The following is a 121,896-nucleotide window of genomic DNA, read 5'->3' as shown; positions in this document are numbered from 1 at the left end:
ACTTTGCTCAATTTCTGGAACAAGAAATCCCATATGCCCAGCTAACTGGGAGAATATTCCTTTTTCAAGATTCAATGTTGTGTCATATCAATAGCACTCACACCCATTGGTGTCTATTGATTATAACCAACATGATAAACTACCGGGCCGGGCTTCCCTTAACCCAATGGGCTAGGTAAGGTTTCAATATATAGAAGTGTGAGCCCACGACCTTCATGCAGTGTTTATGGCCCACAATCCGTCACCCAATAAAAATAATTTTGACCGTTGAGTGAATTGTTATGTAATCATGCAAGTGCATACACAAAAATTCCAACAATTCTCCCACTTGTACTGTATAATCATACACAAATACTCGATCACTAAGACAAGAGCAAAGTGAGCAAGCAAGAAGAAGAGGCTAGAAAAGGCGAGGCAATGGGGGCAAGTGTTCTATGGAATGACTAGGCATAAAGGGCACGCAAAATCTCTCAAATTCACACGTCGTCATCATTTAAATAAAAAGGATGTGCACACATCAAGTGATCCATCACATGTATGTAATATATACACAATACATATGATACAATAATTTCCCGGGTTTTAATAAACCGATGTGGGACAATTGCTCTTGAAACATATAGATAAACCTTTAATTAGTGGATCCGTGCGATGTTTATATGCTCTATAAGATTCTTTAATAATTAAAGCATTTTTTTATAGTGATTTTATGGAGTGTTTTTAACTTAAAAAGTGTTTTTAGAAAAAAAAAAAAAAAAAAAAAAAAAAGGATGTTCGACAAAAAATTAAAAAATATTTTTAAAATATGAAAAATCACTTATAATTTAAAAAAAAATCACGTATTTTATGAAGAAACACTTTATAGGTAATTTTTCTAAAAACATTTATAAATAAACACACTTCTATTAAAAAAATTTCAAATCAAAAAATACTACCATACACACTCTAGTGATTTTGAAAAATGTTCTTGAAAATAAAAAAAACAAGTGTTTAGTAAAATTAAAAAAAACATTTTTTAAAATCTAATAAAAGTGCGTTTGACAATGATTTTGGAAGCGTTTATAATATTTTTAACATTATAAATTTTTTATCTTTTAAGTGTTAAAAATGTTAAAAACACTTCATAAAATTACTATCAAACGTACTCTTTTAATCGTTTAGAATATTACAAAATCACTTGTATTGTTTTATGAACAAATGCTTGATATATGATTTTCCTCAAAACATTTTTACTAAAAACACCAGAAGCACTGTTAAACACACCTTTAAAGTGTGTTTTTTTTTCTTTTTTAATTATTTATAGTTTTTATACACAGAGTCTCGTTAGTAGAAGTATTTTCTCTTAATATATATATATAAATTATTTATCAAATATTCATTCAAAAAACATTATAATTGATTTTTCAATATTGTAAATGATTTTTTAAAATTTAAAAATAATTTTCTAAATTTTACCAAACATTTCACTTTTTCCCAAATATATTTTTTAAATTAAAAGCACTTTCTAAAACCATTACCTAACACACTCTTAATAAAATACATCATAATAAAAGACACTAAAGACCTGTTAAATCCGTATTATCATGATTGCAAATAATAAAATAATATATATACTTTTCCATTACAAACATCAAATTCCTTTCAAGTTTTGAGTCCAGATTTTCCTCATTTTCAACCTTCAAAAAGCTTTATTCAAGCTTCTAAATCAACCCCTAAAAATATTGATGTTCAGAAACAATCTAGCCCTAACACTATTTAAACATTACCTTCTCCTTCTCCTTCATTTTCTTATAACCAATATGTCAAAAAACCTAAAACCTTAGAAATTGCTTTCATTGAGCCAGAGTTCAATTATGAAGAAATTCCTTATTTCTTACATCTTTCCTCAATGAGTCAACTTCAATTCAAATGATCATTTGAAAACTCGTTTTTCGACCAAACTAGTATGATGCTCAGTCTATGCAGATGCATTTTTTATAAGTCTTTTGTATAAGGGTTCACAAATGATTCTCAAATCTTTGAAGTAATCAGAAACATAATTTAAACAACTTAGAAATCTTTACAATTGTTTTTTATCTTTTATTTCATCAGGAAATTTGTCAGCAAATTTTATTGACCTTTGGAGCACCAAGATTAATCATTAATTATAAACCTTTAAATAAAGCATTACAATGGATAACATACCCTATTCCTAATAAGCAAGATTTAGCCGCTACTGATTTAGAGCAATATCGTCATATATATTATTTTAACATGTTAATTTTTAATTGAAAATGATTCAATTTCAAAAAAAATTATTTTATAAAAGATAAAATTTAAAAATGATGAGTTGTATTTTGCTCATTTCAAATGGTTGTTTGGGTTTTGACATATCAAGTGATTTTTAAGTTGATTTTAGTGGTAAGTAATTTCAAATTTGTGATGTTGAACACAAATAAGAAGGGGTGTAAATCATCAATGAATTAAAATTAATAATTTTATAAAAAAAATATAGAAAAAAAAATCAAGTTTTTACTTTATTTGTTTTTCTTATGGGTTTTTTTTTAATATTTACTTTATTTCTTTATATTTTCTTTTTTTTTTTTTGAAAACAAATAAATACAACTTCTACTTGTTTAAATAAATTTGTTTTTGATTTTACTTTATTTTTATTGCCTAATCTTTATTCATATTTCTATTTTTTTTTTTATCATATTTCACCTGTCTTCATAAGTAAATAAAAAAAAAATTCAAATATTTTAATTGCTCTATTGATTTTAATTTTATTATTTTGATTTTGATAATTGCTGCCATTTTAATTATTGTTACTATTTTGTTTTAAAACTTTTTATATGTTCAATGAAAGTGACTCTAAAAGATTTAAAGATATATAATATTTGTTAAGTATTATGATATGTATGCGAATCCATAAATTAAAACTTTTAAGAAATTGATAGATTAATTTGGCATATGATTTGACAATTTACATGTTTGTTTTCCTAATTAACAATTATTTCGTATCTCTCCTTATAATTTATAGTGTTCGGTTTTTCTTTATATTAAATGAATTAATAATAAATAATTTTTTCATAAGTAATAATCAAATAAATTTTAAAATAAAAATAATTATTATAAAATAAACTATAAAATTAATAAATAGATTGATTCTTGAAATAAAACTTTGAGGGTGCAGAAATTTAAAGATAAACCGTTAATCGTGGTAGAATTAAAGATAGAAGAAGTATTGAAGGAATAATTATTAATAAAGGTGGTTTAGCCTTTAAAAGAAAAGAACTACCGATTAGGAGAGATTTACCGAGGGAAAAGACGACCTCAGCATAAACGTCGGATTCGTGACGTGTCATGTTGAGCATATATTACCGGGGCAAAACAGGAATATCATCACAGGGAGGGATTCAGTGGAAATGATTCCACATAACACGTGGAACAAAACCTCACGTCAGCCTTCAGATCACCGTATCAGAAAGATGTACGGTTGAGATGGGAATAACAAACTTAGGGCACATCGAGCCCTAGCTGCCCCTAACGCAGTGTCCAGCGTCCCCCCGAAGGGCAAGGGCTGCCTATAAATAAAGCCCTGTCGCCCGCTACAACAAGCTCTTCGAAGAGAAGCCATAGCCATGGCGAAGCCTCGCAAGCCGAAGACCGACGACAACACGAAGCCCGAGAATTCCAATTCTCGAGCCGTGGTTCGTCACCAAAAGCTCTGCCTTTCTATCGATATCGACAAGCGGCGGATTTACGGGTTCGTCTCAAGCTCCTCACTCGCACTTCTCCATTTTCCATAGCTTCGTTTGTTTTCCTCTCTCTAAATTTCTCCTATTTTTTATGCTTTTGTGCTTGGTGGTTTAAGATTTTGTACTGATCCAAATCCCTGTGAAGATTTGACTTCGGGAATTGGGCAATTCAGCTCAACTAGTTGATGTTTCTGTTTTCCATATTGATTCACTATCAGAAACCATTTATAGTTAGCGCAAGGTGGAGATTATGAACTCACGGTGCATCTACTTAGTGTTCCTGTATGTGATTTGGATTTGTCCATAATTGAGCGTTTTAGGTGCATGTGGTTGTCGACTTGCTTCTTAAGGAATTTATTACATTTAGCTCATAAAGCTTGATTAATTGGGTTATATTACTACAAATTTTTCTGAAAGTTTTAATTCATATTCATTGGTATTTATTTGCATTTCTGTTGGCAGGTTTTTCTGAGTATTCTTGTTTGAATTTTTTGTTTTTTAGTTACACCGAGTTGGAAATTGCTGTTCCGGATATTGGGATTGTTGGGTTACATGCTGAAAATTTAGTGATCGAGAGTGTGTCTGTTGATGGAGAGCCTACTGAATTTGAATTTTACCCACATCATCAACATACTGAAAGTGAGAAAAGATGGAGCTCGGTCTTATCGGCTAGTTCAGCTGCTGACGTTGCAAGTTCGATGTATGTTTCAGCTCTTGAGAGAGAATTGGATCCAAACTTACTGATCATGTGTTGTAAACCTGAAAAGTCAGCCAGTGAACAGCAAGGTCAACAGAGTTTGGAGAATGGGTTGCATTCCTCTGGTGAACCCAAGCAGGTTATAGTTATTATCATTAGTGATGCATTTAATGAATTCAATTGGGTCATATCTAGAGATTACACGTATGTCTACATATATATAGAGGCACAAAAACAAACAAAATTTTCGTGAAACTGAGGAATATAGGCTTGAGAACCTGTTGAAAACTCAAATAAGGATCCATTGCACAAAATATGATAAAGGGAAAACAGAAATTTAGAAATTGACATTGTGCATCCCAAAAAAGGCAATGCTTGGTAATCAGATATGCCTAAAATGTGAAAAACTATTCTGTTGAATTTGATTATCGTGTTAAGATGCATCCCCCTAAAAGATTAGGTCTTATGAAAATCAGTATTCTGAAGGCGAAACATGAAAGCACCAAGACGCTTTGAATTTACAATTAAACTATCAACTCAAGATACATCCCATGCTGCTCCGAGAATCCTCTGATTTCCATGTGATCTCTGGATGTAGTTCTCTTCTGGTTTGTCTTGCATGTGTCATGATGGTAATATATTTTTCAGGCTGCATTAATTGAGTTACAAACATATATGTAAGCTTGAATTTTTCCATTGTGGGCGCTATAAAATTTTCCTTGAGTCATTGCATAAGCACATTGATATATGAATCGTTAAAAGAAATTTGAAAAATCGTCCATATCCTACTTTACATATGAATCTACTCATCAATTTCTCAAGGCTCAACGCCTAGTTGTTTTAAGGAGCCCTTTTTTTTTTAATAGACAAACAAGGCCTAACTAAAGGGTGCATAAAAGCATAGATGATGTATACAAGGGTGCCAAAAGGTCAAAACTAGGCAGAGGGATACATAACAAACAACTCCCTCACCTTATTAGGTGCTTAACCACTCAACAAAGTCCATCATGGATAAAGAACAATCACTTATGTATGGTTTAACCCACTCTAAGAAATTTTACATAAAAGATTGTTTGATTGCTGGGTCCACTTTTTTTTTTTTCTTGTGTAAATGCTCTTCTATTCTTCTCCCCTTACAAGGTTCAAAATAATCATGGAGGAACAACTCTCCAAACTACTTCTTTTTCCTTTTTTTCCTTGACAAAAGATCCATGTTGGCTAAAAAAGGCATCTTTTATTTAGGAATGCCTCACCCACCCAAATAAAGTATAAATTAGTTGCCATAGGATAGTGAAAGAGGACGAGACCATATATCATTTCTTCTTCTCCTTTGCACTTATATCATTTGTTCAATATCTTCAAGCTCCTCACTTTGAATTGATCCAATGTTAGTATCCTACCCCACATAGCTTCCTATGTGAAAAAACTGACCCTAATAGTACTAAAGAATTATAAACAGTACTAGAAGGGAATGCCTTCATTCTTCCATTTGATAAAAAGGAATACAAATATTAAAACTAAAAAAATGCCACTCTTTGAGTTTAAGTAAACCATTTTATCCTTTATATTATCACTAACTGTCTTTGTTTGCAATCTCCTAAAAAGGCCTCCACACCCTCTAGCTCTCAATCATGAGCCTAACTTGGGGTTATAACAACCTTGCTTCCTCGTCTCCATCTTGCTCCATGCTTCATCTACCCATGCATTTTTTTTTTTGTTTGATCAGAAACAAAATATATATTATATTAATGATAATAGCTGCCCATGAATCTTTAGCGGTGGCTAAGGTGAATAATTTTGTAAATGCCTCTCTTAGGTGTATGTCACTACACCACCCATTCTTTCAAAATTTCATCTTTCTCCCATTGCCTATCCTAAAACCAGTTCTACTATTAAAGATCTTCCTCTCATTTGTGGTTGCCTTTGACACACCCAATGCATACCGTTCCCTCACTTCTTTAGAACACCTTCCCCCCTCTTCATATCCATACTTCCTTGTAACATCTACTTTCAAAGGGATTCCCTTTAAATTGCAATTTCTAGCACCATTTGTTGAGAAGAGCCTTGTTAAGCTTGGGCAAAATTTTAGAACCCAAACTTGGTCTTCTTATCCATGCAAACTGTCCACTAATTCACTGTATATAGCTTCCTTTCAAGAGCCTCCCCCTGCTAAAGAAAATTCCCTAAAGAAAATCCCTTTTATATCTTTTCCAATGTTGAGTTCATCTTTTTCAGGATGACAAATAATGTTATAAAGTAAATTGACAAGCTAGAATAAGTGTACAACATTCCAAACTTGAGATAATTTGAAGTGGAAGGCCTAAATAGTTGGTGGGGAGGGTACCCGCTTTACATCCTAACCCCCCTTTCTAGTCCCTTCATATTGGCAACCCCTTTACTGGGATCAACTCATTTTTTTTTCCACAATGATCTTTAAACCTTGGATTGCCTCAAGCCATATGAATGCTTGACTCAAATGCTCCCTAAGCTCCTTCGTGGCATTAAGTGTCACAAGCAAATAACAGATATGACACTTCGAATCCCCACCGCTCTTCTAGTAATTGAGAACCCTGCTATGAAGTCCCTTTCCTTAGCGGCCTTTTTTATGTGGGAGGGTGCCTCCATGGTCACGTGAAAGAGAGATAGGGATAGAGGATCCCCTCGTCTTAAGATTCTAGAATCCCATGGAAGTCCCGTTAATCAAAATGGAGAAACAAGTTGTAGAGCTACACCACTTAATCCATCTTATTCACTTGGAATCAAATCCCATTTTTCCATGATTGTTAGGAAAAAACCTAAATTAATATGATCATATGTCTTCTTAATGTCCTACTTACATATAACCCCATTAGCGGTGATGCAGTTTTCTTGGCTTTTAGTCAATGACTTCATTAGCTATGAGGGTCACATCTAAAATTTGTTTACTTTCCACAAATGTATGTTGGGAATCTAAAATCATTTTTTCTTCCTACCTTGTTATTTGACAATGGGGTTGTGGCACAGATTATTTCAGCTAGCCAAGATGGATTGGGTTCCTCTGAGAAGTATTTCAGACATGATGTCCATCAATTATAAAGGTTTTGGCACTTCCAAGAGAGGGATAGTTCTGTGGCAAAATGCGTGCATTGCTTTAATTTGGGTTGTGTGGCGAGAAAGAAATGCTAGGATATTTGAGGACATAGCTAGGAATTTAGAGAATCTTTGGGATTCCATTCATTTCCTTGCTTTTCTTTGGGCTTTTTGTTCTGTGGTTTTTAAGGGCATTCCCCTTAACGTTTTACAACTAGATTGGCTAGTAGTGTGTAGTTCCAACAGGATGGTCTAGCCAAGAGAGTTTGCTAGTAGTTTTCATAGTGTAGTTTCTTGTTCTTTTAGTGCGTTGTTTAGTTTTATCTTTGGAAGGATGATTCTTTATCTTTCTTTTGTAATTCTTTTTCTATCAATACATATAATTGTTGTTTCCTATCAAAAAATCATTTTTCCTACCACTTTTTCAAGTTAGTTAAGACTTTTGCTAAAATCTTGTTTATCCCCTGCCCACCAAATTGATTGGTCTAAAGTCTTTCAAATTTTTTGCCCATTTTTTTGGGACTAAGACTATAAAAGTGACATTTAAACTTCCTTAAAAAAAGCATAGTTTGTAGAATTCCACAAAAAAACCATGGCCTTACTCTTCAAAAGTCCTAACAAAATTGCCAAAAGGCCCTGGAGAAGCCATTTAGTCTAGGGTCTTTATCCTCACACAAACCAGAAAAGGTTGAAATGACCTTCTTCTTGGAAAATGATATCTCTAGGAGCATTGGTTCTTTCTTCGCTCTAAGGTTCCAAAGTCATTCTATTGATATTTGGTCTCCACACCTCCAGCTCAGAAAGAATCCTGTGGAAAACATTTGCCACATTTTCCTTAATGTCTATATAATCGGATAAAATTTCTCCATTTATGATTAATTTGTTTTTTTGATAGGCACCATTTATCATTATTTTAGTTCTTATGGAAAACATTTGCCACCCCCTTCTTAATGTCTATTTGATTAGATAATGTTTCTCCATTCCTCATTATTATAGTCAAGTAATTTTTTTTTTTATGAGCATTGACCATTTTATGAAAAGATTAGTATTTTTATCTTCCTTTTTGGCCACAATTCTTGATTTTTGTCTCCATAAAACTTCTTCCCTTGCTGGCAACTTTTTAAACTCCTCTACTACCTCCCTCTAGCCTTATTTTCCTTTAGTTGAAAGAACATCTTCCCTTTCCTTACATCCTAGAAACCAATCTGATTTAGAGCAACAATTTTATTGGTGGTAACATTCCTGAACACCTATCTATTCTAAGCTTGTAGAGCTTGTTTTAGAGCTTTTAGCTTGGCTGCTAAGGTATGAACGTATGAATCCTTAACATTGTAGCTCACTCACCAATTTCTCACCAAGTCTTTGAACCCTTCTGCTTTCGGCCACATATTTCAAACCTAAAGGGCATATTACCCCTTTTCATCCTTCCTTTATCTAAAAAAATGGGATCATGATTGGATATAAGTCTTGGCCAAATATTCTGGGTCAGGTAAGAGAAATGATCTCCTATTCTTCTAAAATAAGGAAGCCGTCCAGCCTAGATGAGGACTGATTATTCAATCCATCACTCCATGTAAAAAGCCCACTAGCTAGGGGGAGGTCCCCCAAATGAAGCTCATCTAGGATATGTGAAAAGCGTCTGTAACTAAGATAAATGGTTAAATAAACAAAGCCTTGAGGAATAGCCAACCCTAGCCTTATGATCGACTACTTGTGTATGTCACGCACACACATTTCTAGAATCCTTTTGTATTATTTCAATTCTAGCATTTTGTGCTTCAAACCTGACAAACTTCTTCTATTTCTAGAATAAGCATAAAACGATCATTTTCTATGTTATCTTTCAAATTTGATCCACAAAACTGTTATTAACCCATAAAGAACATGTTTGATCTTTTGAGCAAGGACCCAAGCCACCCAAACAAGGAGAACTTCAAAGACCATAAATCGAACAACTTGCAATGAATGATTATATTGTTAGTGGATTTCTCATTATGATTGGAGAGACAATGGTAAATATAGTGGATTTCTCTTAATGATTGGAGAGCCACCACTTATTTACCATTGTCCATCACCTTTGAATTAGATGATTAAATATTTGAATTTTCCTCCTAGTTGGCTCCAAGTGGAAGATATTGACATTGGAGACATCTAGGAAGCCCACATCTCCTTGGTTGGAAAAAACAAGGCAAAATTTGAGAATTAAGGCTTGTAGTAGGGTCTTACAAAGAAAATGCCTTTTGTGGAGGCTTTTTGTACCAATTAATCATAATAGAGTTGACTCGGATGGTGGTTGAGTTCAAAACTATAATATTTGGAGCTGGGGATACCCGTTCCTTTTCTAATTGGAGTATTTTTGGATTCATGGGTTTCATGTAAAGTGAGCTTTTTTTTTATTTTATTTTTATTGTTTTTCTCTTGGAAAGCTTGTTAGGAAAAGGTGTTGAGGCTAAATCAACTTTGGAGGGTCAATAAATGTTTTTCTCTATAAAGGAGAGGAAGAATCAGTTAATCCCATTCTACTTGGTGCAAAAACAAAGGTTGTATGGCAATTGTTTTTCTCTTTGTTTGGTGTAGTTTGGGTGCTGCCTTCTATGGCTAATGACTCTTTTAGTTGGCTTAATGTTTTGATTTTTCTTATTGGGGAAAGAAGCGTAAGAAGGTTTGGAGGGCTGCTTATTTGTGTATTTTTTGAATGATTTGGAAGGAAGAAATTGAAAATAACATGAAAATGAGTAGTCTAATCAAATGATGAAATGATTTTTTATTTTTTGAGTAATCTTTTAGTATGGGTTAGATTGTATATAGATGAGGGCACCGGTTGAGTTCCTATTGAGGGTGGGAGTTGTTTTTTGTGTTCTCTCTTTTTGGCTTTCCTTTTGTTTCACTTTGTGTTTATGTTATGTACCTTTGGTTCCTTGTTTCTTTGGTGCTGTCTACAATATACTTCACTTACCTATAAAAAAAACCATCTCCACCTCCTAATAAAAAAAGCTTCGTCCACTCCTTCAAATGTTTTTATACATCACATGTCTTCATAAGTCATTACCAATTGAAATGCTAATTCTCTCTGTAGAGACACCCCATTCTTTGCTATAATGACTTTCTAAAGACTTCAACTAGCCTAGAACACCAATTCTCTGTAATCTCTCTTGACTCTCCTCTACAAACTATTCTCTTTATTGAACATTTAAAAGACTTCTAATGGCTAACTCTCATCCACTTCTCTTAGAGCACACCACACTTCACCCAATCAAGTGGACCTCTTTATTATGTGACTTGCTTTCCCTTAAAAACTCTTTTTGAATGCTATTAGTTCTAACCTGCAGTTTCCTTTAAATCACAAATGAGAACATGACTTTACTAGACCTTAGAAAGTTGTAAAATCTTCCTATAAGCTAATATTTTTGAAACCTCTCAACTGCTGAATGACTTTACTAGGCAAATGGTTTCAAAAAAATGCAAGGAAAGATATTTTTATAGAAAAAGGTTATCCAAAGCAAATTTGGATAGTTGCAAGGATTCAAATCTTAAGGAAGCCAGAGAGGGTATGGGGTTGGTCACTGTAAAGCCAGTTGAAAAGGCTGGGAAGCTTTTCAAGCTTGTACAAGTGTTATTGTTGTTAATATAGATCTTGAGATGATGTTTTAGTTTGACACTTGATATAAGGTTTACCTAATGGAGGAATCGTTTCCATTTATTTGGTATTACTTTTTTCTATTTTATTATTTGATTATTTTTTATGGTTAGGTAGCTGGGTAGATGATTTTTGGTAGCGGGGGACTGTGATCAAGGTAGTTGACCCCTAATTTTTGGAGCAATTTCTAGATTGGGCTTTGCAAATGTTGCAAGCTTTTTTTTTTTAGAGCATTTAGTTTGTGGTGGTTGTACTAATAGCTTGGATGGGTGTCAGTAGAAACAACATTTCTTTTTTTTGTTTTTGTTTGTTTCAACCTCTTTATAGCCTTTTGAATTTGAGGGAGCAAGTCTCTTTTCCTGCCAAGGGGGTTTAGGTTCCTTGGTTGCCATCTAGAGTCAATTTTATTGCTTGTGAGAAAATTCTTACTTAGGATCAACTTAAGGATGGGATCAGATTTTTGTGACTTGGCGTTCCTTTGCAATCAAGATGAGGAATTAGCTAGCTATACTTTCATACATTGTAAGGTGGCATGGGCCTTATGATTCTTGGTGCTCTCTTATTTTTGAGTGTCATGTGTGTCACCTCCCTTAATCAGGAGGTAGTTTTTAGACTGACATGGACATCTTGAGGGTGTGGTGAACTCGGAAGTGACACTGAAATTCTTTTTGGATATCTTTTGCTTTTTTGATCTAATGTGTTTGAATCATTTTAGGCAGGGATTAAGACATTGGTGCCTTACATACTCGATGTATACTTCATGCATACACAAGATGCATCCCTTTTTGTTAGGTTCTTTTCAATAAAATTCTTATTGCCCATCCAAAAAAGGGGAAAAAAAAGCACAGTACTAATCCTAAAGCAAGCTTTTAAAAGAGGCACCCAAAAGAAGAGCCAAATCTGATCAGCAGTTGTCCTCCTGTGCATAAAAAATCTGGAGGCAAACTACCCCCACCTTCTCCACCAACCTCATTGAAATTAGTTTGCTGTCTCCATATTTATATTCAAAGCAGAACAGCTTCAAAACATTGCAGCAGCCTTGTCAAATGTGACTTGCAGTCTTATCCTTTTTCCAGAAAAAGAGTTTAGAATAGTTTGTGGAGGCAAAAAATAATAAAAAAATGTGTTTTGCCTTCCATATACACACCAGCGTTCATGCTGCATCTTTGTTGTGTCTGTTAGGATTTTCTATGACTGCTCCTTTGTGTGTCCTCTATTTCATCTCCATAATAAAAAGTTTGGTTCCAAACATGCTTTGCTTTCATCTTATTCTTATTTATAGTTAGCATTTAACCAGAATAGGGTACAGCTGATATTATAGGTTGTACTGTTATTACATTTGTCTCTTCTTCAAAACTTAAAATTTTACCCTGGGCACTGAATCTGCTGTATTTTTGGTTGAACCATTATTATTTTTTCTCCTCTCCTAAACTAACACAATTCGGTTAATAATATAATTTGGACAATGTGAATTGTTGTGATGAGGTTTACACTTCTCTTTTTGGTTTCTCATGTAGGTTGATGTTGGGTGCAGAATGTGAAATTGGTTCGTGTTGACTATTGGGTGGAGAGGGCAGAGACAGGGATTCATTTTGAGGATAATGTGCTACACACTGATAACCAGATTAGGCGTGCACGCTGTTGGTTCCCTTGTATGGATGATACTTCACAGTGTTGCTGGTACTAACTGTTTGATTATGCCCTAATGATTTGTACTTCGTAACTTTGACCATTTATGATATCTACTATGAATTTATGTTAGTTATTACATTCTCCATACAGCTATGATCTGGAATTTACAGTGGCCCATAATCTTGTGGCTGTCAGCACTGGAAGCTTACTTTATCAGGTGAGATAAATGAAAGAGCAATATTTCATATTTGAGTGCCTGGATTGAGCTTTTTTTTTTTCCGCTATTGGTTTCCTATTTTTGAAGATTAAAAAACTGAAAAATTGTTATCTTAATGCTCAAAGAGGTCAGATTAGGGTTGTAATATTCTCAAAATTAGTACTGACCATCTATACAAAAAAGTTAACTTAAACTTTGCGGGATGCTGATCTATCAGTTTCTGTGTTAAGGGAACAGGCGCGAGATACACATTTTAAATGGAAAAGAAAATGGTGGTCTTAATTATGTGATATTTTTGTCAAAGTCTGAGGTGTGTTTCATGTAAAATGAGCTGATAACAGCCCTGGACTTCGAAACATCCTGAAAAGAGGATTTTGTTCTCCAGGATTTATGAAATTTTATAGGCACTTCCTCAGAAGTCTTAACGAAACAAAAAGATGTATTAAGTCTTACTTAACACGTTCTAGAACTGCAATCAAAAGTTCATTGCTCATGTGATAGTTTCTAAATCTTTAGCTTTCAACACTAGCATTCTAAATCTGATCAAATACTTAAAGCTAAATCTGTATAGATTTAATAACTTATCTAGTTCATTAGGTCTTAGAAAGTTAAATTTCATAAAATATTGCATTTAAATTGAAGTTAACTCTTTAGTTCAAAAGTTTATTTTCCTATCGATAATAATAATAATTTTTTTTTTTGATAAGTAAAACAAAATTGCATTAAAACAGAGGCGAAAAGGCACAAAGCATACGGGGTATACAAAGCAACTAACACCTCTCAAACAAAAAAGAAAGCCAACAGAGCCTCACCACACCTTAATTGGAAGCTAACCACTCCATGAAACCTATAAGGGATAGAGACGCCTCTCCAATATACAATCTAGCCCAACTCCACAAATTACAAACAAAAAAATTCTTAAGTTTTTGAATATCTAACACACCCCCCCTAGAAGCTAGAAGCTAGTCTATTCCTCTCCTTCCAAACTATCTAAAAAATACACAACGGTATGAATTTTCATATCTTTTTCCTTTTCTTCCCCACAAACGGTCCCCTCCAACTAGTTAAAACCTCCTTTATAGTTTTTGGAAAGACCCACTGCACACTTGATAACCCAAAGACGATATTCCACAGGACTTTGACCACTATACAGTGTATAAGAATATGATTTATAGTTTCTTCTTCACACCCACACAAAAAACAACAATTAGGGAGCTGCCATCCTCTTTTTTGAAGCCTATCCAGAGTAAGCACCCTCCCTCACGTAACCTCCCAGGCAAAGAACGCAACCTTGGTTGGAACTTTATCCACCCAAATACAACTTGACGGAAAGGCAATGTCATTGGGATTGGCTAACAAGCTGTACACTTCTTTGACCCTAAACTGTCCATTTTTTCCTCCCTTCCAAAAAACCGAGTCTTCCTCCAAAGAGCCCCTGTGACCCCTCAAAACATAGAGCAAGTTCCCCTACCATATCCAACTCCCAATCATTAAAATCCTTCAAAAATCTTAGATTCCAACCCCCTTGACCAAAATTTTGATCCCACATCTCCTCCACTGTAGCATTCCTATGGAAAGCCAGAGCAAATAGATGAGGGAAGTTTTGGGACAGCGCTGTACTAGTGCACCAAACATCAGTCTAGAAACTGATTTTGGTACCCTTCCCAGCTATGAACACCATGTTATCCCAACACCAATCAGTTTCCTTCAAAATTTCCTTCCAAACCCCTACTCCAAATGCCCCATTAGCCTTCTTTGTCCTCCACCCATGGCCTTCTTGCCCATATTTCGCCATTATCACTTGTTTCCAAAGATTATCTTTATCAGAAGCAAACCTCCAAATCCATTTACCAAGCAATGCTTTGTTCAAGAGCACTAGCTTCCTTAAGCCTAGCCCACCCTTATTCTTGTCCGCACAAACCACTTCCCAATTAACTAGATGAGCTTTCCTTTCCAAGTTTCCCCCTCCCCAAAGAAAATCTCTTTGTACTTTTTCTAACCTTTTAGCAACGGTCTTAGGCATCTGGAAGAGAGACATGATAAATTGGCATGCTAGCCAAAGTGCTCTTTATGAGAGTGATTCTCCCACATTTGGAGATATATTGTCGTTTCCACAGCGCAAGTCTCCTCCTCATTCTCTCTTCCACCCCATGCCACACAGAATGAGCCTTGTTAAGAGCCGCTAAAGGCAGACCTAGATACTGAGAAGGCAAAGAACCCACCCTACACCCTAACTCTGCTGCTAGCTCATCAATCTCCTCCACCACACCAATTGAGATGATTTCACTTTTGGCCAAATTAATCCTTAGACCTGAAGCAGCTTCAAACCAGAATAATATCCAGCTTAAGTGAGTTAGGTGCTTTTATTAGCCTCACAGAACACAACTGTGTCATCGACAAAGAATAAATGGGATATTTTCAGGGTGGGCCTTCTACCACCCCGAATACTACACCCTAAAAGGAAACCCCAAGCAACAACCCTCCTAATAAGAGCATCTAACACTTCCATCCCCAAAACAAAGAGGTAAGGAGATAGGGGATCTCCTTGGCATAGCACCTTAGTACTTGGGAAAAAGCCAGTTGGCATCCCATTAACTAGGATTGAGAACTTGGCTCAGGATAAACAACTCCACATCCAACCCAACCACTTTGATCCAAATCCCATTTTTTGTAAGGCCTTCAACAAGAACTGTCAGTTAATGCTGTCATACGCTTTCTCAATATCCAATTTGCATATGAGCCCTTTCTTTTTTCTTTTCTGCCACGAGTCTATCACCTCATTTGCAATTAAAGAAGCATCAAGAATTTGTCTTCCCAACATAAAGGCATTATGGGTTGGGGCTACCACTTTACCTAACACTCTCTTGAGTCTGTTAGCCAACACTTTAGCCAGTAGTTTATACAGCCCCCCCTAAAAGGCTAATGGGTTTAAAATCCCCAAGATCCTCAGCCCCACCTTTCTTAGGAATCAGAATCAGGAAAGTATTATTGAGGCTCTTAAGAAATGAGCTTTGCTCATGGAACTCCTTACACATTTCCAAGATCTCCTCTTTAACGAAATCCCAACAGCTTTGCCAAAACGCCATAGTAAAGCCATCCGGCCTAGGGGCTTTGTCCCCATTCATCTCCAACAAAGCCGAATGGACCTCAGTTTCAGAAAAAGGGATCTCCAGATTCTCTGCTTCTTGCTGGCTTATTTGTTCTAATTGAAGCCTCCCAATATCCGCCTTCCAACCAGAATCTTCAGAGATCATTTGCTGGTAGGCATTAGCAACCCCTTCCCTCACTTCCTGCTCCTTTGAAAGCCACACCCCATTAATTTTAATTCTATCTAGGGAGTTATTTCTATGATGGGCGTTTGCCATACGATGGAAAAAACCTGTATTTTTATCCCCTTCCCTTAGCCATAACTCCCTTGAGAGTTGTCTCCAATGGGTTTCTTCCATGAGTACCCATTTTTTATAAATTTCATTTGCTTCATTTTTTAATTCTGTTTCCTCCAATGACAGTCTTCTCTCACTTTCCATCCGGTCCCAGAATTCCACCTACTGCAAAGCTGAAACTTTATTGCACTCCAGATTCCCAAAAACCTCTCTATTCCAAGCTTTTAGTTTCTATTTGATCCCCTTCATCTTTGCAGCCAATTTAAAGCTAGCAGTGCCTTTGACCTCAATCTCCCTCCACCAACTTCGGATAAGATCTATAAAGCCCTCAACCTTAAGCCACATGTTTTCGAATCTAAAAGGAGAGGGACCTCTTCTTAGCCCGCCACCCTCTAGGAGGACAGGGAAATGATTCGAAAGAGGCCGGGGCAGTCTTCTTTGGAGCACGCCACTGAAATGATCTAACCAACTAGGAGACACACGAAACCTATCCAGTCTAGCCCATGACTGATTGTTAAGACCCTCGCTCCAAGTAAACACTCCCCCTTGCAGTGGAAGATCCACCAATCCTAACTCATCGATAATATGAGCAAACCTCCTCATCGTTGAGGTTATTCTCCCTTGTTTGCTTCTTTCTCTTTGGAATAAAGTAATATTAAAATCACCCCCTAAGCACCAAGGATCTTCCCAAATTCCTCTAATGGCCCCAAACTCTTCCCACAAGCATTCCATTTCCTCTTTGGTGAAAGGACCATAGACTCTCGTGAACACCCAAACAACCCCATCTTCCACATTCCTGAATCTGCAAGATAGAGAGAATTGACCCTCCTCCCAATCCAATATTTCCAACGACCTTTTATCCCAACAAAGCAATAGGCCTCTCGCTACCCCATCCGCATCCAAAGCCCTCCAATCTAAGAATCTCCCTGAACCTAAGCTTCTCACCACACCCTCCGACATTGGTTGGATTTTTGTCTCCTGAATACACAGTAAATCAACCTTTTGATTCCTTATGAAAGTCTTAATGATTTTCCTTTTGAAACTGTCATTTGCTCCCCTCACATTCCAACTTAACAACTTTGGCTTCATTGATCTATTGCAATTTGACACCCTTTGCCCTGTGATGGGCCTTTCTGCTTATTCACCTTCTCATAATTAACTGAACACTCCAACCTCTTTAACTCCCTTTCGAACTTTGACTTCTCCAACAACTCTTTGCTATGAATCCTTTCCCGTTTCTTTCTTATTTTGATCAAAAAGCTCAGAATTTCCTTTTCTAGACCCTCTGTCGAAAAACCCAAGAAGTGACTGAATTTCGCCAAACTACTTTCCTCCCATCTGTCCTCTTTCTCGCTCCTGATATCTTGAGGCTCGGATATATCTGAGTCCCATTTCACACCCCTAACCTTGTTACTGACACTAGTGATTTCTACCAAGTCCCAGCAGCCATTGCCATTCTCTCCGGGCCCAACTTCAGTTAACAATCCCAATGGATTCTCAATCCCGATCAGGGAGGAAAATATCGAGTATCAGAGCATCTCGACACGATATATGGAAGAGAAATATCGGTTTCACGATATTTTACCAATTTATCATGAATTTCACCTATTTCTCGGGATTTATTAGCATTTTATCATTTTATCTTCAATATATTGCGATAATTTGGGCGGTCAAATGAGGGTCAATGCGGTCTGTGCGGTCAAACTTTTAAAAATGCCTCAAGATTTCCGTCGTGGGGGCTCGAACCCCAGCCAAAAGGTTTGGTTGGCAATGAACCAACCGCTGGGGCAACTTTGCTCCTTGATATATATAAAGTCAAATTCATCATATAAACATAATTTTAAAAAAATGTTTTAAAGAACAAATTAATTATAATTATTTTATAATTAAATAAATTTTTTTCATCTATTTGAATACCAAAAATATAAAAATTATCGTGATAATTTTCTTTATAGTGTTTTTAATATCATTAATATGTTAATTAAGTATTAAAAATTATACATATACTATCATTTATTTTATATCATTTAATACAATTAAATAAAATAAATTATAATTTTAATATTAAATATATTTTAAAATTAGACATATTATAATAAAATATCACAAATATTATTATGAATAATATTTGATATAATTTAATAATAAATATATACTTATGAAATTTATAGTTTTTTTATTAGCACATACAATATTATTATCAAATATGATAAATCATATTATACATATATAAAATCATTTAATAAAATAATTTAAAAATATCATTATACTTTTAATTACATTTTTATGAAGTTTTTCTTATATTTTTATAAATTTTGATCAATTTTAGGTTAATCGATATTTGTTTCCAAAATATCCGCCGATATATCTCTGATATATCCGATATATCTGTAAAATCGAAGTACCGATATATCCGTGATTACCGATATTTTCATCATTGATCCCAGTTACCTCCCCTAAGACCCCAGAGCGATCGTAATACTCTCCCTCCGGAGCCCGATCAAAAGAATAAGAAATAAGATGAGGTGACCCATAGACCATTTTTTCCCTTGTTTTTAAAACAAAACCATACCTCATGGCTTCCTCTACCAGAGCCTTGTCTGTTGCTGAGAGAATAGCTTTCGCTTTTTGCTTCCTTAGGCCTTCTGTCTCCTAGGAAACTAACTGTTCTGCCTCTGAGAACCTCCCGCTTCTGGCTATTATACATTCCAGAAGACAGGCCTTCTCCTAGGGGCCTTTGACTGTGCCTTGGGTCGTGGGCTTGTCTGGTCTAGCCCCATCCAGATTAGTTGGTCCATCAGGCATTGGGCCAGCCTCATCAATAGCCCATTTCTTGGATGGTCCAGCCTTTGGCCCGGCAACTTCAGCCACCACTCCTTTTAACTTTAGGTCCATTGATGGACTTTGCAAACACAGCCCACAGGCCCTTTTCAATGAGCCCATGGTTGCTGATCCTTGGGCCCGGTCTGCGATCACCTCCCGACCCAAACCCCTCTCCTGCACGCCCATCCCCTCAGCTGACAAATACAGTGCCTCGGGCCGTTCGAAATCAGAATCTTCCTCCACGCGCGAGCCAGCGCGTGAGAATTCGTCACCCCTAACCTCCCCACTTTTTCGACTGATCGTTTCACAACTGTCTACCCTGGCCTTCCTCAAAGACGGTCTAAGCTCCCACCTTAGAATAAGGGAGTAAACATCCTCCTCAACACCGATCTCCAGTATGCTCGGCATAAATTCTCCGTTCGTCTTTACCAAGATCCGAGCCCATTGGAGCTCCTCCAACTTCTCCGTCTGAGGGTCGATGGCAATGAAGCCACCACACTCATCCCTCACCCTTCTCAAAATGGTCGGGTCCCACATCGAGACTGGTAGCCCAACAATTTTGACCCAGGCTTCGTTTCTTAATTCCTCCTCATCCCGACAGCCGCTCCTAGGGCGCCATTTCTCAAGTCTCAAATGAAGCCCTCCCATCATTCGCTCCCCTGAAAAGAGAGTGCGTTTGGCTTCATCCAAGAATTCAAATTCCAACAAAATCCTACTCTTCTCCAGTCTTGCCAACCCTAATTTTCCTTTCATCCCCTAAGAATTCACCAATAATCTCCCCAATTTCTTCAAATCCTCTCCTCCATCTGATCTAGGGTTCCAACTCCCAACGATGCAATGTTCCAATTTCTGCAAATTTCTGTGGATTTCCTCCCTTCGTACCTCCACTTTGACTGAATTTTTATCCCTACATCTCGGCCTCTTCACCACTTCCGCGTACGTTCTCTCCAAAGCAAGTTTCCCAACAACCTTTTCTTCTTGTATGTTGTCCTTTCTACCGATTGATCCTCCCATTAGTTGTAGATTTTCCGCCATAGAAACCCATCCCTCTTTTTCTCCTCTACCTTTTGGAATGTAAATGTTGTATTGCTTTCGCTCCGAATCGACTACCCCTAGCCGGAGAAAACACCCCGCTTTAGTCGCACTTCGCAACAGGGAGTAAGATCTCCCCTTTTCCTTCCATTCCCTTTCCCAACTTCCTTCTTTCTCGTTCTTTATGCAGTGATTTAAACCTTCCAAGAGAAACCCTAAACTCTCCGCTCCCACTCGAACCCAAGACGAGACCCCCCTCTTTCTCTCCACGATGTAGATTTGGGATTTTCCTCTTCTTTCTACTAACGTGAGCTCGAACACCTTGGACTCCACTACGAAGCTGCTCTCCTTCCTTCTTCTTCGAGGCACCTCACTATCTTCACCCCCCTCGCCATCGCGATCTCGCTCTCTCTCTCCCATTGAGGAAAAGAATTATGACACACGATACATCGATAATAATAAATTAATAATAATAAATACTAATCTACTTCCTTTCTTGGTTAAATCAATCCTTATGCTTGCGGGCCTCGCTCACCACACTTCCAGGGTCTTCCTCAAGGTTTATGGTCTATCATCAAGGGTACAAGTGAATTTTTTTCTTGAGTTCAATCGCTTACTCAACCTTCTTCTTTATCATAATTTGTTAGTTAATGGAATTTTTGAAAATCGGCAAATGCCCATTGACGTTGCTATGTGCATATATGTATATTTAGTATGCTCATGTATCATATTTACCATGCTCATGTATGCATATTTTCCATGCGCATGTATGACTTCACATGCATACAAGGGCCCAGCTAAGATACCTTAGCTGCTCTTAATTGGTGTCACAAAAAGTTCTCCTCCCTTATGCCCCACCTTAAAGTGACTGATGAATCCACATTGTTCTATTCTTTAAATGAAACTGAGAGCTTTTCGTGACTGAGACAAATAATTACAAAGATAGAGGTCATCTCATCTCAGACTCATAGAACTTTTTGTGCCTTAATCTTTTATATCACACGAGAACATGTGTATTAATATGGAGCCGAGCAAAAAATGCATTTACAAGGGGTAACAAATTTTTGTATATATTGAGAATTGCATGTGGAATGCTGTATTCTTCTACTGATTAGTGGCTTTGTATTTGTTGATGTTCTAACCTTTATCACTCAATTGTTCTTCTTTTACAGGTGTTAAGCAAAGATGACCCTCCTAGAAAAACATATGTCTATAAGTTAAATGTTCCAGTTACTGCAAGGTGGATACAATTGGCAGTTGCACCCTTTGAAGTACTTCCTGACCGCCATAGTGGTCTTCTTTCATACCTGTGTTTGCCAGCTAATTTACCCAAGCTTTGGAATACTGTGGGTTTCTTCCATAGTGCATTTAGGTTTGTATTTTTTCATATACTTTCATTTGAGACTTTTGTATTTCTTGTGTGAATTTGATTTTAAATTCTATCTCTTCATGCTACCTGCATGGTTCTATCCTTTAATATCCATGTTTTACTTTCACAGCCATTATGAGGATTATCTTTCTGCATCATTTCCATTTGGATCATACAAGCAAGTCTTTATTGCTCCTGAAATGGCAATATCCTCATTGACATTGGGAGCCTCCATGAGCATCTTTAGTTCTCAAATTCTATTTGATGAGAAGGTTATTGATCAGGTTTGTTTATTTACTCAACTAATTTAGTTGGTCAGTTATGTGATGATTATTCAATGATATACTTATGGTCATTATGACTATTTATTTATTTCTTCAAAGATGTGGTTTCTTTGTACTGATTGCTATCTACTCTCTCTTTTGCATTCCCAAGCCAGTGGGTTCCTATTATTAATATTTTTTATGTTCTAACAACGTTTAATATTCTTAAATGCGTTCAATACATTATTATGGCCTGCTCAATAGTGTCAAATAGATTGGATACAGTTAACAGTGGTCCCTTGTTGTGTTCAGTTTTCATCATCATCATCATTATATTCTTCTTCTTTTAATTATTATTATTATTTATAAATTAGAAGTTGAGATTGAACAGTTTGTGAGAGAGATGATATATTGCCATTTCCTACACTGGATGGAGTTGAGAAGGTAAAGTTTAGGCAAGGTATGCCCTGTTATTGATGTTTGAGGACAGTGTTACAAAGTTCATTTGATCCAAAAAGAAGAATCTTGGGCAAGAAAAGTAAAATCTCCACTGGCTTTTTCTACCATAGACTCAAGAGTTTGGTCCTTATCCTCCGCTGGATTATTTTCAGTAAAATCTTTTTTCATGATCTTGTCCAAGCCCTCTAATCCAATTCTGTTCCTTTCGACTAATTTTGTTTGGAAATCAAAAGTCCTATCAAAGGTCAAGGCCTTTGTGTGGTTAGTGGTGCATAAGAAGGTTAATACCAATGATATGCTACAAGTGAGAAGACCTTACAAATCTCTTAGTCCTCATTGGTGCATTTTATGCAAAGAGAGTGGAAAATCAATTGATCATCCCCAACATTGCCCAATAATGTTGGGGCTTTGGCATAAGCTCTTCAGTGTAGCTAGTTTGGATTGGGTTCCACCAAGGAGTATTGGAGATATGATGATTATTTCGTTTAGAGGCTTGGGGAATTCAATTAGAGGCAAGATGCTTTGGCATGTTGCATGTTTCACTGTATTATAGGTTGTGTGGTAAGAGAGTAATGCTAGGATTTTTGAGGAAAAGTGTAGAACGGAAGGGATGTTATGAGATCTTATTCATTTCTACTCACTTTTAGAGGAATTCCCCTTTAGGTTATTCTATTTAGTTGGCTTTCGGTTTGTAATTAGAAAGGGGTAGATAACTTTTGAGAGAGTTTGGTTTTGATTTTTGAGAGATTTTGTACATGCTTTTATCAGTATTTCTCCTTGTACAGTGGAGGGTATACTCTTACTTTGATCAGGTTTTGTACCTTGTGGGAAGGACCTCTTATCCTTCTCTTCAACTTTATTATTATCAATATGTATATTGTTTCTGATAAAAAAAAAGGAGAATCCTGGGCTCTTGCAGTTGGAGATTTTCCAACAGGTAAAAGGAATTAAAACAGTCAGTCAAGATCTTTGCAGGGATGAAGAAGAGAGGGAGAGGCTGGGTAGGAGGATTTGAGGCAGGAAGAAGCAAGTGAAAAGAGCTTTCTTAAATTACCTTTCATTGAAAATTGGTGAACCCTGAAACCCAGGTTGAAAGCTGGCAATAGTGAGCAATATGGCATTTTGTGATAAGATAGGCAGGGTCTAAGGATATCTAAGCCTTTTCTTTGTTTTGTTTCTTGTGGTACCCTTTAGATGTATATTGGAGAAGGTTTCTCTACCTCTAATTTTGATTGGATTTTGTAAATTTGGGAAGATTTTTCATCCTTCACTTGTACTTTTAATCCATTTTAATAATGCATTTGTTTCTGATTAAAAAAAAAAATCTAATCCTTTTTGAGTTGGTGTATTTTGTCAAGATTGAAGTTATGAGGATGTAGTACTTGATCATGAAAGGGTACAAGATGGAGTTAACAGTTTAAGGTTAGAAATCATCCCAAATCTTCCGATATATGTTTAGTTAGAAAAATTTCATCTTCAAGGAGAGAAAAATATTATCTTTTGCAAATCAAAGGTGCAAAATATAAATCCTCTCTTTTAAGAGTTTAAATCCTATCACAAAATTAAATTTGAGCTCTATTAGTAATCCTACTTAGGACATGTACCACTATCATAAAGAGAAAAGAGAGAAGGTCAACCCATTTCCTAAGACCCTTAGAAGCCCCAGTCCATCATCTAGCTTTCATATTAATCAAAATTGTGTAGACTCATTAGGGTAGCCTAGTTGGTCAGGGCAAATATTGGGGAGTGTGGTCCTAGTAAGTGGCATATGGTCCTGGGTTTGAATCTTGCCACTGATGATATCCTGAATTTACCTGGTGTTGGTTGTTGGGGGGCGGTCAACACCCCGAGGTTTGGGTCCCCATGGAGAGTCCTAAGGGTTTGGCTATGAAAGGTTCATTGGTTATAAAATAAAAAAAATAAAAAAAAAATTGTATAGATTAATGACCCACACCCAACCATGTAGATATTGTTCTTTTTAAGCCCAAAGGGGCTCTCATGGTTTTAAAATGCGTCTACATGGTTAAAAAGAGTCCATACATATGTAGCGTTAGGAACTTTCTCCACAATAGATATTGTTCACTTTGAGCCCAAAGGGGCTCTCATGACTTTAAAACGCATCTACATGGTTAAGAGGAGTCCACACATATGTAGTGCTAGAAACTTTTTCCCCTATCTGATGTGGGACATAAAAAACACCCTCTCATGTAGACACAATGTTTTTGTTGTGTCTCGCGAGATTGCAAGGTCAAACAAACAAACACCCTATGGGGTCAAACAAACCCCTATACTGGGGTTAGAGATCGACTTTGATATCATTTTGTAACAACCCACACCCAATTGTATAGTTATTGTTTGCTTTGATCGACAAAATGCATGCTCTCATTGGCATACACCACCTGTACCTATGCCCTTTTCTCTATGATATTGTCAAGGAAGTCCTAATCCGCATGATCACATTTCTTCTCTGAGTCTACCTTGTCTAGTTTTTCTAGTTCTTGGTCAGGTTTTGATTTTATGAAGAGTAGTTTGTTCTTTATATCCCATTACAATTCAAAGAAAAGAATTGTTTATTTATGATATGTAAAACAAAAATTTATTCTCTCCTTTTTCAATGAGGAGAGATGTAAGAATATTTTTCTTTTGTTTCTAATTGGCAATCCTATGTAGAAGTCTACAATTATATTCTCTTTCTTAATCCATTTTACTTTAGATGTTCACCGTAGGGTCAATTCCTCTTGTTCCAAAATAGCCTCAAACTCAAGTTTCTTGTTCTTCCTTGTGGATTTGGTTCACCCTCAGGATTGTGCACCAAGGCTTTATTTTCACGGTGATTACTATTTTTTTTTTTCCTTTGAAAGGAATAAATGAAAGATAAGAATAGGCTCCCAACATAAAAGGCCTCTCTAAATTTTGCAAACATAAGCAAAGGTGAGTAGAAAGAAACTCTAGAGGGCAGAAGGTCTCCAAAAAAAGCTTGATTGAGTAGGCTCCCTTTTTGTCCAGTTATCAACTTCATGACTAGCCGTCCAATAGTTAATGCAAAGATAGAAAGAGCCACAATACAATGCAATCACATTATATCTTGATGGAGCTATCCTTTCTTGTGACATGGTGTTCATTGAATCCTTCTCCATCAAACAGTTAGCAACAATAAACGTGGTTGCATCTATCATGTCTTTTTGTAAGGTTGAAATGTCCACCTTTATTCCAGACCCAACCTAGCAGGTTTTGATGGTTATCTGAAGAGGCCTCCTAGTACCCATCTGCCTTGGTTAACCAAAAGCACTAATCAAAATTGAGTTCAAGGCAATGTATAGGGGAGCTCACTCACTCATGAATTATGATGTCGATGACTATCCCAAGAGACAAATTGATCTTCCATCCAACAAAGTAATACTAATGAGAGTAACCAGGTAACTCCTTGGTGATAGCCACCCAAAGAGAAGTAAATAGATATTACCTACAAGACGTCAACTTGTGGCCTCCTATCTTTCAAGATCCTGGTATTCCTTTCAAGCCAAATCAGCCAGAGGGTGGCTAAAACTTATGGAAAGCCTTCTATTTTCAATCTCTTAAGTTTCCCTTAATGACCTTGAGTTTTCCTAATCTATGACATTCCTAACCCATATACGAAAATCCTTCCACTGGACCCTTAACTCCTGATGCAGGAGCATGATCTTTTATTCTTGGAGTCAAATTCTAGGCATTAAGCTGCATATTCTCAACTCTAAACAGCACAACCCCCATTTTTTTGGATTAGATTCTACATATAGGCTGTGGAAGTAAAATTGAGTGTGCAGGCCTCCATCATCTGTCTGAATACATTTGAAATTTTGTTTTTCCTTTTGGGTCTCCCTGAAATGTGTTTATGTGGTGCAAAATGTTTTATATGCTTAGCCTGTGAAATTCAGAGTAGCTGTTATTGTCCTATATTTTTTTAATAAGCATTATGCCATATGATGTACTCATCTATCAATCTGGATCATGCATGAAGTGCATGATAATGCATGCCTTCTTATCAATTGATGTTTTATTACTAATATCAGCTGTCTTAGAAATTTATTATCATTTTCTCCTTGCTTTTCTGGTAATAACACTGATGGGTTTATTTATGTTTTAGCAGACAATAGATACGAGGATTAAACTTGCTTATGCCCTTGCAAGGCAATGGTTTGGAGTATTTATCAGTCCTGAGGCACCAAATGATGGTAAGCATGTAGAAATATTCATGGTATTGCTTGATTAGGTTTTGAATTATTGTTGATCATTAGTTTCATCTGTATTGAAGAGACAGTGGCTTCTCATATGGTTGCTTATTGCTTATTGCTTATTGGCAGAGTGGTTGTTGGATGGTCTTGCTGGTTTTCTGACTGATTCATTTGTTAAGCGATTTCTGGGAAATAATGAGGCACGCTACCGGAGATACAAGGTTTGCTTTCTTATGGGGGCTTTCACATTTGGTTTACCTTATATAAGTTGTCTTTTGATTGACTTATATAACATTAGTGAATTTAATCACATCACCAAGTGCAATTTTGGATGTAGCTTAAACAAACCTTTCCCGCTTATTGTGTTTGTGGTGCTCTGCTTAGAGCAATTCCTTAAACAGGATGGATGGTTTAGAGGCCAGTCTAAGCCCATCACTAGGAGTTGCATAGGCTGCTGACAGCCCTACCCCTACCCTATCTGTGGTTTGAGGTTTGCTCAAACCAAGCTCCTGGTTAGATTGAGTTTGTTTGGTTATTCTTGTTGAATAGGTACCTGTTTGCATATCTTGTGTACTTCATATTTTTTGAAATCTTTGTTATGGCAATGGTCACCAATGAAACATACCTTAGTGACTATCTAAGAATAAAAGCTACGTTGGTGAATGCCCAATAGAAGGAACCAAACACAACTTAAGAAACTTCTTACAAAAAATAAGTTGTCCGTATGTATTAAAAAAAAAAAAAAAAAAAAACTGTAGTGATATGAATGAGGAGCATTTGAAACCATCTAATCCATTGCTATATGGAATTGAAAAACTTGTTTCCTAGGAGACCCAAGAAAGAATGCTTTCTATTTTGTATTTGTGTCCTTTGTGAGGAAAATAGTCAGACGAGCTAGTCTATTGCTAAATGGACTTGAAAAACTTGTTTTAATCTAGGAGATCTAAGAAAGCTTTCTATTCTACATTTGTGGGGAAAGTAGTCAATGATGTGCCGTTGAAGCCTAGCTCAAGTAGTAATGGGTTGGGATGGGATGAGAAATGGGGGTGGTTGAGGGTTCGATTCATGTGTAATAGGACAAAAGCAAAAAGGTTGAGTATGGAGTGGCAAGACAAAATGCTGTTGTATTGGGCTTAAGAATGAGGAGGTGGTCGAGAAAAGTGAAGAAGGCCAAAAAGGCCTTATTTTGCCAATTAAGGCCTAAGATAATAGGGTAGGCTTTGTGCAAGTCTGGGTAGTGAGAGCCATTAAGCCAAAAAATAGTGGCCTTAATATTTTAAATGGAGCTAGCCCAGTGGATGATTTGTAGCAGATGTGGGCCTCTTTTGTAACTAGAGAGCCCTTTATCCATTCTTTAGAGTTGGATCTTATGAGCCCTGGTGGAAGGGTTTGGAAACTTTGTGTAGAGAGAATTAGGATCCTTGGAGACACTGTTTTGAGGAGAAGGTTTTATTAGCCTTTTTCAATTTATGTGGGGATAAAGCCCCTAGGCTGAAAAACTTCTCCATAACCTTGGTAGTTTTGTTGGGATTTTGTGAAAAGTGAGGTGAGTTGATAAGTTTTGTTTGTTTGTGTTTTTCCCTTTCTTCTTTTGCAAATTTCTATGAACTAAGAGGCCATTTTGATAGTCTTTGTCTAAACAAAGTGGGGTGCAGAAGATTTGTAAGATTTCGGCCAGTCAATTTGGCGGTGGTGAAAAAAATGATTTTGGACTTTTAGTATGCGTTTGTGGAGGGGAGACAAATTTTGGATGTGGTCCCCATAACTAATGAAGTCATCAACTTAAGGTTGAAAAACACCGTCAATGGGGTCACATGTAAATTAGACATTTAGAAGGCATATGATCATGCCAACTTAGGGCTTTTTGTTAGTGATCTTGGAAAAAAAAAGAATTGGTCCTAGATGGATGAGATGGATTAAGTGGTGTAACTCTATGACTCACTTGTCCATATTGGTTAATGAGACTCTAACATGCTTTTTCCTAAGTTTAAGAGGCTTGAGACACAGTGACACTTTGTTCCCATATTGCTTTATCATGGCCATGGAGTCCCTCTCTCACATTCTGAAAAAAGTTAAGGAAGGGGGTTTCATAGAAGGGTTCTTAGTTAGTGGAAGAGGAGATGAGGGATTGAAAGTATCCCATATGTTATTTGCTAATGACACTCTTATTCTCTACGATGCTACTAAGGAGCATATGGAACATTTGAACTAAACGTTCACGTAATTTAGGGCAATCTTAAGTTAAAAATGAATCTGAAAAAAGGTGAGTTGATCCTTGTTAGGATAGTTGCTAACTTGGAGGAACTACCTAGGGTGCTACAATGTAGGTAGGTCCATTCAGTGTGTCATGGGTTTGGGATGTGATAGACGAAAAATTTTAGAAGCAACTATCTATGTGGAAGAAGCAATACCCTATCAAAAAGAGGAAGAATAGCTCTAATAAAGAATACTCTGTCCAACACTTGAATTTACTTCATGTCTTTATTTGTCATCTTAAAAATGGTGAGGTTAAAGCTAAAAAGGATCCAAAGTGATCTCTTTTGGTGGGAGAGTTTATCGTGAGAAAACCACATTTGGTGAATTGGTTGATGGTTTGCATGAGAAAGAAAATAGTGTTGGGTGTTAGAAATCTATCCATCATTAACAAGCTCTTTTGGACAAATGGTGTTGAAGGTTCGCTATGGAAAGACAATCTCTTTAGAAGTAGGTGATTGTTATTTGTAGGGAACATAGTTGTGAAAGGCGTGCCTAGGCTCCAGGCGGCATGACGCCATCCTTCGACGCCTTGCCTGAAGGTAGGCGACACCCCTTCATGAAGGCGCCGCTTAGGCGTGCAAGGCGTGATGCGGTCCACAGGTGTGCCTTGATCCCCTACCTTCTCCTTCTCCTTTTTTTTTTTTTTTTTTTCTTCTTCTCCGGTGTCAGGTTGCAAAGGGCAGAGAGAAACCTTAATTTTTTTTTTTTTTTGATTTTTTGGGACCAAAACGACGTCGTTTTAGACCTTTTTAAAAATGGGTCAAAATGATTTCGTTTTAGCCCTTTTTATTTTAAAAAGAGCAAGCCAAAACAATGCTGTTTTGGAGCCTGTTCCTTTAAAATAAAAAACAGGCCAAAACAATGATGTTTTGGCCCTGTTTTCCCTTCCAGCCCCCTTTTCTGGTTGCTTTCAACCCGACAACTCTCCCAAATTTTGCCCTAGCCTCAGCTGTGCAATGGAGAAGTGAAGAAGGCGAAGAAGAGGAGGAAAAATATATGTAAATTAGGGTGTGCCTCACTTCACTAAAACCTGCGCCTCAGGCTCCAGGACTACTTTGTGCCTTGGTGCGCCTTGAGCCTTTTAAAACTATGGTAGGGAAGTATGGGGAGGTGGTGCTCTCAAGAAGTGGGGGAAGGGTATGGGGTGGGTGTGTAAGCTGGTGGGAGACCTTTAACAATCAAACTAGTTTTAATGTAGGTGGTGGGTGGAATGTGAAATTATGCAAGGATAGGTGGGCTGGTGACTTGTTCCTAGACGAAGTTTTTTCAGAATTATTCTTATTAGCCACGGGTAAAGATGCATGGTTAGTTGATGTATGGGAGCAGGATGGCATGGGAGATTATTAGAACTCGAGGTTTGTAAGATAGATTCATTACTGGGAGATAGATGGCATGAAGGCCTTTCTTAAAAGCTGTTAGCACAAACAATTTATAGGGATATAAATGATAAAATGGTTTGGTTGAATTCAAGGAAAGACATTTTTTTTAGTTAAATTTCTTTATCCTCTGTATCAAATTTAAGAATGGAGACATTCCCTTCTAGTATTGATTGGAATTATTGGATACTGTCACCTGAGAAACTATTCAACGAAGGATATTGACTTTGGATCAACTCAAAAGGAGGGGTTAGAGGATTTTGAACAAATGCTATCTTTGCAAAGGAGAAGAACAAACTGTTGATCACATCCTTCTTCACTGTTAGAACGTAGTCATCCTATTACAACTGATTCATGCTTTATTTGGAATAGATTGGGTGATACATTCCTCAATTGACATGGATCCTTTTTTGGAACGAAGAAGAAAACTTGGAGAGTTGCTTCTTTGTGCTTATTTTAAATCATATGGAGGGAGAGAAATATGAGAGCATTTGATAATTTTGAAAAAGTGGATCAAACAATCAAATAATTATATATAACATTTTGGAGTGGGTTAGAGTGTACACAGGAGATAGTTGTTTCTCCATGATGGACTTTGTTAACTGGTTAAATCTAAGCAAAGCTAGAGATTCATTTTGGCTTTTAGCATCCTTGTATTTACAGTATATGCCTTTGTATACCCTTTTGTTAGGCAATGTTGATATAATTGATCTTTGCCTATCATAAAATTAAAAAAAGAAAAAATATATCAAAAAGAAAAAAAATCATATGTGGGATAGAATTGCCATCCTAGCATTGACTAGGGCTTTGATTGGCTCTATACTCTTTGGCTTTTTTTTTTTTTTTTTTTAAATTTTTTTTGGGATTAGAGGTAATAAACAGGCTTTGTGCTTTCACTATTGAATATGCTTTAAGTGGATTCCCCTCTAGCTGCTTAAGATAACTTGAGCTTCAATGAGTTGACTTTCTATTTAAAATTGTATTGGTTGGACTTCTTAGATGTGGAAATTATAGCTCTTCTTTAAGGCCTTCAGGAATGCCTCCAATTTGTCCAAAATTACCATTATAGAAATCATTGTTAAATAAGAATTTTTCCACCATTTTCAGGTGGGTTTGCAGTAGAGCATGTGGATCTTGGAGATATGCCTACAGTTTGAAGGATGTAAAGGACTTTTATTAATCCTTAGTGCATAGTTTCTTAGATGTTTAATGTTGTTGATATGGAAGTGGGTTTCTTGGCTAAGAGAGGAGTGATAACATCGGAGAAGGAATTGATGTAGGACAACCCTAAGATGGTTGCCTACACTCAAAGTAGGTGGGCTAGGGTTTTGATTTTAGAGTATAAGGAGAGGAATAAGGAATAAAGTTTATGGTAGAAAAAAAAAAAAAAAAAAAAATAGAGAGAGAAGAAACGATGAAGAAAAAATGAGAACCTTAGAGTCTCACTAAGACCTTCTAGGAGTCTCACTTAGAAGAAAATCAATGGAATCTCACCATTGAGGATTGCAACACTTGCAATGAAGAAAAACATAATATTATTAATATCAATCAATTCATTTCTTTGATTTACATCAATCAGCCCATTTATAGGCTTCTCTAAGCAATCCAAGGTCTATTAGGATTCTAATAACCTATTATGAATCTAATCCTAATTATAACATCCAAAGTCTACTAGGACTCTAATAACCTATTATGACTCAAATTCTAATTATATTATAATTTAATTAGCTAATCCTAATTTGACTCCAACAAATAGTAATCCTAATTCAATTCTAATTAATATTAATTATACTTAAAGTTTACTTAGGTCTTCCATCTTCCTTGAATAGTCTTTAAAAGGCTTTCCGCCATTAGGTTCATTGCCTATTCCTCCTTCCCTCATCCTTTTTGATGCTTTTTAATAAGAAAAAGAATATTATCAGAGGAAGAGAAACAGTACAAGGGGACTGAAACCATGTGAGGTAGGCATGCAACTTGGGTTGAACTAGGACAACTTGGGTAGTTGAAAAGCAAGCAATGAACACTAAGAAACAAAAGGAAAGAATAAAATGGAACTATGGTTGCTAAGAAGGCTTTAAACCATCCCCATTTCATAAACAATGTCTAAGAAAGACAGCTTCCTAACACCTTAGGAATTCCTTGAGCAAAGAAATAGGAATTCAGGGAAATAATGTTTCAGAACCTGATCCCGACACTCCAAAATTTCTTTGATGTGCTCTGTTTAGAGGCAAGAATAAGCACAAAGGGGCATTCTCTCCATCCTCCTCTTGCCCATGAACTTATTATGCCGGTAATGAGCATGTTCTTGACTAAGAAAGGCCAAACCCAAGCAACTCCAAAGATGGCAAACAATGGAGATCATAAGCTATGTGCACAATCACAATGAGTAAGAGTATGGGTTAGCCAATTTGTCCTTTTGTTTGCACAAGCAACACAGACAACACAAGGATACTACCTCTTCTCATAAATTGCAGACAATAAGAATCTTCACCTACACAACTTTCTAAATAAAGAAACTGACTTTAGAATGAGCATTTTAATTCACACCTTGCTGGAATAGTTTGATGCTAAGACTAATACTTGTTAACATCTTTAATAATTTGAAAAAAATGGAATATGCTGTTATTAATTTGCATTGATATTGGTGATATTGATACTTAGAGAGTTGAATCCTTAGGGTTTGTTGGAAACTGTTCTTAAAAACAGTTTTTTTGTTCTTTATAGCAAAAAACCATGTTCTAACTTGGAAAACATGTTTGACAATTTTTTTGATAGAAATATTTTTTTTTGAGAATTTGTTGTGAAAATTGACTGTTTTTTAGAACAAATTTGAGGTGTTTTCAGCTGTTATTTATAGAGTATTCTTAGTAACACTTGAAACTATTGAGAATACTTTAGGAACTTTTGCATTATACATAAATGCATACTACTCTCATGGAGAATAAGTTGGGAAAACTGTTTTTCATATTGGAGTACCCAAATAGAATTTTGTTCTTGAAAATAATCAAGAACTGTTCACAAAAATTGTTTTTTGAGAACTGTTTTCACAAATGTTGCCAAACAAGTTCTTTAGTTTTGGATTCAAATGGTGTGAGGATTGATGTGCATGATGCCATCTTATTTATTTATTTATTTTTATTTTTGTTTTTTAAAATGGTAATAGCCACAAAATTCTCTCCTTGGCCTGTCAACCATGAATATTGAAAATACCTGAATAACTATGAAAATAGAACTGCCCCGTGTTTGTGTGTGTGCCCAATCTTTTTCTGTGATGTGCTTTTCAATGTTGATCTATTTGCCTATATAAAATAAAAAAGAAAAGAAAAGAAAAGAATGGTAAATACACTATGAAAGTAGAATTGAGTTATAACTTTACATAATAAGCCGAAAAGTCTAGTAGAATTTGATTTACTGATTTTAACAATTTTAAATTATAACATTCTTATTTTACCTGTGGCATCTTATTTTACCTGGAATTCTGGATGTTTCCTAGTATTTTAGTTCTGCACTTAGGAGCTTGCTTTTTAAGTTCTATTTACTTTCACTGTAATCCATTCAGAAGTTACTATCCTTTGTCTTCTCTTGCAAATGCTGATAATAAGAGTCGAATTTTCATGTATTTAAAGCAAATTCATGCAATTTTACGTCTTCAAAGTGCAGGCAAATTGTGCTGTTTGCAAAGCAGATGATAGTGGCGCAACTGCTTTGAGCTCTTCTGCTTCTTGTAAGGATTTATATGGAACCCAGTGCATTGGCTTATATGGAAAAATAAGATCATGGAAGTCTGTAAGTTTTTTCTGTACTTAGTAATTGTTTTTGGTTAGTTTCTTATCGTATTCCTTTTTTGATTGTTTGTTGTGTTCTCTAAAAGGTTGCAATCCTTCAAATGTTGGAAAAACAGATGGGCCCCGAGTCCTTCCGTAAGGTAAAGGTCTTAGCAACTTATTTATTATTTCTATATTTATCACTATGCTGATGGGTGAGGAATGAAGGTATTTTTTGTTTGGTTTCTGTTTGCACTGGTTTTCTTCTGTTGTGTACTGTTTAATTAATTTCTTGAACCTTTTACAAAAGACCTAAGGGGCTTTGCACTTTATCAAGTAGTATAGTTTGAGTTGTTTCCTTGCTGTAGATTCATAGATTGGTTGATTTGAAATTCTTGGCTAAAATGGTTCCACCGCTTTGGATTTCTATGTTGGGAACTTTGTGTCTTAAATGAGCTTATTCTCTTCGTTTTCTTTGTCAGCCTGCAAGTTGTGGCCTGTTATTTAGGTTTTTTTTTTCCCTATCTTTTTTCTTAGATGACATCTTTCTGTTCTTCAGGTTTTTCTATTCCCTTTTTCCATTCTTTGAATTTTTTTATTAAAAATTTTTGTTGAGAGCTCTTTGTTGTGAAGTATGCCACAGACATCAAATCGCAGGTTGTGTTTCCTTAATTTGTACTTGTTCATCCTGTGGAATACTGATTTGCATTTGTTATGGTTTTATCATGTTCGATGAACAGATTTTGCAGACTATAGTTTTTCGGGCTCAAGATACAACTCGTTCTTTGAGAACTCTTAGTACGAAGGAGGTGATTACTCTTTACTGTAGTATGATGTTATTTGTGTGTGTGTGTTTTGTCATTTCAACTTTTTTTAATAAAAATTGTCTTATTTTCTTTATCATCGATTAGTTTTATTCTCATTTTAAATTGTCTGCTACATTGATATATTCTGAAGTTGCTTTTCATATTTAATTGTATGTACCATGTGGGTATTTTGTGATGAATAAAATAACTGAACGACCTTTCAACAACCATTTTAGTGTACGGATAGCTCTTTGGTATGTTTAGGTTCAGAGAATATGTTCCCAAGAGCATATTTGGTTTGCTGGCATTTATGCTTGGGAACAAAAATCTTATCTCAGGAAATGCATCCCTCTGAATGAATATGGAATTTCTGTTCCTAATTAAAGGTAAAAAATGATATGATGTTTATATTCTAATATTTGGTTATTATCAGGCATTGGGGGTTATGTTGACCTTCATTTCTAGTTTAGTATTTAGTTGCCAGAAATTATATGGGAGTTTAAGCAAATCTTAGAATTAACCCTTCAAATTATATTTATAAAAAATTCAGATTTATTTGTAAATAAATAAATAAGGAGATGAAAATGAGTTTTCTTCTTTTCCTTCTCTCTCTCTACCACCCCGCCCCCCCCCCCCCCCCCCTTCTTTTTCCCCATTCCTTAAGAATGAGAATTACCTTTGCTTGGGTTTGATTTCTGCCACTGGTTGAATGCCCTGGATTACTTAGTACTGGTTGTGCCAGGTGTAGTTAGTACCTCAAGGTTCGGGTCCACTTGTTTGATCTATTCTAATTCCAGGAAATTACCTTCTCTAAGAGCAAGATCACATTACCAAGCCCCACTGACTTAGAATAAGCTGGCAGTATAACTGCTTCATGATGTTTTGGAATGTCCTGAGAAGTGACAACATATGATTAGTCAATTCCTTCTTTCTTCTCACATATAAGATGCTCTCTGTGTGTGTGCTTGGGATGGTTTGCAGTGGGAAATTTTTTTTTGATCAATAAGCAGAAAAATGTATTGCAAAGAGGCGCTAAAATAGCGACCCACAGAAATACAGTATAGAAAAACTCACCCCCTTACAAAAGGACCCAAACAACAAGGAAAAAACAAAAAACCTTCTCCCTCATTGCAAACACACCCAATCTATAAAATCTATTAAGGTTGAAGGACTATCTTTTATTCACAATTTGGTTTCCGACCAAAGTAAATACACAAAAGAAGCTTCTGCCTTTGAATGGACAGCACACAATCCTCAAAAGCAATTGTATTCCTAGTTCCAAATGACCCAAACCAAGCATAACGGTCTCACTTGCCACGCCACCTTCCTCTTCTTACCCACAAAAGAGCCCCTCCATCCTAAAAGGGTTTCCTTTACCGAAAAAGGGAAAACCCAAGATACTCCAAAAAAAGAAAGGAACAACATCCACACTTCCCTTGTCTTTTCACAATGAAGGAGGAGGTGGTCGATCGACTCCTCACTTGTTTGACACAGAAAGCATCTATTTGCCAATGCACAACCCCTCTTTTGCAAACGGTCCAAGGTTAGAACTCTTTCCCACGAAGCCTCCCACGCAAAGAAGCTTAATTTGGGCTGCACACAAGAGTTCCAAATAATCTTCAAAGGGAAAAAAGTAAGAGACACCGGCTGCAAAGCCCTATACAAAGATTTTACCGAAAAAACCCCATCCTTTGAGTCCATCCACCTCACCCTATCCTCCTCATCCACCCTGACCTTCTTCCCATCCAAGCAACAAAGCAACCTTTCCACTTCTTCCAACTCCCAATCATTGAAAGGTCTATTGAAATGAGGAGTCCGACTTCCCCCCCTTTCCCCCTCGGCTGTCCAAACTTCATTTACCCACGCCTCTTTGGAAGTTGCTAGAGCAAATAATGAAGGGAAAACCTCGCACAAAGGGGTGGTTCCACACCACTTGTCTTTCCAAAACCTCACCTTCTTACCATCACCCACCACAAAGCCAAAAGAAGGGGTTACTAGTTTGTCCCATCTTACTTATTGCTTTCCACAACCCAACTCCATAGGCCTCTCTAGCCTCACAAGATCTCCACACTCCTCTTTCCTCCTCGTATTTCCTTCTAATCACTTGATTCCAAAGGGCCTTTCTTTCATTTGCAAAGTGCCAAGCCCACTTGCCAAGGAGAGCCTTATTGAAAGTCCCAAGACTCTTGACCCCCAACCCTCCTTTTCTTTTGTTTACACACACAATCGGCCACCTTACTAAGTGCGGTTTTTGCTTAAGAGCCCCACCACCCCATAGAAAATCCCTTTGAATCTGCTTCAATCTCATTCTAACCACCCTAGGCAGCTGGAAAATAGACATAAAATAGATCGGCAAATTGGACAAGGTACTTCGAATTAAGGTAACCCTCCCCCCTTTTGAGATGGATTGACGTTTCCACATAGCCAATCTCTTTCGGAACCTTTTTTCTATTCTATCCCAAGCGGCAACGGATTTAAAAGTAGCACCCAACGACATTCCTAAATAGGTGGAGGGCAATTTTCCCACCTTATAACCGAACTCATTAGCCAACTCTTCCACATTCTCAACTTTACCAACCGGAATCAGTTCATTTTTTTCCATATTCGCTTTTAACCTTGAGATTGCCTCAAACCACATTAACAACCAGCACAAATACGCTAACTACTCCTCCTTTGCCTCACAAAAAATCAACGTGTCATTAGCAAACAACAAATGAGAGACCTAAACCCCTTCACCCCTTCTTCCCCAAATCGAACAAGGAGACAAAAAACCTCCTAAAACTACTCTCTTTAGCATATAACTAAAAGCCTCCATCACAACTACGAATAAGTAAGGTGAAAGGGGGGTCTCCTTGTCTTAAACCCCTTGAGCTCTGGAAAAATCCAGTAGGGCTTCCATTCACCATAACTGAAAACCAACAGTGGATAAACACAACTTTATCCATCTACACCACCTTTTCTCAAACTCCATCTTCTCCAACACCGCTAAAAGAAATGACCAGTCAACGTGTCATAGGCTTTCTCAATGTCTAATTTGCAGAGAATCGCCCTTCTATTGCTTCATTAGCAATCAACACTGCATCCATAATTTGCTGCCCCTCCACAAAAGCATTTTGAGACGTTGAGATCACCTTAGCTAATACTCCCTTCATTCTGTTAGCCAGCACCTTAGCTAACCACTTGTACAACCCTCTCACCAAGCTAATTGACCTAAAATCCTTCAAGTCCTTAGCCCCCCCTTTCTTAGGAATCAACACTAGAAAGGTTGCATTCAGACTTCTGACAAAACTCCTTGTCTCATGGAACTATCTGAAGAAGTTTAGTACCTCCTCTTTTACAAAATCCCAAGAAAACTGCCAAAATGCCATTGAGAAACCGTCAGGGCCTGACACTTTTTCTCTATAAAAACTTGACAGCAGATCATAAACCTCCTCTTCCGAGAAAGGCTTCTCCAGCCCCTCCACATCCAAGTCTTCCAGCCTCTCAAAATTCAAACCATCTATACTGGGCTTCCAATCACCTGGATCTGCCAACAGACCTTGGAAAGCTCTACTCACCTCCTCTTTGATTTCACTTTCCTCGGTGAACTACCTCCCATTCCCTTTTACTCTAGTCATCTGATTCCTTCTTCTATGAACATTAGCCATTTGATGAAAAAACCTTGTGTTTCTATCCCCTTCTTTCAGCAAAATTTACCTAGACTTCTGCCTCCATGACACTTCTTCTAAAAGAACCCACTTTTTATATATCTCTCTTACCTCCTTCCTAGCTTCTTCTTTTTCCAAAGACAAAGAGCGAACACTCTCTTCCTTATCTCAGAAATCCATTAAATTCCAAGCACTTTGCTTCTTAGAATCAATTTGACCAAAAACCTCTTTATTCCAACTTCTCAGAATTGGTTTTAATGCCTTCAATTTTTCAGTCAAAATGAAGCTGGCTGACCCACTAAGTTGAATCCCTTCCCACCACTTTCTCAACACCTCTTTAAAGCCTTCCTCCTTCAGCCATATATTCTCAAATCTAAATGGCGTGGGCCTTCTCCTCAACCCTCCCCCATCAAGAAGAATCAGAGAGTGATCAGATATGTGGGAAATAGTGCAATCAGGTTGCATATCTCAAATTATGTCCCTTCAGGTCTTGAGTTACAAACTAGGTCTCCTAGTTATGGTGTGTGGGCCTACCATTTCCATTCTTTACTTCCATTCTCCTATGAATCTTGATGTAATGGTAGTTTAATAGGTCATATTTTTCCTCTCAGGACATTTACCTCTCCTTTTCATTCTGGACAAGAGAGGATTTTGGATTATGGGTTTACTGCTTTACATTATTTTATTAGAAACAAACATAAGTTACTGCTTGATATTCTTATGGATATTCCTTTTTGATAAGTAAGAGTAAGTGTATTGGAGAAAAAAGAAGTATACATGATGTATACAAAGCAACCTAAAAACCAAAAAAACTGCGGGAGCACAAAAACCAAAAACTGTGCCCTACAAAGAGCCCATCCAGTCCACAAACTCTTAACAATGATAAAGAGCCGCTCCTATATACAATCTTACCCACTCCCAAAAAAGATTCAAGAAAGAACTTCTAATTGTTTGGTTCAAATTTTCACAATTGTCGAATCCTCTCCTATTTCTTTCCCTTCATATGGTCCAAAACATGCATAGCAGAGCAGCCTTCCAAGCCTTTTTTTTTTCCCAACAGAAGATTCCTTCCATTCTTGTGTGGTTGTTTCTTTATATTCCTACTTGCCCTCACAAGTTAATTTTGGAATCCATATCTTCCACAGAGATTGAAGCTTAGCTTAGATTTTTGCATTGATGAGCATGAACACTTTTGGTTGTCTCTGGAAGAGGCCTAAAGCATTTCTTCAAGCATGTGCGTTATGTGCAAAATGATGAAACTGTTAAAGGGCTTGTCACTTGTTGCTTTTGGCCATCTGTTGCTAAGGAGTTTATAGACACTTCTTCAAACATTATGATATACTAGATTAGGGGGCTGCTGATACTCTTTCCTCTCATTATTGTTTAGCTCAATTCTTAAAAGTGCCAGCCACCATCATTTGGGTTTACATTTTGATATTTGATGTTTTCTGGAATTAGTTGGGTAGATTCAAAAGATCCACCCTTCCTTAGATTTTGCCCAGGTCTTGGAGTTTCTAGAGGTTATGAAAAGGACTGTGTCTACAATTATTTGGTTTCTATGGAATGAGAGAAATTGTAGAATATGTTTAGGAAAAAAATGAATTCATTTGCTCTATTATAGAGTGGATTTGCTCTATATTTCTACTTGGAATTGACTTGGAATTTTGAGGAGTCTCCTTTTATCCCTATCTTTTTTGGCTAGAGTGTCCCCTGCTTAGTCTTCTTCTTCCCAGAATTAGAAGCCTTGCCACCTATCATAAGCAACTTAGACTTTTTTTTTTTTTTTTGATAGGAAACGACAAAGGGATATATTTATTAAAAGAAGTACAAGAGAAGGATGAGGAATCCTCCCACCAAAGAAAAACAAAACTACAAGGAAGCAAATACAAGAAAATACAAAGTAAAAACAAGCAAACTCTCTAGGTTAGACCAACCCAATGGAATTACACACCGCTAACCAATCAAGTTGTAACACGTTAAGGGGAGTCCCCTTAAAAACCTTGGAACAAAAAGCCCAAAGAGAAGCAAGGAAATGAATAGAATCCCAAAGATTCTCTGAATTCCTTACTTTATCCTAAAAAATCCTTGCATTTCTTTCCCGCCACACAACCCAAATTAGAGCGATGTACACAGCTTGCCATAAAACAATCCCTCTCTTAGAAAAACCAAAACCGTTAAAATTGGTGGACAACATGTCGGAGATGCTCCTCAGGGGGACCCAATCCGTCTTGGCTAACTGAAATAATCTGTGCCATAACCCCATCGTCAAAGAGCAATGTAGAAAAAGATGATCTACTGATTCTCCATGCTTCATGCACAACTTACAAATATCAGGACTAAACGCTTTGTAGGGTCTTCTCGACTGTAGCAAGTCATTAGTATTTACCTTCTTGTGTGCCACTAACCAGACAAAAGACTTGACTTTGAAAAGGGCTTGAGAATTCCAAACAAACTTAGAAGAGAAAACTGAAGGAAAACCAGAAAATTGGGATAAGGCAAGAAAGAAAGATTTGACTGTAAAAAGTCCTGAAGAAGATAAGGACCAGGATCTCATATCTGAAACCGAAGGAGATAAATGCAGACGATCAAGAGACCGCATGAGACCTTCTAACTAAATCTCCTATCTCAGAATCGGAAAGGTTACGACGAAAGTTAAATTTCCAAGAGAAGGGACAAGTAGAGCCGAGAATTGAAGAAATAGGAATATACTTATCCGTGACTACTCTAAATAGTCTTGGATATTGGACTCCCAAAGGCTGGTCCCTCCACCACTAGTCTTCCCAGAACCGAATTCTTTCCCATCTCCTACCACAAACCGAGTAAACTTGTAAAACTCCTGGGAGACTTGTGCAATAGCCTTCCAAGGACAACGATGTGACCATCTGACTATAGTGTTGCCATCTCAACCATTGGAGTGTGATCCATAAATGTTTAAAATAACCTGATGCCACAGAGCTAACCCCTCTCTAGGGTACCTCCACAACCATTTACCTAATAGAGCTAAATTCCTTATAGAAATCTTCCTAAATCCCAATCCCTCTTTTGCCTTCAGATTACACACTACATCCCAACTAACAAGATGATCTTTTTTGCCTTCCCCAACCCTCGACCATAAAAAATCTCTTTGTAATCTCTCAATTTTTGCTGCCACTGAGGCGGGAATCTTAAACAAGGAGAGGAAGTAGCAAGGCATATGGGTAAGGCAAGATTGAATGAGAGTTATCCTGCCTCCAAAAGATAAATACGCCTTTTGCCACCCATCTAATCTTCTCGAGATCCTCTCAAACACTGGATCCCAAAAGCCACAAGCCTTGGGATTCCTTCCTAGAGGAAGACCCAGGTAGAGTATAGGCCAAACAGAAGCCTTGCAATCTAGCGGCTAGGCCAACCTAGAAAGATGATTCTGTTCATGATTAATGCCATAAATATTGCTTTTGTCAAGGTTAACCTTCAACCCAGAAATATGCCCAAACACTAGCAATACACTCTTGAGGGTCTGCAGATCCTTCTCTCGAGTGCTAGAAAAGAAAATGGTATCATCTGCAAATTGCAAATGGGACACCCTTGTTCTGTTCCTACCCACCCTGAAACCCTCCAAGCCATTTCTTTCTTCTGCTCTCAATAACATCCTGCTCAGTACATCTGCGACTAAAGTGAACAAAAAAGGGGATAAAGGGTCTCATTGTCTTAAACCTCTAGATGCCTTGACCCACCCTTTAGCGTTTCCATTCACTAAGACTGCAAAAGATACCGTGGACAAACAACCTCTTATCCATTTCCTCAATCTAGGACTGAACCCCTTCTTCTCCAACACATGATCCAAAAAATCCTAACTCACATGGTTGTAAGCCTTTTCAAAGTCAATTTTGAAGACAACTCCTTCCTCTCCTGATTGTCTTTTCTCATCCACTATCTCATTGGCTATGACAACTGCATCCAAAATTTGTCTCCTTTGAACAAAAGCGCCTTGAGTAGAATGGATAGTTCCGTGTAATACCCCTCTTAGACGCCCTGATAACACTTTGACTATTATCTTGTAAAGACTAGTGATCAAGCTAATAGGTCTAAAGTCTGAGATTTTTTTTTACATGCTTTTTTTGGGTAACAGAACTATGAAGGAGGCATTAGTGCTTTGATTGATAATCCCGCTTCTATGAAACTTTGCAAACATTCTCACTAGATCCTCCTTGATCACATCCCAACAATCTTGAAACACTGCAATTGTAAAACCATCAGGCCCCGATGCCTTATCCCTATTCAACTGGCCTTAAAAATATCTTCTTCAGTAAAAGGGGAGTCCAACCTAGACGCACTTTCTCCAAATATAGGGGACCAATCTAAGCCTTCAACTCTCCAAGACTCTCTAGAAGGGCTCGAGTAGAGCTTTTCAAAATACATTAAAATCTTCTCTTTGATGCTCTCTGAATTATTCAATACTAGGCCTCTTTCATTCTCCAACACCTTTTTTTTTTCTTATTTCGCCCGCCATTAGCCACTTTATGAAAAAACTTTTGAGTTACAATCCCTTTCCTTAACCCATTTCACCCTAACTTTTTGTCTCCAATGAATTTCTTCCCTCAAAATCAATTCCTCTAACTCTCATTTTCTTAAAGCTCTCTAAATTAAAAGTTCAGAGGTGAGACCCCCTTCTTGCTCAATGGAATCAAAGTTAGCTAATTCGAACAGGATACTTTTTTTCCTTTCGTTTAGCTCTCCAAAAGAAGCCTTATTCCACTATTTCAATTTGGCCTTAATAAATTGTAATTTCCTCATGAACTTGTGACATTCCCACCCATTTCCTTGAAAATCTCTCCATCAACTTCTAAAGCTCTCCTTAAAATTAGGATGTTGCAACCATATATTCTCAAACTTAAAAGGTGTTGGGCCCCACTTGAATAGATTGGTTTCCAAGACTATCGACCAATGATCCGATGTCCATCTAGGAAGAACTTCTTGAAGGTTTTGAGGAAATAATTGTTCCCACTCATTTGAGTAAAGAAATCGATCCAATCTCTTGCACACGGGAGACTCTTGCATGTTTGACCAAGTGAATGGTGTGCTCCGTAAAGGTGGATCTAGTCATTCATATTCTCTTATAAAATCATCAAAGTCCCTCATGCTTGGGGTTAAACTAGAACTTCCTAATTTTTCTGAACTTCTCCTTATGACATTAAAATCGCCGCCCACACACCAACATGGGAAAGAAAGTCCAAAAATGTCTGAAAGCTCCACCCAAAAATCCTTCCCAAGTACTAGGCTGTTTGGGCCATAAACTACGGACAATCATAACGGTCCGCATCCATCCAAAGCAAACTTGACTGAGATCGAAAAGGATCCTATTACCACTTCCTCACTGCGTAGTTTTTTGGAGTCCCAAATAATCAAAATCCCTCCCGAAGCCCCGCATGCCGGAAGAGCTGCCCATTCCTTATTTCTGACTGTCCAAACACTACCTACAAACCTTCTGTCACACTCCGCCTTTTTTGTTTCCTAAATCATCACAACATCCAGATTTTTTGATCTCAGAAAATCTTAACCCACCCTTCGCTTTTTCCTTGAACCCAAACCCTTGGTATTCCTACTAATTATCTTCATGGAAAAACCACACAGACCCTAATCCTCCAATCCAGTTCCAATAGGTCTCACATACTTGTGGAGCATCTACTCTTCCTCCTGAAATATACTTTAATATCCAGAGAACTTAAGACCTCACGCACTTTAGCGATTTTCTCAGGGGACAGGCCTTCTATTTGGAACTCATCTGATGGGGAGCCCGTAGTCACACCTTGGCTAACTGTAACCAGGTTGAAGACCTTATTAGGCAAAATGGGTTTAGACATAATTGGGTTAAAACTCTCGATCATCTGGTATAGATAAGCAGGTTGAATCTCCTCCACAACAAGTTTAGGGATGCCAACAAAATTTGACCTACAGTACCAACGTCGTCTTTTTTGGAAAAAAATTCAAAGTTTACTCGATTTTCCATAGGAAACTGAGATTGGAAGGCTGAACTGGGAAGATTGGGAACAAAAGAACACAGAAAAGAAGAAGCCAAACCACAAGAAGGGGGTAGAGAAGACAAAGGTGGCTGAGTAGGTGAAGACGAGTTTACCTCCCAAGTTTTCTGCTACCAACAATCCACAATTCCCCATAAAGCTAAGCCCTTTACCTCTGATTTCTAGTGTAAAGGGCAAAACTGTGACTGTTGAGCCACAAAGGTCGGACCCCATCAGCCCAAAAATCCTTCTCTGTCTTCATCAAAGGAAAGTTTGCACAAAGCCACTTCGCCTCTTGACGACGAAGCCCCTTCCCCCAAACATCTCTTATGAAACCTTGGTGATCGACGAGAAGTGAGAGGACTTGCACTAAATCCTCGTTCCGCCTGAGATTCGTCCCCGAAAGCCTCTTCTTTTGGAAACTCTTTGTTGTTTGCCGAATTCTTCCGGTACAATAGAGGCTCACTGCGACACCGAAGACCTTGTTAGCGATCAGAACTTAGAGGAAAAAGGGTAGGCCACAGCTTCTTTGAACCAAACTTCACTTCCTTCTTCATGGAGCTATTCGACTGAACCTTAGGAACTATAGATGTAGCTTTCCCCTTTCCCACTGCAGAAGAATCTTCTTCCCTTCGTAACGAAACCTTCTTGTCATCTATCTTCTTACCTCCTATGCTTTGGCCCAACCCCGACGGGCCTTTTATGTTGCAGCCCACTTTTACAATTAGTGGACTAGGCTTAGACAAAGACTGGGCCTTCCTCTCAGTGGCCCGACATCCCTCATCAGAGGAGACCTCGTCCCCACTGACCCTAACTCCTCCCGTCTCCTTAAACCCAATTGGCCCATTGTTCATTTTTTTTTTAATTCAAACTGGGCAACGATGGGGTTAGGAGCCAACTGTTCCCCTCATCTTGACCACTCTTACCACGTGTCCCCACTGGAAAAACAACAACCATACCCCTTTCTCCTCCCTTCTTCATTCTGCCATCTTCCCCAACATGGCATCTTCCCCCAGTCATTGATCTGACTCTCTCCCCCCGCCTTCCTCCACCTGTCCCCAAGTGAGATGCACAAACCTCCCGAGTTGACTCACCCATTACTCTACCTCTCTTAACGTCTTCATCTCCGAGCACTACGACAGAAATTGTAAACACCCAATTCCCGTCTATCACCTCGATCAAAGCTAGAAGGACTGACCTATCCTTCATTGCAATTCTTACCCTTGCCTTACTAAGATCGAATAGTTTCAACGTTTGCCAATCAATTTTAGTCACCATCCCCCACTGCTCCACAATTTTCTTCAGGTGAACCTTAGACCATAGATGAAATGGCAACTCTCGTAATTCGATCTAGCCTCCTCTGAACTTCCCCTCTATTTTCGAATTTTCCTTTGGTGACCACCTTCTCAATTGGACTGTAATCCTTCCTTCAACCCTAAGAATCCTTAAATCCTGGAGAAAGAGAACTTTTTCTATTGTTTCAACAAAAAATACTTTTTTTCCTCCTGAGATGGGTACAATCGTTGCCATTCCTTTCTTCCCTAAGCTTCTCGCCACCGCTCGGCCAACCTCAACCCATTTAACGCTATCAGCATTGCATTCACACACCACGGCTCGCGCCCACCTCCCGACAGGAACGAGACCACCTCTCCTTGGTCCTTCATCGCTAACTACATTCGCGAAGGACCGGTACAGAGGACCCACGTGATTGTGGATAAACCTTTTTCCTCTGTATTGTCTTCCTTTTTCAATTGCATTTGAAGGGGGGACCACCAACATTGAAGACAACGCACTTTTTAGATTCTCCCATCCGCCCTTCTCGTCCTTAGGAATAACTAGAAAAGTAGATTTTCTGTTGGTAGCGAACTCCGAGATCCTTATGAACCTTTCGTGGTTGTTGAAGCCAACTTCCATCAAATTCACACAAAATTTTCTCCTGAACTTTCGGTTGAACCCGAAGTGACTCTTCATTTCTATGGCTTTCGTCAAATGTTCGATCATCCACCCGACTGCATCCTTTTCAAAACCTAAGACAAAAACAGAGCCTCTACTGTGCTCTGTAATCAAGCACCAATTTCCACCATGCTCGCCTTCCAACCTAACCAAGAAGGTCTTCCTCTCCACAAAGACCTTCAACGTCCTTACCATATTGTTCTCTATATAAGCAACTTAGATTTGAAAGTTTCTCCGTCTGACAACTACAACTATCTGTGGTTGGAGTATTGAGGGATCATTAGTGATGCCACCTTCCTTGGGCTTAGTTAGATATGGAAGGTACACAGGCGAAGCTACTAAATAGTTAATCAATCAAGAGTCAGTCGACTTAATATGATGTGATTTAGATATTTCTTCAGGTGGAGAGGAAGTTCTATTACCTATGCTTCAATAAAGGTTGGCCTCTATGCTATGCTTTGTTGACCTTGGAACTATATTCTTCTTTGTTGATGGAATGTGAAGGCTTTCTTTCCAGGGCCAGTCTGCCTGATCTAGAATCTTTCATTTGATTATTCGCTTATCAAGTCAAGAGAATAAGAATACTAGTATACTGTTCAAGAATTACCCACAGAATGGTACGAGGGCAATGAAAGACCTGGCCTTGGATAGGAAGTATCCCTACCCAAGATCTAATTCCACACTCGATTTTCCGGTTCTTTGTCATAGTCCTGTGAGGATGTGGAACGCCAATGATTAGAGTGGTTAACTGGGCTCTCTTCAAAGGATTTCTCCTTTGATTATCTGTGGCAACACCTTTAATAGGGACAAACCCCAATCATAGCACTCTAAGGTTCAGCAGGGAACTTTTGAAGCTTCCTTCCAGCTTTCCACCTCTATGGATGCTTTCTAATGGAAGGTGAAAAGCGTTCAGTGCATTGTAGTCCAGGAGTTGCAACATCAGAAGCCAATGCTTTTTCTAAGAGAGAAGCACTAACCCTAGAGAAGTATGTTACAAACTCCTTCCCTCCTCTTTTGTTTATGTTTTATTTTCCTGGGCTCATTTTTTAGGAAATAGGTGCATGTGTGTATGTGTGTTTTAATTTTTTAATTTTTCTTATTTTTAAGTACATCTCTTTTCTGTTTTCTTCTGCATTTTGAGGAACCGTCTTTTCGAGCTTTCCTTCTGTAAAGTCTTATTTTTCCATCAAACAAGCGGAAAAATAAAGAAAAGAAAAAAGGCACCTAAATAAAAAAGAGAGAGAAAAGAAATGCAAGTACTTATTGCTGCTTCCTGTCATTTCTTTTTGTTTACTATCATGAAGAGGGTTGAAAATTCTGTCTTTTGGTCCATTTCATTTAATCGTTGTTAGCTGCATCCTAATATATGGGCTATAACAAACAAATTAGAAAACTCTGCATTCTTGCATATATCATGTGTCTATGGGTTGTGCCCCTTTTTGTTGTTAGGTGCTTATATTTGTGGAACCTACCCTGTGCTATTGTCCAGCCTCCTTTGTTCTTCATTTACTCATATTCCTAGCTCTTATCCCAACCCCTGGCAGTCATGATTTCTGTTGTACAACCAATTTACCTAAGAGCTTAAAACTGTTCGGATTTGGGTCCACGAAATATATTATGTTCTTACAACCCCCTCATGTGCAGCCTTATACTCGTTGTGGGAGTTATAGATGGTATTGGCTTGAGAAAAATCATATTTTCCTTTTGTAATCACACATAGTTAGACAGATAAATAACAAAGGGAGGACTTGAATTCAGAACCTCTAGTTAATAAGAGTTTTGACACCATATTAGAGAACCAATTTACGTAAGGGCTTAAGTTGTTAGGATTTGGGCTCATAATGTATTGTGCTCTAACAATTTCATTTGGTATAGTATTATCTGTGTTCATGTTAATATATCATTGTTATGAATTCCATGATCACTAGGATTCCTTTTTTGGTGTAATTTGAATACATCATGATTTTATTATTGTGTTAGAAGAATATGTTTATTTTATTTACTTATTTACCTTAATTAATCCTATAAATGTGCAGTTCCGACATTTTGCCAATAAGGTTGGAAATCTTGAGCGCCCATTTCTTAAAGAATTTTTTCCTCGCTGGGTAGGATCTTGTGGGTGTCCTGTACTAAGGTCTGATTTATGTGACCTAGAAATTGTCTTTTCTTTTTCTTCATGGGGGAATATTTGCTGATATAGTCTATTCAAATGTTGTCCTTTTTGGGCCTTAAATTTTTAAGGGCGGGTTTATCCTATAACAAGCGAAAAAATTTGGTTGAACTGGCGGTATTACGGGGATGCACTGCCGCACCAGATACAAATACAATGGTTCTTAATGGCAATATTGATTCTGAAAATCGAGAAGTTGATATTGGATGGCCAGGAATGATGAGCATCAGGGTTCATGAGCTTGATGGTATGTATGACCATCCAATTTTGCCAATGGCTGGAGAAACTTGGCAACTTCTTGAAATTCAGTGCCATTCAAAACTTGCTGCTAGACGCTTCCAGAAGCCTAAAAAGGGGTCAAAACCTGATGGCTCCGATGATAATGGTGATGTACCTGCTGTGGATATGCGCTCCAAGTATGTCATTACCTCTTTGGGCTTTTGTCACATTTTCTAGTTGAAAGATAACACGGTCAATTTTTCTGAGTGTTAATATGTTCCTTTTGCAGCACCGAATCCCCTTTGTTATGGCTTAGGGTAGACCCTGAACTGGAGTATCTTGCTGAAATTCATTTTAATCAACCTGCACAGATGTGGGTAAGAATGAATTTAGTTGGGAACTATTGTGGTTTCATGGAAATGCATGTTATTCATTTTTCAATTTCATTATAATTTTTTTCTGTGTTATATATTACTCCTTTGTATTTATTTTTGTGATGATATTGTCAGGTTTTGCTATTTTAACAGATAGCACTAGCACTTAAAAGTCATAATTTGGACAACGTTTGTTTAGTTCTAACTTTATGCAGCAGGTTGCAATGTTTAATGGTACATTTTTCCAACTGCAGTTGAGAACCTAACTCATCCCATCCCAACCCCTTGCCAGAGGCAAGCCTCAAGGGCTAAAATGTCATACCTACCAAAGTTTATATGCTAATGATCCCTCTCCACTTCAATAGTATGGACTACACTGAATATTTTTTTGACCCTGCATTCACTACTATTGGTAACTTCATCAAGAATTTCTGTTCTCCACTTACATATTCTATTATGGTGAAACCAAGGGGTTGAGAACTTATGAAAGAAACTGCCTGTAGCATAGTAAATCCAATTGCAAGAAAACCATCATCTGAAGGTGAAGTAAAAAATGCAAACCTATGCAACAAAGATAAATAGATCCTTTTATCTACAATGAAATTATACTTCTGGTGTACTTGGGGTTGGGCTGCCTTCTTTGGCATTTCTTTTATGTAATGATCTTTACCTATAAAAAATGTATTTGCTGTCAATATGAATGTGAATTTTGATTAAAAAAATACTATGGCAGAAAATAAAAAAATTCAATTAGTTCATTAATGAATTATAAAAATATAAATAAAAAAGAGGGAAAAAAAAAATTGAGTTGGATTAAGTTGATTGGCCCATAGAGATAATGTACATAGATAAGAAAGTGTGGATTCAGAAATAAATAATGAAAAAAGTAGAAAAAGATATGGGTTCTGTTCAATCATCTATTCAATCAATATAAATAAAATATGTAATATCATACACAAAATTGAGAATGTGTTTGTTAGGAAAGATTTTTGTCTCAGAGGATGTTAGAACAAAAACCTGCTTGTTCTACTGGTAGTCATCTTTCATCTCCTAGCTGTCTGAGGTAAGTTGTGTTCTGCCATTGGATGAGCCTTGACCCACCCTGTACAGATTAAAATTAGATTACCTATAGCAGATTTCATTAACTACTTTTGTGTTCGGCCATTGGATGAGCCTTGGCCCAGCCTTTACAGGTTAAAATTAGATTACCTATAGCAGAGTTCATTAACTACTTTTGTGTTCTGCCATTGGATGAGCCTTGGCCCAGCCTCTACTGATTAAAATTAGATTGACTATAGCAGATTTCATTAACTACTTGTCTCATTCGAATTTTAAAATTTAAATAGGTGTATTCTTTTTTCAAACTTGAGCAAATAATACAAAAGAGATAAAAGGTTTCTTAAAGCTCTGAAACTTTGAGATGTGTTTTATTATATTTATAAATGAAGCATGGCAAAAATAGACAGTTAAAAATGGAAGTCCTTTGGATTCTTTATTTTATATTTTATTAATATTAACCAGTTTTATATTTTATTAATATTAACCAGTTCTATTTCTATATTCTGGCATATACCATAGATGCTTCAGGTACCTTTAACATGGATTGATGTATTATAATGTTTAGGGATTCAGGGTATATTTGATTGTTGCACTCGCAATAATATATGATGCTTGCTAAAATGTAGGATTTGCACCAATTCCTTTTATATGTTTTTTTAATTCATACTGTGCCATTATATTGGATTCTGTTGAATCTATTGTTTTATATAAATCACTTCATTCTATCAAATTTGAAAGTTTTGTTAATGATGTTGATAAAATTGGAATTCTTAATCAGATTAATCAATTAGAGAGGGACAAGGATGTTGTTGCTCAGGCACAAGCAATTGCAACACTGGAGGCATTACCTCAGCTTTCATTTTCTGTTGTTAATGCTCTGAATAATTTCCTCAGCGATTCGAAGGTTTTAATACTTTCAGAGGTTCAATTTCTTTCCATGCATTGGTGTTTAGTGAAATGCAATTTTAAAATTTCTTCTATGTTTTCAAGGCCTTTTGGAGAGTCCGAATTGAGGCAGCATTTGCATTGGCTAATACAGCATCCGAGGTATTATAATCGCTCACCTTTTCATTAAGTTGATCACACATTTTACTTTTTGAACTTACAGTATTTTCCTTATGCGCTAATGAACTCATTGACTGGAACATGGAAGAGTAATTTGTAGATGTTAGGGTGCTCTCTCTCTCTCTCTCTCACACACACACACACACATCTGTACGTATTTTGATCCATAATATTTGTTTGTTCATCTCTTTTATGAAATTCAAAATGATAATTAATGCATTGTCATGCTACCTTCCACCAAAAAGGAGGAAAAAATAAATACAAAAACATCTTCAGTTTCGTTTACTTTGTATGGTTGCTTGGTTCAAAATGCTTTATCTGTTGTTTACTTCTGGGATTTGTACTAGTCCTCGATCTTGATGTGTGGGTCGTGATGGCATTGTTTGGCAGGAAACTGATTGGGCTGGTTTACTACATCTGGTTAAATTTTATAAAAGTCGGAGATTCGATGCAAACATTGGACTCCCCAAGTGAGTTTCCCAGCTTCTAATAATTTGAATTCTGTGAGTTTATTGTAAAGTAGTATTTACAAGATTCAGTTATATGCTGTTCTTTCCTTGCCAGGCCAAATGACTTTCATGACTTTCCTGAGTATTTTGTTCTTGAGGTAATGCAATGAGGTAGGATATGTAATAAGTCAGAATTGATCTAGTTTCTATGTTCAATTTTTCCTGTAATGTTTTAGATTGAGTTTAAATTCTTTGTTTTGTTTTATTTTTGGTTACAAAGACATTATTTGGGTTACTGGTAGTTTAAACTGTAGATGCTTCTGAATGCAGGTTGCACATAGTGTAGACAATATCTGGCGAAGACCTGCAAAGCCCAAAATAAATGGGTTATTGCCCAAGTTGTTCTCAGGCAAGCCTGAGATGAACATGATCACAGATGTATTAGGGTTGACTCCATGTGGTCCTGCCCTGCTTGAATTTTCTGCAGTTAGAATATGCTTAGGTGCCTCTTGCCCAATCTTAATCCAATTGCACTGTTATTACCTACATGATTGGACTCCTATAATTAGCTACTAATTAATTTAGAAACTCTTGGGCATCCTTTGTGAGAATAGTTTAGTACCTAATACAGGCTCCAAACATGGTCATTTCTTTTCAGGGGTTTGGTAGAAGCCCCAGAAGGAGGGCTTTGTGGGGAGGGTTATTTTGGAAGCCTTATGTGGTATTTGGTAAAAAAGAAATGCAGGGTCTTTGAGGATATTAGAAAACCAACAATTAAATTGTTTAGGGGCTGATTTTTGTACTTTTTGGGGTGTCTTGGGTGCTTTCTTCATCAGTTAAAGATACTTTGCTGGATTGGCATGGTTCTTTTGTAGGCAAAAAGAGAAAAAAGGTTTGGAAAAGCAAGCCATTTGTGTTTGTTTTGGATGGTGTAGAAGGCCAGGAACAACATTGCTTTTTGTAATGATGTTTTTTCTATTCAAAAGCTGAAAAGGGAATTTGTTTTTTGTGGCCTGAATCTAAGTTGTTTGTAGCTTTAGTAGGTTTTTTTTGAATGGTTGGGTACTTGTTGAGATTGTTGAGGTTCTTTTTGTACTCTTTTGGTTGAGCCTTGGTGGCGAAGGGAGGTTTATTTTCTTGTACACCTTGGGCCATTCTTTTGGCAGCTCTTTTTCTTTAATTTAATTATTTATTTATCAAAAAAAAATTGTTTGGGAAAATTTTTGCTTTCTCACTTCTCTTTGGATGTCAGTACACTAAGTAAATTGTTTAAGGTCTTTGGAAGCCTTTCAAGAGGGAAGATTCTTTCGCAGGTGGTTGTATTATCCTTGATATGGTTTATAAAGGTTAGAGAGGAATGCAGGGATTTTCAAGGACATATGAGATCTGTGGATGCCATTTGGGATTTGATTTACATTTTTCTCTTCCCTTTGGGCCTCAAATCACCAAACCTTTTTGTAGATGTTTCTTTGTTTCTTTTAATGTTGAATTGGAAAAGTGCTTGCTTCTCAAACAGTTTGAGGAAGAAAGTTGTGACTGGTTGGTCTCCTCCTCTAGTAGGTTCAGTAAAGTTAAAACTTTGATAGACGTTCCTTGGTAGTACCTTGATCAAATGGGTATTTATATTTGCTAAAGATCAACTCTTCCATTTGATTTGCCTAGAATGAGTTCATAATGTGAAATTTGAATGAGAATGAGGATGAGAAAGGGATATTAATGGCCTGTTTGGCAACATTTTCGAAAACATTTTTTAAAAAATATTTTTTGAGAGTAGTTCTCAATTGTTTTCAGAAACAAAATTCGGTTTGGGAATTTCAATAAGATAAACAATTTTCTCAGCTTATTCTTCATGGAGGAACTGTGCATTTATATGCAGTATAAAAGTTCCCAAAGTATTCTCCAAAATTTCAATTGTTTCTTAGAATACTTCACAAATATACCTGAAAAGACTGTAGATTTGTTTTAAAAAACTATCTATTTTTAAGATTAATTCTCAAAAAACTGTTTTCTGTTAAAAATTTACCAAGCTTTTTTCTAAGTTAGAAAATTTACCAATCTTTGGGATTCTATTTTTTTCCTTGCTTCTCTTTGGGCTTTTTGTTCCAAGGTTTTTAAGGGAACCCTCCTTATTGTGTTACAACTTGATTGGTTAGCGGCGTGTAATTCCGATGGGTTGGTTTAGCCTTGAGAAGTTGTTCGTTATTACAGTGTATTTTCTTGTTTTCGGTTTCTTGTAGACTAGTTTTCTTTGGTGGGAGGATTCCTCATCCTTCTCTTGTACTTCTTTTTTCTATTAATATATTCCTTTGTCGTTTCCTATCAAAAAAAAAATAAAAAAATTGTTTTCAAGAAGAGTTTTCAAACATACCTAAACAACCCATTCTCCTATTCAAAAAGATATCCAATGCATATTGGGATCATTTTGGTTGTTTTTTTGCATCCATTTGGACATGTTATGCCACTATAGGTGCCGTTAAGGTTCCGTGTTGGTCAAAACTGAATGATCCTGTGGCTGGTGTGCACATGAAGGATCCTTTGTCTGGAACACAGGTTTCAAAGCTAAAAAGGAAACCCATTGGGTTTTTATGTTTCTAAACCCATTTTGAGGGCAGTATTAAGAGGGGCTTATTAGTGGCTTCAGGGCTAGTGGTAGGGGAAGAGGTGACTGATTTTCTTTCACAGATGATGCCATGCTATTTTGTGAGGCTTGTGCAGAGCAGCTGAGATATATTAGGTGGGTTCTGACTTGCTTTGAGCTAGTGTCAGAATTGAAAATTAATTTATCTGGGTGGTGGTATGTGAAAGGGGTGGAAAGATTAACTTTGTCGCTTGGTTCTAAGGTGGCAACTTTCCTTCTACATATCTAGGGCTGCCTTTGGGCCGCTTCCTTTAAATCCTTCTCAGGATGGGTCTAGTGGAGGAGCCTTTTAAGAAGAGGTTGGCTTCTTGGAAGAGTCAATATTTGCCAAGGGAGGTAGATTAACACATTAAAAGTATGCCTTTGAGCTTGCCTTCTTTTTTTCGTTTTTCCATGTCACTGATGGTCATTCTGTGGGCGGTCATAAGCAGATTGGAGAAGATTTAGTCTAACTGCTTTCAGGGGAATCAAGCAGAGGGGAGAAAGCTCTTCATCTTGTGAGGTGGTTAACCGTGTGTTTGGGTAAAAAGGATGCAGATTTGGAAATTGAAAGGCTCTTTACTTTAAATTGGGTATTGGTTGCTGATTTATTGTGGAGATTTGGCGAATGAGATAGATAAAATGTGGAGGAGGATCATTAGGGGCATGTTTGGGGAGTTAGATGGGGGTTGGAGTGCTCAGGAGGCAAATGGGGCTTTTGGGCTGGGTCTATGGAAAGCCATTAGAAGGTGATGGCAGGAGTTGAAGAACAAGGGTTCTATCTTGATGGATTGTGGATTTAGAACAAGGTTTTGATTGGATACATGGATAGGGAGTGCTCCCCTAGAGGAAGCTTTTCTACCTCTTAATAGTATTGCAGTGGCCAAGAATGCAAGAGTGGCAGATGTATGGGTAGTGGATTCGATAAAGGTCATTAGAACCACTGTTTTTGTAGGCCATTTCAAGATTGAGAGCTGGAGATGATGGGTTGTTTTATGGAGGGATGGCACCTCTTGCAAGATTCATATTCTTCCTAGCCTCTTGGATAAAAACTTGATCTGTGATCGGCCTGCTTAAGATCTGCGGCCAACCTCCCCTTTGCTAGTAGGAAATATAGGCAAGAGGTTGCTCAAACCCATGTTTTTTGCTTGAAAAGGGCTGACATTCATTCCATGGGAGTGCTAGGGATGGTAGTGGGCAAGATGGTTTGAGGGGAGTCAAGGAGGGACATTTTTTATTAAGTCTTGTTACAATTTTTTGTACACTGCAAGAGTGAATGCCTTTCTTGAAAAAGAGATGTGGGGCTCTAATGCACCCAAGAAGAGTCATCAAATAACATTTTTATTTATTGTGAGAAAACTAGGTTGGTATGGGATCTGTTATTCATGATCCTTAGGTTTCAGTGGGCTTTTACTAGGAAAGTTAAAGATCTCCTTCTAAGTGGCAGGTGAAAAGCTTAGAGAAAAAGAAGGAAAAAGGTGTGAAGATTTGCTCTGATTTGCTTGTTTTGGTGCTTGTGGAAAGAGAGGAATGGGAGTTTGTTTAAAGATGATTATCTACCATATCAGAGATTGAAAGAGTTCTTTATCGAGCCATTGAGAGTGGTCTAAAGCTCCTACAGGGTTGGAGTCTTGCTCTTTGTTGGAATTTTTTGATGTTATCAGCTAGGACTATTCTGTTACTTCTTTGTTTGCTCTATTCTTAGCAAGAAGCTTTTTGTATACTTCCTATATCCAGCGCTATGTTTGCCTATATTAAAAAAGGAAAAAAAAAAAAAAAACTATGTTGCATTCCATGATTTAATCATCACATACTCATAGAGGGAGTGAGGGTGGTGAATTAACTTTGCATTTGCAAGGATTTCTAGGGAGGAATAAGTGAATACTTAAATAACTATTTGTGGAAAGCAGAAGAAAAAACATTTGATCACATCTTCCTTCACTGTATTCCTTTACTGCATATGCTCAAAAGTAGTCATCTTGTGGAAAGTCATTTATGCTTTATTTGGAATAGATCAAGTGATGCATTCCTCATTGAGAGATGCCCTTTTGACCTGACATGGATTTTTGTTGGGAAGAAGAGCATGAACTCTTGAAGTGTAGGTTATTTGTGCTTATTTTGGACCATATGGGGGGAGAAAAATAAGAGAGCTTTGATAATTCTGAAAAAGTGGATCGAGAAATCAAACAATCCTTTTATAACTTTTTGGAGTTGGTTAGAGTGTACATAGGAGACAACTCTTTCTTCATAATGGACATTGTTGAGTGAGACTAAGCTTTAACTAAGGCGAGGGTGTCATTTTTTGTGTATCCCTTTATCTTGTTTTGGCCTTTTGGCATCCTTGTATCTACTGCATATGCCTTTGTGCACCTTTTTGTGAGGGCTGTTAATATAATTGATTTTTACTTCGTGTGAGCAAGCAAAGGAAACTGATGTTAAGCTAAAAAAGTAATTTTTGAGTTGCATAATAACTATGTCAATGTATGCACTTGCTCTCTTATATATTTCTAAGTTTCTTCCAACTTTTTTTTTTTTCTTTTTTCCTTTCACGATTAGTTTAAAAGAAATACTTCATTATTCTTATAGCATTTTTTAAAACCATTTTAGTTTTATTGTTTTTCTTTCAGGCCATTCCGCATGCAATAGCTATGGTTAGAGCCGCAGATAAGAAAAGCCCAAGAGAAGCTGTTGAGTTTGTTTTACAACTTCTGAAGGTAGTCATTTTCACTTTAGATTCCACTAGCCTAAACAATTTCCAAAACTCATGTTTCTTCTACTCATGATTATTTATTTATTTTTCACCTTTATTTTCCATTTAATAAAATAAATTCTAAATTTGGCAAAGCATTTAGTCTTTTAATTTACTTCTTGAAAATAAAAGAGAAGTCTTGTTGTGCCTTTTGTCACGGGCAAATAAATTCATTAAGAAATTGCCAAATTGGCAACAACCCAAGTACATGCCTACATAACAACCTAAAATGAATAAAGAAAAACTAGAAGGAACTACAGACCCTTAAGATGCTCCAAACCCTAAATAAAATCCCAAGAGGAATTTTTCCTGTCCATGCTAGATACGACCATCCACACATATAGCAATTACAAGACAATCTCCTTCAGCTTTCGGTCTGAGGTTCTACCCCTTCAAACACTTATGCCATGTAGGTCAAGAAGTAGAATAGCTATTCCATGGGATTAGTTATTTCACTCTTTGGTATCTGTTCTATTTTAGAGCATAGCTATTCCTCAATTTTAAGGAGTAACTATCCCCTTTTAGAATTTAAGAAATATCTATTCGTTAATTTCAAGGAATAGCTATTCCATCTATACATAGTTTTATGGGCTTTGGGATTCCTAAGAATTCTGGCGTTTTAGTTTTTAATTTTATAATGTTTTATAGACCCGTTAAAGTCCGAATGTTAACTTTATTTTATTAAATTAATTTGATTAATTAAGACGTGTTTGATAGTAGTTACAAACTAAATTGTCCCACCAAGAAGTTGATAACGTTGGTAGTGATAATCTTTTTAAAATTTTATATCTTTAATTTATATAAAATTATAATGGACCATAAACCAGGTTTTGTTGGGTGTGCTTCACTAGACTTCTATTAAATGAATTCTTCTAAAAATCTCCTAATGATGATAAATTTCAAAGAAATGAAAAAAGAAACAAAACTGTATCAAGACTAAGTTTAATCCAGTGTCATAACCAAACACATGAATAGGAATAGGTATTCCTTTCCAGCATATTTATTGTTAGAAATAGCTATTCCTATTCCTATTCCGTCAGGAATAACCATTCTGTGTAACAAACATGCTCTTGTTCTTTCCATTAACAGCATGCCAGATATTGGGGGGAACTATTCTCAGCAGTTTCCTCCTGTTCTTTTTGTAGAACTTACATGCCAACTTGAAAAGTCCTCTCGGACCATTCACGATATCTTCAAATAGCACAAAACATCAAACATGGCTTCTAAGCCTCAGGATGGTGCAGTATTTTTTTTTTATAGGAAGGATGGTGCAGTATTAGGTGGTTGAAACTTACCACATCCCTTCTGAACATGGGCCACCAGTTCTGGAGGATTATCTTTACTGTTCAACTGATCAGTGGTCAAAATCCTTCCCCAGGCCACCACCCAGACATAGAACACTTCCTTCAATAGGAGCCATTGAGCCCCAGACTCCTTTATTCAACATCACCATAATGAAGATTCAACTAAAATTTTTTTCAAGTTATCTTCAACCTTGTCATGTCTTCTCTTTTTATATTCACCTCCACTCTAATATGGCATCAAATGTGCTTCTTCTTTCTCCTAGTCTTGGAGTCCCTAATGAGCCTTTGTTTCTGGTACCTAGATCTCTAGATGGAGAATGCCTATTTTGTAGAAGCCATAGAGTACCATTTTCTCCTTATTCATCATTTGCTTGGTGATGATTTGACTAAAAGTTGTCTTTGTCATATTTAACCTTCTCTTATCTGCTCTCTCCTCAACCCATGTTACCTTAGCTTCTATATTTCTGGAAATTCTAAACAAATCTCGATATCTCACTTTCAGAGGGGTCTTGCTGCACTGCAAATGCTGCCAAGTCATTAATATCTGCACATTCCTGTGACCTCAGCTTCTTTGTTTCCAGAAATTCTAAACAAAAATCCTGAAATCTCGCTTTCAAAGGGGTTTTACTACAGCATCTTTTATGCCAAGACATTTTTTTTCTTTTTTCTTATAAAAAAAATTGTCTTGGCATAAAAGATGCTGTAGTAAAACCCCTTTGAAAGGGAGATTTCAGGATTTTATGCCGAGACATTAATCTCTGCTCATGTCCTATGTTACTGCATATGCTCTGAGATCTTTGCCCACTGGTGCCTTCCCCTTCTAAAATCCTGACCTGAACCAAACCACAACTCCACTCCCCCTCCTTCCCTTTTCCTCCTTTCCTCCTCCTCCGCTTCCTCTTTACACAGCAACCTTGTTACATATTGTTCTTGATTTGTTACATGTGTGATCATGATGTTAAAATTCCTATCATGAATATTTTAAATTGAAGAATACAAAGTACAAAAGACTAATGATCTGATGCTCCACATCCAAAAACTGAAAACTCTCCTGTTGTAAGTATAAAGGAAGAAATTCGGAAATGCTTCTTATTCTGCTGTGTTCCTGTGCTCTGGGTTTTTGTGATTGGGCAAACACAACACCTAGAGTGGCCTAGCTTGGGTGGCAAGGTATTGGACTGCAAATGGGGAGATTCCTGGTGCTATTCCTCATAAAAAATGGTATTCTGCACTGAAAACTCAAGAGAATCTGCTGTTTTCCATCTATTTCACATGGTACCAATTACTATATATTTGTTTCTAAGGTCCATGTTACCATGAAATATACTAGTTGGATTTTTTGTTATTTTGGACATCCATATGAGCACTTGAGGATGTCAACCTCCTGTTAATAACTAACTATGCATTTCTAGTGTAACTCTCTTGCTTATCCAATCAAAAAAAAAAAAAAAGAAGTGTAACTCTCTTGCTTTTGGCATGTGAATGGGTGTTTATTTTTATTTTCTGCCACCATTCATTTATTTATTTATTTTCTTTTGTTCCTATCCATTTATGTTCTCATTATCAGTGGCTCACGTGAATTTTTTTTTCTTTTTGGTTTTCATTTCTGCTTTTTTGTAATTGCCCCACAGTATAACGATAATAATGGGAATCCTTACTCTGATGTATTCTGGCTTGCTGCACTAGTGCAGTCAGTTGGGGAACTTGAATTTGGGCAACAGGTATGAAAATATTATCTGTCTCATGGATTTTTATGACTACATGCTCCAATGTCTTGCTTATTGGGTGATGATTTCTCTCAATTATTACTTGCTCATTTGTTTCCCTGTTGTGCTGCCACCTGTTTTAAATTCTATTGGCTGAATGTTTTATGTACTATGGCTGTCATGTTTGGGTTGTGCCTATTTTTATTAGGTGCTTTATTAGTGTACCTTTTTATATGCCTGTCAAAAAAGGCTGTCGTGTTTGGGTTGCATAAGTGCACCCTGTTATACAAGGCCATAATGGTAAGGCTGTCAGAAGAAGGATAGCTTGGCATACTCTAAAGACACCTTTGGTATACTGTTGGAGATTTTACAAAGATGCCATCTAAGCATGGACAATCATTTGGATTTCTATTGGCAGTAATACAAAGATACTCCTTAACCTTTTTCATGTTCATTGTCAATGAAGTTCAAGAAGGGAATGAAGAATAATTTGGATTTATAGTTGCTATTCTCATTCTGAGCGTAGACAAGCACCTCATCCACACTCATGTGATCCATTACAATTAACATATCATCAATATTTTCGTTATAGGATATTTCTTTGGCCATGTGACGCAGCAAAAAGCAAGAAAGAAAGGAGGATAGAACACGTCTAACGCAAGGAAGTCTGGAATCCACCAGAGAAACTCTCAAGAAGAGATTTCCATTGACTGAAAATTCAGAACAAAAGAAAAAAGACCCTTTTTTCCATCATTTTCCCTCCTATTTATCCCAATAACCCTTCAATGTCTTCACAACTTCCAACTCTTAGGAAATGAAAACTCTATCTACCACAAGTAACCAAGTACTACAAGTCTCAAGTTTCCTAGGTAATTTAAATATTATTTTAAAACTAGTTGACTTGGCTATTTTCTTTGGGACTAGTTGTCCTGTGTCACCATGCTGTATCTCCTAATAGAGTGACCTTGTTTCTGAAAGTGTGTTTGAATTATATTTTTCAAAATTCATGAAACAACTAAAATAATTGTTTCATTTTTAATATATAGAGCCCATTTGGAATAGTTTCCTATTTCTTGCTTTAGTTGAAAGCTGAAGTCAAAGCCACGAATTTTAAAGGGTCATATTGGTGTTGTAAAAGTTTTGTTAAACATGAAAGAACTTCTTACATAAGTTAAAATAAAACTTCTGCAAGAAACAACATTTTCCCAACTTTCATATTAAACTCTATTTTGAACCATAAGGTCTTTGAACAAAATTAGCCAAACAGGGTTCCTGCTTAGCTGTTATCATTCTGACACTTTAGGTTTTTATGTTTGATGATTATTTATATCCAATTGGAGTTAATATTAGGACATACAATTAAAATTTGGATCTCCACAGGGTTCCTGCTGAGCTGTTATCATTCTGACACTTCAGGTTCAACTGTATAAGATGTAGGTTTGAATTGTGACCTGTATTGGGGAGCTTCCTTTCCATGTTGTGGCTATTGAACCAGAAAAAAAGAAAAAGAAAAAAAAAGGAATGGAACATGTAACATATGGAATAGGAACGTATTGAGAAGCAAAGGATGAGATAGTGAGCATTTTCCATGTTGTGTGTGCCACCACCTAACAGGAGGATTTGAAGAAAGCTGAACTTCACTAGGATTTTGGGGAAACCAGATAGTACCCACTGATTTTGACCAGGTTTGTGTTAAAATTCTTTTATAGACCGCCCTTGAGGCCTAGCTCAAGTGGGAAAAAGATGGGAAGGGTTTGTGGGAGGTTCTAGGTTCACATCTCAATGGGGACAAAAATTTACCTATCAAAAAAAAGAAAAAGAAAATTCTTTTATAGACTGATGGATTAACAGTCAAAATCAGTTGTTATCATAACAGCATTAGTATAAGCTCAGCTAACTCTCAAGATCACTTGTTATCATAACATCATTAGTATAAGCTCAGCCAACTCAAGAGATTCAACCCTTGATTTTTTATTTTTTATTATTTTATTGTAACTTTTAATGGTTCCTCTTTCTTGCCTTTGATTCCCTGATATCTTGAACTCTTATCAATCCACTCATCATTGGTACCTGGATATGACTAAGGGGGCATGGAGCACATATGGTGATGTATAAAAATGGTGAGGGAACCAACTAGAGTTAAATCAAAATACATTTGAGCATCACATGATGTTTGGTAGGTTCTCATGCAGGTCTTTTTTATGACTATACAATATATATACTATTTTAGAGTGCAATTCCTAAGCAACATGCAATTGTTGACTGGGGTTTACATATCACTATAACGATTCCTTTATCATGACCTGCTGGGTCTCATGCATGTGATCTACTATCAGGAAAAAATTACAATAGATGGTGGTGGTGTGCAGAATTTTCTGCTGTAGACTGCCTTGCTGGATCTAATCCTGCTCAAAATAAGATATTGGAACAGTCTGATAAAAGCATTGAATTGAACTGCTGTTTGATCAAGATGTTTCTTCTTCTTCTTCTTCTTCCTCTTCTTCTTTTTTAAATAAATAATTCACATTTGTACATTAGGACCCATCTTAATATTATATTAGATCAAGAATTTAAGCTTGGGTTTCAGTTTTAGAATAAGTCAAAGAGGAAATGTTGCCATTTTCTGAAATTTGAGTTAAGTATTGTTGGAAAGGTTTAGAATTTTGGTTTTTGTCTAGTCTTAGGTTTACTCAAGGAGTTTGTTTTAGTTAAACACCAAAGGTTGTGCCTTCAAAATAACCAAGTATGTTCAAACTTCATGGTATCTATATTTTTCTGTTCTTTAACCGTATGAAAGTTGATATGTACACACAAGGTATATCTTTTTGCATCTTCTTATATCTTATTTTTGAGGCTTACCTTTTTTGTTCCTTTAATCCTGTGGCAGAGTATTCTCTTTTTATCATCTCTTCTCAAGCGCATCGATCGGCTTTTGCAATTTGACAGGTGCATTCACTTGTTAAGAACTGGTTATGATGAATTTTATTAAACAATACTTGTAATTGATTGCATGTACCTGGAAATGGCATGTGTCAGGCTGATGCCAAGTTACAATGGGATATTGACAATCAGCTGCATCCGAACCTTGACACAGATTGGGTTGAAGCTTTCTGGATTTATCCCTCTTGTAAGTGTGTTTGTGGTCTTTCATATCCCTTTTCTAAAATTTATTTTCCAATGTTTTTGCAATTATTTCTTGTCCAATAATGGACTGTTCTTGGGCTTATTGTCATTCTTAAGTTGTGTTTGGTACTTGCGGCAGGATCGTGTCATTGAACTTGTTAAACCATTTCGGGACTTCCAGGCAATATGGCAAGTCCGAATTGAAGCAAGCAGAGCACTCCTAGGTCTAGAATTCCATTTCAAGGGCATTGATGCAGCATTATCCTTATTCATTAAATATGTAGAGGAAGAACCATCCATAAGAGGTTTTTAACTTACTTTTTAGGGGAGGAGCCTTCTCTTTTAGGGGAAGAACCTTCTTTTTTAGGGCTTTTATTTTTCATGCTGTCTTTATCACACAATATGCATGTGTATGACACCAATTTGACAATCCTTGCAGGACAAGTAAAGCTTGGAGTGCATGCCATGCGGTTATGTCAGATAAAAGGTGGATCTGAATCTGACAATGACATAAAGAGTTCAACTCTTGTGGCATTGCTTCGTCTACTTGAAAGCCGTATAGCATTCAACAATGTCTTCCTTCGGCACCACTTGTTCTGCATTTTACGAATCCTTGCTGGAAGGTGCGCACAATTTATGTTTTCTATTAAGAGAAAAATAAAGATTAGCCGATAAATAATAGCTCTATTTTGTTTAGGTAATCAATGTGGTGATGGTACATCTGCTTGCTTGAGCTTCTCTCAATATACAATGGCCGATTTTCAGTTAATGTGGTGATAGTTTATGCTATTCAATGAGCATGTTTTTTCATGAACATTCCTTCATCATGTGTTTATATGTACACCTTTTTATGAAGACTTGTTTGTTATTTGCTTTGGAACTCACTTATACCTATACACCAAAGGAAATTATACGTCAAAGGTGTCTCATATAGGACTAGTATATAACCCATTACTTCTATATGCAAAAGTGCCTCACTACGTTCTAGTATATAATTCATATTTTTTTATAGTACTTTAGTATATAACTCATAATGGTTTTTATAATTCTGGTATGGTTTTTCTTAAAAAATAAAAATAATCTGTAGTGGATTCACCAGAAGATTTCTGAATCTAATTACAGATAGTCTTTATATGTTTCTATCTCAAAACTAAACTTCAGCAAATTTGGTCTTTACTGAACCTCAATAGAAATTAAAGGGGTATGATATCTATGGGTACCTTGAAAACTATGGGAAAATATATTTTTTGAGCTTGGCAATGGTGAAAGAAAACTAACCCATCCACAGTCTAGTTAATCTTACAAGTGACAAAACTTTTAGGTTTCAAATATTTAAGAAGGGAAGAGTTATTTGGTAGAGCTGTTTGGTTTGCTATGATTTAATGGAATTTATTGCCCATGTGAACTTGAAATGCCACAGAAGCATCTAAATCACTTTGGCATGAGCTTTTCATGGCACAAAATAATAATAATAATAATAATTAAAAAAAGAAAAAAAAATTGTTTTGTAGAAAACAATTGCTTTATATTTTACCATGCAACATAAAGTTTGGCAAGATGATTTTATGTTTATAGAGTTTCTGTTGGTATATATATATATAAGAACATGAGGATATTCAAACCTTAAATGAATGTACCTTTTCTTTAAATGGGTTGGGGTTGGGGTTGGGGTTTTGTGGGTGGCCGGGTGGGCAGTTAGAAATAAGATACGTCATTACATTGAACTTCATAAATATAATGAATGATGAGAGATCCTTCCAAGATTTACAAAAAAAAAAAACACCTGATAAAAAAAGAAAAGTATGCCTATTCCTCCCAAAAAAAAAAGTCATAAATTTTATAAAGGAAACAAAAATAATGTACAATCAAAGAGAACTACACATCTCAAGGGAGTAAAGGGTCTCTTGAAAGGATATCAAATGTCTAGCCCATTGCTTGACTAAATGACCTGTTTCTTGATTTGGAATGTGGAGAATAGAATGAAGAAGATTTTAAGTCAGTCACAAGATCAAATAATTTTCTGGACCCACTCATCATACTTTATTAGACCTCTTTACCTCTTGGATACACACGAAATGAGAATAGCGGGGTCACCCTTCACTAATAAATCTGAAAATCTCAAAGCTTTGATGTTCTAGAAGAACAAGAATTTTTTTCCTCAATAGCCATATCCTCTCCTGCCTGTATCTTTAAAAACTTTTCTCCAATCACAAGTTGTCTTGGATTACCTAAGGAACATCCATCAAAATTGAACTTTATAGAGACTATAGGAGGTGGAAACCACTTAGGACAAATCTCACTGCTTAACATTTACGAATATAATTCCAATCCAGCATTAACAAGCTCAACTTGATATCTGCAGAGACATCTGAATCTAAGTCCACGAACATGCATATAAAATTGATGCTCATTGGAAATGCCTCTTGGTAAATGCCAATCTAAGAGTAACGCATCTAAAGGGAGCTTTGGTTGCCTTCAACATGGGCATGATTTAGATTTGTTTGGTAATGTGCAGTCACAGCTAGGCATGCCCCCAATATATATTCACAAGTTTTGCTATAAGTTTGACGTCCGACTGACATTGCTGGTGCTATGCAAACATGGCATACCACTTCTCAAAAATAATTTAGAATGAGAGTACCAGAAAAAAGGAAAAAAAAAAAAAGGAACGAAAGAAAAAGCTAGGTTTAGTAAATTAAGGTTCTATCATCAGCTGTTGGTCCTTTCCTTCTGGTGCCTTCTAAATACTTCGGATGTGCTTGGCTACCCTCTTTTCAAGGTGCTTTATTAATATAATCACTTTTTCCAATCAAAAAATTCATCAGCTATATATATATTCGGTTGTGGGGCTTCAGTCTTCGTTGTCTATTGGAAGGAGTGGAGGCTTGTTGTTGGGACGCTGGTTTGCAGAGTTTTGGTAAAAGTTGGGAGGAAGGGGGCAGGAAGTTTCGGCTGGACCAGCATTCTAATGAGGTGGGTAGGTTCCTTTTGTGTTATGTTCTCAATCATGTGGGGAAGAAGATTTGTCTGGTTTTCCCTGAGGGTAAAGGGTTTGCAGGGGGGTGGGTCATTTTGGCTGAGAAGTTGCAATGAACTCCTACTCGAGCAGTAAGCGGGTAGGAAAAAGGAGCTTACTTTGACACCGGTTAGGAGAACAGTCAGAGGGCTGATTCAACTAGTACATCTTATGCCCTTCTTTCCAACATAGTTTGATTGAACAAAAAATCTTTGACAAGGCTAGCAGGAGATTCCATAGCAACTGGCACCCTTTCCTTTGTGGCAAAGAGCCTCCTCGTTATTTCGAGGTCTTTTGCTGATATTGTTAAGGAGAAGAGTGGTAAGTTAGGGGATTCAATTTGGGTCCAGCTTGGAGGGCAGGATTTGAGGCATCGAGAGGAGCAGCTGGAGCAGTGTTTGGTTGGTCGTTGGGGCAAGGGTGATGGTTCATTCCCTGATTTGGATGCATTGAGGACTTGGGGTATTGAGTCGTGGTATTTGCGGGGTGGGCTCCAGATTGCGAAGTTAGGTGGAGCCTTTCTTCTGTTCGAGTTTGAGAACAAGTTAGAAGCGGACCAGGTGTTGCACAGAGGTGTTTGATGTTTCAGAGGAAAGTTTTTATTTTTGGGAACATTGAGAGACCTGACGTGGGCTGTTTTCGGTTTGGAGGGTGTCCGAAGGTGGTATGGGTAAGGGTGGTGGGTCTTCCTCTTCATTTTTGGAGCAGGGAGGTGCTTCGGAAAATTGGAGATTGATGTGGAGGCTTCATCTCTGTGAATGAGGCTACTACTGGCTTTACACAGTTGCAGTGGGCAAGGGTTTTGGTGAAATCAGTTGGTAGGGACTGCCTGGCTCTTTGCAGTTGGTTGTTGGTGATTCTTGTTTTGCACTCCAGTTGTGGTGGGAGGTGCTGCCATGGGTGTCTGAGGTGGTGCCGTCTTCCAAAGGCAATGGCGGTGAGGCTGTGGAGGTTAGGGGTGGCGGTGGTGAAAGATCACGCGCCAATGGCCGTGTTTCACTGTCTTCGCTGGAGTCGCAGAAAATGGTGGAGGATTTATCATGTTCTGGTGCAGAAACTTGGGGTAGGGAGATGGTTGTTGCTGCTGGGTCTTGTAACAGATCTGTTGCGACCTCCATGGAAGCTGGTGTTTGTTGTGGTCTGTTAGAGGGTGAATAAGGCACTTCTTTGCAAGTGGAGGTGGTGTTTTGCGGTTGAGAGAGGGGCCTTTTGGAACTAGGTTATTCGTGGTAAGTATGAGGAAGTAAGCGGGGGGTGGGCAACTCAAGAGGTCAATGAGGGGTATGGGGTTGTGGAAAGTAATAAGGAAGGATTGAGATTTAGTGTGATCTAGGTGTCTCTTTGTGGTGGGTAATGGGTAGAGGGAACTTTTTTGGAAGGATAGGTGGTGCAGGGATAACTTTTTGTGTGTTGTTTCCTTAACTTTTTGGTTTGTCGATCTCTAAGGATGCATGGGTGACGGATATTTGGAATTCTTCCGCTGAAAGGGGGGTAAGGGCTGAAATCTTTGTTTCTCTAGATCTTTTAATGATTGGGAGGTGAATTGTGTGGCGAGCTTTCTGGCTTGTTTGCAGGGGCAATGAGTTTGTTAGAATGTGGAAGATTTTTTGTTATGGTCATTGACAAAAAGTGGCAAGTTTACAGTTAAGTTCCTTTATTATGTTTTGGAACCAAACTTCGGTGGAGCTTTTCCATTTTTTATTTTATTTTATTTTTTTAATCGGATTTAGTGGGTCTAGCCAAAAGTTAGTTTTTTTTGCATGGGAGGCAGTGTGGGGTAAAGTTTTAATCTTGGATCAACTGCAAAGATGAGGTTGGTCTTTAACAAATCGATGTTTTTTGTGTCTTCGACATGAAGAATCTATTGATCATTTGTTGCTCCATTGTGAAATGACATGGGTTTTATGAGAGTTAATTTTTGTTCTTTTTAGGGTGTCTTGGGTGCTTTCTTCATCAGTCAAAGATACTTTGTTGGGTTGGAATGGTTCTTTTATAGGTAAGAAGTGAAGGGAGGTTTGGCAAGCAATCCCTTTGTGTTTGTTTTGGATGGTGTGGAAGACCAGGAACAATATTGCTTTCTGTAATGAGATTTTTTCTATTCAAAAGCTGAAAAGGGAGTTTGTTTGTTTTCTGTGGTCTGAGGCTAAGTTGTTTGTCAATGAGTGCCCATTGACTTTAGTTGAATTTTTTGAATGGTTGGGTACTGGTTGAATCTGTTAAAATTCTCTGTTTTCTTGTGGTTGAGCCTTGGTGGTGAAGGGAGGTTTGTTATCTTGTATACTTGGGGTTGTTTTCTAATGCCTCTTTTCTTTAATTTAATTTAATTATTTATTTATCAAAAAAAATATTTTTGGTGCCAATTGAAAAAAAGAGAATCATCAGCTGCCGGTGCTTGTACAAATCTAGTTCATTAGACTCACTTAGGTAATATTTTATTTAAAATTATAACAGAATTGAGTGGTAGTTCTTGAGGAGATGGTTAGTTGTGAAACTCTTAATTATTCTCACCCTTTATACTGTTATGTTTGCCTATCAAGAACTCTCCTGAGTACCAACTGCTTGGAGTCAGTATAGCTTAGATCCTTTTTGCTGTTCTGCTTCACTTAGCACCTCCAACTCACAGCAAGCTGAAATTCTTAGTGTGAATTTACTTGTCATTTTTGCATCTTAAACCCCCTTTAGATTTGTTATGATGTTTATTTTGTGACTAACTTGAAATTTGGCATTCCTCCATTTTCATGTCCATGGACTGTACTGGACAGAAATAGTGCATTATATAGAACCAACTTTCCGTTATCTGTATCAATGTTCCTGAAAGTTTTGCATGCTGATGCTTCTGTATCAATGGTTATTCAGTCTTGTTTTTGAAGAGTGTTTTCAGTATATTCAATATCCCTTTTTCCTTATCCAAGAAAGAAAAAAGTCACTCACTCTCCTTCCATATATAGTATGAAAATACAGGTTCTTAACATGCGTTGCTTATATATTGGAGGATTGTTGGTGTTAGACTCAAAATTTCTGGTTACACTCTGGTTGGTCAATAGGAATAGAAATGAAAATTTGAATTCTAGCAACTATTTGGGGTTGGAATGGCTGTAATATCCCTGTTTTTCTTTTCTCCTCTACTGCAACCGACAAGGGATTTAGTGTGTTTTTTGTGCAAAGAACAAATCTTGTTCCAATGATTTCTTAACTGATGAAATATCATTTTCAGGCTCCCAACACTTTATGGAGTTCCAAGAGATCAAATCCCGCAAATGGACCCTGCAGAGATCTGTAGTGAACAGAAGAATGGTTTTATCACTATCGTTAAGGAGACTAAGTCCCTGGAGCCTCCCGTGGACACCCCAAATGTCTCTCATGATGGTTTGGCCCTTCCAGAAGCTTCTAGGGAAGCTGATACTGTTTCCAACAGCCATGAACGGAAAATGCCAGTAGTCAAGATCAGGGTTAGACAATCTGCTGCATCCAGTAGAGCAGAGGAGGCTGATAATCCAACTGTTGATAAATCTCAAGGTGGCCATAATGAAATAGATCGTGGTGGCAGCAGTTCCATATCTGTCGATGCACCACAAAGGAATTTCACTGAAGCTGTAAGCATCAGCAATCAAAATCTTGAGGAAGTCAACTCATGTCATGATCGTGGCTCTCAGATGACTGCTAGCATTGGCAGTGCCAAACTAGCAAGTGATGGTGATGAAGTGGGAAAGGAGCTCCAGTGCACTGCTGATTCAGGCAAAATCTCGGTGCTCCCCCCGTCAGACGAGGGTCCATTGTTCAGTGGCATCCAAGACATCCAAGGAGGCAGCATCCAAGACAACATTGTAGATGTCGATGCACAAAAATATGCGAGTCTTCAAACCCTCTCAGTCATGAGACATGAAGTTGAAGGTGGTACGGTGGCAGCAGTAAAACCTCAGTCGCATGGGAAAGCAAAAGAGAAGAAGGAGAAAGAGAAAAAAAGGAAGCGGGAAGATCCAGAGTATCTGGAACGGAAGCGGTTGAAAAAGGAGAAGAAACAGAAGGAAAAAGAGATGGCTCAACTACTGAGTGGTGAGGCAAAGCAGAAGGAAAAGGAGATGTCAGAGCTGCTGAGCGGTGAGGCGAAGCAGAAGGAAAAGGAGATGACAGAGCTGCTGAGTGGTGATGCAAAGGCATCATCAGTCGAGCTTGGGGTTAAGAAAGTTGAATCTGGAATTAAGTTGGCAACTGTACAATATAAAGCGAGCGAATCCAGTGTATCGAAAATAGTGACGACGAAGGTGGAGGCATCAGAAGGTAGTTCTGCTCCAAAATTTCGAATTAAAATTAAAAATCGATCAAAGTGATGAGTTCTTCTTTTTCCTTTGGAGTAGTTATTTTCCTGTTTGTTCATCTCCGGCAATGTGTAGAGGTAGAGCTCTACAGTGAGAGTGCTTGTGTTGACACTGAAGTTATCAATGGAAATTCCATTTTCTTATGCTGTAGCCTGTTGTGGGTGAATTTAGAAAGCAACTTTTAAATATTTTTGACAAAAAAAAAAAAAAAAAAAACAGTTTTATGAGAATTAATTCTAAAATCAAGGTTTATTTATTATTATTATTATTATTTAATTATTCTAAAAACTTACCAATTAAGATGTTCTTTCAATAGACTCAAATGGTGAAATAAAAATTATGGTAGCACTTGCTATTTTTATGACTTAATTCTCACAAGTTTGTTTATTCATTTTGATCAAATTTATGTTACAACTTTGATATAATTTGTGTTGTGCAAATTTATTTAAAAATATATGGATTCGTAAGTGTGTAAATAAATAAATAAAATAAATAAAAATGCTCGTAAAATAATGCTTATGAAGGTTAGAGTTTGACTCTATGTTTTTAGTAATGCAGTATGATAATTTAATTCACAAAAACGATGAATCAATCATGCTTTAAATACTACATATTGTATGGTTCAAACTTGAAATGAAATGAAATGAGAATGACTTGAAATGCAACATTATACTTGAAAATTAACATATTTACTAACTTTATGGGAAATTGAATTATAATAATGAGAATCGGATAAGTCGATATAAGAAGCAAAAATCATAATAGGAATTCCATTGAAGCGTTTCCTTATAATACAAAATAAAACTAAAGAAACAACATAAAACTGATTACCTTATCATTTATTAATTGTAAAAAATAATGTACACTTTTATCATATTTCCTTATACACATCATTTTCACTACTATGGATAAAGATTTATATTTAAATAAATTTTAAAATAAAAACAAAATTATTTTTATAATATTTGCATTTTAAAAAAATGGATTTTTATCAATTTAAATTATGAAATTATTTTTTAAAATTAAAAATATTTTTTATGTTTTGCAGAATCCATTATTTTTGTTTTATTATTATTTTTTAAAAAATTGCTACAAATATTTATTTAAATGGGTTGAAATATTTAAATATTTATTTAAAAGTGTTTAGGATTAATGGGAGGGACATTTTGGCAATTTTGAATCATGAAGAAATTTTGATTTGATTCTTTGGGTTTGGAGTAGAATCTCATTCCTTAAATGAGAATTGGATTTCCTGGATTATTCTATATTCTTATTCTCATAATATTAAAATGGCAGTACACAAAGGAGAGAGAATCACCCCTTTACTTTTAATGATTCCTAAGGAATAAAGTAAATCATCCTAATGGATGAATAAATAAAAAATTCAAATAAAATATTTGATATAAATTATTATTAAATTTTTTTTGACTAATTTACTTTTGTATTTAAAAATGTTTGAATAAACTTAATATTTTAAAAAAAAATTTCAAATAAAGGAACAAAAATGGATGGAAAGGAATTTACAATAATTTTAGTAGAAAGTTAGATTTATAATAAATTAATTAGTTTTAATTATTTAAAATTATGTATATTTTTAATATTAATTACTCATTTTAAGTTAGCTTTTTAAATATAGCTATTTTTATTAAAATTTAAAGCATTTTATAAATTTAATATATTTCAAATATCCAAATATAATAATGTAAACCTCAAAATTGGTTCCAAATCTATTTTTATATTAATATAATAAAATTAATGAAATGAAAATTTTATTTTTATATTAATATTTATATTTTTTAAGCTCAAATTATGATAGTCGATCATGTCATCCATATAATTTAAATTTTTTTTTTATGATTATATATTCTCAAAATTCATATTTTGTATCTCATAATTTTATTATAATGTACTTGTTTTTTTTTTAAAAAAAAAAAACACTTAAATATTTTCCAAAATTATCATATCTTCTTAAAAATCAACTGCATTTAGTAAATTTATGATACTTTCCTGCTCTTGTGCTCTTGAATGTACTTGGTAGGAAGAAATTTACATGTATTAGGGTGGATTTTCTGACAGATTCTTGCTTATTTTGGGGCAAAACATACATATGATATGATTTACCAACTACGTATACATACGTATCTGTCATAGACAGCTACATTGTCCTCTAAAACCCTGTAGTTAATCACAGCCTGTATCTCTTTTGTACTGAGAATCTTCTTCCGATCATCAAGTTTTTTTCCTTGCTCTTTTGGCCGGGGTTGTCCTCATATTTTCTTGGGAAAGGAAAGGTCGATGGAAAACGCTGGAAGTGAACCAGTTGCAGAATTCCCAGGTGACTGTAAACTGTAATAATCTATATGTTTGCTGTGAGCCTGTGAGCTCAACTTTCTCCTCTCTTTTTTCTCTCTCTTTCTCTATCTCCCCCCTTCCTTTTCTTCAAAAATATCTACTGCATCTGTAGTTACTGTAAAGTTTCTACTTCTCTTGATTTCTGGTGGATTGATGAGGTTCATATGCATTTAAGGGAGTGCAAGATAGAGAGGAGTTCAAAGAAAGAGAATTACTCAAATCTTCTGGTTGAAATTATTTGAGGATCAAGTCATTGAATCTTGCTGGATATTTTCATTGCCACGTAGAAGAGGCTAGGTTTTTAACTGTTACCAATTTTCTTTACCATCTACAATTGTAAATGTGCCCTTGCTAGTTTTCATGACTCCATTCCAAAATTATCAGAGGCTCTCTCACCTCTTCCCATTGTGACAGGAGATCTCCTCCAGTACTGGAATCTCCTTCCCCTCCAGCACCATACATAGTGAGAGCAACAGAAGTGTATTGCCTTGTCTAGACAGGAAGATCATCCTTTTCAATGATTGTGGTTAACACCTTAAGTATATTCAAGTACATTACTGATCAATTTGTATTCTCTTCTATGGGTAAGTTGTAGTCTCCTTTGAACATAAAACTTGTTTGCCAGTGATAGACAGTGCTGCAGATTTCTAGAATATCATAGATTAGAGGGGTCAGAAAGCTTACCACAGGGATGATTGGCATCCGGGAAAAATAAGAAAAATTAGCAAGAAAGGTTTCTAACCTTTCTACTCATTCTCTTCATAAACAGTTATTTCTTTCCTCATCATCATTCTAATTACTTGCTACATCAATCTATCACTCTATTAACCATCAAAGTCTAGCTTACACTACGTACTATCGTGACTCCTACAACCTTCTACGCTATTTCACTATCATCTCAATCCGCACATACACTACTCCATACCAAGTACAGGTACATTACCCAATCACACATAGTTCCACAGAAAAATTATTTTTTTTAGCATTTTTTTTCTCTTTAGAATTTTCGGGACCAAACATAACCTTATTGTAAAAATAAAAATGAAGGAAAATAAATGTTTTCCCATTCAATGGAGATATGCAAGCAAATGTGGAAATGAAGGTACAAATAGAGGAATGTGGCTATGGCATAGAAGATTTGGACACTTCAACTAGCTACTACGTACCAAGTAAAGCTTCTTAACCAAAAGAGCATTATGAGAGACTTGTTCATGATTAAAGAGATTGATGACATTTGTAAGGATGTCTTCCTGGCAAACGACATGAATAACCTTTTTCATTTAGAAAATCATGGAGAGCCAAGGAGCCACTAGAGGTGGTCAATGAAGATGTCTGAGCCATCATTTGAACAAAACAGGTACTTCATTCTCTTTATTGATGACTATGCTAGAAAAACATGGCTTTATTTTCGTTGAATGATCACAAGTCTTTGAAATTAATTTTCAAGAAATTCGAAACCTACATTGAGAAACAAAGTGGTAGCTACATATATAAATGATAAGGATATTGAGTCTATAGCTTAAGAATCAAAATGCTAAAAATCAGCTAGGATGTAAAGTTAGATGGAGCTGTTGCATACAGCTGGGAGATAGAATAAGTTGAAAGAAAAATGTCAACATGCCATTATTACTTTAACGACAAATAGAAGAAGACAATGATCAACCCGAGATCACTAGTTTGAGCAACAACACAAGTGCTACTACAATTTGTAGACTTCTCTCTAGAATCAACACCAGGGAGGATTAGGCCCTTGTTAGAGATATACAAGACATGCAACTTGAGAATCCTAGAGCCAAAAAGCTTTGAAAAAGCTTCAAAACAAGAAGTATGGGTGATGAAAGAAGAGTGATCAAGAAGAATGAGCCGTGGGAGGTAATAGACTGTCTTCATCAAGACAAAAAAATCATAGGATCAGTAGATGCGTCTATAAGATAATAGCATAACCTTATGTCTCAATCTAAAATTATAAGCAAGGCTAGTAGAAAGGATACTCACGAAATTTAGAGTCAGACTATAGTAAAACATCAGCTTCTATTTCATGTCTAGACATAATAAGGGTGCTAATACTACTTGCTGCTTAGACAAAATGGAAGATCTATCTGGTAGATGTGACATAAAATTCCTCAACCACTACCTTGAAGAAGAAATCTACATGGAGCAACGGGTGCTTAAAGGTTCATGGTGCAAGGACTAGAAAACAAGGTTTTGAAGCTAAAAAGGGCCTTGTATGGCTAAACCAAGCTTCATGAGCTTGGTACAACAGAATTGGTAATGTGTACTTATATCGAGAAAGGCTTAAGGAGGAGCAAAAGCGAGTTAACATAATCACTCATAGTTCCAAAAGAAACCATGAGCCCAATTATTTACTATTAAGCATACTTTCTGATTTCTTCTCTCTTTTTATTTTTCTCTATTAATGTCATTGTTGATGACTATATTCAATAGATTTAAACAGATCATACTACCTACCATTACATCCGTGAAGTACTGGTTGTCATCCATCTTTTCTGGTTACTTCAGTTCCCTTCTCTCTTTCATTTTTGGAATAGTAACTTTTATTCTGTTTTCCATCCACTTCCTCAGATGGCATGATCACTTAAACGATCTTCCTTTACCTTTTTGCCCAACAATGACTGAAATGGTTCATGTAAGCTTAGAAAAGCTTGACAAACCTGGTGGCTAGTTAGATGTCCCATTGTCTGTGGCTGTTATAATGGAATCTAATGGATCATCCTCATGGAGGAAGTGCATGAAAGGAGGTAGGATTTCAGTGTCACCTTGGGGGATGCCTAACAAAGTTGGGTTTTGGACAAGGGTAGGAAAGCACATAAATGTGTTCTTACCACAACAGGTAGTAGAAACTGATCCTATCAGTGGGTACAACTGTACAACCTGATTGTGTAGGTGTTAAAGATGAGAAGTTGCAACTTGAATTAAATGGGTGCTATAATGAAAAAATGCAACCCTAGTTGAACAGGTGTAATGATAAGAACCTATTATATCAGGCATATATAACCCGAATTGAATAGATGCTATGACCAGATGATACACTCAAAAGTAAATATTGGGAAGACTTTTTGGAGATATGCATATGCAACAAAACTTAAGGGGTTAAAAAAGTCTATAAATTGGTTCTCACACACTAAGGAATATTATTGACAAGTTTCCTACGATCTAATTGTATTAAGCATCGATCTCCTACTTGTGCACTAAAATCTTTCAGTATCTGTTTACTGTAGAAGTGAGATAATGATTCTAGGCAGATTTGTTTTAACCAAAGATATTCAAGCTTGTTTTCATTGATTCTCTACACGGACAAATAATATTTCATTCAAAACAGCTTTAATATTGTATCATTAATATATATTTGGTTTAGTCAAGTGCATTTAAGAAAGCTTTATATGGTATCCTTGAAGCATATTTACTTCAGTCAATTGCATCATAATAGTTATGATTGGTGAGGCCAAATGATATTTTAAGAAAAGCTGACTTAGTAATGAACCATGAAGCAATTTAGGATTAGGTCTCTTCATTTTCAGCAATTCTACCTATGATTATGCATCTCAACTTCCTAATCTTCTACAATCTACATACAAGTATTCACATTCCTCATTTACAAAAATTATTCTCAGATCCCTCAATCATTAGCAATTCTATGTAAAAAGATTCCTTGTCTTCAGATCTCAGAGAGTAAGGCAATGTATTCACATTCCTCATTTACAAAAATTATTCTCTCTCGAGGTTGGGATGAGCCTTTGTTACTGTAAGGTTGGTTGGTTGTTAGTTTGTTGCCTAACAGTTCCTCATCTTATTCTTGATGTTTTTTTAGTTCACCCAGCAATTATCTTGTTATTTATCTAGGACAACCTCAAAAAATTAGGAAAAGAAGAGCAAAAGGTTAGTAGGATAGGAATGTTATTGGTCTATTATTTTCTTTCATTTTCTATTGATTTTTGTTGACTAGCTGAATCTCTCAAACAAAGCGCCCTCCTCCCCCCCTCTTTCAAAATCAATGAGTGTGTATCCTAGGGATCTGTTTATTTTTTTGTTTCACTCTCTCTTTCCCTCTGAAAAGAAAAGTCCCACTCCTGCATGCCCTGCCTCCTGGGTTTTAAAGTTGTATCATTTTGAGGTACATGTCTAGGAAAAGTCTTTTCTTTATATCCGGTGGAGAGAGAAAATGCAAAGAGAAGACCAGAAAGGTGGCTCAGGTGCAATGCACGCAAAAAGTTATGGAATGTTTAGAGGACTTCAAAATGGACTTGAGGTAACCCTCTCTTTTTCTCTCCATCTCAATGAGTATCAATTTTAGATCTTATCATCTACATTCGACTCGATATGGATCCCTCTAATTTCTCATCCAAGTTGTACCTACTTTTCAGTCTATATCACAAAAGTAAGACATATATGTGGACAAAGTTTATTGTTTTCCCTTAATTTTCTCTCTGATTAAGCTAGCTAGAAACTACTTTCCCTATGAATTATAATAGTCTGAGTGCCTCGATTACTTTTGCAAATGCTAAACAACATCAAAAAGATCAAACCATACATGCATCTAGTGGTCACAGTAATTACTAAGTAAGCTTTTCCCTGCTAAATACATGTATTAAAGAACCAGGTTTAACAATTGTTTCATTTATTTCTTCCCTGTCTGGACGAAGGGCATACACACATTCCTTCAAATTAATCACATGTTGCTCAATGTGTTCTCATACTCTCCTGCACGATATGTTCCTCATACAGACCCATTCTTATAATCAATGTAGTTAAATTGGTCTTTCTCTGAAAGAATTTATGGGCTCTTCATTGGGTAGTTTCTGTGAGAATCATCTAATGTGTTTCTCATCTCCACTAGTATCCGTCTTTCACCTTGGCTACATTTTTCCCTTTGCCTAAAGCCCTTCAACCTGACCATTTCAATTAAGAAAATGCCACTGGTACTATTGTATTCCATCTTGATCCTCTAGGCTACTTTCTTCCACCATGCTTCTACTCGATCTTTGTGTATGTAGATAGATAACCACAATACAAACTATTTCTTATCCATTGTATCTAAAGGTCACAACAGATTGGAATCTCTTTTAATGGTTAATGAGCAATTGGGCTTGTTTGTTAAATTTGATTCTTCAATCCACTCATGTTATGAGTATACATCTACCAATATTTTTTACTTATGTGATTCATTCAATCTGGTAATTATTTTTCTAAGAGATCCAACTACCATTCAAATATGTTTAACCTTCTTTGCCAATCATTTTAGGATTTTTATATATAAAATATACTAGGGCTGGGAATAAATACTTTCTCACCTTCATAGCTGACTACTCTAAGTATTGTTATATGTTTGCCTTATCAAAACTAAGGATGAAGTATTTGAAAAGTTTAAGTTATATAAGAGTGAGGTTGAAAATCAACCGGAAAAAAGGAAGATTAAAATACTTGGATCCAATAGAGGAGGAGAATATATTGGAACCAACTTAACAGCATTTTGTGAGGAATGTGGAATAATACATGGAGTCACACTGCCTTACTCACCTCAATCAAATGGCGTGGTTGAAAGAAAGAACTGCACCTTAATGGATATGGTAAATGTTATGCTTTTGAGCTCAGGTGCCCTGAAAACTTATGGAGAGAAATAATATCATCAACATGTTACATATTGAATAGAGTTGCTGTGAAAGATAATGAAAAGACTTCTTTTGAACTGTGGAAAAAATAAAATGCCTAGAATAGATAGACTAAAAATGTGGGGGTGTTTAGCAAAAGTAGTTATACTTGAACCTAAAGATAGGACATAAAACTATAGATGCTATCTTCATAAGATATGCTCATTACAGTAATGCAAATAGGTTTCTAGTTATAAATTCTGAAGTTAATGAAATTTCCAATAAGATAATAATTGAAGGTAAAGATGCAACATAGTTTGAAGATATATTTCATTTTAGAATTATAAGGTTTCTAATCAAGTCAATGATAGACCATAAGTTTGAGGTATTCTTTTAGTGATATGACTTCCTTAAACTTGGAAGTGGAATCTCATGTTAAACCTAGAAGAACTAAAAGAGGAGAATAGAAAAGAACTTTGGAGATGACTTTTATTCTTTCTTAGTGGAAGGAGATCCAGTAACTTATTAAGAGGCTATGACTTCTATAGTTGCACCTTTTTGGGAAGAGGCTAGGAACCACTTGGGTATTATCTTATTTACCTCATGAGATTAGGTGCTAGTGGATATTTAAAAAGAAACTAAAATTTAATGGAAGAATAGATAAAACATATTTCTGCAGTAAAGGTTCAAGAAGGGGAGGATTTCTTGGTTTGGAAGATTGAGAGGAGGGGAAAGTTTAGTGTTAAATCTTATTATAGGTCTTTAAAGGGTGAGAATAGCCCTTTCTTTCCGGCCAAAGAGGTTTGGGGTTCACATGCCCCTTTGAGAACTCGTTTTTTTACTTGGGAAGCAGTTTGGGGTAAAATTTCTACTATTGATATGTTGATGAGAAGGGGTTGGTCTATGGTTAATAGATGCAATCTGTGTAAAGAGAATGAGGAATCGGCGGACCACATCCTTATTCATTGTGATAAGACTAGGAAACTATGGAATTCATTGTTGTCTTTTTTTGGGGTGATATGGGTATTCCCAAATTTAATGAGAAACTTGCTAGGCGAATGGAAAATTAAGGGCCTAGGGAAGAAAAGGAAAGCAGTGTGGAGATTAGCGCCTATTTGTCTCTTTTGGTGCATTTGGGGAGAGCGAAACCGAAGAACGTTCCAAGAGGAAGAAATGTCAGATACGAGTCTAAGGAACCTCTTTTTTCGGTCTCTTCTAGAGTGGTCTAAACCTTTTCTGGACTTGGACTATCTCTCCTTTCTGATTTTTTTGGGTGATGGGGTTGAAGTTTAGTTGTTTCCTTTTTAGTCTGTTGTTGTTTTTGTGGCCTTGGGTTTGACTTTCTTTGTATACTGCCTGTGTACATGGGGAGCGCCCCCTTTTAGGCGTGTTTTAATCATTTTTCTTCTCTTTGTCTATCAAAAAAAAATATATATATAAAGCTAGGCTAGTAACTAAGAGTTTTACTCAAAAGAAAGGAATTGACCACTTTGATAAATATTCCTTGGCTCTAGGAGTACAACTATGAATTTTGATAGCCTTAACATTGATTAAGAATTTAGTAATACATCAAATGGATGTTAAAACCTCATTTTTTGGAATGGTGACTTAGTGGAAGAAATATACATGGAACAATTTGAAGGTTTTAAGATAAAAGAACAAGAGCATAATGTCACAAATTGTTTGTTTGGTGCCCGTGATAGTAGCGAAGGTACTGATCAAGACTAGTATGTTGACTGGTTTGAGCTGAATGTAATGAGAATTGCTCCAGGGAAAGGGCGTGTATGTGATGTTGGAATGATTCTTCAGAGTTTAGGCAGACCGACCCAGTTAAGTTTGAGAAGTTTGTCACCAATCAAGGACTTGACAATGAAGAGGAGTTTGACCATCTCCTACACAAACTGGTTAGGAGCTGGAGCTGTTCCCCTAATGACGAAACCAATCAACATAGTGGCATTGAAATGCATGGCGTGCAGGCTAAGCCCCTTTGATTCTTGCCCATGGGGTCGCCGCACGGGCCGTGCTGCCGTGTTGGAACTCTAGGCCTGTGACAATAAGGTATGTAAACTAGTGAAGTCATTATATGGTCTTGAGCAAGCTCCTAAACAATGACATGAAAAGTTTGATAAAATCATCTTAGGTTATGTGTTTAAGATCAATGATCATGATAAATGTGTATATTATAAAATGGACCTAAAAGAATACATCATGCTTTGTCTTTATGTGGATCATATTCTAATATTTGGAAGTAATATGGAAATAGTGAATGACATGAGAGATTATTTGTCTACAAACTTTGAAATCAAGGATTTAGGAGAGACACATAAATATTACAAATGAGATTTTCAAAAGCATTTGAGGGTATAATTTTGGATCAACCAAGTGCCATTAAAAAAATGTTAAGAAAGATGTACTATTTCAATAGTAAACTAATATCCATACCCTATGATTCTAATACGCATTTGAATAATATGATCTCTATCATATATTACACAAAAAATTGGACCTAACATAGCATATGCAGTTAGGAGACTAAATAGGTACACTTATAATCCTAGTAAAGAATACTAGATTACTTTAGAAAGAGTTTTTAAGTACCTTAGAGGAACTTTAGATTATTTTTTTTGTTACAAAGGATTCCCTAATGTAATAGAAGGATAGAGTGATGTAAATTGGATAATTGACAATCTAGATGTCAAAATCACTACAAAATATGTTTTCCTTCTAAGATATACTAGTATTTCTTGGGGATCTAAGAAACAAACTATCATGTGAAGAAGCACAGTGGAATCTAAGTTCATTCTGCTAGATACAACGTGCATTAAGGTTGAATGAATTAAAAACTTGTTATTAGATATTATTTTAATAAGTCCATACCTGGAATATTTGTGCATTATGATAGTAAAGTTGTGATAGATTCGGTGATTCAATCACATACAAAAAAGAAGATGAATGGATACATACAAGCGAAATACAAGTTAGTAAGAAACCTTTTGGATAAAATGTGATATCCTTGGACTTTGTAAGATTTGAAAAGAATGTTATTGATTAGTTGACCAATAGTCTTTCTAGGAATGTTGTCCTAGAATTATCTGGGGGGATGAGGCTTAAGCCTTTAAAGGAGTCATCTCCAAAGATTACCTAACCTTTGCAATTGGAGATTTCATTAAGAAGGTTTAATGGGTAGAGACAGTTTACACTACATGACATAATAGCATTACTTTTCAAGAGAGTCTCATTCTCATTGCTATGGTGATAGTGTTTTTGATATGATGTTAGGAAGGATATTTCCTTGAATGAGTTTGAGGTAGGAAATTCTATGAGGTATGGTCACTTGTACTTTTGGAGGATTCACCTAAATGAGAGTTGTTGTAAGGTCATGATTATGAAAATAAGGTTGTTCCCTAGTAACTCTCATGAGAATCAAGAAACTAGTGCATGACCTATTGCTATGTGTATGACATGTTAAAATTTGAGTCAAATACCTAGTTCACTGTGAATCATTAAATGAAAACGATTAACACTAAATATAGGTTCGAGTTTAGAAGACATATACCTATTGCATAGTATAAAGTTGTCAACTAATTTTATATTTATTTATTTACTTATTTTGTTATTATTTTGAAGTTTTAAATCTTGTGGGGAATGTATGATTTTTTATATAAAAACTATAAAGTTTTAAAACCTCCTCCTTTTACAAAAAAAAAAAAAGCACATTTTGGTGTTGTACCTTTTATTACTGTAAATGCCAAATGCATTAATTATTGATTTTTACTTCTCAATTGTTGGGTTGGATTTCATGAGATATTATTGGTGTTTATGTGATTTTATGGAATTGGTCGTTCGGAGATAACTGAGATTCACACAGTGTTCATCTTTTTATTCTTTAAAATATTTTTCCTTTATTTTGAAAAAAATATAACAAAATATTACAAAGATCGATCATCTTCTCCTTCGCTTGAGTCTTCATATTTTTTGAATAACTATATTATAGATAGGTTCTTCATAGTCTTCTTGTGAGCATCCCAATAGAGGAGGCACTATTGTGAGCCAATAATTGAGGTTGTATCTTGAAGTGATTATTGTTCATTAACACTGCACATAGGAAGGTGATAGTAATTTTAAGATAACATGTGACCACGTGCCTCAACAAACCAGGTTAGTTTCTCTTAACTTTGTTTTGAATTATTATCTTACATTTTTATATTTTCAAGTTTTAATGAGAACCTCAAAGAAAATGATATAGAGCACGTGGAAAAACATATTTAGTTTCCATAACAATCATCACTTACAACTGCAGTGTTCATATGATCTACACAAGGAAAACATAAGGTTTATTTGGGAAGTGTTTTTTAAAGTAGTTCTAAAAAATATTTTTTGAGAATATTTTTTAAGAACAATTTTTTATGTTTTCAGAACAAAATTATATTTGAGAACTAAATTCCTAAAAAACAACTTTTTGTTCTTAAAAACAAAAAAATATATTTGATTGAATGAATGAAAAACAATTTTATAAAACATTTTTTGCATTTTCTTTGATCAACTTATTATTGTAAATATAAATAATATTTAATTAAAAAAATTTATATCAATTTTTAAAATAATTTTCATAATTTAAAATTTTAAAAAAACTATCCAATTTTAATTATAAAATTATTTTTTTTAACTTTTTTTACTACCCACCACTTAACCCCCAATTTTTTTGTTCTTCTGAGCATTTTCTTTTTCCCTATCAGGTCTCTATCATGATATCTCTCTCCGCTACTCTTTTCATTACCTCTGTCTCCCCCACTGCTTCTCCTCTCTCCCTTTAGCTTCACACGATCTCCATTTCCCCAGTCCTCTCTCCCTCCCTTTCCCTCAAATTTTCATATCTAAAAATCATCCACAATCATACCCTCCTCCATACCCACCTTCATTGCCTAAAGTCTACATTGCAACGCCACCATCATGCTCCACAACCACCAGTGCTGTTGATTTATTCTCTCATTAGAGAAGGAAAAGGGCATCTCTTGAGGGCTTGAGGTTAAATGGATTTGGGGTTTGGTTGGATTTGTTGTACGATGCATCTATTGAGGGTTTGAGGGTTTGTTATCTCTGTGTATTTATTTATTTGTGTTCTCCGTGTTTTTTTTAATTTAGTTAACTGTATAAAGAAATAAGGAAAACAACTTCAGATTATTTTCCAAAAACACCAATTTGAGAACATGGAGAGCAACTTTGAAGACATGGAGAATGATCGTCAAACATGTTTTTTTGTTCTCAAGAACAAAAAGCAGTTTTGGAAACACTTTCCAAACTGGCTCATAAATTTTCTTCAAGGAAAGATAATGAGCATTAACAAAACAATTCACAAGGGCCTGTCCACATGAATAGCGGCTATTTTATAGGATGAGGTGCTTCAGGAAGGAGTTCTTCCCTTCCTAAATGTGCACAATGGGAAATCAATATCTACATGTATATTACTACTTATTTCCAAACAGAAATGGAAGAGGCAAAGCATGTTTCCACTACTTGACTCATAAAAGATGTGCCTAAGAGATAATCCATGTTAGCATACTTTGATCTGGTGGCTGTAATCTCCTCTTGGTTTCCATAGAGTTGAAAACCTGCAAATTGAGGTTGGCAAGGTCAGAAATTTGGGTGTCATCCATATCACATCTTTGGAGAGTGCTTGCTTATAATTGTTGCCTATTGTTTCCACGGGCTACAGCACATTAAATAAATTAGGAAATTTGCTGTGGCAACTTACCTCTTGTGAAATTCTGATGTTGTGCAGATAATTGGCAATGGAGGATGGGCCCCAATATCCCACAGTCATGGAAGAATCATCAACCTTGGCTTCTTGAATTCCTGAATAATTTTGCTCTTTGGAGCTCAGTTCCTTGAACTCAAGACAGGTGGACCTCCAAGGATGGAACCAAATTGTGGCTTCCAGGACCGGTTTCTTCCCCAGTTTCAAAGGAACTTCTAGAACCTAAATGGTTCAGGTTATGATTAATTGCTTCAGCATCTTCTACTCCACATCTTTTCTCTTGTCCTCTCCCTTGCTCATGCTCTTGTCTTTTCCCTCGACTCCCTGCTTGCAAGAGGTTGAAGTGCAGTTAGGCAACTTTCTAATCTTTCTCTTTTTTATAACACATGTTTTAGCTTTTGCCCTTTGAGACGTTTCTTTGTTGTTTTCCATTAATCCCACTGATTTGGGATAATGCTTCACAATTACATGTAGAAGATACACTCTTCGCACTAATGCTGCCGTAGTACTTTTATTTCTTCTGGGGGAGGTCTCCATCAAGTTCTTCGATTGCAGCTTTTGCCTCTATTAGTAACCACTCAACAGTTTTATTAGCTTTATCAAAGCCTACCGTGTCTGGCAGCAGATAAAAAATCTTATCGCCAATTTCAAGTGGCAATCTCAGTGTCCTGTCTCTCATACCTCGAGCTGTATTGATCTTTCTTTGACATTCCTTCTTGGAAGATTTCATTCTAGGGATCTGCTTGGTTTCCCTATGAATTTTCTTACTGGTATCTCCTATAAACTCAATGTTTCTGTTTGAACTGACCATGTTAACTGCAGTTTCAGCTTACTTTGTTGCAAGGTATGAAGGGTTGTTGTTGCAGTAATAGGCTTTTGTGTTGAAGGAAAATCTCTTCATCTTTATAGTCGATGAAGAGAGATGGAAGCTTGTTCAGAATTCGATCTGATGTAAGTGTACTTGAAGGGCCCTGGGGTATTTGCTTAGTCAGAATAAGAAATGGAATTGTTGCTATTGCCGCTAGAGAGGAACATTATTGCCTTGTAATTGCACTGATCACATAATATGCACGCTAATGATGTTGCCTGACAATTACATTAAGTTCACCACCAAAGGACAGAACATAATGAATTCATTAATATGGAGCTGCAATAGGCAAAAGCCCCTTTCTTCGTCTCCGAACTCTTTCTACGAATCCTCATATGATGCTTAAGCAATGAAAGTGGTATACCACATTAAGTAGCCAAATATTATATATAAGGAGGGTGTGGAACCCATATGATGAGTTACAATGATAGTCAAGGATAGTAATATCTTTTGGAGTGATCAGCAGATAGTTTATCAGTAGTTGAGCATGTTGTAACCCTCTAGAAGATCTTTCAGAAGTCCACCTCCAAGCAAGGCTCAGTTCTTGATAGGAGTACTGCATATCATCTGAAAACTTCTGCCAGCCCTCGAAGACTTACAAAAACTTAGAACTTCCGCAAAATCCACAGCCTCCAACAGTTTTCAAATAAAAATTAGAACTGCATTCCTTTGTCTCATGCTATGTTCTGCATAAGAAATTGCAGATTTTAGGGAAGTTGCTTGTATCCATTTTAACTTCATGATTTTTTCATGTATCTTTGTAGGCTAGAGCCCATCTCAAATATATGGCATCCGGTCAAGAATTTAAGCTTAGGTTTCAGTTTGGAGCACAGTCGATGAAATTGCAGCCATTTCCCTATTATTATGCTCTTTTGTCTAGGCTTGGATTTACCCAGGAAGTTCCATTTATGCTCTCTCCCTCCCTCTCTCTCTCTCTCTCTCTCTCTCTGCCTGCTTACTTAACTATGCCAACGTTGGTATCCATACACAAGGTTATTCTTTCCGCTACTGCTGTTGCAAATAATGGAATTAGGGACACAGTGAGTTCATGCTTTCTTTAGAGTTTGCATGGAATTAGATTCAACGTAAAAACCTAGGGTTTCATATAAATATTTTTAATTATTCTTTATACGAGAGTCTGATAACGAATATATTTTCATTAATTACTCTGTCCTAAGATCTTAAACTCTCCAAAATTTTCAAGATTGAACTTTAAAAGGCGTCTTAGGTGAAAGTTAAGGTGGTATGTAAATCCCTTAGTCTCGGCATCGTAGGTTAATGACAATTGGTAGCTTCTTCATACTGGGATGAGGACATGAAAAAGAAGTTAAGTACTGATTGTTGTAAGTCCTTTTGGAGAAAATAGCTTCTTGATCAAGTAAATCAGTGTACTCTCTCTTGTCAAAATTGGTAGATTTGTTTTATGATAGACTGGATCTATGATTTTATAAGCTGGTAGTTTCCACATATATCCAGTGTACCACTAAATTGAATTAATCAGCTGAATGATTAAGGTTTAATAAAATTGTGTTTTGGGCCATATATAAAAATTATATTAAAACCAAACTATCTATTCAAACCCTCATAGTTTTGTGAAGCAACAACATGTTTTCAATGATAATAATCAAATTCTTTCTAAACTAACTAATTTTCATCCCCGCTTAAGCTTAAAAACAGTATTTTATCATAAAATTGGATAAATGTTTGTTTTAATTCAAAACCTTGAGTCAAGTTCTTTTTAAACTAACTTAAAAAAGTTTTAAGAATGCTTATATTAAAAGTTTTAAACCTCAAATCAAGTCTTTTTAGGTACTTTTAAGGCTTGATGGTCAAGGGCTAATTAAAAGTGCCAAAGTTTTTCTCTCTCTTCCAATAGATGGGATGTAATTGGTTGAGAATTTGCCTCAACCAATCAAGGGTCGGTTGAGAGGTCAAACCTTTAGCTAAGCTTAAGAAGCCCAATAGTAGTCACCTATTGAGCATTTAATATTCAATGGCTAGTCAACCAATCAAATAGAAGCTCGATTGATTGAAGCGTTTTTGTCGCTTTTTGGGTTCTTGAGTTGAAAATCTATTAATTGAAGAATTCCATTGCATTTATGAATAAGAAAAAACAATAACATTTAATTGAAAAATCTCTCTTTTCTCACATTCAAAGCTTTTCATACAAGTGTATTGATTTTCAACTTTCAAATTCTTTAGTACACCTTTCAAATCCATCCTAACTTCCTTTTTATTATGAATCAAACTTGCACGAGGATCGAAGACATTAAAATCTTCAATATCTATTAATTTTGAGTGAAGAAACTTTAAGTAGGTGAAATATTTGATGGGATTGTAAGTGTTAATGGTAAAACTCTAACTCAATTAGGAAATTGAAAAAAGTGGACATAGACGAATTGTTGAACCATGGTAAAAAAGTTTACATATGTCTTTCTCTTTATCACTTATTTACACTCACCCCCTCTCCATTTTAGGTGATTTATTTAATCTGATTAGCTATTTTTGACACTTTTGATATGTAACATTGTTTCCTCTTGCCTTCTGTTTCTTCTACCTTTTTGCACTAGGCCATGTGAATACCATGCTATCCATGATTTGGTATGTGTATTTCAGTTAATCTTCTGCAAGGAGGGTCTTCTTTGTAAATGGTCTCAAGTTTTTTTTTTTTTTTTTTTTGTTCATCTGGCTGGGGTTGTGAAGAAAAAGTCCACGGAAAATGACAGAAATGAAGCAGTTGAAGAATTCCAGGTTGGTGTGTGCTCAACTTTCTCTTCTCTGACCTTCCCTTTAATTCCTTAAAATATCTCCTTCCAACACTATTGCACCTGTGTTCATTATTAGGTTTCTCTTTCTTATAATCTCTAGTCCATTTTAGAACTACAAACAAAAAAAAAAAATTGCTAATCAATGAAGTTCATATGCATTTAACCTACAACAAAGCAATCCTCTTATTTCCAACAATCTGAGGTCCATTAGTCAATTAGGGTTTTCATAAGCAGTGGAACTGTGCACAGCAAATCAAGCTAAAGCTGCAGTTGAGGAGCAATTTTTTTTTTTTTTCCAATATTATCACTAGTTGTGTGGTATTTTCTGAGGAACGAGTGGCTACCACTGATAATGCGACAAAACTGTCCACATATAATGGACTTGGATTAACAGGAAAGCTAGTTGAATAGTTAAGCACTTTGGAATGAGAAGACGTTGTTTCCTCTTTTGCAAAGCTTTTATCTCTTGACTACCAAAGTAGACTGAACCATTTCAAGTACTCGAGAAGAGATTTGGGTAAAGATTTAATAGAGCATGAATAAACATGAATAAAATTAAAGGTTTAATTTCTTCTCTTTTTTTTTAAGAAACAAATTACAGAGAAAATGAGTTCGATCATATGGAAATAGAACTTGTATTATGAGAAAAATATATAATTAGTAGGAAAAAAAATAGCCCCTTTGAAGAATCTTTTCTAATTGATTATCATACGCATGGTTTATCAAACAATCTCCTTGTTGCAAAAAGCTATTTCATATATACGAAGATATTTATTATTTTTTATTAATATTATCTTAACATAGAATGTTATCAAGTTATATTGTGTAGATTTAGCGGGTTTTTGAGTAAATCGACTTAATAACTTAATTTGATATTTGATAAAATAATTTAATAGTTTGAGTTAAATTAAAAAAATAATTTTAAGTAATAAATAAAAATAATTAATTTATTTTTAAGTTTATATTTTTATTTTATTTTTTTTATTTCTAATTATCTTTCAGATCTTTTTTATTATTTTTTGACTTCTTTTGATCTAATTATAATTTGAGGATAAGTATATTAATTTGATGATTTAAAATAAATTTTAAGTTAATTTTATTAAATAATTTTAATATTAAAAAATAAAAATTAAATAATAGGTATTAATTTAAAGAATAAGTACTAATTTAAATTTAAGTTAATAATTTAATAATAGGTATTAATTTTGTTCAAACGCTCCCTTATTTTCAGAATTAAATATTTTATATGAGATTTACATAAAGGAACTTTTAAAGTAATATTATTTAAATCAAAATTCCAGTTTTTAGAGATGCCTTCCTTGAAAAAGTATTCGTTATCTTTATCTTATATTATATCATTAATTTTCAAATTTAACTTTCTAGAGAGACTTTTTGAATAAAAAATTTTAAATTACTTTTTAATGTCTAAAAACATAAAAAAAAAAATATTTATTTTCTTTTCATCAATCATCTATGGAAAAAAAAATGGAGAAAGGAAAAAAGGAAAATTGCCTAAGGAAAGTTTTTAACAATTAGAAAAATGAATTTTGATGTTTTTTTTTCTTTAAATAAAGTGAAGTACATAAAATTTTATTTATTTCTCATCCATTAATTTGAATGAGGTGAAAAATATGAATCGATTGGCATGTATACCAGATCCCAGCGGTCTCAGATAGCTCACCTCCAAGTGGATACTTTCTCCATGCACTTAGAAAAGTCTGAAGTGGGTCAATTCACTGGTCACAATACGAATATATAAAAATGATAGATCCTGCAGGACGCATGCTTTTAGCCATAGCCGGAATTCTTGACTTTGGGTTTCTGTGATTTTTGTTTTTCTGGTGTGATGCAGGCCCTCTAATTAATGCTTGGATTGATCCAACTGCACATCCATGTAGAAAAGTAGGTGTACTGTGTACTGAGTACTGTCGAAGTGAAAGAGATAAGGACTACATGTCGGGGATTGGGGTTGTGGAAGTGGAAAACGGTCAAACAAGGTAGCAAAGTAGGGGCCCTCTCTTCTTCATCTGTTCTTCAATCCAAACAAGTACTGAGCATATCCCTGAAATGGCCATGGCATTTCAACATGGGGGTTTTATAGAGCAGAAGTGAGCTTTGGTTGTATTAATTCTTGAGTCATTAATCTTGCATGACCAGATTTGGGGCTTTTGATTGTGGTTGTAAACTTGGAAAATATGCATACTTAAAGTAATAAGAAGAAATTAATTTATAACCATAGATATTAGGGATGGATTAGTAAATAATAATAATTCATAATTATAATTATTTATATTTTGGTTCAAAGGGCATTCAAATGAACTTGAAATATCAAAGAGCTGGAGTGGTAGGACAAGGAGATGACTAATGAGTGCCCCCTAGAATGTTTGAATGTCTTATGTACTTCTGAACATCCTTCTTGAAATTCAAAACTTCCATCCACAATATGTTGAGAATGCTAGTGACCACATCAAACCTTACCAAATTTTCCTATCGATTGGGCCAACTATTGTAGGATATTATGAACTGATCCATCAAGCGATTGCAGCAAAACCCCTTGAAATAGAATGTTTTTGTTGGAGCCAGCTTCTTAAGCTTGAGATTGGAAGTCCCAAGTAAGTCAATCAACTAGATACAACATCCATGAATGCAACACTCATGTATATTCAGGGCGTGCTTGGCTAGCCGGAATTCTTGACTCGGGGATCTGTCTTTTATGTAATTAATTCTTAGGTTTATCTTGGCAATAGCGACGTATCCATAGAGACAAGTAGGGTTGTACAGTGTACTAGTACTGAATTTTGTTGGCAATGGGGGTGTGGAAGATGGTCAAACAAAGCACTAAATTTGGGAGGGGGGTGGGGGTCTCCCCCCCTTCATCCGTGCCTTCAATTAGGTTCTGACCATGTCCCCGAAATGGCTATGACATTTCAACATGGGTTCATAGAGGAAGAAGTGAGCTTAGGTTGTGTATTAATTCTTGAGTCAGCATGAGAATTTGACTGTGCATGGATTAGTAAAAGAATGAAAGAAAATCAGGGACGATCAATTTTGTCATTATGCTATCATTTGAAAAGGCAAAGGTTTCATTCAAATTTTAATATTTTATACATACCTTTATTAATTGAAGTGAGAATAAAAATCAACAAACAAGTAGTAGTAAAGGAAATGCAACCAACTTGCTGATGGACCTTTACTTTTAGAAGTGCTCCAGCTTTTGTTCATGCATGTGGAATATACTTTTCTTAGGAAGTGGTTTGAGAATTTAGTAAAGAAGACATTTTGGTCCAAGCAAGTTCCTTGGCGTTTCCCTAAGGCGTATCTCGTGTCTCGTCTCTAGAAAATTGGTCCTACTTTGGCGGTTCTTAAGCTTTTTTGAAGTGACCAATGTGCTTTTCGCGGGTGGCGCCTTCTAGACACTTTGGCACTATCCATCACCTTTCTACATATTCATCATTTTCCACTAGCACGACCAGATCCGAGGCTCTTGCATTGTGCTTGCAAACTTAGAAATACTCAAAAGCAGAAAGTTGAAACAATGAATGATAATTAGAAGAAATTTATCATATCAGGTATGGATTTTGTTGTGTTCTAGATTGGATTCTCTTGACAGTTGACACAATATTCTTCCTTGTTCTAGCCAAAACATGTGATTTTTTGGTCCCTCATGTTCTATAATATCCTTTTATTTTATTTTTATTTTTTACTCAAAAGGCATAGCAATATTATGCTCTTATATTATATATATTTTTAATTATTTATCAATAAGATATTATTAGCCAGATAGTGTTGTAATGGTTGGATTATAATTAAAAAGTGAATTTTTTTTTACTTATAAAAAATGTATCATTAATTAAGTAGTGTGTGACCTATATACATTTTTAGTTCTTATTATTTATACCCTAATCCTATTATTCGTATCATAATATTATTTTTTTATATTTTTATATTTTTATATTATTTATTTATATTCGTGTTCAACACTCTAAATCTTATATTATATATCCATTTAAAGAATCTTTTTGCTTGAAAATTAACACCACATTTCCATAACATTTCTCAAAATTCGTTATATGAAGTTACATTTAGGGGGGAGAAAGAGAGATATGAATTGATGCATTTACCATTCATATTTACAGCTATCCGTATACAGCAGCTGCATACATGGAAACCTCTGTATCCGTATAGCTACACTACTGCCTAACTACCCAACTCTATCACGCAAACAGCTTGGTCAGTCACCATCTCTCTTCATAACTACCACTTGAGTCAGGAATGGTTTATAGCCCGTATACATAGGCCGACACACGCATTGCTACAAATTTATGAACCTCAACCTCTCTAATCCATGTCTCTACATAACCCTACTTCCTACTCTTACTCCGCGACTTTCTCCAACCACTGTGTCTTCATCACCGTATCTTCCGTTTCTAGATTGTGTCGTGTCAAGTTGATTTCTTTCTTATTTTTATCATGACAGTCCTTCAACTCACCATGAGTAAGTGTAGCTACACTTCAATTCCATTTTTAGCCTTTTTTTATTAACCAGACTCTTCATCCAAATACCTTCTTTTCTATTCGTTCTTCTTCATCTTCTTCTGGGTAAAAGAAGGTTCCAAGTAAAAAACAAAGATGGAGTTGAAGGAGTCAATGAAGAATTCCAGGTTAGTGTAACTATACTGACTTTGTCCTCGACACTGCTGTGTCGATATTCAACTCTTTCATGATTGAGTGTGTTTATAGACAATCAGTTAATGTGATCAAACTCTCTCCACATCCTTTTCTTTTCTCTGGTGTCGATCAACCTTATTGGTCTAAGGGTGGTGAGGTTATTTTATTTTCTTTTAATTTTTTTTCCTTTTAAATTGTACATTGCAAAGTTGTATATGCTTAAGCCAATCCAGGTTCGGAAATTCTCTTTCTTTCTTTTTTGGTCTAGGATTGTATTGAGGGGATTTTGTTGATTTTTACCTGTAAGCCTATGTTGAGGAAAGTAGATAAGTCATCTAGCAAAGATAAGGTTGGAGAGGCAGTGGACAAATTGCACCAATGAAGTCTAAAATGGCATCAACAAAATTTAGAAGAAAATTCTCACTTCTTATTATCATGCAACCCTTTTTTTTGTTTTTATTTTCTAAAATATATTCTCTTCAAAAAAAAATATATGAATTTGATTGGGTAGGATACGTGATCTTAATGGGTTCCACATGCATGATCAGATTCATGGGAATTTGCAGTGGAAAACAATGTACCTCAGATCCTGGAGATCAAGGTTGCTATTGCAACTCACAACCATATGTGGATGTTTCTCCTTTGTCGTACACTTAGAGAAATCACGTGACGGGGCCACGTACCAGAAATAAGGGTACTTGAAGATCATAAAATTATTCAGATGGTGGGCGTACTCAAGTAGTTGCCTACTTCTACAAACAGTATGAAGGAGTCCTCAAGGTCATTCCAATTCAGAATATTAGATTGTTTATAATTTTCGTAGTCTTTTAACATCCAAGGAGGCAACTTAACAGATAAAAATAATCAAAATATATTCTATTTAAAACTTTTAAATATTTAATATATTTTGTATTATTCTTTCTAACATAAGATTTTGATCCTACCTTTATTGAAAATTTGTCACTAGAGATGGGAAAGAGACAAACCTATATTACCAAGAGAGCAACATCGAAAAGTCAATATGAAGAAACCATGCATCGGGAATTGGATCAGGATCAACTGCTACTTAAGCTCCCACCAACTGAAACTGGCCCTGCGCTGTGGGTGCCTCCTCCGTCTCAACTCTCAAGAACTCTAGCAATCCTCATAGGTACTGGTAGCCCATTCGGATTGTATAGCTATCGTTACATTATTAATCAATATTTTTGTCACACGTCTAATACTTCCGGTCACCCTTTCATATTATTAGTGTTTAGATTATAATTTTTATGTCACATTTTAAATTAGTTAAAATTTAAATATTAACTAATCATTTTAAAATCATAATTATTTTAAATATTAACTAATTATTTTAAGTAGTTTTATTTAGTTAATATTTTTTAAGCCTATTTCTTTGATTTTGATTAATTATTGAGGTATATTTTTGAATAAGAATTGGGAAGAAAAATAATTATGGTAGATTACTTTTGGATTTTTTTTTTTTTAAGACAAAAAGTGGAGTGAAGGAATAGGAATGAGGTGGAGAAAGAGACTTGACTTTTCCCTCAACCAATCTCTTCTTTTCTTATTGATCTATGACTTGTATTAGATATTAAAATCTAATCACTCATATTAAAAAATTAGTACAGTGTACTTCCGTGTTATAATTTTCAGACAATCTCTAACACCCAGGTACCGAACTGATAGTAAAAGAAAGGTATGCATGGAATGCATAGGGCTTAGGGAGGAGGACAACACTTGGAGTTTGGATGGGTTCCGGGCTTGGCAGCTCCAAAAGAGGCTAACTTTAAGGTACATACTCCTTGTTGTTTTCTGGTTTTCTCTCGCCTTAATCATCAATTCCATTGTTATGGAATCAGTGGGTCATCGGTTTAACTGTCATGACTTACAGTGAGTTGCTTACTTGCCATTCCATACATTATGGAAAAGACACCTAAAAGTTTCGGTCAAAGTTTGAGTAGCTAGATCATGACTGGTGGTGGAGAATATATATGTATACCAAACTTTAAATCACGTGTAGCTTAATCAAGATTACTGAATAAAGTTTTTTTTTAAAAAAAGACTTAGATACTGCTTACATTGTGTGGTTTATTGTCCTTTGTCAAGCTCTACAGTGCAATCATGACTTTAGGTAATTTGTAGAATCCTTATCGATCAGTAGATATTGAACCTAAGAGAGCATTGAAGGGACTTAAGATTAGGTCAAAGGAATGTGAAAATGATGGTGTGGATTGTATGTGAAATGATCAGCCATTGATCTCACTATTGATTGTTGGAGATCATCTATTCACCCTTGATTCCAAGGGGTTAATTAGTTATATATATATCTTTGATTTGTTTAAGACGATTTTAGGAAGTTCTTTTATTTAGTGATCAACCTTGTAATTAGGTTGACAAATATTTGTTGAACGGATTTGGGAAGTTTATGTTTGTTCTTTTCTTAGATTTTTTTATTTTTTATAACTATGTATACTCTATTGTGAATAATGTAACAATTTTCAATCGAATTCTAAACTAATATAGCATCAAAGCCTTCATTGTTCAATCATACACAACCTTCACTACAATATAACTTGTTCAATTTTTTTAGACCAGCCTTCATTGCTAGTTCTCTCATTCTTCCTATGTCATATACAAAAATCTTGTTCTTACACATCTTTGTCTTCTTTTTCTTATCTCGACTCCCCTATGTTTGCATTTAGCAAATATGGCTGATCGTCTACCCAAAATCTTGCAAACAACTCTAGCAAATTCTCAAAGGGCAGCAAGCGCTTCCAAGCTAAGACCCTTCCTTCCACCAATGCAACTACCAAGGCTAGAGGAAATCCTCAAAATGCTGAGGAATAGCTTGTGATCTTTTATCCAAGATCATCATAAAAAATAAGGGGACCTTCAATCCTACTGCCTATTCATTTGTTCAATTTGGAATTCTTGGTAATTTTCTACTTTCAACCATTGTTTTAAATTCAAGCTTATGAATCATTGATTCAAAAACCACTAATCACATGACCAAAGACTCAAACTATTTTATTTCTTATGAATTATGTTCCAGTAGTAAAAAAGTTTAGGTTGCTAATAAATCATTTCTTATTGTTCATAGCAAAGGAAATGTTATATATCATTAGATATCAATCTTTTTATATTCTTCATGTGCCTAAATTGTCCTATAATTTATTGTTAGATAATAAACTTTTAAAAACCAACAATTACGTTATAATTTTATATCCAACCTAGTGTGTTTTTTATAATCAAATCTCAGGGAAGATGATTGGCAATGCTAAGTAGAAAAATGGCATTTACTACTTAGATACCAAGAATAAGGAGACACCTCAACCAAATCAAATCAAGGGAGTTATAAAATAAAATAAAAAAGGAACCTTAGAACACTATTGGTTATATTACATGTAAGATTAGGGCACCATGATTTCCATTACATGAGGAAATTATACCCAATTCTAGGTAATAGTCTAGATTTTTCCAAACTCAAATATGAAATTTGTGAGTTGGCTAAAAATCAAAGGGTGTCATATCCCATTAGTGGTAAAAGAAGTGAAATTTCTTTCTCGATTATACATATTAATGCTTGGGTGCCCTCAAGGGCGACTTCTATTTCTAGTGCTAGATGGTTCCTTTGTCTTATTGATGACTATTGAAGGACTACTTGGATCTACTTACTAAAGAATAAATTTGAAACTATTGCCATACTTGATATTTGTTTCTTAATGGTCTAAACACAATTTAACACTAAGATATATATTGTTAGATTTGATTAATGATGGGAAATACTTGAAAAAAATTTCTTGAAAAAGGGTGTTATTAGTTAATCAAGTTATGTAGATATTACCCAACAAAATGGAGTGGCAAAACGTAAAAAAACATATTCTTAAGGTAGCTTAAGCCTTAATGCTTGCAATAAATGTTCCAAAACATTTCCTAAAAGATATAATCTTGACATCAACCCACCTTGTTGATAGGATGCCTTCAAAGGTACTCAATTTTCAAACTCCCATTGAAACATTGGAAGAATGTTATCTTTATCAATATGTATTCAATTATTTCCCATTGAAAGTCCTTGGAAGCATTATCTTTGTTTATGTCTCTAACAAAAATAGATCTAAGCTTGACTCGAAGGCCATTAAGTGCATTTTTCTTAGGATATTCTTCAACCCAAAAATGGACCATCCACTAACAAAAAGAAAATTTGTTACAATAGATGTAATTTTTTCTTTTTAACAACCATACTATACAAAGACTGACCTTTAGGGGGGAGCAAATGGGAGTAGAAGATCAGTCATAGAAACAATTAGTCTTATTACCAACACCAATTTGGAGCATTCAATAAAATAGAAAGAAATTGGAGAATTCTTTAGAGACCACTCACAATGATAGAAAGACAATGAAGATACAAGTGTATACCAAAAAATCTTAGAATCCATCTAGGTTGGTGGAATACCCTAGTTCTTCAAAGCAAAACCAATCATCAACTTTAGATGAGGGTATGGTTTCTATACCCCTTGGATCCAAGAGTAATCATTCCAATCCTACTTCAATTTATACTCTTCTCTTTGATATTGATCTTGATATTCCTATAGTAATTAGGAAGGGTGTTAGAAGTTGCACCAAACACCCTTTGTCAAATTTTGTTTCTTATCATAGGATTATCAGGACCTACAAGGCATTTACCTCTAATATAATTTAGATTCAATTTCAAAGAATTTTGAAGATGCTATTTTGGACCAAAGTAGGAGAAAACTATAGATAAGGAGATGAATGCTCTAAAGAAGAATGAGACTTGGGATATTGTTGATTTACCAAAAGGAAAACGACTAGTGAGATGCAAATGGGTTTTTTCAATCAAATGCAAGGTGAATGGTTATGTGGAGAAATATAAGGCATGATGTGTGGCCAAAAGGTGCACACATACGTTTGGTATAGATGACTAAGAAAATTTTGTTCTTGTGGCAAAGATGAACTCTATCATAAATCTACTTTCTTGTAATTAATTACAATTGGCCACAACAATAATTTAATGTCAAGAATGTCTTCTTACTTGCATGGAAATCTAGAATAAGGGATCTATATGGACCTTTCACCTGGTTTAGTAGAGAATAATGGAAGGAAATACAAGTTGAAAAAATCCTTATATGACTTGAAACAATCATCTAATGATGGGAATCCCAAATTACTTCTTTTTGAAGCCTTGGATCTTGTTAGGCGCATGCTACTATTCCTAGGGTTACTAGATCGTATGTGCAATGGAAACAATTGATTTTAAAACAAAAATAGAATATAGTATTATTGATTATAAATGCTTACCCAAGATCTGGATGTGTCCCAAATCAAATCCTTATGGTGAAGAATGTCGCCAAGTGTTGTGGTAGTCTTTAGTGATCTCACAAACTATTGATCTTTTGTCGATGTCTTTTTCTTGAGGCTAGACATTTATATGGTGGGGATTTGAAGGGTGGAAGTTAAGGTTCTCTATAGAACATGTGAGAGAATAGTTAAGGCTAAACTTGTGTAGCCTTTGGGTACTTTCTTGTCACTTTGGAACATAAGCATATAATCCCTCATCTCTTAATATACTTGAGTATATGCTCGATAACTATTCAATGTTTAGGGCTTGAATTTGACTAATATCTACTCACCATACCTACTATAAGCAAATATTTGTTATAATACATAACATCACATACATAAGGCTACTTATGCATAAAGTATTGTTTGCATGCGTTTTTTATCCTTAAGTATCTTAGGACATTGATCTTGGGAAAAAGGAATTCCATGCTTGAAGGGTAGGAAACCCTTTTTGGAATCTTGCATCACATACTTGACCAAGGGCTTGTCCATGTAGGTGGCTTGAGACAACACTAGTTTCCTATTCTTGTGATTCTTTGTGACTTTAATCCCAAGAACATATTGTGTTTTTCCCAAGTCTTTCATTTGAAATTAAGTAGACAACTAGATTTTGATTGATGACAATAACCCTATACCATTACCAATGAGTAGAATGCCATCAAGATATAAGATCATAAAAACAACCATGCTTCCCTACACCTTTTTGTACATATAAGGTTCATTTTCATTTTAACCAAAGTCAAATTTCCATATGAAAACGTTTGTTCCATGAGTGAGATGTTTTCTTTAATCCATTAATGAATTTATGCAACTTGAACATCATATTATCATGAACTTAGGTCATTCCTAAGCTCATGTGCAACACTTAGACAACTCAAACCACTTGATGTTATTAAGTCAACCTCTCCTTGATATTAACTTGCTATGCTAAGCAACGCTATGTGACTTGGTAGATAGGATACACAACGAAGGCAACACTTAAGGAAAGATGTTTTCCATTCCACAAGAAAACTTTATAATGCTAAGAAGCTCTCAATTTTCTTGGTGCCTTAGCTAAATAAGGTTATCTCCTATTTATAGGCATCCAAGGAACTCTTTGGAACTCATAAAAGTTCCTTACATGTTCAGAATTCTCTAAAAACTCCTATACAACTCCTTTGTATAGATATTTACAAGAGATATTTGGAACTTTCTAAATAGCTCCAGACTCTTTTCTCATCTTCCACCTTTGTGTAGAGATGTGTGGATATCTCTAGGCTTCTCTAAAACCTTCTACACTTTTCCACTAGTAGACAAGTATAGATTGCTTTAGGAGGTTCCAAAAACTATTTGCTCTCTTGTATAAGCTTAAAGGAGGGTCATTTAAGCAAGCTGTGACATTCTCCCTTACCTATGCCATAAACGTCCTCATCGTCCTTTCTACCCGAAACCACTCTATTTGCTTTTGGAATTACCACAGTGCGTCCACAGGCTTCAAACTAGCCTCGCTCTCTAATAGTCCATTACATTTGACTAATTACTTTATAGTAGGAGGCACACCTAGCCTCTTGATGATTCGGTCTATGATGATATGATCTACCTCTTTATTATAAGAGGCAACGATGACTATAAGCGCACTCGTATAACCCTTGGCATGGATCATCCTTGTTTTCATGATAAGGCTTCAAGTAGCTCACATGGAAAACGAGATGAATCTTTAACCTTGGAGGTAACTCGAGCTTGTAGGACACTTTGTTGACTTATCCTAGTATGGGAAAATGGCTTTCATATCTTACAAGGCCTTTGTGCACTAACTTTAGGGATTTGAACTGTTGAAGAAGGAGCTTAACAAGCATTAAGTCTCCCACTTAGTATTATGTGTGTTGTCTTTTCTTGCCATCTCACTTTTCATCTTCTTAACAGCTTTGTTCAAGTATGAGCAAGCTATGTCAGTTTGGTCTCACCATACCTTAGTGAACTTGAAAACCATCATAATTTTTCTTATGTAGCCCATCGCTGCAGTGTTAGGAGTCAATGGTTACTACCCCGTAGCTAACTTGAATTGTTTCATATTAGTCGTCTTACTCCTTTGTAAGTTAGAGAACTAAGCCATATCTATCAACTTAGCTCAATCTTGTTGGTTGGCACTCACAAAGTGCCTTAGGTATAACTCTACCAAAACATTCACCCTTTTCATCTGCCCATCCATTTATGAGTGAAAGCTAGTAGAGAAATGAAACTTCAATTTCATCAATTTGAAAAGCTCTATCCAAAATTTTGTAGTGAAACACAGGTCATGATCACTGATGATGTGTTTAGGCAATCCCTAATACTTTACCACATGCTTTAAGAATAACCTTATTGTCTTTTCTACGATGCAATTCATAAAGGTTGCTATGAAAGTGGCATACTTAGAGAACATATCACCTACTACAATGATTGAACCATGATTTTTAGACTTAGGCAACCCAATAATGAACTCCACGGTGACACTCTCCCATGGGTGCTCTGATAGGCCTTTAAGCTATTATGGTTCTACCTTGTTTTGTTGGTACAAAAAACAAATCCTCACATAAGCCTTAACCATATCCTGCATCTGAGGTTAGTAACATGTTGACTCTAGTAGTGCCCTCATGTGTCTTTATCCAAGGCGCCCAACCCACTTAGCGTCATGACTCTCCTTGATAAGACTCTTCTTAAGTTCCCTTACTTAGGAACATGGAGTCGTTTCCCCTAATGTAGAGCAGGTCGTCCTACACCAAAAACCATTTAGTCTTTTTCCCACGTGCCAAGGTGATAAGACTCTTAGCCATTGAATCATGTCGAATCTCTTTTTTCAGAAGATCTACTAACTCCCTTTAGGGCTGGCTAGTCATGGATGCTAGCTCTACCTTATAGTTAAGAGTGTTAGCCACATGCATGATTGACACTCTCTAGCTTATACTCTAGTATATAATTGAACTTGGCTAAGAAGTCTTGTTACCTTACTTTCTTGAGGCTCAACTTCTTTTGTGTTTGGAAGTAGTTAGTGGCAACATTATTAGTCTTCACTACAAAGTGATACCTTAATAAGTAATGCTTTTAGGTGCATAAGCAATGGACTATGTCAGTCATCTTCTTCTCTTACACAGTATACCGTTTCTCAAAATTGGGTTTTTTTTTTTTAATCCCAAGCTAACCATTCAAATTGAAGTATCAAAATTTAAGAGCTTTTAATAGATCCAATAACTAAAAGTAAAAAAGATATTTGTCAAGCGATATTCATTGTTGGTGTTGATTTTTGAAGACAATTATCACGTATGTTGTTTTTCACAAACACATTTTGTGATATCCTACATTAGATAGGAAAAAAATGTTTTTGACACTATATATGTAGTGGAATTATCTTAACTAGGTAAACGTGTTTTGAAGCCGTAAGGGTTTATTTGCCTTAGGGCAAATGATATTTTAGATTGTTCCAAATAGAATCAAAGTCAATTGAGTATCTATCCATTTGAACTTACAATACTATGAGACATGATGAAGATATTGTACTTAATTGTATAGGGAATGATTATAATATCTTGTGTTCGATAGGAAAAAGAATATGTGACACCTATACATGTAGTGAACTTTTTTTTAATCATATAAACGCATTTTAAAATCGTGATAACTCATTATGCCTAGAACAATTAATATCTACATGAGATGAAATGGTTCATCATAGTCAATCATTGAGCTTGATGTGGGATTTTGAGTAAGTGCTCTAAGTGTTCTTAGTGGCCCTATAATTTTGTAGAATACAACAAGGATGTGTTTGCTTGGACAAGTGATTGTGATGGAATATTCAAGTGGATTTTGATAGAACACCGAATATGAGAAGAAGTTCTTAACATTATGTATATATAACGAATTTTTCCAAATTGGGTGGATACATTGTAAAGTTGTGGGGGTCATGAAACCTATTGAGCCAAGAGTGGGCAATGTCCACAAGTAAGGGACACAATCATTATAAATGGTATTAGAACTAATCTTTGACCCTAATGTGGAATTATGTCTTTCCAATCCCACAAGGAATGTCTATCTAACTGTTTTGACTCATAATCTCATGGGGCGTAAAGAAGGCATCGTACCTACATGAGAGGTGATTATGATATCTCACATTAATTAGGAGAAAAAGTTTATAATACTATATATGTAGTGTATTTATCTTAAACATATAGACTCGTTTTAAAACCATAATTCCCATTAAGCCTAGAGCGGGTCATTACATATCTACATAAATGTTGATTAGGGTATGGATTCTACTTGGGACTTCATTTGTTGAAAAACGGATAAGAGGCTAAGTCTATATAGCTAAGGGTATAGTAGATTTGGGGTGATAACATTGATTTTCAACTTTAATTTTTTATGTGCTCAAGTCCCAACAATTGCATTTTGCATGAACTTTGTAAATTTAGCAAAATGGAGTGGAAACACCTCGAAACACATGGAAAATATAAATAAACTAGACATTTCAAGATAGCTCAAAGCGATTGTTATGTGATGTGAATCGCACAAAAATACTCTAGTGTACATGCTCTCCAATATACATGTTGAAGTACTATGAATAAAATACAATTTCTGGTATTAGTTAGATACAACAAATAAGACTTAGATATAAAGAAATAAGATTATACCAAAATATAAAGAAATGAAAATTTTTTTCTCACATATGACCATCTTTCATGGGGTACCACATTTTGGTGTTGTACCAAAAGCAAAATGCAATACTTAGCGTTTTTTAAAAAATAAAAATAAATAAATAAAAGAAAAGAAATGGAAATAAAAGAAAAAAGAAAAAAAGAAAAAAATTCTCTAAAGCAACTTGCGCTAAGACTTAAAAAGAATTTTAAAGTTGTTTGTTTTATAAGGTTGAAGACAATTTATTTAACTCATAACAACTGACCTAACATTTATTAGCATTCAAATACAAATATGTTCATCATAACAGACGTGGCTACGTGTTCATGAGCCTATGCACGTATTATGGTTTGAATTATAACATATGTGGTTATGTGTTCATTAAGATATGCATGCGTTGTGGGTGGAGCCCAAGAGACTATGGGAGTCTGGGCTTAGGCCTCACAGGTATAAACACCATTTAGTATTGAGGGAAATTGACTTGGAGTCAGCCTTGGCCTTGGGTTAGCCAAGTGAGAAGGATCAAGCCTGGCACACAAGAACCAAGCTGGGCTGCTCTTTTTAAATGGGAAACCAATCCCATTACAATATTTCCTGTTGAAATTGTCAAGAGCTAGATGAACCTTGGGTATACGTCTCTTAACCCTATTCCAAACCTTCAAACTATCAGAGCTTCCTTGGAATTCTATAAACCCTGTCACAAACTCAAAGGTTTCATGCTCTCCTTCAATTCCTTGGGCTTCCATCGCTGCAGAACCAGCATGAACTTTAAGGACAGATGTTAGTTAACCTTGAGAAAGCTCATAGAGTACTTCGGGAGAAAATTGTTAATCCCCTAATAATTGGTAGTTTGCTGTTGTAGACATGAAAATCAGTAATTGCAGTGGTTACTCATTTTATGCTGATGTTTGAGGATCATAGCATCCTTAGATTACTGGGGGAAATCAGAGGATAAAACTCTTGGACAATTGACATAAAGATACACGAGATTTTATTGTGGTTCAATTAAACATGCTTACATCCACAGATAAGAAAGAACGACTTCACTATACTATAAAACATATTATAAAGGATAGAAACTAAATACAATTGTTGGGTTTCTAAAACATCTCATGTTTCTCCACTCCTTACATCTATGCTCTGAACCATGAATGTCTTCACTTTATTATCCCCTATTCTTCCTCACATCTCTATCCATCTTGTAGAATCTTTATGAACCCATCTCCATCTTATGATATTTTCCTCTCATGACATAAAATATTTATAAAAATATTTCTAATAACTTTTCTTATTCTATAACGAAAACTAATATATCAATTTTGGGAATATACAATATTCTTTATAAAATATAATTTATACTAACTAGGAATTTAGGATACTCCAACACAGTAAAGACATATATACCTAAACTAAATTATTCAAAATGAATTCAAGAAAACATTACAACAAATTTCACCTTTCAAATAAAAGGCTTTTATAACATTCTCTTATGCCTCAAGTTAGTCCATGATAGTCATACACCTTTTAATACCATAAACCAAATGTTGTAAAGAACTTATTGTAATTTTCTTCATTTAACCAAATCTTGTAAAGGACTTATTATAGAACTTATTAATATTTTCTAAGATAGGAAACTGTCTTTTTGTTCTAAAAAATAGAAAACCATTTTCAAGAACAAGCCCCTAGTCTCCTTTCTTATTGTATCCAAAGAAAATGTTAACTCCTAAAGAGTCTCTTTTCGATCCATTAAGAAATTGCCTACTGTGCTCGTGGCTAGATCGAATGCTTTCGAATAGGAAAGGATACACCATTGGAGACCACCGCTTTCTCAATCGAAAATGGAAAATTAGCATCGATAATGTGTGAAACAACTTAGCAAGAGTCAAAGAATGATTTCAGTAATCGAACAAGGCCACGGTTCAGCTCTACAAAACAAAACAAAAACACAAAAAAAAAATTAATAAATCCTGTTTTCATCAAATAAACTGTTGGTAACACAAGTGAAAGGTTCCTAACGGGCTTTTTTTTTTCTCAAGAAAATAAACTCTTGATATTGAAACAAACACTCAATCTTACAGCACAAACCAAGGAGAAGATCAAGCCTTAATCCATGAAAGACTATTGGAAAATGTCAAGTCCCTACACACAAACCAAGTTGCATTTATGAAGTCACTGATTTGGCTAGAACCAAAACAAAAGACCCAAACAAAGAGCAATGAATTTTAAATCATAGCTTACTTACATCTTGGCTTTTTGCAAAATATGAATGAAGAAACTATCAACATGATCCACAGAGGGGATACAACTTATTCAATATGGAGTGCAATGCATGACTAGTTGTTACCTAACATTGAGGATACTGAGGCTTAACACAGGCAGCTTTAAAAAGAGAGAGAGATCAGTAAGAACAGAGTGAAGCAGCTTTAGCAAGACATGCTTTCCTTCTTTGAATAAAGAATCTTCTTCTCCTTCTTATAATCTTTTAATTATAACTTTTCATAATCTTGATGAATGGTTTTCCAGAAAATCAAGTTGAGATCTTCAATGCCTTAGTTACCTAGTACTACTCCTAAAATATCTTGTCTAGTTTACCTTGATAATAAACCCCAAGAACTTGTAAACTTTCTACATAATCCTACCCCTCCCATTCTCCCAATATTTGCTTTCACACCCCTTCCTTAAATATTTCACCAACTTCGTCAAATGACCCTACTTCCCTTTCCAAGCCTCATCTGCTCACGGATACTCTCAACCTACCACACATAATTCCCCAATATCCCTTAACACCTCCACATCTCATGATCCTAGTACAATTGTCCTTGACTTGCCCATATTTCCTCCCATCAATGACCCCCATGTGACACACGTCCCTCATTATATCTCAAGGATTATGCTTGTCCAACCATGGGCTCACATAATGCTTTCCTCGTTTCAACAAACTAACCAATGACTCTCAAGACCTCCCTCAAGTTTCAAAATTGGACAGATGCCATGCAAGGAGAGATTGACACATTCCACCATCATCACTCTTGGACAATAGTGCCAAGACAATGCAATGCCAACATTGTTGGTAGCAAGTGGGTCTATTAAACCAAATTCAAAGAGGATGGCAACATAGATCCCACTTCAAAGCACATTTGGTCACTAAGAGATATACTCAAATTCCCTGCAGACTTGACTATAGTGGAACTTTCAGCCCTTTTGTCAAAGCAACAACCATCCGAGTTGTCCTCTCCCTTGCTGTGCACTTCCAATGGCCTCTCAAACAACTCAATGTCAAGAATTCCTTTCTCAACAGTGTTCTTCATGAATGGGTTTTCATAGAACAATCTCCTAGTTTTGGTGAATTCAAGATACCCTAATCATGTTTGCCTTCAACACAAATCTCTTTATGAACTGAAACAAGCATCACTCAGCTGCACAAGAAATTTCCAAAATATACTTTCAGCAATATTAATTGTTGGTATTGCTGTTTGAGATATCAAACCAGGAATCTCGTACAACTTCTATCTACTGAAATTATGCTTAAACTAACGTAGTTAAGACCCTGGGCCTAAACTGATAAAAACACATGACATTAACAATTTTCATCTTCACATCTAAAGCATAACCCATCTTTATAGAGCCATGCCAAATAATTCAACAAACACTACAGATTATGGGGAAAGACGTAAATTTACATAGATTGTTCTAATATTTAGAAAGTTTTTAAATCAAGTTTAACTTTCCAACATGTCCCCTTAAACTCCTTTTACATTCTTCTTTGTCTTGTATACTCATCTTATTTCAATTATTTTTTTACCTTTTGAAAGGCATTTTAGTTCCTTATTACTTTTATTTCCACATCCATAGCATCTTTTCATTTTTAGTTTTGAATTGTTTATTCAAAATTTATTAGTTCACAATTTGCAAAAAGAAAAAAGAGGATTGGATCATTTTGATTTTCTATTACCTCATAAATCTCTTGTAGACTTCTAAAACATGGTATCCTTTTACTTGAGCTAATTCCCAATAAAATTGGTATTATCATAATATCATGAGTTGACGGAGGTGGTGACGAAAGTAGAGTACTCCAATCACATGCTTCTTCTTGATTAAACTTACCCCAAGTCTTTGCTCTTATAGTTGTTTTTCTTTTGGAAAAAAGTTTTCAAACATACATATTTTCCAAGTAAACATCCTTTACATAATTTATCTAGGTGATCTATAAAAGGCGTTCTTGTTCAATAATTTCATTCCTCCAAAATTAAGTAAACATCATTTTGAATGTTTAACAAAAATATTCTATCTTTTGTCATAGGCATATTAGTAATTAAATTGGCTTGTTGATCTCTTATTGAACAAGTTTTTATTTCTCATATAAATATTATAACCTTTTTTTTCTAAGAGTTGGCCCAAATTTAATTTGGGCACAAAGTAGACATTTGAGATAAATTGATGCCTTCTATTTTTCAAACAAATTAGGATTTTACCCATGCCTTTTATTGGAATTTTGGATGCATCTTTAAAAATAACATGGTCACTTCTTATTCATCAAGTTCCATAAACATGTTTTTGAAACCAAACATATGATTGTTTGCTCCAGTGTCAAGATACCACATATTTTGCTCTTCACTTTCTCCTTTATATGTCAACAATATAGTAGGTTCTTCTTGATCTTTCTCTTCAATATAATTGGCCTGTCTTTCAATATAATTAGTAGAACTTCTACATTCATAAGTATAATGATCATATTTGTTACAATTATAACATTAAATTTAGAATTTATCATACATTTCTTTTTCATGTTGTCTTGAGTTGTGTTATCCTTCACACCCTTTTGAGGAATATGAGTTTTAATGTAAGTTTTGTTTGGAGAACTTGTTTTAATTTTTCTTGATTCTTCCTTTTTAATCTCCCTTCATCAGCTTGCAATGATTTCATAAGATGATTAATAACCACAAAAATATGATCAAACCTCAAATCTAAAGATCAAAATATTTTTTGAATCACATGAGTATCATTTAAAATCTCACTATTTCTTTTTAATAAATTCACAATAGTCAATACCTTGGAAAAATAACCAAAAATTAATTATGATTCTTTCATATTCAAACCTTTAAATTATTTTCTAAGAGTTTAAAGACGAACTTTTCATACCTTATCAACTTCGTGAATTTTGTAGTATCTCTCAAATTTGCTTGAGGGTGGTTGTACCTGAAATCTTAGCAAAAGTACTTTCATTCATTCCTTGATAGATGATGGCGAAAACTTTCTTGTCTTTGTTCCTTGTATTTTTCAAAAAATTCCTTTGATTTCGAGATAGAGTGGTTTCATCTTATAGCTCTTTGCAGCTTTTTCTATAACTTCTAATGCATCTCATGAACTAAGCAAAACCTTCATCTTGATACTTCAATTATCGTAATTTTCTTTGTTGAGTTGGGGGACTTGAAATGGAGACATCCCATTTGTCATATTTTTTGTATCGATCTAATACTAATTTGTTGGAATAATAAGGTTGATAGAGAAACAAAAACAATTATAATCTCTTATTTATAAATATTCATATTTAACTAAATAGAAATTAAAATAACTACTTAAAATAAAATATTCCCCCTTAACTTTTAAAAACTGATTCTAATTCTAATATTTAGAAAATCTCTCAATCAAAATTAACTTTCCAACATCAGTATCTTCTCATCTGGATGAGTCATAAAGTGGAACTCATTATAATATATGTGTTAAGGAACTCATTAGAAGGCAGCATTGTAGCTTAGCCTACTGGATTTACTAGAAAGCTCGTGCTTGCTAGGAAGATCCGGTCTTTAGAATGAAGTCTCGCACTCGAATATCTTGGCCTTTCTACAGAGATCATACTTCCAGAATTCCACCCATTTCCTTCTGTAGATGGCCACACGAATATGGTTACTTTATTCTAATTCGTCTTCTCTGGCCAACTTCCAAGGGACCTGGGGATTTTTTGGCAATTTCTTTTAATAAAAAAAATTAGTGAACTTTGTACATGGGTTTGGACAGGCGGTTGTACATGGCTTTCCTACTGGGGTCCTGTGATGGCGAACTTCCGCAAATTTCGTGGAAATTTGCAGGCTTGGTTCTATGTGAACTCGGAAATACACTCGGAGAATGAGTTCAATCTCTTCCTTTGAAGTACTCCAACTTGGTACATTCTGACACCAATACTTTAAATGCATGTGTTTAGGCTAGTTATCTGGGTAACAAACTCAATCATTGTCCTATTGCACTATTCTCTTGATGCTGGAGTCCCAAATTTGATCAGTCGTTTAACACTGAAGATCAGTAATCTCACCATGTACTACTCCAAAAACTCAAGCCGTTGGTTAGAATACTGTTTTTCCTTTTTACATCAACTCCTTAGGTGTTATGGAGGTATGAATGAGCAAGAAAGTTTATTTTAAAAAAAAGAAAAAAAAAAGATATATTTTCTCAAATTTTCATTGTGAATTCAATGATGCCTTGCCCATTCAAGATTAATCCATGGCCAATAGAGCTTGACACATCTTCTGGTGCTCACCATTAATATTGCACCCAAGTCCCTTCCCTTTATTCAAATCTGGCTATAGGTACACGCGGCCATGTTTGATTAGTGGTATCAAAGCTTTCTGCAACACTACACTCCGCCTCTATCTGATCACTTTATTGTAAGACCTATCCTCAAAGATCCTTTTATCTTTAGGTAAAACTTGTATGAATTTAATTTAGTTTTTTGGGGACAGACATATTTTTTGTGGTCCTCCCTTGAAGGAGGTGCCTGATGAGTGAAAAAGATTAGAAAATGACAGAATGGATAAAGAGACTTTAGGTCAGCTGGCTAGGTGCATGAACCAAGATTGTCTGGTACAATAATTTTCTTGCACTACATGAAACAAATGATCATATCTCAAACCAAGTCCTGCCTTTCCATCCAACTAAAGAGTCACCACTTTCACTTCCGCAATTGGCCAACCACTCAAAAACATTAGCCATTTTCCATTACCTTTTGGCCCAGCTTGCCCTGACTGCACTCAAATCACTGCCTTTAATGGAGCTTCTAAAAATCTTTTAGAATCTTTCTCCTCGTGGAAATACATTTCTTTGTTTGTTTGTTTGTTTGTTTTTTCAGGGTGAGATTTGAAGCAACTGTAGCTTCCCTTTCTGCCCCACTCATTTGGACTTCTCCACTTAGGGTTTCTGAGATAGTGGATTGGAAGATTTCTCTCTAGGGTTTCTCGGGAAGTAGTTCAGTGTGTCTGTCTGCTGCTTTTCCTAACATTAATGAATATTCTTGATCGGTTTGCAGAGACAATGATTTTTTAAAGAAAATTAGAGAAACAACAGCAAGCACATTTCTGTTTGCCTCTCCAAGATTTCAGAGGTAGGCCGGACTGTATCTCTCTTTCTAGAGGTTGGTCTGGAAAGCTTTCTCCTACTTGTAGGGTTCAGTTAACTGCTAGGTTTGATTTCTTATCCAGTGCCCTTTTTCCTTTGGGGTTTTCCTTTTTGCATCAAGCTTCTGATGAATTAGATCTGGGGGAGCGCAAGGATAGAGGAAGAGGAGGAAGAGGGATAAAAATTTGGTAGGGAATAGCAATTTTGAAACTCAGAAGAAGAGAGATTTCACAGCTTTCAAAGCAGTCCTGGTATTTTAGGGTTTGTAGGGTAAGTTTTTTCTCTCTTTATTTTCCAATAAATTTTATGAGCTAGTTGAATCACTCCACATAAGTTACCTCTCTCCCTCTCTTTGAAAATCAGTGAATATATCCACAACTTCGAAGCAGTAGGATGGTCCCTTAGGGTTCTTTTTTTCCTGTTTTCATTTATATATACATTTATTTGTGGTTGGGGAGCAAGGTGATCAATCACTTCAGACCAATCTCAGAATGTAGTAATATTTTTTCATTCTTTTGTTTGTTCAATTCATTATCGGTCATCTACCAAAAAAATTATAGATGTGCTTTTATCCGTTCAAACATATGAACCGAGTTTCTGATTTCTTGCACCCAAAAAGGAAAAATTTTAGATTCCATTACTTCCTTCATGGTGTTCTTGTCTGAGTTCTAGAAATACTTACATTATTTTTTGAAGAGGATTCCTAGTGCTTCCTGGTGCTGTAGATCTCGTCCATGTTCACATGGCAAGCCCTCATCTTCCTTTTTCTGCTGGAGAGAGAGAGAGATGGGGAATCAGAGAGAGACCAGATGAGGACAAAGTGTACCACAAGCTTGAGGAGTTCCGGTGTGTGGCGTAAAACAACACGGCAGCTTTAGAGGGAGAGAAAGGACAAATGCCAACGTTCCGCACCAGAAGCTTGTGGAATCACTGTCTGTTGGATAAAACAACAGAGGCAGTACCTCTCTCTCTCTCTCTCTCTAATCAACCAAAGTCTCAGGGTTTGAAGTTGAGATGGCAACTTCTATGTGCAGTTAGGGCTTCCTCGAGCTATTTGTTTGTTCTCATCCTTCACAAATTAATGCTATGATTTTGATGTGATCTTTGAGATTGTTAGGTTTACAGAGAAAGGATAGAAAAATGAGAGCATATTATTCCTTTGTGGTTAATTGTATTATATACTGGCTACCAAAAATACATAGGTCAAGGTCAACAAGTTTTCCTTTCAAATTAAGATAATCCTTATACATGGCCACATGTCATAAATCAATGGTATGGCATGTAAAATATCACGTAACCTCACTCTACAAATGACAGATCTGTGGCTTTACGTGTTTCTCTTCCACTTGGTGACATTTTCTTCATATTTCGAAGACCTAATTGTCTTCCCTTTCCATACATAGCAATTTTACACTCCTAATAGTGCCCATTACCATGCCCAAGGGTTACCTTTTGGTATGTAAAATTTGAGAGATGTAAGAAAATAAAAAAGGAAAGAAAAAATAGATTTAGAATTAATAAATTATATATATTAATTTATTTAATTTATTTTTTATTATATAAAGCTTAAATAATTTTAAAATATATGAATTTTTAATCAATTCTAATTATGTTTTGTATTTTTTTAATAGTAAAATCAAACATAAGAATTTTTTTTTTTTTTCTTTTTGTTATCCTAAACATTTTTCGGCACCAAACATAATCAAAATGAAATTCTTAAATGTACACTAACCAAAGCATTCATGTGCCTATTGGTTGGTGCGGGGTTCAATTCTTAAGCTTTCTTAGTTATTCGGAAATGATTTCATCTCTACTTTGCTATGCGCATGCATTTTAGTTAGGGTTTTGTTAATTTTGTCATGCCCACTTTTTTCTCTCTCTTTCAAGATAGGGGTTGCATGAGCTTTTTTTGTTGTGGGTGCAGAGTTTGTGACTTGAAAGATTAACGAATTTGAAAGGATATGTTTCCCCATACTTAGACTAGCTAGCCAAAAGGCAACCTAGCTTCTTTTAATCAAGCCAGACCTATCTGTGATGGGTAAACTGCATAACTCAATATATACTGTAGCATTAATTGAAAGGTTGTGTATTGGGTCAAGGTGACATATTTATAGTGTATATGGATATCATCTTTTAAGAATTTATAGAGCAGGAATGAAAACTGGTTCAGGGTTTACATAAACAACAAAAAATGAAAGGAAATAATTTTCCCAAATTAAACAAGATCTTTGCCTTGTTTTTCTTACATCTCCAGGAAGCAGGATGTGTGAACCAAATTAACAAGTTGTATTTGCTTCATAAAACTTTGATATGTAGAGATCATACCTTGCTGTATATATTATTTACTGACTTCAGTGATGAAAACTAGCTTCCCTTCTCATGCAATCATATCCTTTTGACACCAAAGTTTTAGTTCAACATTGATCCACCTTGGAACTTTTTCAAATAGTCAACACACCAAGCCGCTTGAAGTCTTTCATATAAGCCAAAAGACTCTTCGCTATCAACAGGCAGCCTAATGAAGATTGTCCATGAAATAAGAATAAATTTGCACACCAACCACTGCATAAAAGCAATTGAAAATTGTCAAATCTGCGAACTATTCAAAAGAACCTAGATTCCTTTTCCAACAGCTACAAACATACGGATATATACCTTAGTGAATCTGTCATTTGACTGCCATATTCCTTTCCAGTCGGTCAATGGGACTAGGTCATGTGGCCCTATTCCACCGTTTTTTCTTTTAATTTCCTTCACTCTAACCGACTCAAATAGATAAGAAGAAACTAATATCAAAACCACCAAGATTGCTACCAGATCGATGCACTTTTCTTGGTTAATTAGCAAATATAAATTATGCACATGCAAGGCTTAAGTTCAATGTCACTTAATCGTTTGGACAATATAGGACAAATTTGTACTTGGTGAGGTCGTATTTTATTGCTTTACTGCTTTGGAAGAGAAAGAGAAAGAAATGGAAAAGGAGAAATCTAACTAATTCTCTAGACGTGACTCCCAAACTAGCTTTAATATTAACAGATGATTGCCAGTTAAGCTTTATATGGTGGTATCCCCAGTGTATATCCAGTGGTGCAAATACTGTAATTGTCCCACCGCAAGCATGCTCAACCTGTTTCCTCAATAATATGATTAAATTTGTTTGTTTTTTTTCCTTTGAGGAGTGAGAGCATGATTGGTCTTTCTCGAATTGAAAGAGAGAGAGAGAGAGAGAGAGAAGTCTAAGCCCGATCTTGATGGGCAAAAGCTCTAAGAATGCTAGGGTTGTGTTGAAGTGTAAGCTCAATCTTGATTGACAAAAGCTCCAAGATTGCTAGGGTTGTGTTGCATAACCTAATTTGCCATGGCAGTTATTGGCATCATTGAAGAGAGCATGTAATGTCATGCTGTCCACTAGCTAGTAGCTGTCTTTTTTCCTTGCTTATTTCCCCTTTTCTTTCAACAAAGCATTTCAAGGTTACTAGGTCAACCACGCCATAATATGTAGCAGGATCTGTTATACTCCCTTTATTGCTATGACTTTTGCCTCCTTTTTCACGAAAAGGACTCCACAACTTAACTGGTCACATGTGGCTCCTTTTTCCATTATCAATGTGTATCCGCAATACTAATTAGTGTCGTTCTCCATCTCTGTCAAAATAGCATAGCAACTCCAACACCGGTTTAATGACACTAAGCTAGATATTGCTCTTGGTCATCAAACTTGATTTGACCTCAATTCCTTCACCTTGAGGAAATTGCTGCAATTATTTGTATTAGAGTTGTTAGTGTTGGTCATTGTTCCACCACACAAAACCATTCAAATATGTTTGGTCTTCTTTTGCTAACTTTCCCTTAAGATCAAATAGGCAATACCCATTCCTGGTAGGACAGAAACAAATAGCTATCATGGAGAACAACAAAGAACTGAAAGGAAAATGGAGGCATGAGCAGTACTGAAACTTGCCATTGTTATCATGACAATCACCTTCCATTACCACATGCCAGGCACAACTTAACATGGCGGGCCACTGCTTTCCCATGTCCTTTGTTCGTCATCATGATTGGAGCATGAAATTGAAGCCACAATTGTCACTCCATTAAAAGGCTGGTTTTATATATATCATCTTTTAACATTTTAGACGCATTCTACATATATTGAATTAGTTTGAGCTTTATGCAACTATATAGCAGTCATTAATTTTTCAATTTTCTTGTTACACTACCTGGCAATTCTGGAGAATGTGAATAAGGATTAAGAAGCAAGAAAATCTTTACTAACTCAGATTTGGAACTCTTGCTTATAACCTTAATTTAAAGTTAAATAAGGCATAGAGGATGAACGAAAGTAGCTTAATCTCAACATCTCACTCATTTAGACCGACTCTAAATTAGTAAAGGGTTAAACTCGAAATGATTATATCGGAAAAGGCTGCATGACATGAAAAATAGAGAGATATACGTGCTATTTGCAAGAAAACATTTCTCATCCAATGATGGGGACAAGTTTTCTTCATTCCAAAGTTAAAATATTACATGATGGCCTAACCATTTCATGTAAATCATGTGTCATGTACATTAATTATTTGAAAGAAATAAGAGTTGGCCTGTTTCCATTTTACTTTTGCTTATACATCAAGGTGGAGTGGCAATAGACCCACCCATGAAAAAATCACCTATAGGATTTTCTAATGATTAATATAGGCCCGATCCCTCAACCATAACCTCCATTAATCTGTTAATATATAGCTGACCATTTCAGTGGACAAACTAAACAAAGTTTTCTTATCCTAAAAGAGTTTGAAACTTGGGCTGTAGTCCGATGTTTCCTTGTACCTATCTTTTCAATAATCTGATCGAGTTGATCAATTTCTTTGCATTGTATCTATGATTCATCAAATATAAGAAGCACTTAGAAAACCATGATTGAGAAACTGACAGTTAGCATATTGGATTTTTGTAAATGGAGTTGCTAGCAAGTCAAAGGAAACTTGAACTCAGAATTCTTGGCCTACAATCATGAAAGGATAAATGATTGTGTAGAGGACCTTATGGATTTCTGTCTTGTTTGGGAACCAGTGTCGCTGTCTTAAGCTTCATTACTACTATCATTAGCAGCTTCAGTAAGGAAAAAGGTAGAGTTCCAAGCATGACAAGATCAACAAGTTGAATATATGTAGTTTCTTAAAATTAGGAGGGAGATTCAATAATCTAATTAGGAAGCATGACCTAGGCATACTTAATTAGGTACGAAATACGGAGACACAATCAAAGTTTCAAGGAAACAATTCCTAATTCTTCCACCCTAGCTAGTTCAAGGAATTAACAATTTCAAGTCTAATAAGTTGGTTTTGAACTTTCAGAACAATGCTAGCAGAAAACATACAATTCTAGCCACTCAAACTTCATCTTAAGAAGTAGAAAAATACATAAGTTCGGAGCCGAAAAATTTGGAAGTTTTTTCCTTTTTGGAGCCTAAGAAGTGGATTGCAAGAACTTGTGTTCTTTCTTTGGTTCCAAATTTTTGGAGCCAAAAATGCGTATTTGTTTTAGATACATATGTCTTAGAAAATGATTTGTTAGTTTATTAATCTTGTGATGTTCAGCTACAAACTTCTAATGTACTTCAAATATGGTTCATTTACGCGCTATAGTAAGTATCAACGAATGATTTGCTTACAATAGGTGGCGCCTGCTAGACTACTAAAGAATCCATGCATTGTTTGAAGCTTGAAAATTAAAGTCTCTAAAATTGTAAATATTTATTGGGACTAATAATGGTAAGTTTCAAATGGTACGCTAATATTGTTAGTGATATAAGTTGTATGCCAATGATCATATATATCATCTTACTCCATTTTTATTGATCCTAGGACAAGTGAAAACAAATTTTGTTTAACCACAAAGTATGTGAAAAATTATATTAAAAAATAAATAAATAAGTACAATATTTCCTCTTAGTGAATAGGACCAAGCATAATATACCAGAATAGAATTCACAATAGTTGCCTTTGATATTAGCTATATCTTCCTGTCAATCATCAAGGAAACTAACACTAGGAACAATGTTTTCCTCCATGGCACATTTGTTAACATAACTTAAACCCTATTCCAGCATGTAAGCCTCATAAAAGCAAAATTTAATTCATGCATTTTTCAAAATAGCATGGTTTTGTATGTGAAGGTTAAATCTTTAAAGTATTTGAGTTCTATTAATTAATGCCCCAAAAGATGTACAAAGCCTCTAGGGATGCCCATTTAAGGAAGTGAAAAGATTGTTATGTGAATTACATCCAGCAGTTATTGATAACTCACTGCCACACATTTCCTTAAAGATGACTCCAATAGTCGATCTTCATAGCTAAACCAATTGAAGTTCTAAGTTCGGTATGCGCCTTTTTAGTCGACTCCAAACTTTGCATTTTATATTATCCGATCAAAGTCTATATAGCCAATGATTTTGTATCTTGATTGTATATGTTCCATATGTATCATTCAAACTTTTTAGGTTATTATGAAATACAATGAGATAATTATTATTAGGTTGAAATTTATATCCTTAGGTGCAATGGACTTTGAAAGCGTGAACTCAAAGTGGATGGTGGTCTATTCAATCTTTTCTTGGAAAATGATTGGTATAATTCACTATTAGGAATACACACTTAAAAAGTGAATGGTACTCTGAAATCCACAACTAGAGGAAGAAAGAGGAAAAAATAAAATAAAATTGAAAGTCCAAAAATAATTCCTAGCCATTTTCAGGAAGACTGGAATTTCTCACCAAAACACTAGAGGGAAGAATCACATAATGAAAATATTTCAAGCAGAAGAAAAAGAAAACTAAAGAGGGTAAGTGGAAGCCTGAAGAGTGTAATACTAACTAGAAAGAAAATTCAGGAGTAAACTTACATGATTTGGAAGCCCCTGACCTCTATCTTGTAGTTCAATGTATCAACCCTCCTAGGGTGTTCACTATATTTGATCATATGACTAAATGATCTAAGCATATATACACACACAGAAGGCGAAAATAAGAAAGAGATGGGCGTATACATGCATTGAAACAAGAGATAAAAATTTTCTTCTAATGCAAAGATCCATAACTATCATTGACAAAATAGTTCACAAGAGAACATCCATGATTAATAATAGTGGGGTTATTTTCGATGATGGGGCTTAGGAAGGATAATATCCCTTTCCTTATTATGTACAGTGAAAGATCCATGTCTTTCTATTACATTGCAAACAGAAAGAGAAAGGGAAGTGAAACATAGCTTTCCTCTAATGATCATCTGCTCGATTCACCAAAGATGGAGAGACAAACCACCTTAGCATAGATTTTGGTTGCTGTGGGCCTCCCATGGTTTTCCATGGAATTGAAAGCCTGGAAATTGAGGCTGCCAAAAAAAGAAAAAAAAATAAATGGAGAAGTCAGAAAATTTGAATTTCATGTTCCATGTTGGAGACTACTTCTTGATTGCTGCATGTTTGTCACAGCCCAATAGCTATAGTGCATTTTAGTGCAAACAATTAATGTCCTCCAATTTCTGTAAATTAGGAAACTGTTGTTGGAACTTACCTCTTGGGAAATTCCGAAGTTGAGATAATTGAAAATGGAGGATGGGCTCCACTGCTTGCTCATAATCACTAAAGAATTATCAAGCATGGCTTCTGTAATCCCTGAATGATGTTGCTCATTGGAGCTCGGTTCTTCAACCTCGGGCAGGAGCTCCAAAGATGGAATCAGGTTGTGACTTTGGGAACCAGATTCTTCCCCGGTTTCGAAGGAACTTATAGAACCTAAGTGGTTCAAGTCATGACTGTTTGCTTCAGCACATACTTTTGATTCATCAAGTCTCCTACTCCACATCTTTTCTCTTGTCCTCTCCCTTGCCCTTGCTCTTGCCTTTTCCCTCGACTCCCTGGCAAGAGGTTGAAATGCATTCTTACGCGACTGTCTAGTCTTTCTCTCTTTGGTAAGACACTTTGAGCGCTTGCCCTTAGAGATGCTCCCCTGTTGGTCTCCATTAATGGTGTCGATTCCCGATAATTCTTCACAATCAGAAGTAGAGGATGCACTCTTCACGCTAATGCTGCAGCTATGTTTCATCTGAGGGACGCCTCTTGACAGTTCTTTGATGGCAGATTTGGCCTTTATTAGTAACCATTCAACAGTTTTACTAGCTTTATCAAAGCCTAGCATGTCTTGCAGATCAAAGAACTTTCGAGCGATTTCGAGGGACAATCTCATTCTCCGATCTCTGGGGCCTCGGGCAGTATTTATCTTGCTGTGCCGATCCCTCTTGGAAGACCGTTTTTGCATGATCGGCTCGGTCACACTGTTACTTTGCTTGCGATCTCCTATTAGTTCATTGCTGTTTTTGTTTGAATTTACCATGTTAACCATAGTATCAGCTAGAGTATCACCAGGCATGAGGGCTTGCAGTTGTGGTATTAGGTCATTGTGTTGGAGAAAAGCATCATCTTCGTAGTGAATAAAGGGAGACGGAAAGTAGAAGAAGGAAGACGGAGGGTCTTCCTGTTGAGAATTGTGGCTGACATCAGTGATAAAAGGGGCATGGAGAATTGTTTGGTCGGGGTAAGAAATGGGATTGTTGCCATTGCTGTTGGAGAGGAACATCTGTGGCTGGAAAATTGCACCTGGACACCTCAACCGTGCGCAAGCAAGCTAAAAGGACTTGAGCTTGTGAAGAATCATATACACCACAGCATGAGACTACTTTTTTCTTTAGCGGTCCACAAGTTCCCTGCAAAAAAAGAACCAACACTTGAAGATGACAGATATATTAATGGATGTTTGATTTTTTTTGCCCCTCTTTTTATCCCTTTGTATGAGATGTGGAGCTTGAGAAAGACAGGCCGATAGCATGTATCTTGGATATTAAATTTATGCGTGTGAGTGTGTGTGAACTAGAGGGAGGGAGGGAGAGAGAGAGAGAAAGAAAGAGAGTCCACTTACCTCTCTCTCTCTCGGCGAAGAAAAACTAGAGCATGAGAAAGACAGCCGAACAATGAATACTGTATAAGCTGGGACTTCTGAGAGAGACAGAGAGACAGAGAGACAGAGATGAATATAAGGATGGTGAGGGTAGGCAAGCATAGAAGGGAAGTAGGAGGAGATAATTTATTGCAGACAAAGAGCCATCTTTTTCTTTAGATCAAAAGTTGGTTCTTGTGGTTGGACAATGAAAGGGAAATACCTAGAGGGAGTGGAGAGTGAAGCAGCTACATTGTGGGAGGTGAGTGGATATGAAAGACTTCTTATTATGCCACTTCACGTGGGAGCAGCTGACAGAGAGGGAGAGAGGGAGAGAGAAACTCTTATCCTCCCCCTTAACTTTTCAAAGACACAGAATTTGCATGGATTCCAATTTCCATTTCAAAGAGCAATGGGGAAATGGGGTTAGGGGTGAGTGAAATGTAATGGGAAGATGCATATACATCACATATTTGAAGGGCTCCACGTGGCCTTGTTTAACCCTAGGGAAGGACAATTATTTCACTTGGAAGGGCATATACTTTGAGGCCTGCCAAGGAACCCCATGCTCTTTTGACTGGCCTTCCCTCTTTCTCTTTCAACATATGTCCCTATCACTTAAAAGAGAACCCATCTCCATCTCTTGCTCTCTCTCCGTCTGTCAACTCTATGTCTCTCTCTCTCTCTCTCTCTTCCTTGTGTCTATCTATCAAGTCTCTTGTGAGAATGTTGTTGGGTTCACTCCATGACGCGTGCTTTTGGGTGTTCACCTTTTCTTTGAGAACCAAAAAGCTGGCTGCCCCCCTCTCTCTCTCTCTCTCTCTATCACTGTATCACAACACAAAAAACTAACATAGCTACAGTTTTTGGTTTTGCTCTGGTTTGTGGCGAGTACTTCCCACTGCCATCCCCCAAGACCTTCTCCAAACCCTAGCCAATCGCCTATAGCCGTAACTACCACCCCCTCACATCTCATCTTATTCGAATATGGCAATAGTCCTATCCACAATCGAAAGCCCTTATTGCAGACTCATATTTATTTTCTCACCCTCTTGCCTGATATTTTTTTTCCATTTATACATGCCGTCGTGCCCATTTATCAAGAATCATCTCTCTCTCTCTCTCTCTCTCTTTCTATCTCTCTCTCTCTCTCTCTCTTTCTCTCTCTCTCTGCTTGTGGCCTAGCTAAGCCTGACCTCTTTAGACTGACATAATTGGGAGGACCACATGAAATGGTGAACAGGGTTGTTCTGGGGTTGCTTTCAAGGAGGCGATAACTATGAAAAAAGACGGTGAAGTACCACATTTGGATGGGTGATAATGAGAGCATAAAACCCTTAAAGTCTTAGTTAGGGCAGTGCTTTCATTTCCACAAATAATTTCTTCTTCCGTTTTTTCTTTTCCTTTTTTCCTTGTGGGTCATTTCCTTAGATAAGGACACCCACCTTTTGTTTCACTTCAGTGAGTTCTCTATTTGTCTCAAAAGCCATTTTGGTTAGACCCAAAGGTCTCAAAACTCATCTGTATATATTTATTATTTTCACCGTTGCTTCCGCCTTTCGCCCTTGTCCGGATTCCTTTTGGATTGAGTCTGCTAGGGGATGAACCAATTTCCATGGTGAGCAAGAACTTGTGAGACTGGTAGTGCAATAATTTTCTTTCTCAGTGGCCTTATTTGGTAATATTGCATTATCATATGTCAACCCATTGGAAGCATTTATCTTTTCCTCAAATTTCTTGCTTGGGAAGTAATCTCATATCATGGCACAAACCTCTTCCATCTCAAAAGTGGTCATTGGGGATATGCTTATAATTAATTATCATCTTGCTTTTCATCTTTACCCTTAGTAAAACACCTTTGTGATTTTTGATTTGATATCTCAGGCAATTAATTAAACTCATGAGTCAAACAGATCCACTGGTGACTTCTACGACACCACCACTACACCAAATTGCAATGGGAGCTACAGCAGGATGAAGGTTATAATGCCATTAGTCTAAACCGATCAAGGAATTACCCGACCACAGCACTTATTTTTTCCATTTCCCTCTTTGTATGACACGAAATAGGCCATTATCCCCAGGTTGTGCCCACTAAATATCATAGCCCAACAGTATCTGTCTGCTTTATTTGCAGCTGATTTTTCTCTTTTTCCTTTCTTTTTTCTTTTTTTTTTTGTTGTAAATCCTCTTTTCTATGTTGCTCCTGTTATTGAAGGAGTTTTGATTGATACTAATGAAAAGCACAGCTTGGCCCATTTCGAGAAAAGATGTCTCTCCATGATACTACCTTTCTGTTGTAATTTGATCCTTAGATTCTCCTTAAAGCCTACATCAAAAACCATTAATTGTACCATTATTAATTTGTTAACCCTAATTAATTCAGGAGGGCCCCAAAGATTTGATGCTACAATTTGAACCAAGTATATTATATCCCAGTTGGGATGTGATATGATCACCAAGCCAATCGATGGCAGTACTACAAGGCGAAAAGAGTATTGTCGCTTTTCATTGGCAGATTTCCTAGATCAACTGTAGATCGGTAGAGAAGTCATATGTTGTACTGTGAACAATAATATGTTGTTTTCCCATTTACTCCATTGATAGAAGACCATAATGTCGTATATAGCTGATTTTAGCCTGTATAAATTTAACCTAACATGCAGTCTCTTTACAACCGCAACATGTCGCTGGACAAACTTTTTTTCCAAAAGCTAGACAGAAGAGGTGGAAGAGATAATGCATATAAAGGCCTCACAGATAACTCCATGGCCACAGGAAAGAAAAGATAGGAACAATACATAGCTGCTGCATAACCTCTGGGACATGACTGATTTTATCAGGAAAACAATCGCTCAATATATATACATATATGTAGACTTCCCTGCTTTGTCTTTTCCTTTGTTTTTTTTCTGTGATGTGCTGTGACACCCAAGCGTAGGACAACTTATACATATGAATATATCTACTTCAAAAGGTAACAATTACGAAAGAACATGAGTAAT

At 35.9% G+C, this 121,896-nt stretch overlaps 2 protein-coding genes and 1 long non-coding RNA gene across 5 annotated transcripts; 2 read left to right on the top strand and 1 right to left on the bottom strand.

Moving 5' to 3' along the window:
- Positions 1-3,502: 3,502 nt before the first annotated feature.
- On the top strand, positions 3,503-70,637 carry LOC100266355 (transcription initiation factor TFIID subunit 2). Of its 2 annotated transcripts, none has more exons than XM_010665239.3 (25): positions 3,503-3,745; positions 4,240-4,573; positions 12,675-12,820; positions 12,923-12,989; positions 21,400-21,599; positions 21,727-21,880; positions 26,445-26,529; positions 26,659-26,750; positions 33,822-33,947; positions 34,033-34,086; positions 34,666-34,734; positions 48,364-48,461; positions 48,569-48,913; positions 49,006-49,093; positions 50,928-51,053; positions 51,140-51,196; positions 51,605-51,684; positions 51,779-51,821; positions 56,908-56,994; positions 59,965-60,054; positions 62,927-62,985; positions 63,076-63,166; positions 63,302-63,467; positions 63,602-63,785; positions 69,393-70,637. In XM_010665239.3, the coding sequence occupies exons 1-25, from the start codon at positions 3,621-3,623 to the stop codon at positions 70,504-70,506; spliced, it is 4,080 nt and encodes a 1,359-aa protein (XP_010663541.1). In that variant the 5' UTR covers positions 3,503-3,620; the 3' UTR covers positions 70,507-70,637. The 2 variants fall into 2 exon arrangements, with proteins under 2 accessions (XP_010663541.1, XP_010663540.1); XM_010665238.3 differs by having other exon boundaries at positions 26,442-26,529.
- A 12,481-nt stretch (positions 70,638-83,118) lies between these two features.
- LOC104882336 (uncharacterized) lies at positions 83,119-85,386 on the top strand. The gene is made up of 2 exons (XR_002032252.2): positions 83,119-83,538; positions 84,232-85,386. It is a non-coding gene; the product is annotated as an uncharacterized LOC104882336 (long non-coding RNA).
- A 31,588-nt stretch (positions 85,387-116,974) lies between these two features.
- Positions 116,975-119,307, bottom strand: LOC100250877 (transcription factor DICHOTOMA). Of its 2 annotated transcripts, XM_010665241.3 has the most exons (3): positions 118,874-119,307; positions 117,473-118,661; positions 116,975-117,290 (listed from the first exon to the last, which is right to left on the bottom strand). In XM_010665241.3, exons 2-3 carry the CDS (start codon positions 118,532-118,534, stop codon positions 117,222-117,224), a joined length of 1,131 nt encoding a protein of 376 aa, XP_010663543.1. In that variant the 5' UTR covers positions 118,535-118,661; positions 118,874-119,307; the 3' UTR covers positions 116,975-117,221. The 2 variants fall into 2 exon arrangements, with proteins under 2 accessions (XP_010663543.1, XP_002275255.2); XM_002275219.5 differs by having other exon boundaries at positions 117,473-119,307.
- Between the last annotated feature and the right edge of the window lie 2,589 nt (positions 119,308-121,896).

The sequence above is a fragment of the Vitis vinifera genome, chromosome 17, assembly GCF_030704535.1.
Source record: "Vitis vinifera cultivar Pinot Noir 40024 chromosome 17, ASM3070453v1".
In the NCBI taxonomy this organism is placed as follows: Eukaryota; Viridiplantae; Streptophyta; class Magnoliopsida; order Vitales; family Vitaceae; genus Vitis; species Vitis vinifera.
Note: the sequence above shows the minus strand (reverse complement) of the source record. Positions and strands in the feature narration are given on the sequence as shown.

What these genes read in the sequence shown, in the direction of transcription:
- LOC100266355 (XM_010665238.3), top strand. Translation starts at nt 3,621, where the DNA reads ATGGCGAAGCCTCGCAAGCCGAAGACCGACGACAACACGAAGCCCGAG. An exon ending in GACAAGCGGCGGATTTACGG is followed by an intron (nt 3,746 to 4,239) that starts GTTCGTCTCAAG and finishes TTTGTTTTTTAG; the next exon opens with TTACACCGAGTTGGAAATTG. An exon ending in ATGAGAAGGTTATTGATCAG is followed by an intron (nt 21,881 to 26,441) that starts GTTTGTTTATTT and finishes TTTATGTTTTAG; the next exon opens with CAGACAATAGATACGAGGAT.
- LOC100250877 (XM_002275219.5), bottom strand. Translation starts at nt 118,534, where the DNA reads ATGTTCCTCTCCAACAGCAATGGCAACAATCCCATTTCTTACCCCGAC. An exon ending in ACTTCGGAATTTCCCAAGAG is followed by an intron (nt 117,291 to 117,472) that starts GTAAGTTCCAAC and finishes TTTTTTTGGCAG; the next exon opens with CCTCAATTTCCAGGCTTTCA.